Source organism: Eumetopias jubatus, unplaced genomic scaffold, assembly GCF_037043125.1.
Source record: "Eumetopias jubatus isolate StellerSeaLion01/CBP00866 unplaced genomic scaffold, mEumJub1_p1.0 scaffold_10, whole genome shotgun sequence".
NCBI lineage: Eukaryota > Metazoa > Chordata > Mammalia > Carnivora > Otariidae > Eumetopias > Eumetopias jubatus.
In genome coordinates, this window is record NW_028274816.1 from 85647063 (window position 1) to 85778679 (window position 131617).

At 54.4% G+C, this 131617-nt stretch overlaps 6 protein-coding genes, 2 long non-coding RNA genes, 2 other non-coding genes and 1 pseudogene across 20 annotated transcripts; 4 read left to right on the plus strand and 7 right to left on the minus strand.

The window, feature by feature from the left end:
- The first annotated feature begins 706 nt into the window (after positions 1–706).
- On the plus strand, positions 707–16893 carry ST6GALNAC1 (ST6 N-acetylgalactosaminide alpha-2,6-sialyltransferase 1). The gene is made up of 9 exons (XM_088028134.1): positions 707–840; positions 12917–13589; positions 14041–14209; positions 14356–14527; positions 14729–14867; positions 15112–15215; positions 15387–15476; positions 15569–15668; positions 15913–16893. Exons 1-9 carry the CDS (start codon positions 710–712, stop codon positions 16102–16104), a joined length of 1770 nt encoding a protein of 589 aa, XP_087884260.1. The 5' UTR covers positions 707–709; the 3' UTR covers positions 16105–16893.
- Positions 16894–37530: 20637 nt separating this feature from the next.
- ST6GALNAC2 (ST6 N-acetylgalactosaminide alpha-2,6-sialyltransferase 2) lies at positions 37531–53531 on the plus strand. Of its 3 annotated transcripts, none has more exons than XM_028112425.2 (9): positions 37531–37731; positions 41861–41921; positions 45648–45822; positions 46456–46624; positions 47011–47149; positions 48583–48686; positions 50354–50536; positions 51674–51773; positions 52766–53531. In XM_028112425.2, the coding sequence occupies exons 1-9, from the start codon at positions 37607–37609 to the stop codon at positions 52931–52933; spliced, it is 1224 nt and encodes a 407-aa protein (XP_027968226.1). In that variant the 5' UTR covers positions 37531–37606; the 3' UTR covers positions 52934–53531. The 3 variants fall into 3 exon arrangements, with proteins under 3 accessions (XP_027968226.1, XP_027968228.1, XP_027968227.1); XM_028112426.2 differs by having other exon boundaries at positions 37533–37731; positions 50453–50536; XM_028112427.2 differs by lacking the exon at positions 50354–50536 and having other exon boundaries at positions 37532–37731.
- LOC114216344 (U6atac minor spliceosomal RNA) lies at positions 42664–42789 on the minus strand. The gene has a single exon (XR_003610766.1). It is a non-coding gene; the product is annotated as a U6atac minor spliceosomal RNA (small nuclear RNA).
- Positions 48089–60453, minus strand: LOC114216105 (uncharacterized). Its single transcript, XR_003610704.2, has 6 exons — positions 60375–60453; positions 59554–59636; positions 57022–57149; positions 56659–56701; positions 51198–55332; positions 48089–49148 (listed from the first exon to the last, which is right to left on the minus strand). It is a non-coding gene; the product is annotated as an uncharacterized LOC114216105 (long non-coding RNA).
- Positions 57246–57325, minus strand: LOC114216342 (small nucleolar RNA R38). The gene has a single exon (XR_003610764.1). It is a non-coding gene; the product is annotated as a small nucleolar RNA R38 (small nucleolar RNA).
- Positions 60454–72225: 11772 nt separating the features above from the next.
- PRCD (photoreceptor disc component) lies at positions 72226–75257 on the minus strand. The gene is made up of 4 exons (XM_028112814.2): positions 75184–75257; positions 74810–74878; positions 72698–72777; positions 72226–72306 (listed from the first exon to the last, which is right to left on the minus strand). The coding sequence occupies exons 1-3, from the start codon at positions 75255–75257 to the stop codon at positions 72756–72758; spliced, it is 165 nt and encodes a 54-aa protein (XP_027968615.1). The 3' UTR covers positions 72226–72306; positions 72698–72755.
- A 2435-nt stretch (positions 75258–77692) lies between these two features.
- CYGB (cytoglobin) lies at positions 77693–86854 on the plus strand. Of its 2 annotated transcripts, none has more exons than XM_028112813.2 (4): positions 77693–77978; positions 83002–83233; positions 83530–83693; positions 86127–86854. In XM_028112813.2, exons 1-4 carry the CDS (start codon positions 77836–77838, stop codon positions 86158–86160), a joined length of 573 nt encoding a protein of 190 aa, XP_027968614.1. In that variant the 5' UTR covers positions 77693–77835; the 3' UTR covers positions 86161–86854. The 2 variants fall into 2 exon arrangements, with proteins under 2 accessions (XP_027968614.1, XP_087884261.1); XM_088028135.1 differs by having other exon boundaries at positions 77756–77978; positions 83530–83667.
- Positions 86855–98281: 11427 nt separating this feature from the next.
- On the plus strand, positions 98282–123384 carry RHBDF2 (rhomboid 5 homolog 2). Of its 8 annotated transcripts, none has more exons than XM_028112383.2 (20): positions 99149–99227; positions 103918–103997; positions 110411–110600; positions 114049–114213; positions 114896–115023; positions 115581–115776; positions 115872–116075; positions 117037–117165; positions 117522–117640; positions 117796–117990; positions 118928–119039; positions 119258–119332; positions 119507–119668; positions 120002–120111; positions 120260–120323; positions 120447–120541; positions 120738–120813; positions 120984–121084; positions 121235–121388; positions 122068–123384. In XM_028112383.2, exons 4-20 carry the CDS (start codon positions 114070–114072, stop codon positions 122485–122487), a joined length of 2484 nt encoding a protein of 827 aa, XP_027968184.1. In that variant the 5' UTR covers positions 99149–99227; positions 103918–103997; positions 110411–110600; positions 114049–114069; the 3' UTR covers positions 122488–123384. The 8 variants fall into 8 exon arrangements, with proteins under 8 accessions (XP_027968189.1, XP_027968187.1, XP_027968184.1 ...); XM_028112391.2 differs by lacking the exon at positions 122068–123384 and adding an exon at positions 121704–121850; XM_028112384.2 differs by lacking the exon at positions 99149–99227 and adding an exon at positions 99449–99652.
- LOC114216082 (uncharacterized) lies at positions 100843–107414 on the minus strand. Its single transcript, XR_003610701.2, has 2 exons — positions 107217–107414; positions 100843–104067 (listed from the first exon to the last, which is right to left on the minus strand). It is a non-coding gene; the product is annotated as an uncharacterized LOC114216082 (long non-coding RNA).
- Positions 111797–112166, minus strand: LOC114216081 (large ribosomal subunit protein eL33 pseudogene; annotated as a pseudogene).
- Positions 123385–124105: 721 nt separating the features above from the next.
- On the minus strand, positions 124106–125437 carry AANAT (aralkylamine N-acetyltransferase). Its single transcript, XM_028112310.2, has 3 exons — positions 125204–125437; positions 124766–124920; positions 124106–124411 (listed from the first exon to the last, which is right to left on the minus strand). The coding sequence occupies exons 1-3, from the start codon at positions 125364–125366 to the stop codon at positions 124106–124108; spliced, it is 624 nt and encodes a 207-aa protein (XP_027968111.1). The 5' UTR covers positions 125367–125437.
- Between the last annotated feature and the right edge of the window lie 6180 nt (positions 125438–131617).

The window sequence follows — 131617 nt, forward strand, 5'->3', positions numbered from 1 at the left end:
AAATGAGTCCTCCACTTGTCCACACATTGGAATCACCAGGGGAACTAAAAAAAAAAAAAAAAAAAATACCCCCGCTGGAAAAATAGCCAGCCCCAGAGAGTCTGGCTTCGTCATTTTCAGTGCAATCTGGGCACTGGGGTGTAGCACAGCTCCCCAAGTGATTCTGATGTGCACCCAGGATTGAGAGCTGTGTGTGACTCTGGAACACTTTGGAAGTGAGACTGTCCTTGTAGCTCTAGTCTCTGGCGACACAATGTCCTTTGAGGGAAGATTGTTAGAGGGATCTCCGAGCTAAACAGGTTCCCTGCACTCTTCTTGTAAAGGTCATGTTGTGCATGGAAGCCACGCAAGGATCTTCCAGCCCATGCAGCTGCCCGGGGTCCGCAAGGGTTTGGAACCTGGTAAAAGTGAGGTTCCCTATAACGTGTGCGTGTTTGTCATAAAGCTCTATGTGCAGAAATTGGCTTCCGAGACAATGAAAAGGAAAGTAAACTTGTTTGAACAAAAGGAATTTCTCTTCCTTCAAGCCACGCCAGCCTATAAGCCTTCACAAAGCAGGGAAGGCAGCTCCTGATAGACTGAGTGGCTCATTGTTAAGACAAGAGGTGTGCACTCCCTGGCCAGGAGACCTCAGCACTCAAACTGTTTATCTGCGGTCTATATCGAAGCTCCGGGATATGCAGAACCTTGCAGCGCCTGACCCACCACCATGAGGACCTGGCTGCCTCGACTCAGTCTTCTGGACCATGCCACCCAATGGCTCTTGCTTTTGGCCATGTTGGTCGTCTTCATCTTCATGCTGCCCTCCTTTATGAAGGAGCCCAATACAAAACCTTCCAGGTAAGGTTCTGACCCTTTCCAAATTCCTCATAATTTACTGGAGGCATATTAAAAGACTAGCCCAGGGAAGCCCGAGGAGCTCTGAGACACTACCGTGTCCACACGGGGTGTCAGGAATCAGGAATGTTGTCAACAACCACTGGCAAGGAAGATCCGAGGGGGCACCTAGGGGACACACGGGGGGCATGAGTGGGAAAACCAAGGTGTCCGGGTGCCTGGCAGCATGTCCAGGGGAAATGCGGGCAGGAGTTGGCAAACTATGGGTCTGGGTCTCCGGAAGGCACAGACAGGAGACAACTTCCCCTCCGGGACTGTGAGTAATAATGGCGACCCTGGGGATAGTTCCCTCATGCCATTCGCTGTGTCCTAAAGCAAAAGATTTACCCCATGGATGCCATTCACTTTCAAATAATACTCTCCCTGGGGAGTTGTCAGAAAATGGGAGACCTCTCACTTAGCTTAAATCTGGGCTTTAAGTTCATCCTTCAAAAGGACCTTAGAGACCAGTTTTCTTATAAAATCAACACATCTCCAGCTGTGGAAGACCCTTTTCTTTCCGGACTCAAGTTTTTTTGGAATGACTTTATTTCACTGTTCTTTTTTTTTTTTTATTTGTGAGAGAGAAAGAGCACAATCAGGGGAAGCTGCAGGCAGAGTAGGCAGAGGGAGAAGCAAGATCCTCGCGGAGCAGGGAGACCGATGTGGGGCTCGATCCCAGGACCCTGGGACAAAGACCTGAGCCGCCGGCAGACGCTTAACCGACTGAGCCACCCGGGCGTCCCTATTTCACTGTTCCTAAATTTTTTTGAAAGTAATACATGCTCTCATAATGGTTAGAAAAATCCAAGCAAGAAGTGAAGGTCTCTCCATCACACCCCCATGCCTACCCACTCTTAAGGGGTGACCATACTTGATTCTTTGGTGTACGTATAATTATTACATAATTGTAGGCAACACTTCTGTTCTCAAATGCCTTATGTACATTAACTAATTCTGATGGTTATGAATATACAGAGACACAGAGAACTGACTTGAACCGCCCAAGGTCACCCCGCTAGGAAGTCACAGGGCCAGGATTCAAACCCTGATATTTTGCTTCCATAGCCTGTGCTTTTTACCTTATGCTACACAAGCCCTTACAACGGATGGATAAGTGGATGGGCACATAGGCAGAGAGATAGCTATCACCCCATACACACTGTCCCGCGGGCTGGCTTTTTAAATCGACACTATGCCTTGGACATTCTTCCATGGTGACACATGGAAACCTACTCCCATCTCGCTCATGATGCATGGCGCGGATATGAGTTTACTTAACCAATCTTTAGCAGTTGACCCTTGGGTGGACCTTATTGGGTTGCCAGTAGAGGCTCCTGCAATGGTTTAGGGTGGGAGCCCCGGGTGGGGAGGCTCTGGCGGAAGGACGTTAGGGAAGTGGACAATCGGGAGACACTTGGATGGAGGAGAGGGGCGGGAGGGAGAGACAAGTCAACTTGTTGATGACGAGTGTGCAGTTAGAGACGAGAGGCAGGGGGCGGGTGGGGGCCACAGCACCTCTCCCCACAGGGCTGCCCAGGAAAAGTAAAATCAGATAAAAGGGAGTTGTAAAATGCCAACCCAAATGTAGTTATCAGTGGTTTCTGAAGGTCACTGTTACCGAGGTGTTTGCATGTTTATGACACATGATTATCATTTCAGAGCTGGAGATTTCCCAAAACCCTAACCTATGTTCGGGAGCTTTCTGTGGGTTCTTTCTGATCTTCACAATTGTCGCCCAAGGTTAGCATTTTTATTCTTTTACAAAAATGAAGGATATGAGGCTCAAAATGTTAAGCCTAGGGGCGCCTGGCTGGCTTCGGGGTAGGTGGAGCATGCGACTCTTGACCTCGGGGTTGATCTCCACACACGCTGGGTGTGGAGATGACTTCAAAAAATACAATCTTAAAAAAATTTTTCCAAAAAGTTAAGCCTAATTCCACCCAGCCAGGAAGGGGCAAACCGGAGATTTGAACACAGGGGATTTGGGCTCCAAAATCCATGCTTCTCCACTCCCTCAGATGTGTTGACTCTCAAGAGACTCAAAAGTCTAATGGAGCAGAAAGACATGGACCAGAGAGGGTGCGTGATATTAGTAGTCGTGATAAATCACCGCAGTTAAGTCACGTGTGTCAAGTGCCGTGGGAGCAAACTGAAAAGTCATTTCAACCCCGGGGGGCAGGGTGAGAACATCCTGGAGATGGTGGTGGTGTTTGCAGAGTGCCTGAAGGCAGTGTGACATTTCAGCACACAGGAACATTGCACAATAAGAAAGCAGGGGGAGCAATGGTGTAGACGTGGGGAGGCTGATGACTAAGGTAACTCATGCTGATTGGGGGCTTGACAGGCCAGGCACTGGTCTCCAAAACCCCTGATTAGCGACCACATATCAAGACTTTGGGGTAAATACTATTATTAACAACACCCTCTTTGGCAGATAAGAGAGGTTAGGCAAATTATCCAAGGTCACCTTGGTCACTTACGTTCAGACCCCAGCCAGCTAGCTCCAGAGTCCACGCTCCCGATCACAGCCCCGGGCTGGCTGGCGTCACTCCCCCAGACCTTGCCACTCCTTCACCCCCCACTCCCCGTGCCTGGCTTCCTCTATCACACCCGTCAGAACACATTGTCATGAACCCAAAGTTTGTTTCCTGCCAGACAATGAATTTCCTGGGGGTAGGGATGGCCTTATTTGTCTCTTTCCTCAGTAATTCGAACAGGTCCTGGACTCGGGGCAGGCCTAATTGGGTGTTTTTTAAATGGTTGTTGATGAAAGAGTAAATGCGCGGCCCTCAGGAACGTACCAACAGTTTAAACTTTATTCTATGGCTACGGAAACCTTTAGCCGTGAGGGAGGAACTTGATGACATTTGTGCGTTGTGCAGACTCCTCTGTTACCAGATTATAGGGTAGGCGGTGGGGGGAAGGTGGTCTCAGGGGGGCTGGGTTAGAGGCTCCTGCAATGGTTTAGGGTGGGAGCCCTGGGTGGGGAGGCTCTGGCGGAAGGACGTTAGGGAGGAAGGACTGAGAATTGGTCAGACCGGCTGGATTTGGCAATAGGATAGGGTAGTATGATACCAAACCGAGGGTATTGGACTACCTCTCCTATCTTCTTAATTTGGTCCCAGTCTCCAAGGTGCTCCCCAATATGCCGATACAACTAAGACCATGTCTCCACCTACTTAGGTTTCCTGGTCTGGAATGAATTTGCCTTCGAAGACTCTATGCCTTGTGTTGGCTTTAGAGCTGATGGGTAAGAGTGAGCTGTAAAATCAGGGCTCTGGATTTTCTTTTTCTTTTATTTTCTTTCGGTCTAAGAAATACAACTTCATTTGCTATAACTGCCCGATTTCCAGTCCCGGACCCCCATTCACCGAGCCTCAGGGAAACCTAATCTCAGCCGTTCTTGCTCCTCTGTCCGCCTTCCCAGGATGGCGTCGATGGCTTCTGGATACCTGGTGCGGTGCCAGGACCTGGGTGGGGGCAGCTGATTCTTAGCCGTCGTGTTGCCCTTGAGACCTCCATCACCTCCGCCTCTTGGCTCTTTCATGTCCAACCTGCTCAGGTGTGAGAATTTTCGGACGCTGTCTTCCTGAGATCAGCATGGTGTCGTTTCCTCTCGGGGTCTTATTAGACCCTAGGAGCACTACAAGGAAGTAGGGTGCAGGAGCCCTCCGACCCCGGGACCCACGGACCCCTCCCTTCTCTCCCTTGTCCTCTCCCTCAGGAACCTTTCTGGGGAGGAAACAGAGAAACCCTTCTCCGAGACATTCATCTATTCCACCAAATCTTCTCCCCACTTTAGGGCTTAGGTATGGGGGGAAGCCAGAGGTCCTGTAGGACGTCCTTTACTTTCCAGCTCTTATTGGCCACATGTGTCCATGGAGGCAATGAACATGGGGCTCCTAACAGCTGCTGGCGGGTGAGAAGTGGGCACCGGTGGGAAAAGGAGAAAATACAAGGAGGAAAACAATTAAATAGCATTCCAACATAGTAAACGACTACATTTGTAAGTCTAATAGGCATAAGAAGGGGGATCTGGCTGTGCACGCCCTAAGGTGCCACCAGCAGATTCTTTGAGAGGTTACAATCACAGGCTGATACCCTTTTCTGCTTAAATTCCTTTTCTGATTTTTCGGTAATGAGCACACATTGCCTTTATAAAAGGAAGAATAATTCAGCAAAGTTCGTTTTTGAAGAAAGATTCGGGAACAAAGACCCATTTAGGTACCGCCTCCATAGTGAAGTGCCCGTCTCCCCCAGCAGAACCTTGTCCCCTAGGTGGCATCTACACTCTCTCCCACACATTTGACTAATAGCATCGGACCGCTAACTCTTTATAGATAGCAGCTATTTATGTTCATCTCTGCTCCCCTCTTAGGTCTGGGGCTGCTGCTTCTTCTTCTTTTTTTTTTTTTAAGATTTTTTATTTATTTGACAGAGAGAGCACAAGCAGAGGGAGAGAGAGGGAGAAGCAGGCTCCCTGCTGAGCAAGGAGCCCGATGTGGGGCTCGATCCCAGGACCCTGGGATCATGACCTGGGCCGAAGGTAGCTGTTTAACCAACTGAGCCACCCAGGTGGCCCAGGTCTGGGGCTTCTTAAGATCAGTGACCATTGCTCTCTCATCTTTAATCCTTAACAGATAGTCCTAAATGCCTGGCATCTAATCACCACTCACTAAATATCTGTGGACTAAATGTTGCTTTGCGTTTTCAAATTTTCAAAGAATTTTCGATAAGATGTCTCATTTAGTTTTCATGTTTCTCCCTTTATTTATTTTTTTATTATTAAGCTGACATGCACATGTTCCAAATAGTATTGCAAATTTTACACCAACATTGAGTGGTTCCCATGCCTTCTCCCTAGTCCAGAATCCTGATTCCCAAGGTACCTACTTCAAATCTTTCTGCTCTTTCTTTTGGTATTTACCATCCTATTTCTAAGTCACATGCCTACCTGCCACTTTTTGACTTCTCAATTAAGTGGTTTAGGGCTGTAAATGAAATATCACTTACCCATGGCCTTGACGCCTGTCGCCCTTTTAGGCTTTCACGTCTGGACACGTGAACCCAAACGGGAGCGGATGGGGACTCTGACGGTCACTGTGTGTCATCCACGTTAGCACCTGACCCACTTGAATAACATGGTATTTTTCCAAGAGCCTTTTATACACCGTGAAGTCCTCACAACAGTATTGTGAGACTGGTATTAAGATTCCCATCTAGGGGCGCCTGGGTGGCTCAGTCGGTGAAGCGTCTGCCTTCAGCTCAGGTCATGGTCCCAGGGTCCTGGCATCGAGCCCTGCGTTGGCCTCCTTGCTCAACAGGGAGCCTGCTTCTCCCTCTCCTTCTGCCACTCCCCCTGCTCGTGTTCTCTCTCTCTCTGTCAAATAAATAAATAAAATCTTAAAAAAAAAAAAAAAAAGGATTCCCATCTAATGGATGAGAAAACAGGGGCTCTAAGCGTTCCGTGACTTGCCCAAGGTCACACAGCTGGCTGGTTAGTGGCCGGGCTGGAACTCAAGCAGGCTCCTTCCCGCACCAGTGTGCGCCACCGCCCATTTGCCAAGTGCCAAGAACTTAGTTTTCTGTCAGACTTTCAAGTTCAATACATGAGGACAGCCAGAGGCTAAGTCTTGGCACGGCAGGCAGCTCCCCTCAGCCACCTCGCAGGAGACGGGCAGCCTGCTCTGAGCCGTCAGGAAACCTGATCCTGAAGTTCTTAAATGCCACCACGCTTGTGGGGTTTGGCAGCTTCTCAGGGAGCTCTTCCGGCCCCAACGGAGGGCAGGGGTAGCTGCCTACTGGACTCCCTTGTTCTTCTCCTTCCTCCCTTGGGCAGAGGGATGGCAAAGGGGAGGAATGCTATTTTCCCCCAAGGTCATTATCTCGAACAGGCCAGGCTAAAAACGTCACCGGGACTCGGGCTAACCCCTGAAACAAAGTTTACTCGCAGGTGTCATTAGCCCCAAAAGAGCTAAGCGAGGTACCAGATCCAGGCGATGAAAACTGACTTTGCTTTAAACAATCTTGGTTCGAGAGGAGAGTTTCCCAGCCACAGGACCACGTGATCTCATCTTGTATCTGTGATTCTGGACCTTTATGTACCTGCCATTGTTTTGTTTAAAACATTTTCTTCGCCAGTTACCTCCGTCCCACCCACCACCACCCCTGTTCAAGGTCTTCCCTACTCTCCTTAACTCTCAAGACTCACCCCTGTGGTGAGAGCTATGTGTTTGTGTCTGTGTTTATGTATCGTAGGGAGGGAGCACGTCCAAATTTTAAACCAGCTTCCCATCTCCCGGGCCATGGTTAGATGAAAGGGATTTCAGAGAATGCTCTGGGCCCCTCTGCTGGGGGAGAGCTTTGGAAATTGGATCCAGCTACTAAAGCACTGGGAACAGTGGCTTAGATGTGTTTTTCCTCTTCTGTTCCCATTTTTATATTGTCCCCCATTAGGATTTAACTGGCCAGAAACTACACAAATAAGACAATTGGCTTTGATTTGAAAAAAGAACATTTGAAATAACAACAGAATACAGATTTCTGTATTTTTTTTTCCCCAGCCTACAAAGAGAATTAAGGCTAATTAAGGCAAAGTACAGGTTTTGGTGATCGAAGCAACTTGTGGACACATCTAAAGTGTCAAAGTAAAGTTCTAAAATGTAAACCATGCAAAAAGGTTCAGGACTTCCGGAGGAAAATACACTGCAAAGTTTGGGGGTGGGGGGGAAACAGAACGGCTGGTTTCCATTTCAGATAAGACCAGAGCCCCTAAAGAGCTATGCGGACACCAAGGGAGTTTTGGCAGCTCCGGACTGGGCTAACAACAGCGTGCGGTACTGGAGGTGAGAGCTGCCCATCAAGGAGGTTGCTCAGCTGGGGGCGAGGGAAGGCAGTGCTGTGGGGGGAGGGGGTCCGTGTCATGAGGACGCCAGTGGAGGCGTGTGTGGGACCGGCCACTCCCCACAGGGCAGGGACACCTAGCCTGGAGTCTCTTCCAGTGTCTGTTCCATTGAATGGCAGAGCCCAGAATTGTTAGGAAATCAAAGGGGTTTTGGTTTTTTGGGTTTCATTGAAGAATAACTGGTATACGATAGTGTATATCAGTTTCAGGTGTACAACATAATGGTTGGATATTTATGTACGTTATGAAATGCTCACCATCGGGCTAGTTTCCATTTGTCACCATACGAAGTTGTTACGGTATTATTGACTATATTCACCAGGCTTGTACTTCACATCCCCGTGTCTTATTTATTTTATTACGGGGAGATTGTCTTTCCCATCCCCCACCACCCACCTCCCATCCCCCACCACCCACCTCCCATCCCCCACCACCCACCTCCCATCCCCCACCACCATCACCACCACCATCCCCCACCACCATCACCACCACCATCCCCCACCACCACAGTGGCAACCACCACTCTACTCTTTGTATCTGTGAGTCTGTTTCTGTTTTGTTTTCTTTGTTATTTGTTTTTTTTATTTTTTATTTTTTATTTAAGATTAATTTATTTATTTGAGAGAGCGAGAATGAGAGAGAGAGAGTACATGAGAGGAGGGAGGGTCAGAGGGAGAAGCAAGCTCCTTGCTGAGCAGGGAGCCTGATGTGGGACTCGATCCCGGGACCCCAGGATCATGACCTGAGCCGAAGGCAGTCGCTTAACCAACTGAGCCACCCAGGCGCCCCCAGATAATTATTCTTTTGTATCCATTTCATTTATTGCATAGAGCCATGTGAGCCCTGTTAATGATAAATTTATTTTTTGAAGTGCAACATTTTTTATTTTTATCTCCCAAATAGATCAGATTTTATATTGAGTTGTTTTTTGCTTGCATGTGACCCCTGCATGACTTGCCTGTCCCTCTGAACCCTTAATAGAAAACAGGCTCCCCCCTCACCCTACCCTGGCCTTGCTCGTAGTGTTTAAATCCAGGATCACCCAGGGTCTGGACAAGACGAAGGCAGGGCACTCACCATATGGACGGAAGGAATTTGAGCATTCAGTAAATACCAGGCATGAGCATAAGGAAATGCCTACGTAAACACCCACATTCCTAGCAATCACAGTTGTGCTTAATTATAGGGAATTGAAATGAAACTTAATTACATAATTTTGTCAGTAGCTGGGTCATCGTTAGGACTCCCTGTAAAACATAAAGGAGTCATCAGTAACCCTCCAGGGACCTTGTTCCTCCTGCCTCTGGGAAGGACTGCAGAGAGGAGCTCGGGGTGCTCCGTCCCCGGGGCTGGCGTGGCCACAAGGCCGAGGGCCAGCTGTCCCGGCGGTATGTCTGAAAAGTCTAGTGGAGAAGACACCCTGCTGCACCATCTCCCTGATCACAGCCACGCGAAGGTGCTTGCACTTTGGAAGGAAAACTTCTAGAGGCCTCTTGTGGTTTGGGGGTGGGAAACGCAGGGGGAGGTGAATCCGCGGTTCCCGGCTGAGTAACAAGAGCTGTTTGCTATCGGAGTAAACACGTAGGCCTTTGCTGTGCCTCCGGGCTTGGAGCTTCAGCTCAGTTGTGCCACTGAAGGGGAGAAGAGTGAGTCTCACCGTACTCAAACTTCACAGCACCAAAACAAAGGTGGCCCAAATCCCTCAAGAATATGTTCTGGATGGGGGTGCCTGGGTGGCTCAGTCGGTTAATCATCTGCCTTCGGCTCAGGTCACGATCCCGGGGTCCTGGGACCGAGCCCCACATCGGGCTCTCTGCTCCGCGGTGAGCCTGCTTCTCCCTCTCCCTCTGCCCCTCTCTGAGAGCTTGCTCTCTCTCTCAAATAAATTAAAAAAAAAAAAAAAAAAAAAAAGACTATGTTCAGGACTCACTCAGGTTTTCCACTCTGCATGCACGGTATCCTTTCAGAACGGACACTTTAGGGATGTCTACCCAGTTCATGAGCCAACAACCCTCCTTTTGAGACTATCCCCCTCTTGTGCACAGGGTGGACCCCAGGACCTGTGCCACTTGCCATGTGGCCAGGGACAGGAAGGGACACAAGTGGGCCAGAACCATAAAAATTAAAAACTGGGAGCAGAGAGTCTTCAGTCCCGGAAGCAGGTGTTATGGGGCGGCCATCCTCCAGAACCACGAGGGCTGAGGAGCAGAGAGCAGAAAGCAGCCTAAGAGGTTCCAGACCATTCTAGAGGCTCAACCACATCTTGCTGTTGGGCTCCTCAAGACATTGTCTAGCCTTATGATAAATCCAAACCCCCATTTTTTTTTTCTTAGTTAAAAATGGAAAACAGGGCGCCTGGGTGGCTCAGATGGTTAAGCGTCTGCCTTCGGCTCAGGTCATGATCCCAGGGTCCTGGGATCGAGTCCCGCATCGGGCTCCCTGCTCCTTGGGAGCCTGCTTCTCCCTCTGCTTCTCTCTCTCTCTCTCTCTGTCTGTCATGAATAAATAAGTAAAATCTTTAAAAAAAAATAAAAAAATAAAAATGGAAAACAAAAAAAGGAATAAGGGCTTAAAAGTCTTGAAGGCTGTTAGCTTTTCCAGGCTGCTTCATGTCACAGTCCAGCCTTCTCTCCTTTCTGGTCTGGGATATCTCTCCTCCAAGTTACTTCTTTGAGCAAAGAGGCATTTGCCCCGTGAGGCCAGTTAAAAATGTGTATGCTGCAAGGAGGAAGGCCCCACTGTTAGCCTTTTCCCTAACAACCTCCAGAGAAGTTAGATCCTCTGTCAGTTTTCAAGGTCAGGACGGAGAGTGCCCTTCTTGGAAGACCTGAATAAATGTGCTTCCCTGCGGCCCAGGAAGCAGGAAATACGGTATCCACCAGAGGGCTGGCCGCAATGCAGGAGGGAGGCCCTAAATGAGGAGGGATTAACAGGGGTAATCTGCCTAGTGCACATACCACCACCCGGGCCAGCCCTGTATTTTTCTAGTGATGAGACTCCTCTGTCTTCCACCTTTAATAACAGTGACTACAGTGTACTCTGCGGGTGAAGGTCTGTGCCTTATTCAAATCTGTATTCCCAGGACCCACACAGCACGTTGCACTAGACATTTACTGAACGTCTGTTGAATGAGATGTTCCTCATGTTACATATTTCAGGGTCTATTCTATTCAGTTTGTTTAAATCCATTTCCTGGTGGGCTCAGAAAGCTTTTCGGAAGCACCGATGTGATGATGTGGCATCGTGGTGGGCTTCGTAGTAAGGACTGCTTAGAGTGATCTCTGCCTCCTCCAAGTTTGCGATTTAGGGAGGAGCTTGACGTTGCCCTTGAACGAATACAATCCCCAAACATGCCCAATTCGACGACACGTAGGGTTCTAGCCTTCACGTTGTCACAGGAAACGGAGCTTGGGTCAGGCCACCTCCCATGGCTTCTTCATGCTCGCCCGTTCCCCAGCACATCTGCGGGTTCTAACTTGACGTCTATCTGTGTGACGATCTGTTGTCCCTTTATATCCTGGGCTCCGTGGGGGGAGGAAGGTGTCTGGTTGCGCTCATCACCCAGGCCTCAGGAACTAGCACAGCGTTCATAGGGGGTGCTCTATAAATATTTGCTGCCTAAAAGAATTAGTGGCCACAGAGTTGGGAGGCAAGGAGTCAAAGCTGCAACCAGAGAAGGAGGAGACCAGACTCAGGAGACCCCCACCTTGCGCAGGACAAATCAAGGGTCACTGGGAACAGGGCACCACGGCAGGGCTGAGGAGCCGGGAACTTGTTTTCTGAGTGGGTATTTTGTGCCAGAGGCTAAATACATGTTGTCAGTTAATGCTCACAGCAGACTTCTTGCAGAAGCAAAAGGCAGCGGCCGGTTTTACAGATAAGAAAACCCAGGGTCAGGTGGATGAAGATTTCTCCCAGTCACACCAGCTAATAATTGGAAGTGCTAAGGACTCTCACTCAGGTCTCTCTGGCTGCACATTTCATGTTCTCCTCCTCTCTCTGGGGCCTCAGGAAGTCTGTGATCATATGGCTTGGAAGAAGAATGGTAGAAACAGACAAAAGAGAGCTGCTTGGGACAAGGGTGATCAAGGTGACCCTGGGAGGCCTAGGATGTCAGGGAAAGGAGCGGGAGTTAAGGACACCTGGAAATCCATGAGGGTGAAGGCTATGGGTCCCCAGAGAGGATGATTCTTTTTCCCAAGACTCCCAGGAGCTCCCCCAAAACCTGTGTGGCACAGAGAACCCACCTCGAAGTCCAGTTAGAGAAAACTGCACATCGGAGGACCCACGCTTTCCCCAGCAGAACACCTGATGCTAATTTGCATAAATTAAGGGATACTTTTGGCAGCCTCCCCCAAAAGGGGGAAATAAAAAGAAAGGAAATCTAATCCTCAGAGCCAAAAACCTGGAGTGCCAGAAGCCAGACCAGGCACCCTGCGTCAGTCTTCTCCTGATGCTAGAAAAAAGCATGGCCAGGCTGGAATTCAGCTACTGTGCCCCACCCTCTCGCTCCAGCACCCCCATCTCCCACCCGAAATTCTTCAGTAGCTCCCCCTGGACAAGAAGATGACTGATAGTCGTTAGGCGTCTGCCTTCGGCTCGGGTCGTGATCCCGGGGTCCTGGGATCGAGCCCCGCATCGGGCTCCCTGCTCAGCAGGGAAGCCTGCCTCTCCCTCTCCCACTCCCCCTGCTTGTGTTCCCTCTCTCGCCGTGTCTCTCTCTGTCAAATAAATAAATAAAATCTTAAAAAAAAAAAAAGAAGAAGAAGAAGAAGACGACTGATAAAGTCCAAACTCCTCAGTCTGACCTACAAGGCAGATACTAATCGGGTTCTGCCTACCTGTTTGGGACCATCCCCTGCCCGGACAGAGCCCCTTCTCTTGCGCCTACCGAGCTCACACGCTCCCAAGGGCGAGCCCACCACGGTCTCTTTATGGGCCAGAGAGGTAAGTTTCCAGACCCATCGCCAACAGGGGCAGCTTAATTATGGGTATGGACGGTGACACCCCTTGCCTTCATGTCTTATGGAAACTGGTGTGAAGTCTCCCCAAGGCACCAGAAAAAATACTAATTATGCGTCCACCCTGTGGATACGATCCTCGGCCTTAATCCAGATTTACATCTGTCCCTAGGGATCAGCACATGCTCGGCAAGGAGAGGAGTCCAGAGTCACTCCACAAGGCTGCATGGCAGGCTGCCACCACGGGAGGAAGGACGGTGGCCCCAGGGGGGGCGTCAGCGCAGGAGAACAGCACGCAGGCCCCCCCGGCCCAGGCCACAGCCCGCCCCACCCACAACGACACCAGAGCAGAGGCCAGCGTGGCCACCTCGGCTGGGCCGGCCCCACCGAGGGGTCAGGACAGGAAGGACACCGTGCTGGACACGCCGCCTCCGAGGGCCCAGGACGGGACGGCGGCCTCTGACGGGGCAGAGACACTGTCGCTGAGGAGTCAGGATGCCAGGACCATCAAAGGCAGGCAGGACCACAACAAGGAGCCCACAGCCACTAGGCCGGAGCCCCCGAACCCTCAGGGCAAAGTGCAGACCACAGCAAGGACACCCGTGCCGAAAAGTCAGGCCAAGGTGCTGACGAGGCCAGGAGCAGGGTCAACGGAGAGGACAACGAAAGGAGTGACCACAGCGGTTGTCGCCCACCGGGAGACAGCCCGGGCCACGCCACCCTCCACCCCTTTCCAGAGCCGCAGCACACAGAGAAGTCCAAGTCTGCGGGCCACCAACTTCAAGTCTGAGCCCCGGTGGGACTTTGAGGAACAATATAGCTTTGACACGGGAGCCCTAAGATCGGTGAGTCTGGCCACGACCTCTCTGCTCCAAAGGCCCTGCAGACAGCCCCCCCAGTCCCCGCCCCCCGCCTCCCTGACCTCCCGGGCTCTGTCCCCAGGCTCTGCCTTGTTCACGCCACCACCACCCCCCCCCCGCTGCCGTGCTCTCCCCTACAGCGTGGGAAGGGGTGAGGGAAAGGAGCCCTGCCCTGGAGCCCCCGGAAGGCCTGGAAGGTCCCTGAGCAGGGTGAGAGGTGCTAGTTGCTCTGGGGCCGTCCTCTGGGACCCTCAGGGCTACAGCACCCAGGACAATGGCGAGGGAGGATCAGCAGGCCCTCCAAACAGGGTGGAAGAGGCAGCAGTGGTGGTGCCTTCCAAACGCTGAGGCCCACTTTCTGCCCCTGCCCCCAGCCCGGCCCCTGGCCCTGGCCTCCCTGGGCCTCTCCCTGCCTGACCCACCCTCCTGCATGTAGACCTGCCCCGACTCAGTGAAGGTCAAGGCCTCCAAGTCACCCTGGCTCCAGAAACTCTTTCTGGCCAACCTCACCCTCTTCCTGGACTCCAGCCGCTTCAACCAGAGAGAGTGGGAGCGCCTGGAGCACTTCCCACCGCCCTTCGGCTTCATGGAGCTCAACTACTCCTGTGAGTCTTCCTGGGGCGGAGCCTGGGCCGCTGAGCCTCTGGCTCTGGTCTGCCTCTTCCCTGGGGGCCCCCCAGCGTGGGGAAGGAGGATGGGCTGGCCCTCCCTGGCCCTTCCAGCGCTCTGAGCGGAGCCCCCCTTGTTCCAGTGGTGCAGAAGGTGGTGACTCGCTTCCCTCCGGTGCCCCAGCAGCAGCTGCTCCTGGCTAGCCTCCCCGCGGGGAGCTCCCACTGCATCACCTGTGCCGTGGTGGGCAACGGGGGCATCCTGAACAACTCCCACATGGGCCAGGAGATAGACAACCACGATTACGTGTTCCGGTAAGCGGCCTGCCCCGAGCGCCCCATCCAGACTGAGAGATCTGGTAGGGCGTTCCCCAAGGCCCAATGCCCGGGCTCTCCAGAGAATGTCCCCTTATACCTGCTGCCTCCCCATCTCTCTTTTCCTTCCCCGCCCGCCGCCACGCCTTTCCCTCGGGCACTCACGAGTCCTTTCCTGTGTGGTTCTGTCTCACTGCCTAGACTGAGCGGAGCCATCACTAAGGGCTACGAACAGGATGTGGGTACCCGGACGTCCTTCTACGGCTTCACTGCCTTCTCCATAACGCAGTCTCTGCTTGTCTTGGGCGGGCGGGGTTTCCCGCACGTGCCCCTGGGGAAGGTGAGCACACGGGAACCGGCCCGGCCACACACAGAATCTGAATGGGGAGCACGAGCTGGGAAAGGGAGCCTGGTGTCCCGTGTCTGGAGTCTGGCTGGCGCGGGCTCTGTTCATCCGAGGGGCAAGAGCGGGGAGGACAGAGGGCAGCCTGGCGTCGGAGTCAAACCCCACCCCCCAGCCCCCAGCCCCCAGCCCCGGGCCTGAAGGCAGGACTCCTGGAGCGCTCACTGTCCTTGGTCCTCAGGATGTCCGCTACCTGCACTTCCTGGAGGGCACCCGAGACTATGAGTGGCTGGAAGCGCTGCTTCTGAATCAGACCCTCGTGAAAAGTAGGCTTTCCTGGTTCAGGTACCCACTGCCCCCTCCCCCACCCCAGGCCGAGCTGCGTATTGAGCGGCTGTGAAGGGCTGGACAGGTGGGGACAGCCTTGGCAATCGCCTGGACATGGGCCCCCTGTCCTGGCCCTGGCCCGGACTTGGCCCACATCGGGGGAGGTGAACGACCCATTGCCGTCCACAGGCGCAGGCCCCAGGAGGCTTTCCGGGAAAGCTTGCAGCTGGACAGGTACCTGTTGCTGCACCCAGACGTAATCCGTTACATGAAGAACAGGTGAGAGCAGAACGACAGGGCGCGTGTGGAAGGCATCGGGTCCCTCTCATCCCTGCAGCCTCCTGACCGCTGGGGGCTGGGCTGTTTCCCAGGTTTCTGAGGTCGAAGACCCTGAACTCTCGCCACTGGAGGATCTACCGTCCCACCACGGGGGCCCTCCTGCTGCTCACGGCCCTTCAGCTCTGTGACCAGGTGAGGCTCTGCTGGACGAGCAGAAGCCCTATCCCGGGACCTGCCCAGCAGGGGACGCCGGCCGGGGCCGGGGAGGAGTGTGAGTGCGCGTACACACACATAGGCCGGTGTCCATCAGGGAGCCCGCCCCGGGCCCCTAGGGAGGGAACCATGACGAAGGGTCCCCCCAGTAACACACAGCCCATGAGAACAAGCCTGGGAGGGAGCACCCTCAGGCCTCATTTCTCCTCCAACTTCCACGTAGGTGAGCGCCTACGGCTTCATCACCGAGGGCCACGAGCACTTTTCTGATCACTACTATGATAAGTCCTGGAAACGAACGGTCTTTTACATCAACCATGACTTCCCGTTAGAGAGAACACTCTGGAAGCGGCTGCGTGATGAAGGTATAATCCAGCTGTACCAGCGTCCCATAATTTCCAAACCAAAGATGTGACTGGAGCCTGGGCCGCAGCAGTCTCTCTGTCCGTTTCAAGGCACAGGGCACGGTGGGAGTCTTGAGATTCTACCACCATTTTCCCAGGGCTCAGGCCAGGCTCCCGGCCCCTCCAGACTCCCCAGGGAACACTGGCATCGAGGGGGAGACACTTTCAAGACGGCAAATGACTGACTGAGGCTTTGGAGACCTTGGAATGTTGCTTCGGGCTCTGTTCAAAGGAGGGAAGACTCCAGTCTTGAGACCAAGAAATTTGAACTAAACGGGGTGATGACCGTTCAATACCGCAGATCTCGGCTGAATATCACCCTTCACTGTCCAAAAGCTACCTGACACTGGCGGGGAAAAGTCTGAACCTATAGAGACATGTCTCTATTTGGTTTTGAATTCCAAATCTTGTACTTAGCAGCTGAGAAATCTTGAAGGCCTTACTTAATTTCATAGAGATTGTCTAGAGGAACCTTCCTTCGGGGCTTACCTGATTCTAGAAGGATCTGCACCTTTGTCTTTGAGCTCTTTGACAACTCTCTGGGTTGCAGAAAACTGATAGTAATAAAAATAATTCTTGCCCATGGAGATGCAAATAAATCTTGTACAGTGAAGATGCAAGTGACGATTCCCCTGGGGGCAGTGACCTGTTTTGTACATACAAGCAAATTCATGTTAGCGGTTCCGATTGCCCGTATGTGCGTCTGTACTCAGGGTTCTCCTTTGAACCAGTTTTTACATCTTACTGGTTCCTTCATTCGTTAATACACTAAATAAAATCCTTGACATGCGTTCATTTTATATTTGTATGAAAGTCACCATTTCATCCTTGAAAAAACATCTTCTATCATGTTCTGAGGCCACAGTATTATAATCTGTAGCAGGACTTTTAGGGTATCCATTCTGCAGGGATGTTAAAAATTACTGTCTGTAAAAAGCCTGATGCAACAAGGACCCAGTGTCCTCCCCTTTCATTCTCTATCCTTCCGCCAGCCTGCATTTCCTCAAACCTCACGTTGAGAATCTGGACCAAGCCAAAGCCTTTTCAGCTCGTTTTACCCCCTTGAGCTCTAGCTACGGGATTTGGAATCTGAAGCCCAGAAGAACTCTAAAGATCCTAAACCGAATAAAGGTCCCCGATAAAGGAGATGGAGGGCGTGGAAGGCAAAAAAAAAAAAGTAAGCTGTCTTTTAGACTTCATACTCAGAGTTCAAAAGCTAATTTAATACAAATAGGACCGGGTTTGCTTTGCTCAGAAGGGCTGCAGTAACAGCTCTGGGCAGCAGGTGGCAGCATCTTGCGCACCCCCCACCCCCACCTGTTTCTGGAATGCTCAGCTTGTCTTTTTCAGGTTTTCCCAGCTCTTCTTACATGTTTATTCCTCCGTGTGAATTTTAGTATCCGTTTAGGATCTAGAAAAAAAATGCATTGGTATTTTAATTGGAATTGCATTAGATTTATACATTTACTTGGGAAGAATGGACCGATGTATTACATTGAGTCCTCTTTTCCAAGAGCAAGAGACGGTTCTCCACTTGTCCAAATTTACTTTTGTGTCTTTCAGTATTTCAATATTTGCTCATACAGATTTTGAACGTTCCTTGTTGAATGCACTGCTCGGTATTTTATCTTTTATGCTGTTGTAAGTGGATTTTCTCTACATTGTATCCTCTCCCTCGTAATTGTGAAGGGTGTGATATACTATCATATCATCTGCACATAGATTATTTTCTTTTTTTTTTAAGATTTTATTTATTTATTTGACAGAGAGTTACATAGTGGGAGAAGGAACACAAGCAGGGGGAGTGGGAGAAGGAGAAGCAGGCTTCCCACTGAGCAGGGAGCCCCATGCGGGGATCAATCCCAGGACCCTGGGATCACGACCGGAGCCAAAGGCAGACGCTTAACGACTGAGCCACCCAGGCGCCCCGTGCACATAGATTATTTTCTAATTCTTTATGCCTCTGATTATCTCTTTTCTAAATCTTTTGACTGGTATGCCCAGAGTGAGCTAACACAACAGTTTACTCCACTTTGGATCCAGATAAATGAGGCTCAGCCTTTAAGTTTGGGTAGCCTGAATTTAAATTTGAGAAGGTAGATTTGGAGGTCCTCTGCTGATAGTGTATGATAGAATATGCTATATGGTGTTGATAGAGTTAGGTAGCAGTGATGTGGGAAACAAAGGCAAAAGAAAAATTAAGTTTCCTTACTACTTACAGTCCTTTGACAAGTCCTTAAAACAGACAGAGTGACATTCCTCTAGGAACTCAGCTGCCTCAATGTTAATACTTTGCTAAGGGCAAAGGCAATCTTAGCCCAACCCCCAGGATCCTGTAAGTCTACTTTAATATATAAAAATAACTTTGGAAACTTCCTTTATCTCTACCCCGCAAGATACATGTTGGCAATCATCCGCAAGCACATGAACCACCAACAAACATCTCAAGAGTCTCATGACTGAGTTTTTACTAAACAGTAATAAATGACCTTTTCCTTAAAGTAGCTAGACCCCTCAGGATCCTGGAAACCTTGTTGTCAAAATACCCTGGGAGGGTTATGCTGCGCCTAACCCCCTCCCAACTTGAGAGCATATAACGGGCCACTCCTCATGACCCCAGGGCAGCTCTTTCTGCCCACGGGTCCTGACCCCTGTGCTTTAATAAAACCACCTTTTTGCACAGAGACGTCTCGAGAATTCTTTATTGGCCATTGGCTTCGAACGCCAGTGTCTTTCCTACATCAGCAGGATATAAAATTAACACAGAAATCAACAGCCTCTTGACCAAAAAAATCCCCTCTCTAGGAATTTACCCTGAAGATATATCTCCCAACAATAAAAAATAAATATGCACAAGGTTGTTCCCCGCAGCACTGTTCAAAATTGCAAAATATTGGGAACGGCTGAGGTACTGAAACATAAGAAATATAAACATGAAGACTGGTACAGCCACACAATGTGATGTACTGAACATCAACTGAACAGCTGAAATAAAGTGAGGAAGATCTCTGTGAACTGACATGGTGTGGTTTCTAGGGTACATTGTTAATTTTTTTCAAAAACTGAAGACAAGGGACGCCTGGGTGGTTCAGTCAGTTAAGCATCTGACTCTTGGTTTTGGCTCAGGTTGTGACCTCAGGGTCATGAGATGAGCCCATGTGGGACTCTGCACTCAAAGTGGCCTCGGCTTGTCCGTCTCCCTCTGCTCCTCCCTCTGCTCACTCTCTCAAAAAATAAATAAATAAAATCTTTTTTAAAAAGAGAAAAGAGGATAGCATTTATGCCTTTTACATAGGAAAGAAGAAATCAAATATACACATACCTGCTTACTTTTGCAAATACCAAAAACCAGTGAGATTGTTTACCTAAGCTGGGTGTTGGGTAGGAAAAATTTTCCTTTACCCTTCAACGGTTCTTCTGGCTGGTCTAAGAATGAAATTGACATGACACAGATTAGTAGGACAAAATCTAATTTAATTTCATATGTACGGGAACCCCACATACATGAGAGGTTCAAAGACAGAAAGGTAAAATGAGGTATGTAGGCCCTTGATGTCATTTTGGAGTGGTGTTGGGGTCAGAGCCGACAGCCAAGAAAGAATTCTTGGGACACCTTTGGTGCAAAAAGGGGGATTTTATTAAAGTGCAGGAACAGGACCCATGGGCAGAAAGAGATGCTGCACTGGGTCGTGAGGAATGGCTGATTATATCCTTGGGAGTTGGGGAAGGTAAAGAAAAAGGGGTGCTTCCAAAAAGACTTTCATATGTTAAAGAAGACTTGCTATTGTCAAGCTAAGGTTGTTTTTCCTCTAGCAAAGCATCAACTTTAAGACAGTTGGGAGTTTCCTAGAGGAATGTTATATATACTCTGCCTGCCTCAAGTATTTGTCAATGGGCTGCAGGTTATAAGGAAAGGAAATTTAATTTTTTCCTTTGCCTTTGTTTCCCACATCACCATCCTGAGCAAAGGAATGGAGTGGAAGCTCAGGCTTCAAAGGGAGGGAAGGCAATTCATGGAGCAATGAGAAAAGCAGGTCTTTCATAACTCGATGTTTGCCCTGCCATACAGATGGGCCACTCAAATAAAATTTATCTCTGGAAGTAACTCTTATTCTGGGAAAGAACTGCAATGTAGATTCTTCTAGGTAGTTAAAGGAAGGTCAAAGCTTTCTCTTGAGCCCACAGGTCTCGACTGACTTCAGTTCTAAGTAGTCCACAACCAAAGGGGCACATTTTGGAAAGGCTAGTTCTGAGCCCCTTCAGGGCTGAATAGGAACAGCACAGAAAGGATGAAAGTGTAGAACAGGGTGTGGGGAGGGAGAGACACTTCTCCAACTGTACCTTTTGGCATGGCTTTGCCTTTGTACTGTTAAAAAAAAAAAAAATCCAACCGAGTACATTTGAAGATCTAACTGGCTTTATTTAACAACCACGAATTGGGAAGCATCTCATCTAACAAACAGAAAGGAGCTCCCGGGAGCTATACAAGATAAAAGGCTTTCATAGGCGGAAGATGGCTGGGGGAGGGGCAGTTTCTAACAAGAGTGGACTGTTTCAGGAAAATCACCTTCCTTTGTGGGGAAGGATGGGGATCTATCATGCAGATCGCCTCATGAGTGCTGATCAGGTAATTCCAGATTGATTGGTTAAAGGTCACCACCCGGGAAAGGCTAAAACTGCAATCACATTAGATACTAAGTCTTGGTTTGCTGGCCTGTGCCGTAGCACAAGGGACTGCATTTTGAGCCTGTTGTCTCTTTTTTCCTTAAACAGAAACATAATCCTCAAAAGATATTAAAATCAGCAAGGATTGGGGGGAAATCCCAACATGGAATACAAAGATAAGCAATTGAAAAAAAATGGACAAAGTGATAAACTCTTAAAAAAGAAAAGAAAAGAAAATGGAACCTAATTGTATTAAAATGTTATCTATAACCACGCAGACGCTGTGGGGGGCGCAGGACTATATTTCAACTACATGTCCTCAGACTAAAGACAAAAAGAATTGCAAATAAATACTGAATTCTGACTGGCAGGTGTGTTTTACACGGTGCTGAAACCACTTTCAGTGTATTATAGGATTAAGCAAATAAGCAAATATATTAAGGATAATGGAAACCAATTTTCTCATTATCAGAAAAGAAAGTTATATCCAAAATGAAATGCAACAGCACTTTACTTATTTCAGGGCTACAGGTCAGTTGATCTCTGTCACCCACAGCAGACCTCTTCTAGTTTTCTGGGAAGATTACCTGACAGTTTTTTGGGTGTTTTTAAAGATTTTATTCATTTATTTGACAGAGAGACCCAGCGAGAGAGGGAGCACAAGCAGGGGGAGTGGGAGAGGGAGAAGCGGGCCTCCCGTCGAGCAGGGAGCCCGATGCGGGGCTCGATCCCAGGACCCTGGGATCATGACCTGAGCCGAAGGCAGACGCTTAATGACTGAGCCACCCAGGTGCCCCGATTACCTAACAGTTTTAAAGGGTTCTAATATCTTGGGGTGCCTGAGTGGCCCAGTCAGTTAAGCGTCCAACTCTTTATTTTGGCTCAGGTCATGATCACAGGTTCCTGAGATGGAGCCCCACGTTGGGCTCTGCACTGGGCATGGAGCCTGCCTGGGAATCTCTCTCTCTCTCCCCACTCCCCACTCACGTGCTCATGTGCTCTCTCTCTCTTTCTCTCTAAGGAAGGAAGGGAGAAAGAGAGGAAAGAAAGGAAAGAGAGGAAAGAAAGAAAGAAAGAAAGAAAGAAAGAAAGAAAGAAAGAAAGAAAGAAAGAAAGAAAGAAAGAAAGAAAGAAAGAGAAAGAAAGAAGGAGAGAAAGAAAGAAGGAAGGAAGGAAGGAAGGAAGGACGGAAAGAAAGAAAGAAAGCAAGCAAGCAAGCAAGAAAGAAAGAAAGAAAGAAAGAAAAAGAAAAGAAAGAAGGAAGGAATTCTTGAGATGTCTTTGGTGCAAAAAAAGGTGTTTTTTTTGTTTTGTCTTGTTTTTTAAACTTTTTTTTTTAAGATTTTTTAATTTATTTGATAAGAGAGAGACACAGCGAGAGAAGGAACACAAGCAGGGGGAGTGGGAGAGGGAGAAGCGGGCTTCCCGCGGAGCAGGGAGCCCGACGTGGGGCTCGATTCCAGGACCCTGGGATCATGACCTGAGCCAAAGGCAGATGCTTAACGACTGAGCCACCCAGGCACCTCCCAAAAATGTGTTTTTATTAAAGCATTGGGACAGGACCTATGGGCAGAGAGACCTGCACTCGGGTTGTGAGGAATGACTGATTATAAACTTTTTAGTTAGTGGGGATTAGGGATAGCGTAAGTCTTTAAGGAATTTAGAGCAAGGCTTCCAGGACCTTGAGGGGCTAGCTGCTGTTAAGATAGGGAGACCCTTCAGCTGTGTATCAGTGGGCCATATGTTTGGAGGATGATTGCTAACATATATCTTGGGGGGGGAGTAGAGATAAAGGAAGTTTCAAAGGGATTTTTATTATTTTGTTTTATTGTTTTGTTTTGTTTTCTAAGTAGGCTCCACACCCAGCATGGGCCTCAAATTCATGACCCTGAGATCAAGAGTCACATGCTCTAGTGACTGAGCCAGCCACACGCCCCTCAAAGGGATTTTTAAAAAGAAGATTTACGGGATCCGGGAGGTCACGCTAATGTTACACAGAGGTTGCCCTTTGCCTCCAGCATAGTATTAACATGAAGGCAGTTGAGCTCCTGGAGGAAGGTCACTCTGCCCACCTCAAGCATTTGTCAATGGGCTGCAAACTGTAAGGAGATTTAACTTTTCTACATTTCTTTTGCCTTTGTTCTCCACATCCCTTGCATGAGAAGATGTGGCAGAGTATGTGAATATATGTATTGTTAACTATGAACATGGGAGTTAATGTAAAAATGTTTATATATTCTGTTCCAACTCAGAGTGGGGCTGAGAATTGTTACCACCATTCCCTTTTATATTTGGAAAATAGTACATAAAGTTATAAATATGGAAAGGGGCCAGACGATAGTTAACAACAAACCTTGTATGTTGGACTGGAATTGGAGGCATCAGTATGCACATGTGAGCACAGCATCATACATAAGGGGATATGTATATGGGCCCCACACATGCATACACGCACGTGCACACAAGCACGCACACGTGCACACGCACGCACTTTCCTCACTCCCTCAGCTGGGAGGGCCTAGAAGCAATAACACTCCAGTCAGTAACGATGACCACATGTAGGGACCAGATCATGGGTTCCTAAACAGTTTCCCACAAGAAGGAACCAGGGCTTTCTGGGAAAATGGCTGGTTCCACAGCTGAGGTAAGAAAAGCACAAAATGGGGCGCCTGGGTGGCTCAGTTGTTGGGCGTCTGCCTTCGGCTCAGGTCATGATCCCAGAGTCCTGGGATCGAGCCCTGCATCAGGCTCCCTGCTCGGCGGGAGGCCTGCTTCTCCCTCCCCCACTCCCCCTGCTTATGTTCCCTCTCTTGCTGTGTCTCTCTCTGTCAAATAAATGAATAAAATCTTTAAAAAAAAAAGAAAAGAAAAGCACAAAATGAACCCGGAACATCTTATGATCCCAGAAAGTAAGGAAGTGCTTAAACCATGGGCAACACATCAAAAGACCATAGAAACCAGGTTGAAGGAGCTCCCACTGGCTACACACGGGACAATCTGAGACTGAAAAGAAATCATGATAAGGGATTCTTTTTTTTTTTTTAAGTAAGCTCTATGCCCACCTCAGGCTTGACCTCACGACCAGAGTAGTGAGTAGCAGTAGAATTGTATCTTCAAAGTGCTGAGAGAGAATGTCAACCTTGACATCTATAAAAGTAGCAAGAACTGGGTGAACCAAAGGCCTTTTCAGATGTCTAGAAAGTGAGTTTACTACCAACAGAAATGCACTATAGGGACCTCTAAAGAATGTATTTCTAGAGGAAAGAAAATGGTCCTACCAAAGTCTGAAATGTGAGAAGGAAGCTGAGCCAAAAAAAAAAAAAAAATTGTTGAATGTAAGATAATAGAAAAAATATAAATATATATTGGTTGCTGCCTCCTCCCCCACCCCCAACTCATCCCACTTCTGACACCCAGCTTCTAGAACCCTTGGAATTCCCTGGGTGGAAGGAATGGCTTTTGTTCTAATGAGGTGACTCTAGGTGGACTCCAGGATGGGGGCTGGTCACCAGAGAGACCAAGCCAAGATTAGAAGCTTGGAATTTTTAGCCCCACCCCCTGTCCTCCAGAGAGGGGAGAGGGGCTGTAGATGGATTAATGATCACACCTACATGAATGAAGCCCCCAGTAATATGGTGTTTGGAGAGTCTCCAGGTGGACCAATACATGGATGTATTGGGAGGGTGACTCATCCCACATCAGGTTCCCTGCTCAGCTGGGAGCCTGCTTCTCCCTCACCCTCTGCCTAGGCTCCCCCTGCTTGTACTTTCTCTCGGTTCAGTAAATAAATAAAACCTTAAAAAAAAAAAATCCTTGGGTTGCCTGGGTGGCTCAGTTGGTTAAGCATCCAACTCTTGATCTTAGCTCAGTTCTTGAGCTCAGGGTCCTGAGTTCAGGCCCCATGTTGGGCTCTGCACTGGGCATGGAGCCTACTTAAATTTAAAAAAAAAAAAAAAATCTTAAAAAAAATAAAAGATTATCCTACATTTCAGGTAGGAAGGGGGAAAAAAAAAACAAGCAAAAACAATGATCATTGACCGTTCATCAGCTACAGTCCTTTGTATGACCTGTGCGTCCAAGGAACACACAAGCCTGTGGGAAGAGGGAATAAGGCACATGCTGCTGAGAAAGGTAACAGTCTTTAGCCTGAAAAAAAGGTGAAGTCTCTTTATCTGGCATTTCTGATGCAATCGTTGAGCAACCTCCTGATGCACCATCAGAAGCAGAACTCCGACCTGGCCTGAATAACGGACTATTGTAGGGGACCCACCGAAATGCCCTGCCAAGGGCCCATGTGGCTGTGCCTAGGCTGTTGGCTGACATCTGTGCCCTTCTCTGGAGGATTGCCCTTGGCAGATGGGACCCTTTGCTCTGACAAACTTGGGACCCTCCACCTTGTACCCCATTCCTGGAGGCCAGTGCCTCATTAAGGGACTACAAAGTGCTGTCCCCTTGCTTAGGTCAGGACAATTCTGTGGTGTCATCTATGCTTGGGTCCCCACGTCTAGACTTTACCTGAGACCTCATCTTGATTGTACCTTTCCTCTCCCCCTTCCAGGTATTTCCTGAAGAGCCTCTGTTGATAATACACGTGCCACCAAATCCCTGCCTCAGGCTCTGCTTCTGGGAAGCCAACCTGAGACAGAACCCTTTCTGGGCTTGAACCTTGAACCCACACAGCTGATTCTAATTCTGGGGAGAGGGCAACACCTTTAAGCAGAGGTTAGCTTGTTATATCTGGTCTCACAATATTATCCGGTCGCTCTTTCTTGCTATCATGACACTCAACCTGAAATACATTTCAAACTGGCTTTCTTTCTTTCTTTTTAAGATTTTATTTATTAGAGAGAGTACATGTGTGCAGGAACAGGGGGAAGGGCAGAGGGAGAGGGAAAGAATCTCAAGCAAACTCCCCGCTGAGCGTGGAGCCCCACCCCAGACGAGTTCATGACCCTGAGATCACCACCTGAGCCAAAATCAGGACTTGGACGCCTCACCAGCTGAGCCACCCAGGTGCTCCTTGAACTGGCTTTCTGGAAAGTCTAGCTCTCTCACAAATTTGAAGTAAAGTGTTGACAGGAATATATGGTTCCATGAGAGAAATTGTTGTACTAAATAGCTCCAAGTTCACACTTTTGAACCCTAGGGCCTCTTCCCAGCAGGACTCAAAGCCTCCCCCGGAATGGAGCTGTTTACCAATGGGTGGAGTCATGGTTTGTCCTTTCCAGGGTGCAGCTCACAGTCTTGCACGAACCCCAGTCTCCCTCCTTTCCTTGTCTTTCTGGAGTCCCGGATCAGGTACTCACCCTCTTCCTAACCGCAGCCCCCCGCCCCGCCTATGCGTAACACTGTTCCCCCTTTCTCATCTCTCCTCGGGCTCATGTTGCAATGTCAATAGATTTAGGGGATTTGAAAGGTGAAGTTGTAGCTCTAACACGGCACACGGTATTCTCCTTTGTCCACCTCTGTTGCACCCAGTTGCCACAGAGATCAAGAGAGATTAAGAAGCAGGGTGGAGGTTGCTGCTGGTGAAGGAAGGCGTGTAGTTTACTGAGGAGAGGATGATGGCTGCTTGGGCTGCTCCCCATGGTGGGCCTCACACACCCTGTTGACCCGTATAGAAAGGACAGGTTCAAGTCAAACACTGACTTCCCTGGAGAGAAGTACCCCTTACCACATTTGAGGATTTATATTTGTCCACAAAATTGTTTGCAAATCAGTTTATACTAAAACATGGCCGGCTTGGGGCGCCGGGGGGGCTCAGTTGGTGAAGCGTCTGCCTTCAGCTCAGGTCATGATCTCAGGGTCCGGGGATCGAGCCCCGTGTCAGGCTCCCTGCTCAGCGGAGAGTCTGCTTCTCCCTCTCCCTCTGCCCCCCCAACCCCACCCCACCCCCCACCACTCATGCTCTCTCTCTCTCTTATAATAAAATCCTAACAAAACACCATGGCATTCTCTGGATTATCACCATCTGGGCAGTCACACAGAGCAGTGGTATGCTCGCGCCCTGGGGACAGGGAGACCATAGGCTTGCTTGCTTTCTTTTTTTTTTCCCCCTGACCCCCTTCATACACACACACACACACACACACACACACACACACACACACACACGCACGCACACATGCATGCACACACACACACACAAAAAGATCTCAAAGCACATAGCACATGCAGGGTGAGGCAGGATAGAGTTTCCACCATTAGCTGATGGTAAGTGCAGGGAAAAACATGGCCCTGCATGCCCTTTCATTCCATGTAGGCACCACACTCCTTCCAAATGAAAGACAAACTTGGCAGAGCCAAACCCATGTCATAGACGGGGAATTTCTTTTTTTTTTTTTTAAGATTTTATTTATTTATTTGAGAGAGAGAGAGTGAGAGAGAGAGCACATGAGAGGAGGGAGGGTCAGAGGGAGAAGCAGACTCCCTGCTGAGCAGGGAGCCCGATGCGGGACTCAATCCTGGAACTCCAGGATCATGACCTGAGCCGAAGGCAGTCGCTCAACCAACTGAGCCACCCAGGCGCCCCATAGACGGGGAATTTCTTGCCCACAGACGCCTCAGACTGATCCAAGGGTTGTCTTGGGGTATCCCCAAACTGCAGTGACTGTCAGTATCTCAGAGTTAGGGGCTAATGAAATCAGAAAAATTACTTTAGGTGATATGATTTGGGTCTGAAAGAGAGGCTTGGCGAGGAGGCATTTGGGGCGAGGGAACAGGTAGGTTTCTGACTTCAGTGGATACCATTTCGACAAGCAGAGCATCATCCATCACAGCGCCTGGCTGGGTATAGAGACGCAAGTCAGCTCTCTCTGGGGGCCTTTATGAACTTACCAATACACACACACTGCTCTCAGGAGCCCGTTCCCTCTGCCTTCCTGTCTCCCAGCCTCCGGTGCTGGCAACTAGAGAGTCCACGTTAGCATTAGGTGAACTCTCTCTTCTTTTTAACCTGTTCTCGCCATTGGGAGCTTCTTGGTCCCTGGAATTTCAGAGTGTGGCCAGGAGAGGCCTGCGTGCCTGGCTTTGCTGAGGTGATCCCACCTGGGTGTCTGAGAGTCCTTCTAACCTGCAAACCCAGCTCCCCCAGATCAGGAAATCCTTTACCATTTACCTGTAATGCACCTTTTCATTGTCTTTTCTGGGTGTCAGCTTCTCCCCCAGATCTCTCCCCCACCGCTGTCTGCTTTATAACTCACATCTTAAAAACAGGGTTGTTGTTGTTGTTTCCCTGTGTAAATTATTTGGATTTCAACAAAGGCTATCTTCTTTTTTCAGACTGTCTAGTGAGTTTTTATTTTTATTTTTATTTTTTTAAAGATTTTATTTATTTATTTGAGAGAGAGAATGAGAGAGAGAGAGAGAGAGAGCATGATGGGGGGAGGTTCGGGGGAGAAGCAGACTCCCCACTGAGCGGGGAGCCCGACGCGGGACTCGATCCCAGGACTCCAGGATCATGACCTGAGCCGAAGGCAGTCGCTTAACCAACTGAGCCACCCAGGCGCCCTGTCTAGTAAATTTTTAAATTAAAAAAAATCATGGGTTTTGTGTTTTGTTTTTAATCTCAGAACTTTTTCTAAGTTGTTTAAAGCCTTTTTTTTTTAAGTTGTTTAAAGTTGTTTAAAGCTGTTCTAACAAAACCTCCTGGAAAGGATTCGTGTTACCCTAGAGTTAGAGCTCCCATCAGCCCCTCCCTCCCTCGCTCGACTGCAGTGGGTGGCGCTGGTGGTTCAACCTGACCTCCCTGGATTGTGCGATCCTTCTTCTAAATTAGCCCTCTCCTTTGGCTTGCTTAGAGCTCTGTATTTTCTCAGCAACCAGGCCGGGTATCGAGGATCTGAGAAGTGAGGTAAAAACAACAGTTTCCACATTTGTGGGCAAGATATGAAAGAACAGGCCACCACAAGCCCTGTCTTGAAGCCCAGACAGGAAGTGCTCACAGCTCAGGGGCTCTCGGCAGCTCTACCCCAACGGCAGAGCCCTAAGCACAACCCAGCTGCCTGTGAGGCTGCCCTCCAGGCCTTCCAAAATCTGAAGGCTTAATTAAAGGCTCATAATTTTATAGACCAGTAGTTGGGGCCGGGGTCAGCTTCCCTCTGCTCTGGCCCGGGGTGACCCCTGCAGGTGTGGACATCCAGGGGCTGGTCTGGGGCTGTCGTCCATGACGGCTTCCCTCCCGTCTGGGAGGTCATGTCGGCCCTGGTTCCTGGCTGGGTATCTCCATCCCCTTCCGTGCAGCCTCTCAACCTCAAGGAGGCTAGAGCAAGCTTCTGGACGAGGACCCAAGAGCACAGGAACAGAAGTCACAAGGTGACTCGAGGCCGATTGTCAGAAGGCACACAAAGTCATTTGGGCCACGTTCTAGTAGTCGAAGAAAGTCACAAGGCCAGTCCAGAGTCAAGGTATGGAGAAATGCACTTGGCCTCTTATTGGGAGGGGTGTGTACATTCTCGGATGGCAGGACCTGCGGCATCTGGTGACGCAGGGTTCTCACGCCTAACACTGCCCTCGCTGTCCGGGGCTTGGCGGGATGGGCAGACACAGAGCTTCACCAAGAAGGGCCCAGTCTTTCTCACGGTCTGGTGTCGGTCCCCAACAGTCTGCACAGGGCCATAACAGCCCACCTTTGTATGGTGCTTCCTCCGTTTCTCGAACTGCACATTTAGTGAGACAGCAATCTTTACTGGGACTATTGTCATTCCCATGTTACGAATGAGGACGATGAGGCATAAGGCAAGAGTTTAGAGGACTCGTCCCAGCCCACACAGCAGAACTGAGATTGTGGCTTTGCCACCTTTGCCACCCTGTGGAGCATTCTACTCCACCACCTTCTGAAGGTCTGCCTCCAAGGCACCTGGAGGTATCTTCTTCCTTGGCACTCCTCCCTCCTTCCTTGTCTAATCCCAGGAATTCAGGGGCATAGTGGCTGGAGCATACATCCCTGCCTCTCTCTATGAAGTCATAGAGCAGCCAGGGAGGCCAGCAGGTGAGGCTTGGCAAGGACATCCGAACCCCAGGGTTCACTGGGGAAGGAAGCAGCTAAGCATTGGGTTGGTTTCAGGGCTGAGGTGCGGGCTGTCACCGGGACTCAGCCAGAGGAGATGGGGAATGGGGCAGGCACGTGCAGTTTCGAGGCACTGACTGAAGGCCATTGGTTCACATTTCCCTCACCACACACCTATGTATATATACACACACAAAATTTTGATGTACTCTCATGTATTGAGCCCAGCTATCAGAGGGCACCCTCACCGCAAATACAGCAAAGTCCAGATAGGTGGTCATGTTGCTAGGCAGGTGGAACTGTCCTTTAGGGACAAGTGTGTCTAGGCTACCAGGTATTTGCCAACAGTCCGGTGGACTTTTATATAAATCACATCAGCAGCTAGCTGAGTGCAAGGTGAATTTGGGAGGACAAACTGGGAGTCAGGGAAGTGAATTAGAAGACAGTTATAATCCCTATGGCTATTAGCCACTTATAGTAGAGGTGGAGAAATGAGCAGATTTGCAAAATATTTAGCATCAAGATGGCAAATGAGTTTGATTTGGATTCCAAACTAATAAAAAAAAGTCACTGTGGAGGCGCCTGGCTGGCTCAGTCGGTACAGCATCTGACTCTTGATCCCAAGGTCATGAGTTCAAGCTCCACGTCGGACATGGAGCCTATTTAAAAAAAAAATTGGGGCACCTGGGTGGCTCAGTCGTTAAGCATCTGCCTTCGGCTCAGGTCATGATCCCGGGGTCCTGGGATCGAGCCCCACATCGGGCTCCCTGCTCAGCGGGAAGCCTGCTTCTCCCTCTCCCGCTCCCCCTGCTTATGTTCCCTCTCTCGCTGTGTCTCTCTGTCAAATAAATAAATAAAATCTTAAAATAAATAAATAAATTAATTAATTAATTAACGATAAAATCATTTTAAGTTCTGTAATTTTAACATTTTTGTTTCCTATTGTTACCAAGACCAATTATAATTGCATAAAATTTTATCAGTTGCACTGTGTGATACAAGTGGACAAATTAGCTATTGTCAAAACTAGTTTCTCATTTCATATAAAATAACATTTATGTTTTTCAAGAAATTGACATTTTCAAGAGGTTGAAAAAAAAACCTTCCCATTAATAGGCTTATAGAAAAATATAAAAAAAGAAATCTTTTAACTCTTGAAAGGCATTAGGCTCTAATTGTTTGAGTCACAAATGCTAATCCATATTCTGACTGATCCAGAACATCCCAGCTGATATTCAAAATTTGGTCATCAAATGTGTTTTCTTTTTGCAAGCTCAGTTCTACTCAGCTTCAATTCAGTGCATCAATTTGTCTTTTTATAAATTCTTGAAATACAACTGGGGCAATTTTCATCATGGCTTTTTTTCTTTTTTCATAAAACAGTTGATCGTGTAAAAGTGGTTTTGATTGAAATGACAAAACCAGCCTCTGATACATAATTAGAATATCTAATAAATTTTGATTAGAAACTTGCTTGAAATTCATGCCACTTCAGAGACTGAAAAATAAAAATTGATTTTAGTAAAAATGTATTTTTACAAAGATGCTTACACAAGATTGTTTCAGAACACAGAGTACTTAAAGTTTTGAAGTGTTTCTGGTTTTATAAAGCCGTAATCCATCCACATCTTAAGTGAAAAGTATGTATACATATTTTTCAAGACTTTAATTCAACGTAATGATGACCTTATGTTTCTAAAAAAAAACTAAGGCTATTTCACATGTAGACAAAAGAAAAAAATAACTTCTTATTTTAGAAAATTTCAAACATGTACAAAAGTAGGAGAGTATAGGGATGCCTGGGTGGCTCAGTCGGGTAAGCATCTGCCTTCGTCTCAGGTCATGGTCCCAGGGTCCCAGCAGGGAGCCTGCTTCTCCCTCTGCTGCTCTTCCTGCTTGTGCTCTCTCTCGCTATGTCAAATAAATAAATAAAATAAAATAAAAACTTAAAAAAAAGTAGGAGAGTATAATGAACTCCCACTGCACAGCTTATATGAATAAACATTGATGTAATTATTAATATAATTATCAACTCATAGCCAATCTTCTTCCATCTGAAGCTCCCATGCCTTCCTCACTTACAACTCAGATTGGATTTTTTTTTTTTTAGATTTTATTTATTTATTTGACAGAGAGAGACAAGCGAGAGAGGGAACACAAGCAGGGGGAGCGGGAGAGGGAGAAGCAAGCTCCCCACTGAGCCAGGAGCTGGATGTGGGACTCGATCCCAGGACCCTGGGATCATGACCTGAGCTGAAGGCAGATGCTTAACAACTGAGCCACCCAGGTACCCCCAGATTGGATTATTTTAAGCAAATCCCATGCATCATATTGTTCATCTGTAAATACTTCAGTATGTTTTACCAACACATAAGAATTCTTTAAAATCACCACAATACTATTATCATATCTAAAAAAGTGAACAATTCCTTAGAATCATCAAATAATCAGTTTGTATTTCAAATTTCCTTGATTCAACAATAGAATTTTAAGATAACAAATCAACAATGAAGCCAACATTAAGTTAAAAAACACTGCAAGAGGGGCGCCTGGGTGGCGCTGTCAGTGAAGTGTCTGGCTCAGGTTGTGATCTCGGGGTGGTGAGATGGAGCCCCATGTCCAGCCCCATGCTCAGCGTGTTGTCTGCTTGAGAGTCTCTCCCTCTTCCTTTGCCCCTCCCACTCATGCTCTCTCTCTCAAATAAATAAATCTTAAAAAAAAAAATCATTGCAAGGGGCGCCTGGGTGGCTCAGTCATTAAGCGTCTGTCTTCGGCTCAGGTCATGATCCCAGGACCGTCCTGGGATCGAGCCCAACATCGGGCTCCCTGCTCAGCAGGCAGCCTGCTTCTCCCTCTCCCTCTGTCTCTATCCCTGCTTGTGCTCTTTTTCTCTCTCTCAAAGAAATAAATATTAAAAAAAAAAAAAAACATCATTGCAAGATTAGAGACACATACAGACTGAAAGTGAGGGGTGGAAAAACATTTGCCATGTAAATGGAAACGAGAAAAATAAGTCAGGCTAGCAATTCTTACACCGGACAAGATAGACTTTTTTTTTAAGTTTTATTTATTTATTTGGAGAGAGAGTGCACAAGCAGGGGGAGCGGCAGGCAGAGGGAGAAGCAGGCTCCCCACCCAGCAGGGAGCCTGATGAGGGGCTCCATCCCAGGACCCTGGGATCATGACCTGAGCCAAAGGCAGACGATTTACCCACTGAGCCACCCAGGTGCCCCTCAAACAAAATAGACTTTAAACAGACTGTGTTGGAGCGCCTGGGTGGCTCTGTCAGTTGAGCATCTGACTTTTGGTTTTGGCTCAAGTAATGATCTCAGGGTCCTGGGATTGAGCCCCATGTCCAGCTCTGCAGTCAGGAGGGAACCTGCTAGAGATTCTCCCTCTCCTTCTGCTCTCCCCCTGCTCACACACACACTCTCTCTCTCTCATGGATAAATAAGTCTTTTAAAAAAAATGAAAACAAGTATAATGAAGACTATAACAAAGAAGGACCTTATATAACAGAAAAGGGATCAACCCAACAAGAGGCGGTAACAATTGCAAAAACCACTGTAAGAGCCTGACTTCAGGGGCGCCTGGCTGGCTAAGTCCATAGAACATGCAACTCTTGATCTTGGGGTCATAAGTTCAAACCCCACGTTTGGCCTAGAGCTCACTTCAAAAGAAAAAAAAAACCTGGACTTCAGCATGGCGATATGAGGGACTCCACAGACCCAGCGTCCAGAGAGATAGGTAAAAAGTATAAAAGGGCAACCATTTACAGTATCTAGAAGTGGGCCGAAGGGCATACACAAATGAAGAAACATCTATTCAAGAAAATCCACTAGGGCGCGCCTGGGTGGCTCAGTCGTTAAGCGTCTGCCTTCGGCTCAGGTCATGATCCGAGGATCCTGGGATCCAGCCCCGCATCGGGCTCCCTGCTCCGCGGGAAGCCTGCTTCTCCCTCTCCCACGCCCCCTGCTTGTGTTCCCTCTCTCGCTGTGTCTCTCCCTGTCAAATAAATAAATAAAATCATTAAAAAAAAAGAAAGTCCACTAGGATTTTATTTTTTTATTTTATTATTTTTTTAAAGATTTTATTTATTTATTTGAGAGAGAGAATGAGAGATAGAGAGCACGAGAGGGAAGAGGGTCGGAGGGAGAAGCAGACTCCCCGCTGAGCAGGGAGCCCGATGCGGGACTTGGGGACTCCAGGATCATGACCTGAGCCGAAGGCAGTCGCTTAACCAACTGAGCCACCCAGGCGCCCAGAAAATCCACTAGGATTTTAGAAGAGTGTGTAGTATTTGAGCTCAAACTGTTCTCTCCCTCCCTCCCCCTGCTCCAGATTGGTGCAGCCGAGAACACAGGGCCCCTCTCCCCTCTCAGCTCCCTGTCAGACGGTTTCTTCTAGGGAGGAACAGGAAGGACATCAGCATCTGTCATCCTGCACCAGCTCCCTGTTGTTGAGACTAAGTTCTGGGCAAGTGTGGCCAAGAGGTGGGGACTCCCTTCTTCTGTTCAGCCCCCACTCACGAAATGGAGGCTGCGCTGAGTGTGGTGTCACGTTGAGCGTGGTCGTCCCTGCCCTGACTCGTTAAGGTGGGGGTTTCACGCCAGGAGAGGCAAGCTGCCTCCCATCCTTCACGCGCTCAACCCCTAAATGTATCTATCACTCAGAGAGAAGCACACCGTTGTCCCCAGCCCAGCTCCAGAGCCCTGGCTCAGAGATTTGGGCGGGGGGGTGGTGGGGTGGGGTGGGGGAGACAGAAGCAGGCTATAACATACATAGGTCCTAATCACTTCCCAAAGGAATTGACTTTATTTGCAAAGAGGGTGGAGAAGTTCAAGCCTAAGGGTGCTCTCAGAAACAGTGGAGGCTGTGGTGAAGGAAACTGAGAGCAGATTGGTAGATTTGATGAAGATCAAGTGTAAGCCAGCTGGTTTGCAGGAGAGAACCAGGGAAAGCGACAGCTGGTAGGAACCCTCCTGAGTAGGAACACTAACTTCAGGTGCTACTCCTTCAGAGGAGAGGGAGTCTATCGAGCAATTTCTGCCCCAGGGCATTATTATAAACCATAGAGCAATCAGATAGCAATTAATGGAACTGAACAGCTGGATATGGTCAGGGAAAGAGGTGCAGTGAGCCCAGCCCAAGTCGCTGCCAGCATAGGGTGACATACACCCCAAACCACACTTCCCTGCGGGGCACATCAAAGGTTTAACACTTCACGGGAGTCGGGGGTGGGGGGCTTCACTAAAATAAGCCAGCCAGTCATTAAACAAGCAAATAACATGCCTGAGATGGGGAGTGGGGGTCCAGTACCCAGAGTTGCTACAATACATCATCTAAAGTGTTCAGTTTCCAACAAAAACGTATGAGACAAGCAAAGAAGCAGGAAAGCAGGACTCTGCTCTCAAACTGGAAAAAGGCGCCCACAGGAACTGCCTGTGACTGTGGCCAGATGTTGGATTTAACAAAGACCTAAAGTAGCCACGAGGACACTGTCAAATTCAAATTCAGAGGCAGATATAGCAGCATTAGAATGGAAAACATCTGCTCCCTCGGGAATGATGAAGGCCCCTGGGGGCATCAACGGGGTGGGGGGCGAGTTTCAGGGGTGTGGTAGGTAACCACAGGGACAGCATGGACTTGCCCTGGCCAGAGTGGAGCGGGAGGGTGGCTGGAGCTGACCAAGGACCGGGAAGTGGCAGGTGTAGAGAGCGCGGCTGAAGCCGAACGTGTCGTGGCACCATTCTACTCTGGAAGGAGATACTCCCAGCCCCTGTCAGCCAGGCCAGGGTGCAGGCAGCAGGTAGGAGGGCACTCTGCACAGGCAGATCTCAGAGCGTGAATCCAGGTGAGGGTTTTGCTGGGCAGAAAGCCAGGAACACAGGGGAATCGGGGTTATGATGAGAGAGTAGCTCAGATGATGACCCCCAGGGGTCATCATCTTTCCTGCCTGGACGGGAAAGAAAGCTTCAGGGCTGACGTGCCGGGAGGCACGCAGGGGCAGAGAGAGGGAAGCTGGGTGAGGTTGTAGGTGAGGAGTAAGAACCCTGGGTGGGCAGATGGGAGGCCTTGGTCTGAGGTATTAAAGGCATAGGAGGTAGACTGGAGTCATTAACACAGGAGGTGGGGGGCCAACTCCCACACAGGAGGAGAACCCCCCCCCCACACACACACCTTAAGGCTGGAGTCCAGACAGGTGGAGGCTGGGCTGTGGTGGGTGTCAAGTTTATGGGTTTAAAGATGGAAAGTTGAAGAAATGAATAGTTGGCATTGAATGACACTTTAGACCAGATGGTCCTCACAGATATATACAGAATATTCCATCCAGAAACAGTGGAATACACATTCTTTTCAAGTGCACATGGAACATTCTCCAGGATAGATCACACATTAGGCCACAGAACAAGTCTCAGTAAATTTGAAAAGACTGAAAGAAGAAGGAAGAAGAGGAGGAGAAATTAATAGTGATTCCCTTTTTCTCTATGAAGTAGGAGAGACATTTGGTGAGAGCAAGGGTGGGCGAGGGATTCACAGGCTCAGAGAGAGGGTCTGACATCTTATTAACCACTGAAGAAAGGGGATAAGGTGCTGATCGAGGGATAACTGACATCTACAAGGATTTTGAGGACTAAAACCCACAAAGGTGGAAATGAAAGACTTGAAGCCATTGATTTTAAAGTGGTGCCGGTCAAGAGGGTAGCAAGGTGCATCTCACCCTGAGGGCAGTCTTGGAGTGAAGGGAAGAACCGTCCCATTGTGAGTGCCCTCCTGTGACTCCCCCTGACTTGGCCCACATAGGAGGAGGTGAGCCTGAATGACCCATTCCTGCCCAGAGGCGCAGGCCCCAGCTTCTCGGGAACTCTTGCAGTGGGACAGATGCCTGTGGCTGCACCCAGCCTTGCTCCCATACGTGAAGGACAGGTGAGGGCAGAACATTCCTGGAAGGGACGGGGTCCCTTTCATCCTTGAAGTTCCTGACAGCTGGGGGCTGGGGTATTTCACAGGCTTCGGAGGTCTAAGACCCTGGATTGCCTGCTGGAGAATATACCGTCCCACCTACTGCTCACTCCTGCGGAGGGCTCTGTTTCAAGGGGGGGGAGGGGGGTGCAAAGCTGCCCTGCCCTTCTAGGTGACGCCCTACCCGGTTACACCAGAGGCCCTGGCGGCCCAGGACAGTTCCTGGCTCAGGAGCTTCCTCCAGCCAATCCACCCCGGCGGGAGCCCTACCTACCCCGCCCCTTCCACCTCCAACCCAGGGTCCGCTCCTCCATCCTCCCCGCCCCGAGAACAGGCCCCCTCATTTCTCCCGCACTTCTGGAAGGAACCGAGGTGCCGGGGCCAGACCGACAGGTCCTGAGGGTCCTTCCGAGGGGAGCCTCCCTGCCGCGGCTTTCCCGGCGTCAGTCTTGCGGAAGCCGCGGGTGCCGGGCCGGGAGCCAGCAGTGCGCGGCCCACCCGGCAGGTGGCGGCGTCTCCCGGCGCCCCGCCCCCCTCGCGGGCCCCCCGGCCCGCGCGCGCCTGCCCTTGACCGCAGCGGGACAGCGCCCCGCCCAAACCCCCGGCTCGCCCAAGTGCCCGGGGCGGAGAGCAGCGCGGGAGGGGCGCGGGCAGCTCCACGAGCCGGGGGGCGACACGCCGGCCCCCGAGACCCGCCAACGCGGCCCCCGAGGGTGCGGCGAGCCCGGGCAGGAGCGGAGCGGCAGGGCGGGGAGGCGCCGCGGGGGCTGGAGGGCAGGACCGGTGGGGCAGGGCGGCCTCCCCCCATCCGGGCCGCTCCCCTCCGCCCGGAACGGCGGCGGACCGGGCGCCCGAGGGCGCCCGCGGGCCAGGGCTGCATGGGGCTCCTGCGCGGCCAGCTCTTCTGGCTTCTGCTCCTGCTCGCGGCTGCCTGCTCGGGGATTCTCTTCACTCTGTACTCCTCGGCAGTGGGGCCGTACCCGGGGCCCCGGTCTGGAGCCAGGTAGGGGCTGCGGCGCGGTCCGACCATGGGGTGGCTCAGGGGACGCGCGGGGCGCCTAGCCCGGGCCCCTCCGTCCACCCGCCGCGTTGGTCTCCCTGGGGTGGCTCGCAGCAGGGACTCGGGCCTTGGCCCTTTGTCCCCAGAGCCTCCACCCGGGCGACCAACCTGCGCTGCCCGGGCCACAGCCTCTGCGGGAGTCCGAGAGGGACCTCGCCCCTTGCGCACCGGCCACTCGCTTCCCAAAGCCTTGTGGGTTCATTCCCTCTGGCCGTGATTCGAAACACTTTTTCTATTGTCCAGATTTGGCTGGGTCGTCTGAGTCAGATAAAAACAGCCCCGTTTTTATCAGGAACGCTCCCTCCCTAACGTCACATTTCTCTGACTCTACTTTTGGGGGAGGGACCCGAGACTCCCTGTTCCAACTTTGCCGGGATCCTCGGCTCGACTGCGGCGGGTCGCCTTTCCAGCTCGCTCGGTCTGCGCCCTCCCTGCGCCCTCCCCGCGCCCGGCGCCCGGCTCTTGCCCACGCGCTGTTTGCTCTGTTTATTTGGATAAAGCGCCATCTGGGCGCGATCCCGCTAAGCGGCGGACTCCCCCGGGGAACAGGGGCAGATCCTGGGCTTCATCCAAGTTCCCCTTCTCGAGCCTCCTCCGGGCTCCCCTCCCTCCCGCTCGCCCAGCGCACCTTCCTTGCATTTGTGCTCCGCGAGGATAAACCTACGAGCCTGTGTTTGGGAGGTGATGGTGCCAGTTACTGAGGAAGCCTCCAAAGAATTTAGTTTTCCGTCGGGGAGGCGGATCGAGCTGTACGGGAGTCTGGATTTGGGAGGCCGCGAGGGCCCCCACAGGCTCGCCCACCGGCCTCGGGGCCGCGCTCTTCGTTCAGAGCACTTTCCCACCTGCGCGCCCCTCACCAAACCTTGCTCCAGGCATAACGGGATGAAAGGAAAGTTAGTTACCTCTTCTCGGGGAAACGTGGTCATAAGGCATCTAAAGGTACAAAACAATACGAAACACCTGCAACTCATTATGAGCCCAGTCCCTCTAGAACAAAGGGTGTTCTAGCAGCTGGTGCCTGGAATTACTTCATCCCCTTGTAGTCAGAAATTGCGTGAGGTGAGCGACTGAAAGTTTGAGGGTGTTAAGAAAGAGAGTCCTTTGTGAATTTTATGTAAAGCTGTTTTGAAACACATTTCAACATCCTTTGAAAGTATCTAATAAACTTTAAATATGAGGTTGTTGAACATCCATTATGTCTCAGCAAAGCTTTTAAAGGTCTTTCATCTTTTAAAAAAGCTAGTACAAGCCAAGAACTTTTCCGTTTTCTTGCTGTTCCCCTAATGTTTGCGATGTAGCTGAACCCAGGGGGTTGGCTGGGAGGGCCTCACTGTAGGAGGTGGGTGTTTAGTGCCCGGAGAGGTGGGAAACTGGACTGTCTGGAGCAACTGGGAGCAGGCTGTGTGACCGCCCCCCACCACCCCCCACCTGGGGTGGGAAAGCAGATGGCCTGGCTACCTGGAGAGCCCCCGGGAGGGATGAGGGGTGCGGTGTTGGGACCTGGTCTTAACCGCACCTGAGGGCTCTCATTGCAGGCTAGAGAATGGAACCCAGCCCAGGAATTTACCCATGGCAGAAGAATCTGGGTCAGGAGTTTCCAGGCATTGGGATATCTAGACTTGTAAAAATAAATAAGTAAATCTTTTTTACTGGTGGGGGAGGGGGCAGTGGTGAGGGTAGATATAGGCTACCAGTTAGCTGCCAGTATCTGTTGTCAACATTATCTTGTAAAAGAAAGAACATCCGAAGTCCCAGAATTCCTAAGCATAGGATCGAAATTGAGTAGATTTCTTTTTTTTTTTTAAAGATTTTATTTACTTATTTGAGAGAATGAGATAGAGCACGAGAGGGGGGAGTCAGAGGGAGGAGCAGACTCCCCGCTGAGCAGGGAGCCCGACGCGGGACTCGATCCCGGGACTCCAGGATCATGACCTGAGCCGAAGGCAGTCACTTAACGAACTGAGCCACCCAGGCTCCCGAGTAGATTTCTTTTCATGAGAAATGGCGCCGTGGTGGTACCTCCTTACCTGCAGTTTGGCTTTCCCTGGTTTCAGTCACCCCCAGTCATGCCAGGTCTGGGAGCAGATCAGCCTCCTCCTGGCATAGAGGCAGAGGTCAGTAGGAGCCTAATGGTAGTCAACAATGTGGTCACCACTCCCCCCCGCCCCGTCTCTTCACCTGGCCTATTTTGTCATCTCCCACTGTCACAAGAAGGGTGATATTTACCGAGTAAGATATTTACAGAGACCACACTCACGTTATATTGTTACGATCGTCCTATTTTATTATCAGTTATGGTTGTTAATCTCTTACTGTGCCTCATTTATAAATTAAACTTTATCATTCGTATGTATGTAGAGGAAAAAACATAGCCTGTGCAGGGTTCGGTACTATCCACAGTTTCATCCACTGCGGGGCTTGGAGCTTACCCAAGGGGAGGGGAGGCCTACTGTACAAGGTCTTTATTTCTCCTCAGGCCGGTGAAACTTCTGGGAGGGGCATAGATGGGCTGGCTCCCTTGCCCGCCCCTTCCAGGCTCTGCAGGCAGGTGTGTCTAGAAGCCCTGGGATTCCCAAGGAGGGCTGGGAGAAGTCACTGAGCACGGAGGGGTGCTCTGGAGATGAGCAGGCCTCCCTGAGGCTGGGGTGTTCAGGAGAGCAAAACAGAGCTGGGGCGGGGGGCTCTCTAGCCCCTCCCCTGCAACTCTATCCCTCCGGTCTCCAAGCTGCCCTGGCCAGCAGCTCCCTCATCCGGTTCTCAAACCTGGCTCACGCTAGAATCACCTGGGGAGGAGGCCTAGACCAGTCAGACCAGAACTACAGGGGTGAGGCCCTGGGCGCAAGGTGTTTTTCAAAAGCTCCCTGGGGATTCTCGCCGGCCCTGAGGCTGAGTACTGGGGTCCCAGTTCCTCTTCAAAGGGGGTCCTGTTATGCTGAGGAGAGGAACTATAGGATGGTGGTGGTGGGGGGGGACAGGTGGCCATCCGAGGGGGAAAGAGGGATGGGGGAAGGAATCATCCCTGCTCTTCCCCGGCCGCCCCTGCAGGTCCTCTGGAAACCTGAAGGGAGGCAGGTCGCATGCTCCCTTGTGGCCCAACTGGCTCAGCACGTCAGAAGCAAAAAAAAAAAAGTAACAAGAGACCTTTGTTTCCTTGCAAACTGCCTCCTGAGCCAAAATCCTCCCCACCTGCTTCCTTGTGACTGGCGGGGGGGCAGGGCGGGGGCGACAGGAATCTAGGAGAAGCCTGACACCCTTTTGAATAGGCAAAGGCCCCTAGTCCTTCTGTTTGCTCTCTCCCCTGATGCAGGGGCCGCCTGGCAGGTGGGAGTAGGGGTGGAGAGTAACATCAACCCCTTCCCTCCCTCCCGAAGGGACACTGTCATAGAGGTTGTCACAACAAGGTCTTTCCCTTCTTCCTTTAGGTAACAATAGCTACCATTTAGAGGACACTTTTTGTATGAGATCATCTTGAGTCTCTGTGTGAACACTTCCAACAACTGGAGATGTGATATGATTAATAATGATAATTAATCACTTGATTGTATCTGCGGTCCAGACACAGACACTGAGGCTCTGAGAAGTCACTTCCCTAGATCACGGGATACAAACCTAGGGAGTGAGGCTTCAGACCCCTGGCCTCCACAGGGAGCCGCAGGGCAGGAGCCAGGAACAACAGCAGGACAACCCACCCCAAGGGGAAGGGGGACCACGTCATCTGGGACCAGCCCCTCTGGGGCCTTGGCAGGGAGCTCCCTCAGATGGCGGCAGGGGGCTGGCAAGCGTGCCTACTGTATGTTTTCATCCTTGAACCAGATCTCAGGGTTCTGTAAACTCCACATTTCTGCCGCTTGCCATGGGATTTCTTGGATTTCTGGGTTTAGAAGGCTGAGCAAAACATACTAATGTGACAATATTTTTGTTCCTAAAGAGGGAGACGTGGGCAAAAATCAGAGCCTGGCAAGATCAAACGAATGCCATCTTGACTCTGACGGGCTTTGTCAGCCCCTGGAGCTAGAATCAGAAGGTTCCGAAGGGCAGGTCCGACCCCGATTTACTTCTGCTTCTCCCCCAGGAACGCCACATCATCTCGAGCATTCTTTGGACGCAAGGCATCAAATGCTGGAACAAGAAAGGTACAATGGTCGACTCTTCTGGCAGTTTCGAGCATCTTCAAAAGTTAACGGGGAGGAGGGGACAAAGAGCAAATGAGAACATTCTCATGAGACTGTTGGGCGGGAGCTCTCTGGACCCTCTAAACATTACACGTCAAGCTGAGCAGCCAGCCAGGCCTGGCCACCAGGGTTCCCTGCACCCCAGGAGCAGAGAAGGGGTGTAGCCGGGAGAATAGTTCTTAGGAAGTCTTACCTTTTTTTTTTTTTTTTTAAGATTATTTATTTATTTGACAGCGAGATAGCAAGAGCAGGAGCACAAGCAGGGGGAGTGGGAGAGGGAGAAGCAGGCTTCCCGCGGAGCAGGGAGCCCGATGCGGTGCTCGATCCCAGGACCCCGGGATCATGACCCGAGCCAAAGGCAGACGCTTAACGACTGAGCCACCCAAGAGCCTGGAAGTCTTACCTTTAAAAGGCCTGTGAATTTGGCAATCTACTCAAAATACATTTTTTTTAAGATTTTATTTTTCTTTATTTTTTATTGTTATGTTAATCACCATACATTACCTCATTAGTTTTTGATGCAGTGTTCCATGATTCATTGTTTGTGCATAACACCCGGTGCTCCACGCAGAACGTGCCCTCTTTAATACCCATCACCAGGCGAACCCATCCCCCCACCCCCTCCCCTCTAGAACCCTCAGTTTGTTTTTCAGAGTCCATCGCCTCTCATGGTTCGTCTCCCCCTCCGACTTACTCCCCTTCATTCTTCCCCTGGTTAGATGCCACGAAGTAGGTGGCAATGCCTTAACCGTATGTGTGTTGTCAGGCCCGAGGGCCTCTTCCATTCTTGTCAAGGGGAGTGCTAACCTTCTCTCCTTTCATACACCACTTAAGATTTTATTTTTAAAGGGGCGCCTGGGTGGCTCAGTCGTTAAGCGTCTGCCTTCAGCTCAGGTCATGATCCCGGGGCCCTGGGATCGAGTCCCGCGTCGGGCTCTCTGCTCGGCGGGAAGCCTGCTTCTCCCTCTCCCACTCCCCCTGCTTGTGTTCCCTCTCTCGCTGTCTCTCTCTGTGTCAAATAAATAGGTAAATTCTTTAAAAAAAAAAAAAGATTTTATTTTTAAGTAATCTACACTCACCATGGGGCTTGAATTCAACGACCCCGGGATCAAGAGGCACATGCCCTACAGACTGAGCCGGCCAGGTGCCTTCTTACTATAAAATGCCTTCTTACTATAAAATTCACACATTTTTAAACTGCTCTCCATGGAGTAAACAAGCCAACCTTGGAAAGATTCTCCGTGCTTGCACAGGGGGTTGAGAACCTTCTAGGCCCTGCTCCATCATAAATCATGCTGCCTCGAGCACTTTACCCATGTTCTCTCACGAAAGCCGCATGGCAACCCTGTCCTGTAGCTTTTACAGATGGACACAGCGAGGGACAGAGAGATCAGGTCCTGGGTTTAAGAGTTGTGTTCATGCCCAAGAGAATAACCTGGGACTTGTTAGCTGAGGCCTGCGGGGGGGAAAAGATTCCACTTCCTGTAGAACGTAGTGACAGCTAAGCTGTTTCAGAGATGGAGCAAGTAGCCCTGGGCCAGGTGAGGGGGTCCCTGTTTTGAGAACAGAGGCGGGGTGGACACTTGGCCTGCAAGGCTAAAGAGAAGTCTCAAGCGTCTTATGGGTACTTATGGGTCATCTTTTAAGTTTCCTAAAGCCCTGTGCACCTTGAGCTGCTTGATGCGAACTGACATATCCCCACTGGTTTAAAAAAAAAAGGATTCGAGGTGGCTTTTGGATACACATACCAAGGCAAAAATATAAAATAGAATAAAATGAAGAAATGGCCAAACGAAAAATAAAGGTAGGAGAATAAGACAATGTCATGTAGAGAAGTGCATGAATGGTGGGCCCATCGTTCCCTATTCCCTATCCCATGCATAAGGGATAGGCCATAGATCTGGCTCTGAGCTTCCTGGTAGCCACAGTGAAGAAGGAAATTTGCCATTGTGTCCATGAGATAAGAGCAAACCAGCTGCCCAAGTGAAGTACAGCCTTCCCCAATACAAAGACTGAAGAGTTTTCTCCTGGTACCTCTTAAAGAAGGCCCTGGAAAACATCCCAAGGATGAACTGAAAGGTAGTGAAATTAGTAGTTGGTTCTGCTACAATGCTTGCTTTGAAAATGTGAATTTGTTCCAATAAGATTGGTATCTTAGGAAACACTTTGAGCATAACACAAACTTTGTGTTTCCTTATGAGTGACTCTGTCGTTGAGAACACTAAGGTTAAATGCAGAGAACCGCACCCAACCGAAGGGAGCCTCGAAGGAATTCACAAAACGCACACACATGCGCCCTTCAGATACGCACTTCATTGTTCTCTAACCCTCTTTGCACTACTTCACAGTAACTCACAAGCTGCCACCCTCCTGAAGGCCACTCACACAGGCCGACGTCAAGTCTTTTCCAAGGTCAAGGGCCATATGTTTAGTAGAATGTGGTAGATCTTAACCACAGGATGTGTGAGACTGTGCCTCCAGCTTTGTTAGGCCCTTCGTTTGTCCTATCATCCATCACTGACAAAGCTTTTGAGTGTTGTGCCACTCATCCCATTTCCTAAAAGCCCGGTGGTTTTGACTGCACCCGTTTTGCATAGTGTGGTGGTTTTTAGGTATCCATAGGTAACGTTATAGCAGAAATTACTGCAGAGCTCCTTCCTGCATTGGTCAAACCAGCAGTCTTAACAAAGAGCCCCCTTCAGTGGGAAGGGTAGCCCCACACAGGGCGAGGCAGTGCAGGATTCGGACATTGGGGGTTGCAGGCGGATGGGGTGGGACCCTCTTCAGTACCATCCCTCCAGGTCCCTGTGCGCAGAGGTACTGTATAGTTTCCTAGAGCTTCTGAAAGGAATTAGCACAAATTGGGGGGTTGAAAATAAGAGAAATTGATTTTCTCACAGTTCTGGACCCCAGAATCCAAAATCAAGGGGTCACCAGGGCCACCTTCCTGAAAGTTCAGGGAAGAATCCTTCCTTGCCTCTTCCAGTTTCTGGTGGCTCCAGAGGTTCTGTGGCTTATGGCCAGGCCACTCCAGTCTCTGCGTCTGTCTACACGTGGCTTTATAAGGACACCAGTCATTGGATGAGGGCCCACCCTAAACTAGTATGACGTCATCCTAATAAATTACATCTGCAAAGACCATATTCCCAAATAAGCTCACATTCTGAGGTCTGGGCAGACAGAAGGGGGCGGGGGGACACTAGTCAACCCAGTACAGGTGCCACCTGGACGAAAATGCTCATGATCTTTCCAGCAGCCCGTCCCCTACAAACCTTACAGTGAGAATAGCCAGAGCTAGGATTTGGATCCAGGCTGATGGATTCCAAAGCCCCGGCTGCAATTCTTCCACCAAAGGGCAGGCGGATCTTACTCACTTGGTGGGAAAACGCCCCAAAGTTGCCCTAAGTGTGAAGTGAAGGAGTGAGAGGCCAGAGCCACCAGGCCCTGGATAGGTGGCATCCAGGAGAGAGAGGGCTGGGCAGGGTAAATCCAGAAAGCTCTCTGACCCCCACCACGCCACTGTGCCACAAGCGAGCTCAGCTGGCAGGTCTGGGGGTGGACCAAGTCTGGAGGCGAAGGGTAGCTCTTCCCTCCCAACCAGCCTGCAGGGCCTGCAGGCTCCTAGGAAGGTCCCCACCAGCCACAGCCCCCAGCTAATGGAGCTCGGCACTATCTCCTGCCCCACAGAGCCCGCGCTGCCAACACCCGCTTTATCTGGCCATCCAGAAGCACCCCCACTTCCGTGCCCTGTTCGATCTCTCCACTCCAGTGCTGCTCTCGGGGAGCCTCTTCACTCAGGAGCTCTGGGACAGACTGAGCCAGCACAAAGCCCCCTATGGCTGGCAGGGGCTCTCCCGCCAAGGTAATTGGAAGTGGCTGCTTCTTGCCCAGCCCTCTGGCCCCAGAGAATCCCTTCCTCCTGCTTTTGGCCCAGGTGCCAGCCTGCCAACGCAGCACCTTATGGGGACCCCCTCATACACCCCACCCCCCTGCCCATTTCCTTCCCGAAAGGTCTCAGGGCTCGGCCCCCCCCCCACCCCCCCCGCTGTGTGACTCCTGCCGTACCTACCAGCCCCTACAAGCACCAGGGGATCAGGGAGGGGGCTTGATGTGCCTGCTGACCAGCGCTCACCTCCTGGGGCCAGTGTCCCAAGGCGGCTGAGAACAGGGGCTGGGGGTCCTCAGACAGCCTGCCCATGGTTCCCGCTGTGGGAAACTGCCCAGAGCACCCCCCCCCCACTTCAAACTGCCTCACGTTATTTTATTGTGGAGCATACGGTCTTGAGAGGACTAGTTATTCGAGTTCTTGAGGTGACAGGGTACAGCCAGATCCTCTCCCCCCAGTTCAGCCTGCATGGCCCCACTGACATTTTGCTCTCCCCGGACCCTCTGTGCCTTGGATGAGGCTGGTGTCGGGCCTCTGGCAGGGGGCATGCCAGAAAGTGTCTCGGGACAGCCCCCACTCAGGGCGCCCTGCCCTGTCTGGCCCCCACAGCCATCAACTCCACCCTGAGCCTCCTGAATGGCTCAGAGAGCTCCGAGCTGTTCGCCGCCTCCGGGAAGCTGCTCTCCACGTGCATCCGGTGTGCGGTGGTGGGGAACGGAGGCATTTTGAATGGCTCCCGCCAGGGTCTGAACATCGATGCCCATGACTACGTGTTCAGGTATGCGGTGCAGGAGCCAGGGAGGAGGTGGGAGAGGAGCTGGGAATGGAGCTAGTCCCCAGCCAGCCCCTGGGGGAGCATCCTCTGGGAGGGCCATGGGCCGGGGCAGCTCCACCGTCGGGACGGGCAGACAGACCCTGAAGATGGGAGTGTGGGTGCCGCGTGCCAGCAGGGAGGGAGCCGCCGGGGCCAGATGTGCCCATTTCACAGGCCATCCCTTGAGGTCTGGAGGAGTGGGGATGGGCTGGATGGGGCACTGGTGCTGCCTTGGGCAAGGGGCACAGTCTGCACAGAGGCCTGGGGACAGGTGCGGCAGAACCCCGGGGAAGGAAGTAAAAACGGCACGTGTGACCATCGGGAGGCTGACAGACCTCTGTTTGGACCAGACTCAACGGTGCTGTGATCAAAGGCTTCGAAAAGGATGTGGGCACCAAGACCTCCTTCTACGGCTTCACTGTGAACACAATGAAGAACTCCCTCATCTCCTACTGGAACTTCGGCTTCACCTCCGTGCCACAAGGCCAGGTGAGGCTTCTGATGGGCCTGCCACTGTCACTGACGGTCAGTGCCGCTGTTCCCGGAGTCCCCTCTGTGAGGCGAACCACAGTGGCCCCAGTCCAGTAGATGGAGAGCTTGTGCCAGGATCCTGGGTGCATGTGATGGGGCCACTGAGGAGGGGGATGCAAGCAGGGACACCCCGTAGTTTCTGGCAGCACGGGACTGCTCTGGGATAGAGCATGAAAGCCTAATACTCACTGGAAGCTTATGGGGTGCCAGGCTCTTTACGGGATGCCATGTCAGCTCCGTTTTACTGGTGAGGAGACTAAGGCTGGGTGCCCTTCCTTCAGCAAGGACTGCCTCCCCCCGCCCCCTGGCCAGAGCTCACGCTACGCACAGGGGAAGGGTACTTACTGAGCATCTCCTCTGTTCCCGGCAGTAAACATGGTTGGCACAGCTGCCCGTTTCCTGATGGCAGCACATCCATCCAAGGCCACCGCGCAGCTAAAATCAGCAACCTCCAGGCCCCTCTGACCACACTAGCGCTAGGGCTGTCTCCCATTTCCCTGAGCTGCCTTCCTGATCCCACAGCAGCCTAGGAGGGAGGCTGAAGTCCAAAGGCACGGAACTGCGTGCCCAGCCAGGGAGTAGGGGAGCCAGAATTCAAGGCCGCCCACTGCCTGCGGCTTGTGCAGCCACACCCAGTCGCGGGAACACTGCTCCTCCCTTCAAGAGCTGTCTGGGTGCCACATAAAGAGGGGAGATTCCAGGATAAGGGCTCTGTGGTGCTTGAGAAGACCGGGCCGGGTTTCTAGAAGCTTCCTCCTCTGGGCAGGAAATCCAGGAGTGCCGTAGCCACAGCAGGACCTCTCTTAGCTCGTGACAGAACAAAACAGAGCAGCTTTTATTTCCGGCCACACTACCTGTATGAGTTACCACTGAGTTAATAAATTACCCCAGACTTGGTAGCTTTAAACGACAAACATTTATTATCTTACAGTTTCAGGGGGTCAGGGATTCAGGAACAGCTTAGCACAATGGTCTTGGCTCAGCATCAACAGGGGCTACGGGCACTTGAAGGCTTGAAGGAGGCCAGAGTCCAGATGGCGCCTCTCTAGGCTACTAGAGTGTCCCCAGGTCATGGCGGCTCACTTCACCCAGCGCAGGGGGTCCCAGGGAGCTTTGTAGCCTCGTCTCCAAGGTCACACGCCATCCCTTCCACTTCCTCCTATTCGTTAGTCACTCAAGGGGATGGCAAGTAAGCCTCACCTACCACAAGATTTGTGACCATGCATTGAAACCACCATGGTACCTGGGAGTGGGGGTGACAGGCAGAGAGCAGAAATTCCCCCATCAGGACAGGTGGCAGGACCGGGTGGAGGGCTGAGCAGGTGCTGGACACAGTCTTGTTTGGGGGGGGGCCGGGAGGGACTGGCTCAGGGTCTCTGTCGCCCCGACAGGACCTGCACTATATCTTCATCCCCTCTGACATCCGGGACTACGTGATGCTGAGATCGGCCATTCTGGGTGTGCCTGTCCCCGAGGGCCCTGATAAAGGGGACAGGTGAGCAGCCGGGCGGGTACGGGGTGTGGTAGTGCGGGGCGCACTGTCAGGCTGGGAAAGTGGGTGAGGACAGCAAGAAAATCCTGAAGAATTCAGTCGACTGTTGGGGAATGACGCTCTTTTTTTCCTACCCCCCCGAGCAGCCCAGGTGACCCTCCTGGCCCCCAGGAGCCCGCCTGACGGGGTGGGCCGTAGCCCTGAAGGGCCGCTTTTCTGAGTGGAGCAAGGTAGGCCTGGCTCCTCAGCTGTGGGCTGCTGGCCCCTTCCCCACCCAGCCCCCCAGCCAGCAGCCCTGGCCACGCTCGTCCACTCCAGACTCTGCTGGCCGGCTGAGCACGCTGGGTCTGGAAGCAGGGCCGGGTCGGGGGGGGGGGGGGCGCTATCCATGGCCCTCATCCCAGTGGGCACCTTCCCAGGATCTGTGCCCGTGAAACGGAGAGCAGGTGACGTGGGCCCAGTGTCCTGCAAAGAGAGAACAAAGGGCACTCTGTCTTTTCTCCCCCACCTTCCCGGGCAGCAGGCCGGGGTCCAGCTCTTTTGAACCATGTCCTGGCCTCAGCCGAACCTTCTCCCTGTGGTGCTGAGACAATTTCTTGTCCCAGAGTCAGGTCCTTAGAAATCCATGCCACCTTTGCGGCCACGAAGACCAGCCTTCCTATCTCAGTGCTTCTGGACCATGCCGCCCACCCCCGAAAGAGCAAATTCTGAGGTCCTTAGGGGTTAAGCCCTCAGAGGCCAGGCCCGCTTACTCTGGCCCACCTGCACCGCCGCCCCCTTGTGACGATCCAACAATCACTCGTGACACCACAGCTGGTCGTGAGGGGGGACTTTGTGACACGGGTGGGACTGGGCTCTTGGCGGGGGCTGGCTCAGAGACATCGATCAGGTGGTCGTAAGCCTCCCCAACACCAATGAGCTCCCCCTCCCATACCCCCAGTCCACCCCCTACCCAGTCCCCCTCCCAGTCCCGGTCCAACCATATGGCCCCTGCCAACCAGCAGGCCTACTCCAGCTCTGCTGGCTCAGCCCCTTCTCCACCCCCCACCCGGGGGTCTTCCTCCCGGCCCCCCTCTCACCCTGCCACCCCATCCGCCTCACAGCCCTCTTCCCGGGCTTCGTCCCTGACCCCCAGCCCTCATATCCAACATGTGCCCCGAGGATCTTCCCAAAACCCCACTCCACCCACCTCCAAGTCTCCTTCCCAATCTGGCTTGAAATCCCTCTCTCGAAACTCTTCCCAAACTCCTCCCGTGCCTACCCCCCGGTCCCCTTCCCGCAGCCCCGCCACCTCGGCCTCCTACATCGGACCCATTCGGGGCATCCCCTCCTACATCGCCCCCTACGTGCCCCGCTTCCTGAAGGAACCCCCCTTCTTCCAGCCCCCCACCGCACCCCTGCCCCAGAGCCAGGGCTTCCCCTGCTCCTTCCCCTGCCCGGCCCGGGAGCCCCCTCCTATCCCGGACTCTCTCTACTTCCCCCTGCTCCCACCTCCTCCCCACCACCCCCGGGTTAACTGCTCCTTCCCGACCCCTCCCGCCCTGTTCACGCCCCCCTCCTCGCTCACCTACACCCTGCCCACCGAGGTCCTGGTGAGCGGAAAGCCACACGTGGTGCCCACGGTGTTGCCGGCCACCTTCTACACGCCCTTCTCCCGCTACTACCCCCAGCCCCGCCCGGACCGCTACCGCCGTAGGCCTAGCGCCTTTCCCCTCCCCTTGCCCTACGACGGCTCGGGCCGCTCTGTCCACTTCTTTCATGGGTCCTAGGCCTCAGACCTACTTCGGACCAGAAGCCTCTGCCAGGAAATTCAAGCTACTACATCCAGACTTCATCAGCTACCTGAGGGAGAGGTAGGTGTGTGTGGGGGGGGGCGGTGCACAAAGAACAGCTCCTCCCTCCAGCCCCCCTGCACACCAGCCCATCACTGCCGGTCCTTTATGGCCCAGACACTGTAACCTACAGCGAGAGCTAACCTGTATTGGGCCCAAACACAGGCGGTCCAAGGCGACCAGAGGGAGGAACCTGGAAATACCAGCCTGATCTCACCCCGCCTGCCCCCCCTCAGGCCCCCTCCCTCTACCAGTGGTTCCAATGTGTGCGTGTGTGTGGGGGGGGTGTCACGTGCCCCTCTCTGGAGACGTTCTGGTTGTCACTAGGTAAGCATCACTACCAAGTAGACACAGGGATGCTGTCGAGCATCATACAATACACACAATGCCCCCGCAACAAAGAATTACTTGGCCCAAAACGTCAATAGTGCCCTGGCTGAGAAGCCCTGCTGTCACCCCGTGGCTGGCATCCCCAGAGAGCAGGTGGAGGGTGGCGAGTGGATCTGGGGAGGCCTCCTGGTGCTGGCACTCACAGCCCCACTCAACAGAGGAAGAAACAGGCTCAGGGAGGCTAGGCGGTTTGTCTGGCAAAGCTTAGATGTGAATCCGGGCTGAGGTCAGGCCTGTGGCCACCGTACTGTGGCCTCACTTTTGCATTCTGAGAGTGTGTGCACACACTTACCTCACCAGTGACTCCAGGCCCAGGACCTGGGTGCCCTGCCCCTCATGTCCCTCATGAGGGATTCTTGCTGGGCCGAAGTCTGTGGAAAGAAAGAAACCTAGGTCTCAGGCTAGGTAAATAGGCCACCTGTCCCCTACCCACTGTGGTTACTTAGGCCAGGGGTGAAGGCAGGGTGTTGCAGAGAGGAAAGGGGACTCAGGCTGGGTTCACGCTTCTAGAGTGGGAGAGCGAAGGATCATACCTGGGCTGCTTCTGCACAGGCCTGCTCGTCTTTCTCACCCCACTCTGTTACCCACACTTGCGTTTGCTTCATTTGGGTTTTTCCCTAAATGGGGAATGGACTGCACTAGAAGAGCCAGGAAGTTCTGAACAGTTTTCCAGGCCATCTGAACTGGTAGCTGGAAAGGCGAAGGGCACAACCATCGAGTGAGACCTACGCCTCTTTCTTGAGTTTTGATGCCACTTTTCGTCTCCAGGTTTTTGAAATCAAAGTTGATTAACACAAATTTTGGAAACCTATATATGCCGAGCACTGGGGCCCTCATGCTGCTGACAGCTTTGCACACCTGTGACCAGGTAAGAGGCCTTCCCTTTCAAGAGCCCACAGCAGCAGAGGACAGGTGTGGGTGGAACCTAATCTGATCCGTGATCAAACCCCTACAGGAGGCCTGTCACCCTCGGGCCTGGGACGCGGCCTCGCCCCTGTAGGGAAGGGATTCTCCAGCTGCAGGAGCAAAAGCTGGTCTCTGGAAGGGGCTAGGAGGGAGTGCCACTCCTGAGCTACCGCCACATGGGCTACGCAGGGGCCTTTCCAGGACAGGTGCTGGGCCAGCCTTGCCTTCCTCCAGGAGCCACCTGCCCAGGCACCTCTGTCCTCCACCCTTGTGGTATTGAAGGCGCATGTTATCAAATTGTTCTTGTGAAAGCAAAATCGCAAAGGAGTGGATAAAGACATCCTTCTAGAACCGAGCTGGGCGGCAGGTTTAGCCTTCCACCACCTTTGAACTCACTGCCTGAGATGTTCCCGGTGCTGCCCACAGGAGCCCAGCAGAGGCTGAGAAGCAGTTTTCGAGGAGAGGCAGTGAGCGCACTAAAGCCAGCACAAGAGCTGGAGACCAAGGGCCGCTCCATGACGCTGTCGTAATCCTTTTCCCAACTTTTTTAAGGCAGCAGTCTCTCGACTGCGCTCCCATTAGAACGAGCCACAAGTAGTAATGGGCTTTTGTCTCCACCTCGAGCTTAGCGAAGGAGATCCCGCATCGCAAACCCGACTTTGAAACCCCAGCCTGGCCGCTCGCTAGCGCGTGACCGAGGACGTGTCCGGTTCTCTCTCCGAGCTTCCCCACTTGTGAAATGGGGATAATACCCGAGATTATCCCGAGGCTGAGAGAACGTGGCCAGGAGCACAGGGCCTGCCGTTAGCTCGAGCTCCAGCTATTGTTTATTTTTGTCTTGGACACGGCATCTAAGGAAGGTGGGGGGGTACGGTGACTTTCCCAATTCATGTCACTTCACATCTGTCTGCACAGAGCTCAGTAAATTCTAATTCAATGACTGTCCTTGTCCAGGTTAGTGCCTATGGATTCATCACAAGCAACTACTGGAAATTTTCTGACCACTATTTCGAGCGAATAAAGAAACCACTGATATTCTATGTCAACCACGACCTCTCCCTGGAAGCCACCCTGTGGAAGAACCTGCACAAGGCCGGCATCCTTCGACTGTACCAGCGCTGACCCTGACGTAGCCAAGCCCTTTGTTCTCGCAGAGCCATGGGACCTGTGGCCCCGGCCCCTCATGTGGCCTAAGCGGCCCCCGGTCTTTCCAGCCTCTGAGAAGGGCTCCAGCTCCCCTCCACCCACCCCTTCTTCTCCAGGGGACGTTAAGAGGTGGATTTGTGACTCACTGAAGCTTGTTCATTGTGGGGCACCCCATCTTGTTCTTGGGTTTGTCCACGAAAACTCCCCTCTGGGTTGGAGACAGACATCCCGACCTTGGGTGAAGGGCAAAAGGACTGCTCTGCTGGATGTTTTAAAACCGAAGGTAACACAAGATGAGACTGTGACCCTCACCAGCGAAGGGCAAACCTACTTCAGAGCAGAGATCTCAAAGCCCAGCAGTTGGTACGGAACCTGAGGATGTCGGTGCAGTGACTGCACCATCTCCACTGACCAGGGTCAAGCAGCAGTACAGGCTCACACATTCCCCAGCCATAGACACGCCTAAACCACCTGAGAACATGACCACTTTCCTCCTCCTGCCCCATGATAAAGTGGGAGCACAAAAGGCAGAATGTAATTTGAACTAAGTACTTGCATAAATGACAGGATGACCCTTGTGTCTTTTCTGTGTGTTGGGAAGGGGGCTGGGGGTGATACACCACAGTGTTTAGCAAGCAGATCACTCAGAAAATTCAAAGGCCACAAATTCAAAGGACCATGGGCCAGCCCTGGTAATTTGACAGGGGTCAACTGCACAGAGGGCTGCTGGCCTGTCATAATGGATGGATTACCACCTGGCCACTGGAAAGACGACACAATCAGGTAATGAACTCTCAGCTTCACATCATGGTTTCAGTAAATCTGGGCTTAGTTAATAGGCAGTTTCCTTTTAGACAGAGCACATGGGCCTCTATTGGAAGGGTAAGTCTCGGCTAACCAAGTTATCACCATATAGCCCTTCAGCCCTGGGATTTACTGGCCTGAGGACAAGTAGCTCGACAGTCTGATCTGCTCCACTGTCCAAAGCCTTCCTGAGGTGGCTTTGACCACCACTGACTAATTCACCAAGGCCCAGTACCTGGCCTCTGGCTCTGTGGTTTTAGAAGGCAGATCCTATGAGCATGTTTAAGAGGGATGAACTGTCACTGGAATCAAACTACTTTAGAAATTCAGGTATGTGATCAAAGACCTGGGCTTTCACGCTGGAGGCAGCTGCTTGAAACCACCGCCTCCTGCGGCTGGTGAGCAGTTTAGACTGGAGAGGAGTAGCAAGCAGGAGGCCAAGGCCTCTCCCTTTAGCTTGGCAACTTTGAACTGTCCCTTGATCTCAAGGACAGCAGTGTCCCAGGTATATTTCTCTGGATAGAATTATTGGCCTGGGAAGAACACCATCAAATGTGGGAAACCTGGTACCAAGTATCAGTCCATTCTGCCATCTGATAGTGACCTTTACTCGTAAAGAAATCCAACTGCCCCTGTAAGTCAGCACAGCCTAAGTCAGGCCGCCTGGCGCCTTGTACCCAGGACACTTTACTTGTCCTTATTCCCGTCACATCTGGAGCTTTCAGAACCTCTTGTCAATCCGTTAAGATTTGAGAAGTGCTAACGTTATGTTTGTGGGTGGTAACCCGTTAAGAGGTGCAGAAAATCAATTTAATGGGGAACTTCTAAAACATCTGATTGCATCCTATGAAACTTGGGGGACCTCGGTGGCTCAGTCGGTTAAGTGTCCCACTCTTAGGGGGAGGAAGTAGACTCCCTGCTGAGCACAGGGCCCAGAAGTGTCTAACTCGATGGGATTTCAGCTGGTGATCTCAGGGTTATGAGATCGAACCCCCCGTTGAGCATGGAGTCTGCTTGTGACTTTCTCTCCCTCTGCCCCTCTTAAAAAAAAAAAAAAAACTATTCTGTGAAACCTTCATTTATATAAAAATGTGTTAGCTAAGTCACAGAATAAAATCCCAGGATGAGGGTCTCAACATGAAATCCATGTTACAAAAACCCATTTTTAAAAACTTTTATTTGTGCTTCAAAATTTAAGCCCAAGATACATTAACTTCACAGGAAATCCACTCTGAGAAACCCCTTTCTAGGCTGAGCACCTGCTTCCGCTCAGTCTCCCCAAAACAGCACATACACATTAACCCTTTTCAGTTCACAATCACTGCCTTCTTGCCAGTGCACCAGTTACACCCAGATCAGCTCAACTGCGGCATTCTGGATTTTCTTAGTTACGCCCTGATTTGGCTGCCAGCAGGATGAGCTGTCACTCAAATTCTTTGGCTCCTTTCGAAGACAAAGTCCAAAGAATTCTTCAATTATTCTCCCTTTGGGGGGATTATTTTGCAGGCATTAACAATTAGCAACAGAGGCCGTGCTGCTCCACCTGGCACCGCCTGTCCTGAGGAGATAACCTGCAAGACCAAAGGAGAGTCATTTGATGGATCAGTCAAGCAGGGGACTCAAGATTGAAAGCCAAACTGAATGAAGAAGAGGCAATCGTAGCAGCGCTCATTGTAACCGACCATCAGGCCCATGCTGTTGAGGGGACCACCTGGCACAGACTGCTTCAAAGCAGGCTGCTAGGATTCCCGGAAGACCTGAAACCACAGCCTGCCCTCAGGAGCTAATGTGCAAAGGGAGCAGGGTCTGGCAAGGGGCCAGGGAAGAACCACCACGAAGCACTGGGGACATTCTCATTCAACCCCTTTCTGGAGGTTAAGCTTTTCAAGTCAAACCTAAAGGTCTACGTGAGTCCCGTGGTACAGTCAAAGCTACTCTGCAGCAACGATAACCCAAGAAGTCAACCTCGCGACTCGCTAAAACACATCCTTTTACTTGGTTTTACTTACAGGCTGTAAGCTGCTGGGGCCAGTTTTCAGGATTAAATCCCACCCCAAATCTAGCTTCCTTGGTGACTGAACAATTATGTGACCTTAAATACAAAAAGCCCATACATACCCCCCAATTTCAACAGAAAAGGGCCATCTGCCCACTCTAAGTCTGGCATTTAAATGGGAACAAAGCCAGACACCCTCCTGGCCCAGTATCACTGGGCTACTTTCTTGTTCGCATGACAGCCCCTCAGCCCTCGGCTACCCCAGGAGCAGCCCCATGCCCATCATGCTGTCCAGACCCAATCTCAGCTAACCCTAGGAGAGCTCCCTGGTGTTGTAAACAAAGCACCTGGAAACCAAACAGCTCTGCTGGTGCCATGGCAGCCCTTCTTTCCTCAATGTCACCATGTGGTGCAGAGATAGGTCACAGTCCTGCCACAACTGGCAGACTTCCGACATTCCCGTCAGTTTCAAAGAGTGCATTCATTTCCTTGAAATATGGACAAGCACTCTTTCATTCCACAATAAGAACATGACCCACAACTGGGCTACTTGCCCATTTCTGCCCCCTCTTAGAGCCTGTACCCCAGGACCGTCGATCAAGGGGCCTAGAGCGCGACAGGGCAGCCACACCATCAGTTTTCAAGCCGCAGAGGGATGATGCACTCGACTGGGGTCTTTGCAGGGTAGACAATTCCCTCTGGAGTCCGTCCAGTTTGATCCCTGATAAAGCCTCAACTTTTAAGAGCAAAGAGCCAAACCCCAACGCCTCAGAATAGATGGTTTCCCCTCAGCCGAGATGTTCAGACAGGGATAACTAACCATCATAGGCTTGTGGGGCTTCCTAGGGACACGAAAGATGGAAACAAAGACTACAAGCAAGGGAGGAGTCCTTTCACTTACTTCAGGCAAAGCATGTCAGTTCTGTCTCACACACTGCAGACATCTAGCAAAGAAAACAAACCCATGTTAGGGGCGCCTGGATGGCTCAGTTGTTAAGCGTCTGCCTTTGGCTCAGGGTCCTGGGATCGAGCCCCGCATCGGGCTCCCTGCTCAGCAGGGTTCCTGCTTCTCCCTCTCCCACTCCCCCTGCTTGTGTTCTCTCTCTCTCGCTGTGTCTCTGTCAAAAAATAAAATCTTAAAAAAAAAAAAAGCAACAAACAAACCCATGTTAAAATCTCCCTGCCACCCAGCACAATCCTAAACCCGAGGCAGAAGCAGCAAACAAACATCCCATCCAGGTCTATTTGGAAGGGCTCTACTTACATACAAAAGAGACGTCTCCGCTTCGGGCCCAGGGCAGCGGACTTTGCGCTACCGCTGCCATCTGCTTCTGCAGGATCCTTTTCCAGCCTCAAAAACCGAGGCTGAGACTGCACCTGGCAAGGAGAAAACTGCAAAAGAAAAATCTGCTTAAGATATACACGGGTAACTCTCAAGTAGCTCACATTCAAATCTGGCCTAAATTTTCTATAAAGCAAACTTTGGAACTGAGTTTCAGACATCCATATTCCACAGAAAGGCTTCTTTGCCTTCAGACAGGGATAACTTTAGATCATCATGAACTCAGCTCCTGCCAATCCACCAGCTCACGGGCTGACACTTCTAGCAGAGGCAGACCACTTTTTCCTTACAAAATTCTGCTTTGCTTCCCTCACAAGAATTCTCAATCTTGTCTACTTTATTAAAACTTTCCTTCAGGGTAAAAACTGCTGATACCTAGTGCCTAGATGTACCCAGCATCCCAGACCTGACTGACACTTCCTGCCCTTTTAAAGACAGAGTCCACCTCGGCACAAAGTGCCCGATAGCAGAGTATGTATGGGGTGTATATTTCAGTGTCAGTAAAATGTGTGGTTACTCCTTTGGGACATCCTGTTGAAGGCCAGCTGTACAAAGGTAACCCGCTGCCAGAAGGCACCATCACACAAGGTCATTTCTCCTTCACTCACCTCTGCGTACACAATGATCCACAGAGCTAGAGCAGTTTTTTAAGTAGAGGATTATAGATCTGCCCCCAAGAGCTACTTAAAAATAGCCAGTGCTATAATCTTGTTGTAATACAAGTAGATCAGTTCATCCAACTGTTCCTATATGACTGCTCTTGGGATGGCCACACAATCCTCGGGCCTCGATTGAGGGTCATTCTCATCCATGGCTGGAGGTGTACTTCTAACACTTTGTAGGTGCCTTGGATATACAACCAGGTCTGGAAAGCAGTAACCTGATTTTACAAAGAAATTAGGCTCGGGCGCCTGGGTGGCTCAGATGGTTAAGCATCTGCCTTCGGCTCAGGTCATGATCCCAGAGTCCTGGGATCGAGTCCCGCATCAGGCTCCCTGCTCTGCGGGGAGCCTGCTTCTCCCTCTGCCTCTCTCTCTCTCTCTCTGACTCTCATGAATAAATAAATAAAACATAAAAAAAAAAAAAAAAAAGAAATTAGGCTCTGGTGGGGTTATTTGCTAACGAGCCGGGACTTGGGCCCAGATCTCTCATGTTAGTCTAATACAAGTTTCAATCTCAGCTCTGACATTCTGGGTGGGTAGTTCTTTGTGGTGGGGGCTGTTTTGTGCATTGTAGGATACTTAGCAGGACCCGTTAGATCCCAATAGCATGCTCCACCCTAGTGGAGAACGACTGGGCTAATTTTAACTCAATTATTTCTCAATGAAACTGAAAAAAGGTTAATAGCACCCTCACAAAATTTGCCCTGTTTTTATGGTTCTTTAAAAAACAAGAAACAGGGGCACCTGGGTGGCTCAGTTGAAACTGAAAAAAGGTTAATAGCACCCTCACAAAATTTGCCCTGTTTTTATGGTTCTTTAAAAAACAAGAAACAGGGGCACCTGGGTGGCTCAGTTGTTAAGCGTCTGCCTTTGGCTCAGGTCATGATCCCAGGGTCCTGGGATCGAGCCCCGCGTCGGGCTCCCTGCTCAGCAGGGTTCCTGCTTCTCCCTCTCCCACTCCCCCTGCTTGTGTTCCCTCTCTCGCTGTGTCTCTGTCAAGTAAATAAAATCTTTAAAAACGAAACAAAACACAAGAAACAGCTGTATTAACTCTAAGCCTCAGTTTGTTTACTCAGTAGCAAAGGGGAAAATATCTACTCCACTTAAGATTGTTTAACAGTTTGGGAGACTGCTTGGCAAGGAGGCTAGCAGAGCTCCACACTCCTTCCCTTATCTGGGCAGGAACAATCCTAGGAGGCTCACATCCTTGAAATCTAACAAGGGCACTAACGGGACGCTAATCTCTGCAATTCTGCCAAAGAGCTAAAAAAAATCTTCCCATTTATAAAATTTTCATCAAAAAAGTCCTTACACTCAACATCTTAAGATGATGATTTTCACTTGAATTTTTCAAAGTCTACAGTCAACACCTTTAATCTCTAAGGGAAATGTGGGTAATATACTTCATTCTAACAGAAACGATGTCAAGATGTTACCTCAAAATTGGTATTTAAAAGGCTGAGCCTCAAGGCATCAGAACTCTTCACAAAAGATGTCCTTTCAGACAAGGATAACTTAAATCATCCACAAATATTTCTAAACCCCAGCCAACCAAAACCCATTTCCTAAGTCTCCCTCCCATCCCTGTGTGCAGCAACCCTTTTGATTCCAAACAGTGACACCTAGTGGCGCCAAATCACACTGACATAGGCCCTGCTCATTTCCAGACTCTGGGTCCATTTTTCTCACCCTAACTGGATTTATGCGTCCACGTGTTCATAAAGCTGAATTTAAAACCAGAATAAAGTGTGAGGCGGCCCTATGTAGCAGGCCTTCCGGCACCCATCCTTACTCATTTCAGGGATCCATTCCTCACTTTTAAGCTTCAACCTGCAGGTCTGCTGCTCACTGTCTCCGCAGATGCCAAAGAAAAGCCTGTGGGGAATGAAAAAATGAACTTGGAACAAGGTGGGTTGTAGAATTATGGCTTTCCAAAATCGACAATCCCATTTACGACAATCTATAGGATTAAATAAAAACTACTGATTAGGGCCGTCCTCAAGGCACTCTAGGAGGGACTTGATTTGAACGTTAACTCTTGATGTGAATTAAGAATTGCCACCCGGCGCGCCTGGGTGGCTCAGTTGGTTGGGCGACTGCCTTCGGCTCAGGTCATGATCCTGGAGTCCCGGGATCGAGTCCCGCATCGGGCTCCCTGCTCAGCGGGCAGTCTGCTTCTCCCTCTGACCCTCCCCCCTCTCATGTGCGCGCTCTCTCTCATTCTCTCTCTCAAATAAATAAATAAATAAAAATCTTAAAAAAAAAAAACAACAAAAAAAAAACCTGCCACCCGCATCCTGCCCCGTGGGCGGGCCTCGGAGACCCGCAGGGCACACGGTGGTTGTGCGACGCACGAGGTTGCACAAGCTGGGAGAACCTCTCCCCGTCCCAGGAGGGGCCCTTTAACTCCAAAGGAGGGCCTGAGCGCTCTCCCTTCAATCATCAACACTCGCGCCCTTCTGCGTCTTTTGATCCAGTATTTCCCCTAAACTTCCCAACCACCCTAGGAGGGAGACCGGTTTATCGACACCATTCCGCCTCTGAGGCAAGGGAGGCCGAATGAACTTGCGTCGGGTCAAGGAAGATCTCGTTTCCCCACCTCCCCAGCCTTACCACAGCCAAAGGCTCGAGAATGTTCATCCCGTTGGACCCAGCCAGAAGCCGCCATGCCTCCCAGCCACGCGGCCTGCCCCGAAAAGAAGGTGGGGCCGCGCCTGCGCACACGTCCTCTCAGCACTCTCGCGAGAACTCGCGCGATGTTGAGAAAGGGCTCAGGGGAAATGGAGTCCAAACAACCGCCGATGGGGGCGGCCGCATCCTCAGCGCGACTCTGGACGTGGGGGTAAGATGGTGGCCGCCACCAGGGACAGTAGAGAGCCCGGGGTGGGAGGCCTGATCTTGGAAGAAAACGAAGATGGACGGTTGCTTCAGCTACAGCCATTTATCTACTGAGTCCACAGACTGTCCCTGGCCGAGACTGGGGTGGCGCAGAAAGTTCAAGGGGGCCTCACGAGGGGAACGGATGAGGAAACGGAGGCCGGGCCGGATTGCATTCTTAATTGCTCTGCGGATTTCACTTGGGGCGGGGAGGGGTCATCTGGGTGGTGGGTTGCATTAGAGAAGGGGCGGCCGATTCCCGGGGGACTGTAGGTCGTCCTGCTCCGCTGCCCTTCAAGTTGGGGCGAGGGCGGGGAGGCCCGGGCGGCAGGGGGCGCCCGCGAGCGGCGGCTCCGAAAGACCCTAAGCCCCACCCTCTGGGTGGCTTTAATTCCACCGGGGGGGGGGGGGGGAAGAGCAGGGTGTGGTGTGTAGCAGCCACCGCCCCTTCTGACCATTATTCTTCAGGCAAACGCTCACTGGTCAGAGCCAGAATTTACACCTATTTGGAAATTAATTTAAATTTGCAAGACCGGGAAGCCTTTTCTGCATTAGCCTCCCCCCATTCTCATCAACCTTTTAGCGATGATCTCAGTGGCATTGAGTCTGTATGTGGCCATAGGTCGCAGGTGCTTATTATCAAGTTGCCACATTTGTTTATGTTTGCCTACCTTAATTTGATTGTAAGCTCTTCAAGGCAGGAGACATCTGTCTCTCTTTTTTTAGATTTATTTATTTATTTATTTGAGAGAGAGAGCATGCATTTAAAGCAGGCTCCCCATAATCCCACCCCAGGGCTCCATCCCGCCACCCTGAGATCATGACCTGAGGGGAAACCAAGAGTCCCTCGCTTAACCAACTGAGCCAGCCAGGCGCCCCAGGAAACATCTCTTTTAATTATTTTTATTTTCTTTTAAATTTCCTCACAGTGCCTGGTTGGTATTCCACTGCCTCTGCTCACAGAACATACTCAACAGATAATCATGGACTCACTTAACAGTAACTTATATCTTGTAAAACTGGCCCATAAGTTTCTCTGTCTTACCCTTGAAGATACTGTTTTGTATAATACCAAAAGGGGGAGTGGGTTCTCTCCCTGTACACTAGGAGAGGGAGTTTTTGTTTTTTTAAGATTTTATTTAGGAGAGTGAGGGAGGGGGGCGCCTGGGTGGCTCAGATGGTTAAGCGTCTGCCTTCGGCTCAGGTCATGATCCCAGGGTCCTGGGATCGAGTCCCACATTCGGGCCCCCTGCTCAGCGGCGAGCCTGCTTCTCCCTCTGCTTCTCTCTCTTTGTCTCTCATGAATAAATAAATAAAATCTTAAAAAAAAAAAAGGGGAAAAAAAAGAGAGAGGGAGGGCACCGAGGGAGAGGGAGAAGAAGAAGCACACTCTCCACTGAACAGGGAGCCCAATGTGGGATTGGATCCCAGGACGCTGAGATCATGACTGAGCCACCCAGGCACCTTTGGAGAGGGAGTTTTGTTTTTGTTTATGTTTTTAAGATTTTACTTATTTTCTTGACAGAGAGAGACACAGCAAGAGAGGAAACACAAGCAGGGAGAGAGGGAGAGAGAGAAGCAGGCTTCCCTCTGAGCAGGGAGCCCGATGCAGGACTCGATCCCAAGACCCTGGGATCATGACCCGAGCCAAACGCAGACACTTAACAACTGAGCCACCCAGGCGCCCCTGGAGAGGGAGTTTTAAGTGTGGAAGTTCCAAACAGTGCAGGTCTGCAGGCGAGCGACCTGCTGCAGGTGAACAATAGCCAGAGTGGATGCCTCATAGCACTTACTATGTTACTCCTGGAGCACTAGACGTGCATTGATTTGTTTAATGTGTGAAGGGCACCATCACTACCCCTATTTCACGGATGAGGGAATGCAAGCACTGAGCAATGAAGTAACTTGCCCAAATTCACACAACTGGTAATTGCTGGAGTCGGGGTTTGGGCCCTGCCTGTGGAGTCCATGCTTTCACCACTAAGTTGTACCGCACCAGTGTCTATACGTCATTCTTATTGTAGGGCTTCTGGTTGTGGGGGAGAGGAGCAAAGAGGGGTTTTGTGTGTTTGCAGGGGTTGTTAGGGATGAAATTACTGGGGGGAATGATGGGCACCTGTTCCACAGTTTTTGAGCCACTTTATTGCAGGAAGGGTAAGGAGGAGAGGCTGCAGGGGCTGATGGGTGCTAGACCGTGGGGCTCTGGGCTCTAGCAAGGCTGTCTTGAGTCCCGGACTGGTTGCCGCCTAGTGTGCCCACAGTGTAGCTTTCACACCCGACAGGACACTTAGCGGAAGAGCAGCAGGCTCACAGCGGATGGGGTGTCCCGGGTGGCTGGGCAGTGGCCAAGAGGCCAGAGCAAAATGCAGTGAGAGGACTTGTGACTGCGCACCTGTGGGGCACACTGCCTGGACAGGCCAGAAATCCATGGGAAAGACCAGGGCGGGGGGGCGGGGGGCTCAGGCAGCTAAGCATCTGCCTTCGGCTCCGGTCATGATCTCAGGCGTCCGGGATGGGGCCCCAAATTGGGCTCCTTGCTCAGCGGGGAGTCTGCTTCTCCCTCTCCCTCTGCCCCTCCCCTCCTGCTCCTGTGCTCCGTGTGCATGCGCTCTCTCTCTCTCTCTCCCCCTCAAATAAATAAATAAATAAACAAATAATCTTAAAAAGAAATCAGTGGGAAAGACAACAAAGAATGCATCAGTTTTCTGAATGAGCAGGCAGGGGTTCAGAGCTGTCGGGACCAAAGTGTTAGATGAAGTGATTTTTTTTTTTTTTAAAGTAGGATCTACACCCAACACAGGGCTTGAAGTCAGGACCCTGAGATTGAGTCTTGTGCTCCACTAACTAAGCCAGCCAGGTGCCCCGAGGTCAGGGATGCTTGAATTTTATGTGCGGTGGAATTATGCAGCCGTTATCCAAGGCTAGTGTGTATCTGTAGTTATGGATATGGACAGAGTCACACAGTCCAGTGCTCAGTGACAGAAGCAGAACACTAGCGGAGCAGGGCCAAAGTCCTCGGTGCGGTGCAGGGGCCTTGGCTGTGAGCACAGAGGTGAAATCTAGTCAGTTGGCCTGCTGTGTTGGGGTGATGAGCTCACTGGGTTCCATTCACTGACAGGATTTCAGATGTGGTATCGGAAACCCACATTAATAGGAAGCCGAGTCCTTGGAATATTGAGGTTAATTTCTTAACCTGGAAAGGAAGCTCTACTATCATTAGTAAGAACAGGAAGGTGGGTAGGTATAATCCCAAGCAGTTGGCTGCTTACGTCGGGAGCAGCTGACCCGGTGATTCACAGGAGGTTCATCTGCGTGGCAGCCTTCCTCCATCTCACAAGAGGAACAAAGCTACTGGCTGTCTGTGCTTCAGTGGAGGCAGGCTCCTCCCCAGCCCTAAGGGCGAATCTTGATGAGTCGGCACCAGACAATTACGATAAATCTATTCCTTCTGCCAGGAATTCGGAAAAGGGTGTGTGATGCAATTATGCCAAGTTTGGGAAAGTGTTCTTGTTTTTAAAAACAACAGCCTCTCTTCTGGCTTTGGGACGCTGTGAAGATAGGATGCTTGAGGCTGTGGCAGCCTTCTTGCATCCATGAGGCTTGTTCCAAAGCCAGAGCCGAAAGTCTGACGTGGCAGAGCAGAAACAAAGAACAAAGAGTCTTCATGATGAACTGCCGAAATATCAGTCCTAGAGCCCCGTACCTTCAGACCTTTTGTTTTGACTCAGAGACACATATTTTAACATTTTAATATTTCTGAATGCGAGGAGCATCTTACAAGCAATGGCATGTTAGTTGCAGTGAAACACAGAATCAGAGTTTTTCACATTTATTTATTTTGGGGGGAGGAGCAGAAGGAGAGGGAGAGAGAATCCCAAGCAGACTCCCCGCTGAGCCCAGACCCCCCCCCCTCCACACACACACACACAAAACGCAGGGCGCAGTCTCACGACCCGGAGATCATGACGTGAGCTGAAACCAAGAGTCGGGTGCTTCACCAACTGCGCCACCCAGATGCCGCAGAATGGGAGATTTAAAAAAGAAATCTCCTTACTGTTTGAGCCACCCTAAGTTGGGTGTTCTGTTAGAGTCACAATCGTCCTAAATGATATGGTCCACATGTCCCAAATCCTTTTCGTTTCATTATAATTCTCTGAAAGAACAGGTCATGGCAAAATAAAAGGACATGTGCATGTCCCCTTTCTGAAAACACAAAAGCTACTGTCTGTTAAGTGTTTGCTCCGGGCCAGGCTCTGCTAAAAGCACCTTCCTTTTAAGAAACCAACATATTGAGGCCAGACTGGCATACAAAACCTGTACATGCTTAACACCTCAGACTTGATGGGTCTGAACACATTGCATGTACTGTCCCTTCATTCTCCCATCTGCCCTCTTACGATCACCCCCCTTTTGCAACCAAAGAAGTCAAAGGGCAGAAAGGTGAAAGTGATCAGTAAATGGGAGCGTTGAGATCAGACCTCAGATAGTCCAACCTCAAAGCCTGTGATCCTCACCGCTGTGCAGAGTTTCCCGGAAGAACACAGGATGACAGTGGGACACATTTTGCTTCACTCCAGTGGTTTGACTTCAGCCAGCCAGAAAGCCCGGCATAAAAGCACAGGGTTTTTTTTGTTCCCCCCTGGGATTTCTGAAGATCATGAAAGCGTGCCACAGACTGTGTTCAGCAGGAACCTGGGATTGTGGACCACAGCTGTAACCTCCTGCAGGAGGAGAAGTGTCGCAAGGCATACCCCATTTACTGAGAAGAGGCGACTTTGGCATAGCAGTGGGTTGTTTCCTGTGTTTGCCAAGAGCACACACATCACTTGCCTGCTCAGCAGAGCTGTTGCCTCTCGTAAAATTATTGCTTAATGGGTTCTTAAAAAATAAGTGAATGAGAAGAACATGTAATATCCTGTTGACCTCTTCTGCTCATTTTGGGACACGTCTCTCCATTCCCAGGAACCCTGCCTTCTCACGAGTGTTGCTCAGCCTTTGTTTATATTGTTTGTTCCCTTTGCCTTGAAATTTCCTTCCCCTCATCTTCTCCTCTGCTGAGCAAATTCCAGCTCCTATGTCAATACCTCCTCCGCAAAGTCTCACCTGAGAAGCTGCAGCGGTCCCGAGCTCTCTGCTGGGTGTTCTGCCGCAGGCTGGTGAAATACATGCTCCTCGCCCAGGCAGGCTCGGAGAGCCGTCCCAGCCCTCTGATTCTAGCTCAGTAACCCTGCGTGAACCACTGCCCCTCCGTCTCAGCCTCTTTTCTCATCTGGACGTTTAGAACAGTGCACGCACAAGCACCTCCATGGGCCGGGCATGAGGGGGCGCGTCACCAACAGGACACTTCTTAGGATACCCACTGTCATGATTATTTGTTTTCACATCTGGCTTTTCCACTAGACTGTGAGCAAGACAAGGATCAGGTCTTCATTCTTGTTGTTGTTGTTTTTTTAAAACTCTTTAAGTCATCTTTATTGAGATATAATTTACATACAATAAAATGCATGCATTTAAAATGTACGATTCAATCATCCAATCAGCGGTACACCCGTATAACCACAACCCCAGTCAGGATTTAGAACATCTTCAGCACCCCGAAGGGCACCTTCCTGCTATTTCAAAGTGTCCATATCTAGCCCTGGCCCCAGACAACCACTGATCTGCTTTCTGCCATTCCAGATTAGTCCTGCCTGTTCTAGAATCTCCTATAATTGGATTCATATAGTAGGTGCTCTTTGGGGTCTGGCTTCTCTCAGTGCCCCGTGTTATGACTCATATAGTGGCTCATTTCCTTTTTATTGCTGAGTAGTATTCCATTGTGTGAATACACTGCCCCCTTTCCTATCCATTCACCTGTTGAAGGATATTTGGGTTGTTTCCAGTTTGGAGCTATTATTAATAACACTGCTCTGAACATCTCTTTGTGTGGACCAGGTTCGTTCTTCTTGGATAACTTCCTAAGAAACTGCCAAACTGGTTTCCCAGCAATGTATTGGTACAGGGTTACGGTTGTTCACCAACATCTATCATGGTCTTTTAGCCATTCTGGTGAGTGTGCAGTAGTATCTCATAGTGGTTTTAATTTGCATTTCCTTGATGACTTAAGATGTTGTGTATTTTTTTATGTGTTTACGGGCCATATGTATACTGTCTTCTGAAGTGTCTATTAAAACCCTCCCCCTCCCTTTTTGGGGGCTGTCTTTTTATTATTGAGTCGTAAAAGTTCTTTATATATTCTGGATATGGGTCCTTTCTCAGATTTTTGCTTGGCAAATATTCTGGGCCTTCCAAGAATTTCGATAAAGTTCAACTTATCTTTTTCTTTTATGGTCAGTGCTTTTTGTATTCTCTCAAAAGGACTTTTCTTTCTCCATTGGATCACCTTCGGGGTGTCTGTTTTGGCGATCCCACTGATCTGTGTGTATACCCTTAGGAACAGCGCACTGTCCTGAGCTCTGATCTTGTCTCCTCACCAGAACGAGACCACTGCAGTCTGCTGGGGTTCCCCTCCCCACGCCACAGGCAGGGACCTGGGCGAGGCAGACACTGAGGCGGCCATGGGGTCACCATCCTGTGTGGTGCCTGCCATCAAGTGTCGGTTGCTTCTATTTTGCCATGTTTTCTAGCTCTTTGTGGCAGGAAGCTTTACTTCATTTCTGCACCCACGGGGCCTGGCATACAGGTGCTCCATCCACGCTTGCTGAGGGGGCGAGTCATTGTCAGCACCTCCAAACACAGTCCATCTTAGCTTGTTCTGACTGGAGAATCTGGAAGTGGTCCATCCCCTTCATTTTACCAGACGGTTCTTCTTCTGAGGGTAGTCAGGGGGTCCCTCCCATCCTCAGCACCAGCCCACTTGGGTTCCACACTGCCTGTTAAATGGGGAGACTGAGGTCCAGAGAAGGAAAGCTCATGTGACCAGACAGCGGCCAAGGCAGCACACCTGGGCTTCCTCAGCCAGGTTCTTCCTGTTGTCCCCCCTGGCAGGTCGGGCACCGTCCCTTTCATCACGGTCTGACTCCAGCACCTACCACATGGTGTATACGTCACAGGCTCCCGATACACGCTTCTTAAATAAATGACCAAGGAAGAAATGAAATCATTTCTTTGAATGCTCCGTTCACCTGGCCTCTGCAAATGGTATTAAACCTGTGTGTGCCCGTGTGTGTGTGTGTGTGTGTGTGTGCGCGCGCGCGGGCACGTGCATTTGCACGGACACGGGACTGGCCATTCCTATCCAGGCTCAGAGGCCATAATCTATCAGAAAATCTTTTTTTTTTTGGTTTTAATTTTCTCAGCCACCCTCTCGGCTTAATCCCCGCTAGGGGGCATGTGTATCCCACAGAGAAGGTCAATGATCCTTAGGTATAAGGGCTGGTTTCCAGCTGAAGTCAGAGGGTCCCTCTTGAAGCCACCTCCTTGAAACCGCACACCCTCCCCTGCAAAAACAAACAACAAAGCCTTCCTCCTCAAGCTCCCCCATCGCAGGCCGGCTACTGGCTACCATCCTCTCCTACCCCCAGGGCTCTGCAACAGAGCCGTAGGGGCAATGAGTGACAAGCTCGAGGATGTCTGTCGTCCTGGCTAGGGGCCACTGCTTCCTCCCTGAGGGACGTGACAGGTCCTGGAAAGGCAGCTCTCCTCACTCCCCTCAGTCGGCAGGCCAGGACTGGCCTTTCGGGGCCCAGAGTCTGGCCCAGCCTCGAATGATGAGTTTCTGCAGAGTGAGCAGGGGGAATATCAGCGGGCAGGGTCCACAGCTCTCACTCCCTTGTGCCCTGGGGGACAGGTCACATCCAGGACGTCCTCGAGCCCCAGCTCAAGACTCAAGTCAGTGCTCTGTGCCCCAACACCTTCCCAGGCTTTGGCATCACATGCCCGGGCACACATCCTGGCTTCACTACTCGCTGTGAGTGACCTTGAGCAAGCTCTGCGAACTTCACTTTCCTTATTGGGTAAATGAGGATGACAACAGTTCCTGCCCCATAAATGAGACGATGCATATAAATAAAGCACTTGGCACAGCACCTAGCACAGAAGTGTTTGAGACACATTAGCCATTATTAATAATATTATTAGTGTCATTATATTACTATAAACCTTGGCCGTTTCCCTTCTTTCGAGGCTCACGAAGAAGCATTACTTCCCTCTAGCTCAAGGTCTTGGGCTTCTTCCTAACTGAGGTCCCATAAAGGGTCCCTGGGAACCGGTGGGACCAGTCCTTATGCCACCGTGCCCGCCTTAGATCAGGTGCCACGCCCACCTCGTCTTGGACCAGTGCCTCTGGCTGGATGCCCTCGCCCAGAACCGTCCTGCCCGCATCTGTGCAACCACACATTTGGGACGGGCGGGGGTACTCTCTGTGGCGGCATCTGCCCCCTAGGGTGACACAGGACAGCGGCGACTGATGCAGCTGCTACGTCTGCTTCCCACCCCCGCCGCCTCATTAGCTCTCCGGTCATGTCCCAGTCTCCAGGAGAGACAGGCAGCAGCCCCAGAGTCTCAGCCACAAAGGTAGCCCACAACAAACAGCACCTCCCTGCTCCCGCCCTGCCGTGCAGAGCAGCCTTTTCCCTGCCACTCAGGTTCCAACCGGCAGAGATTAGAGATTAGCAATCAGACAGAGGGTGGAAAAGCATCAGGGCCATCACCTCCTCTCTTCTCTAGGAGCTGAGATCAATGCAGGGAAGCAGAGCCTGTTGCAGGGAAGGTATCCGGGTCGGACCTCCCACTGGAGGTTGGGACAGGGTTCCAGGCACCCAGCGGTGCTCCCCGGTGGCTGCTGGGTCTTACTGGGTGCCCCTGTGCTGGGCCGGGCTCGGGCTTGTTTCCAGAACTGCCCATGTCCCCCCTGTTGAGTATGTGCAAAGACAGGGCAGGAAGGGCTATGGGGTGAGGAGGCGAAGGACTAGCTGTTCTGAACCTACCACTGTTGCAAAGTGGCCTGTTGTTCAGTAGTTAACACTGTTCCCTGGGCTCAGATATATTGAACACTTACTAAGTGCGCTAAGCACTTTAGACACGTCATCTAATTTAACCCTTACAAGAACTCTGAGACAAGTTTACTGTTACCCTCCTCTTAGGAGAAATCCTAGGCGGGGGCGTTCAGTAACCCAGCCCAGGCCACAGAACTGAGAAGAGATGGTGGAGTCAGGATTCAAATCCGGTGCTCTGAGTCCGGACTCCTCACTCTTAGATTCTACATTGATATTTCATGAGAGCCAGCACCCCCGGGGCCAGGGAGGCACCAGCTCTCCGCCTCAGCGCTGTCTCTCCGGTTGCCCTTAATCCCTTCCCTCCTATTATGGTCAGTCTGCCAAGCCCCTGGGCTTTCCTGCTCCCATTCCCAAGCAGCAGCTCTTTCCAAGGAAATGGGGTGGGGGGGGGAAGGAGGCAGCCTCTTGGGGACACTGGGTCCGCCCCCTGCAACGGGAGACAGGGGGCTGAGGAAGGAGTGCCTCGGGCCGCCGGGCAGCCTTCTCTAGAGGAGCGCTTGGCTGAGGGTGGCCCCTTCCTGCAGCAGGAAAGGGGCTGCAAATGTGCAGGTTGTGCAGAGAGCCCAGGGGTGGGAGAGCCCCGGGGAATAAGAGGGAGCGTGGGCTGGGCGTGTGGGGAAGGTGTAAACACAATCTGCTCCCACCAAAGCCAGCCTGCTCCCTGGGGGAGAGGGCCCCTCCCTCCCGGCCCACATGGCACCCCAGCTGCCAGGGCCCAGGCAGGCGCCAAGGCCAGCCAACACACTCCCCCCAACCCCTCGCCTTCCCTCCCTTCATCTGGGACCCATGCCTGGAGGAGCCACCATCGCCTGAGCAGGCTCCTAGAACAGTGCTGCGAAGGGGTGTCGCTTTGTGGAGGTGTGTCTGGGCCGCCAGCCAGCCCCTGTCCAGCCAGCTGACCTTGGCCTGACAATTCCTCAGACTAGTGCAAGGAGACAGGCCACCTGGAAACGGCAGAGAGCAGAGCCAGGGCTGAAGTGACAGGAACATGGCAAATAGATTAGAGGGTGAATACACAGGTAGGGCTCGGGGACGCCGACTGGGGCCCCAGGAACGGTGCCCTCTGGCCCGCAGCCTGACAGCCCTGTCACCAGGAAGACCGCTGCCTGGCAGGAGAAAGACAAGCTGACAGGAGCTGAGACAGGTGGTCAGGAACTCCTGGCTCGGGTCAACTGCGCGGCGGGGCTCTGCGGTGGTTCCAGCCCAGTGCTCCTTCCCCTGGTGGGACCCTTCCCCTGCCTCTGCCCCGCCCTACTTCTAGAAGCTTCCACAGCATCACCAGGCTCCCTGCAGGATCAACAGCCCCTCCCCCATGGCTTCAGTGTGGGTCCCCTCTGTCTGCAGCATCTCACGCTTTCCTTCCCTCCTTCAGATGTGGAGTCAGGGCGACAGAGGGGCTTCTGTCTAGAGAACTCCCCATCTCCTGCCTCCTGATGGCAGGGGCCAGCCAGACGGAGACTTCTCTGCCCGCCCACCCGCCTGCCCGCCTGCCCGCCTGCCATGGGGGCTGGATGGCAAGGAAGGGGGGGTGCACGTGCGGGAAGTGGTAGGGGGGTGCTTTGCAAGATGAATGGCTTCCAGACGGTAGGGAGCAGCTCCCTGCAGGTCTGTGCCTGGATCCCAGGGAGCAGAAGCGGAAATCTGCTTTGATCTCTGCTCTGGATCGGGCAGGATTTTGAAGAGAGAAATGGCAGAGCAGCTGGGGGCAAAGGAGGCCGCCGCGGTGCTGAGCAGTCAGCGGATTGACAAAAACAAGTGTCATGCTTTTTCCCTTCCCACATGCTACTGCCCCTTTGGAACACACGCACGCATGCACACAGGAGCGCCCAGAAGACACATTCAGAACACAGGCTGAGAGATGCTTCACTCCAGCTGCAGGCAGACATGTCACAGATCCAACTGGCAGTTCTTGCAGATAATTTCAGCAGAGCGGCCAGGGACAGGGTGCGTCCTGGGGACCGGGAAGGGAAGTGCCACAGGAAGTGCGTGCTACCCTAGCAAACTGATGCCATGCAGCCTTGGACCACAAGTTTTGGGGCTGCCAGGCCAGGGGAACCCCTTTTCTTACAGAGCAGTTGCAAACTTCCAGGTGATTTCAGAGACGACGGGGCCCTGGTGGCTAAGAGCACGGGTGACTCTGCAGCTTCTGTACGAGGCTGGGGGGGTCCCCCATTAACTAGCTACATGACACTGGACAAGTTCGTTAGCCTCTCTGTGTTTCCTCATTTCCAAAATGTGGACAATAATATGCCCAGGCTCCTTGGGTTATTGCAAGGATTAAGTTAAGGAATGAATGAGAAGCCCTATCAGCGATCCCTTGGCTCTGGGGCTCCCTGCTCCCTATCTGCTCCTCCTCTAGCCTGGACCTTCTGGGGCTGCCCCAGAGTAGGCCCCACCAAGTCCCGCTCTGGGCCAGCCTCAGACGGTCCTCAGGACCTCAGAGGAAGGGAGCCCAGCCCAGAGCAATGAGCGTCTCTGCCCCTCCTGCCGGCCCCAGCCGGGCCTTGCCTCAGGAGTCCCACCACCAGCACCGGGGACAAAGTGAGGACAGGTCCAGGGGCTCAAAGGGAGAGGTCTACCTTCTTGATGGCTGCTCTTTCCCATTCTCCTGCTTGCTGTTGCTGCTTCCACCACAGCGTCCTTTGTGGGTGGGGGGCAAGCCAGGACTTGAACTAAAACAGAAAACCAAACCAGATTAGCACTTCCTCCCATGCCAAGGCAGAGGGTTGCATTGCAGAATGGATATTTCAGAGCACCTTCTCTCCCTTAGAAGTCAGCTGGCACTCCCCTCAGGTCCCCTGCATGACCTCTACCTCATCCCCAGCCCTAGAAAATGCTGTTGAGATCACACGTCATTCCCTTAAAACCCTTGCCCCGCGGTCTGGACCAAACAGGCTCAAGGTAGAAGCTGATGAGAGTCCACCCGCCTTATGGTCACCCCCCACCGATGACCACAGAGCTGGAGGTGGCCTGCTCTGCTCCCACACGGCCAGACTTACAGAGTCTTCCTTCCTGGTCCCCAGCCCAGCCCTCTCCCCTCCAAGGCTCGCAGCCCTGCCCTACCTGCTTCTGCCCCTGATCTCAGTCCCTGGGGCCGAGCTCCGCCTGAAGATGTGACGACTTACTTCAGAGACTCTTTCTCCCTAAACAGAAAAGCGTGGGAGTCAGAGGATTGAGGGGGATATCCTTCCTGTATTTCCAGACTTCCTCTCCCTTCTGGCCCAAGCCTAACAAGTCACCCCACTACGGAGGGTTAGGAGCAGCCGGGAAATCAGTTGGAATTTGTGACTGTGGAATCAGAGAGCAGAAATTTCCCTCAGGCCAGCCCTTGAAGGCAGGAGGTGTTAGATGTTAGGCCGATTTTTCCAATTAAATGGGTCCCAAGGAGTTAACAGGAAACGGCTTCCTTCTGGCTAGACCACGTGAGGCCAGGCCAGATAGTCCAGATTCAGCTCTTTCCTCCTGACAGGGGGTCTGGGCCCATTTCGTGTGGAAGAGACAGACTGCCTGAAGTCAGGGACCTGTCTGTCCCCATCGACCACAAATCGAATGGATGACCTTAAGCAAGTAACTTACACCTCCCCATCCCTCAGTTTCCTCCACCATTAATGAGAGATAGAAACGCTTGTCTTGCCAACCCTCTGGGACTGTTACAACCTCCAAGTGAGTTAATATATGAGAGACCTCAGGGGAAGACTAGAACCCTGATCAAGAGCCAGGTAACAGCAGGAGAAGAGCCAGCGTTTATTAAACAGCTACTTCATGCCAAGTGCTTTACCATGATCTCAGTTTGAACCTCACACACACCCCACACCATTCTGTTATTAATCCCAATTTATATATAAATAAAAAGGTCACATAGCTTTCCCCGAGTCTCTCAGTCAGTAAGCAGGGAGTCAGGATGTGGACTCTGGCTATACACCTCCAGACCCAAACTCAACATGGAGGATCAGTCATTTGAGGGCCTGCTCTGTGTGAGGCCCGAGGCTCACCATTTCACCTAGGTCAGCCCATTTCACCAGTAGGGCTACTTGGGCACTTTTGTGACCATCTCAGCTAGCTGAGATGCCAAGGAAAGGCATCACAGAAATGCCTGTTTCCGGCACGTCCCCAGGGCTGCCCAGTGGGCCTTCTGACAGAGCCTTGGAGGGATCCGAGCACCGAGGAGGAATTAGCGGCTGCACACAGACAGAGACTCCCGTTCTTGTGGCTTGCCAGTCTCTGTGTGGCTGAGGAGCACTGCAGGTGGGTCCCACACCCCAAAAGAAGGAGACACTGGGGTGCCCCGGCAGGCAGGCATGCTCAGGGCTCAGCCATCTGAGCCCGGTGGGGAGACTCCCTCCGGTCAGGGGCCCCGGAGCCCAAGGGCATCCTGTTCTTTGTTTCACTAGGAGTGGGAGAAGGCTCGTCGATCTTTTGCAGGAGAGAATGTCACACCACACAGGACTCCCACACTAGGTGGGCCCACAGGCACGAAAGAACATGCAAAACACTATGTTCTTAATAAATATTTGTCGATTTTTCCATGTTTTGTTGGGCACAGGAGCCCCTATCATCTAAGGACCCTGGTCACCCAGGGAAGGAAAAATCCAGAAGTTCCTAAAACTTCACCCCTCGTAAAACGCCACATGGTTTCAGCCTAGGGAAGAGTTAACTTTCTGGCCACTGGAGACAGCGTCCAGCCCGCAGGAGCTGCCCAGCCAATGGCACTCCGTGCTGATGATGTCATGCTCCTCCTGCGCCTCCTATTGGGGACTGGACAGCGAATCCTGCTAGCGGCTTGGGCAGGGGAGCCGCCGAGGCTGAGCGGGGGCAGCCGGGGAGGAGGAGGGGGAGGGGAAGGCGGGCCGAGCCACCAGAGCTGCTCCTGCCCCATCCCTCTCTCCAGTCCCCCTGCGCCTTCTGATAGGACCCTGGGGACCACCCCACACTCGGACAAACAAGGCAGAGCAGCTTTGGTCCAGAGGAGAGGCTGGGGGCTCCCACTGCCACCTAGAGAAAACATTCAGCCTGCCCACCGGGCACACAGCGAACAGGGTGGCTGGGGCGAGGGGCCAGCCTCCAGCGTGCACGCACACACTCCTACACCTCCCCAGGCACGGACAGGGACAGGGAAAGCGGCAGTTTCCTTGGACGCACCCTCCCTCCTCCACCCCTGACTCTCTTCTGCCTTACCTGCCTGAGGACCGGAGGTCTGTTTCCAATCTGCTGCCTATAACGGCCCCGTCTACTCCGCTGGGCTCTCTGTGGGAGGGAGGAACAGGCAGGAAGAGCTGTGGGCAGTGCCCAGGCCCAGACCCCCTGCTGTCCTGCAGGAGCTAGCCACGGTGGGCTGGGGGGCTGGGGGCTTCAGACAGAGTCTTTGAAGAGCTGCAAACTCCCCCTGCTCTGAGGGGAATCCTCTTAGGGACTCCCTGCAAATCCACCCACCACCCCGCAGCCTCCCAGGAGGTCCAGGTAGCTCGGGCCCACTTTCAACTTGGCTCTGGCCCCGAACAGTAGTCCCCCCCCCACCCCCACCCAAGCCCGCAGCCCAGTCAGTTTCTCACGGTTGGACCCGGTTGGTGAATCGGCGGCGCCAGAGCATGGCCAAGGTGCTGAGCAGGAAGAGGGTGGTGCACATGGCTCAGCAGCCCCATCCCCTCCCAGACAAGGTCTGTAGAAGAAGGCCAAAATGGCCCTGCCCACTCTCACAAGCCACTGCTGTCCATCCTGAGGTTCCTGCCTGCACTGGATTAGGAGGCTCAAGCTGATTAGTGGGGTCAGCAGATCCGACCTTGTGCAGACTGATTAACCTCGCTCAGCCCAGGTTGTCCGTCTCAGTGGCAGGGTAAATCAAGCTGTCCGTTTTGGATGTCGATGTGACTGAGACCTGGGCCCAACCCTCAAGGGGCTTCTAGTCTAGACACATGCCCTGGCCAGTTACATAAATGACCACAATAGAGAGATGTAGGTGATGGAAGGCACCTGCAGACCCTCAGGGAACGCCCAATTGGAAGAGGAGCTGGGGGCATCGGAATTTGCAGGTGCTCAAGGAAGGTTGGGCCCCCGGCTGGAAGATTCTGCTGGGGGCTGCAGACATGAAAGCACAGGGCACGTTCCATCAACTGGAAGTTGAGTGTCAGCAGAACAATGATGTCATGGGGAGGCATCGGGAGGGGAGGAAGGGAGAAGAATATTAGATGAAGAAGCCAGAAAGACAAGGGAGGCCAGGGAATAAAGGGCTGGCTAAGCGGTTCAGTTCTCCCCTCTGGACAATCCTCTCCAAATGTTACTGATGACATACCCCCTTCCTTAAAAGACCGAATTCAAGTATGCATTGTGAAATAGGTATATGCATCCACTTAGACATTATATACTATACTACTGGGCAAATACAGTCCTGCACCACGAACACACATAAGACTTGTAAAGGATGAGATGAAACTAAATAGAAATAAGATTTCTCCTGCTCGCTTTCCCAGTGGAAACCTCCCGGGCAGCTGCTTGGAAGGGCACCACATTGGCATTGGGTGTCCTATCAGAGGGCTTCAGGGAGGTGGCCAGGTGCAGAGTGCTCTGTCCTGGCCTAGGCAGCCTATGGAGCAGACGTGGGTCTGAGCATCCACCCTCTTCCATCCCTTTCCAACATCCCCAGAAGAAGGCACTAGATTTTCCTTCCCTCAAATGAGATGGAGGCAGCGTCAAGGAGGCTCAGGATTCCAGGGAGGTACCTGAACCTGAGCTCCAGGGAGGGCCAGAGCTGGGGCTCCACCTGGGCTCTCTACTTTGAAATATGATTTTCAACATACCGAAACCAAAGCTGAAGAGGAGAGCCAACCTCCTCTAATACTCGCAGTGGGACCTAAAGTCTTGAGAAGGGCGGGGTCACCAGGGAGGGTTAGGGGGAACTGGACACTGGCCTGGGGCTGGGGCTGGGAGTCATGCTAGGTCTGAACAGTTACTTGTAGGGTGGGGACCCTCTGGCTCTGAGGCCCAGCCCCCACCTCCGGTCCTGTGGCGCTTACACCTCGCAGAGCAGGACCACCGGGAAAAGGATTTGTGTCCTCCATTCGCGGAACCGCTGCCTAGTCGCAGCCTTCGCAGCTGAGATGTCTCCAGGGCCTGGGCCTCCCCAAGATTTCTTGACACCTTCCCCCCCAGTACCTCCTTGCCCGGCCAGCTGCCTTGCCTGTGGACTTTCCTCCACCAGGGCGGGAATTCGGGGTAGCGCCTGTTTTTTGCTTGCCTGTGTCATTAATGAGCCACCCAGGGACTTTTTTTTCCGACGCCATGTGCACGTACAGGGCCGGGGGGGGGGGGGGGGTTGCTGGCCGGAAGGAAAGGGGACCGCAGGCCTCCGGCGCTGAAGTTCGACAGCCGTCCCCCATCCCCGCAGCGGGGGATTCCAATACGGAATTGGAGCAGGGAAGCGACCCCAGTCCTAAACCCTCCGGAGCCTGGGGTCGGGAGCTCTGGGAGTGGCGCCGCGGCCCCCAGTGGCAGGCTAGGGAGAAGCCCAGAGTGAGCGTGAGCTCAGCTGGGACCCCGGCGCCGCCGGAGGGGCCGCGTTCGTCCCCGCGGGCGGGCGGCCACGCCGCAAACGCCTGGGAGTGTTTGACTTTGAGTCAGTTCCCCGTCGCGTGAAGGGTGCACACACGCGCACGGCCCGACACCGCCCGCAGCATGAGCCGGGACACTGTGCCCCCCGACCCGCGCCCGCCCGGGGCGCACTCCTGTGCGGCCGGCACAGCCCGGCGCCGCGTGACCGTCCCCTCCCCCCGAGGCCACCCCAGCACTCCCACCACACCTACGCCCCAGCCCCGCCCGGCGGTCAAGGTCCGTGGTGGCCTGGCGGGCGCCAGCCGCGTCGCCCCCACCCCGCCCAGCCTTCACCTTGCCGGAATTGGCTCACCGACGCGGGGTTGGGGGTTTGGAGCGCCTTTATTTTTTTTAACATTTTTCCAGCAGACCACATCCCCGCCCCCCGCTCGCGGTCCCCCGCCCCCCGCACATATACACTGCACACACACACACACACACACACACGCACACACACACACACACACCCGGCGCGCACAGACACGCTCCCTCCCTCCGGCGCGCTCTACCCCTCGCTCGCCAGCCCGCCCGCCGCGCACGCACCCGGCCCCGGCTCCCCGCGCCCGGCGCCCTGCGCCCCGCCGCCGCCGAGCGAAGCCGGGCTGGGCTTGGAGCTGCTCATGGAGAAAGTGCCGGGCGAGATGGAGATTGAGCGCAGGGAGCGGAGCGAGGAGCTGTCCGAGGCGGAGAGGAAGGCGGTGCAGGCTACGTGGGCCCGGCTCTATGCCAACTGCGAGGACGTGGGGGTGGCCATCCTGGTGAGGTAGGTGTCACTCCGGCCCGGCCGAGGCCGGGGAAGGGAGGGCGGCAGCGGCTCCGGGCAGGGGCGGGTTCGGCCCGGGTCCGAGCTCCGGCGCCACCTCTCCAGCTGAAATTGGGGCCGGGCCTGCCCGGGTGCAGGCAGTGTGGGGCTCCTTGGGGTGGGCGAAGCCCTGGCTGAGCCGGTCCTGGCTCTGGGCGTGGGGCTAGGAACTAAGAGTCAGACGTAGAAGGAGGGCACCTCGGTCCCCCTCCTCTCCCGGGCCTCAGAACTCCTGGCTGGGCCAGGCATGCCTTCCTCACCCGCGACCCCAACCACCCAACCCAGCTCCCACAGACACACATTTCGATTTGTGTGCTTCAGCTGGGGACTCCCCATTTTAGAGGCAGGAAGACTGAGGCTCAGCGAAGAAGAGGGACAAAGAGGAGCAGACCCCTCTCCAGCTCAGCCCCTTTCTGTGTTCAAAGCCTCTTGGAAGGACAGAGCGAAGAGCCCGAGAATAGAGGTCAGAAGTAGTAGGACGCTAGGGTCCGGCTTTCCCAGCTGGCCCCTTCCTGCCCCTAGGGGGTGGGCGGACAGGGAGCTCCCAGGTGAGGCACAGGTGAGCGGAGAAGTGAAGGGTCCCTAGGGTACCGTGCCTGCTGAGCTGAGGAGGGAAAGGAAGAAGCGTCAGGAGTCAGGACCCCACCCTGGAACCACCACTTGAGGAGGAAAGGCTGTGTGTCTTGGGCTCAGGGGTTACTCAGGTACCACAAGCCCCCAAAGTAACACTTATTTGCACACCACACACTGGTGGACACATACTGTTGCTCTATAGTTAATGTCCCCACCCCACACAAGCTAGTAACAGACTACAGCCACGGAACGATGCTCTCTTCCCACACATGCTGGTCCCTGCGGCCCCAGACCCACACTCACCCTCAACCCTCTGTCCGAGGCAGAGGGAGACGGCCAGATCTGGGACAGAGCAGGGCAGCCTTATTCTTTGGAGATGGGGTGAGCCCTTGTTTGTGGAACGGAGAGTTGAAATGTATGCCTGTCTCCCAGTCCTGGCTCCTGGCTCTGGGTTCTCTGTCTCCCTGACTCTCTGCCTTTTGCCTCCCCCAAGCCTGGGACCTACCCAGCTCCATATCGATATGCCCCGATTCCAACTTGGAAACAAATTTTGGAGGAAGAAGAGCAAGAGGCACTCTTGAGTTGGAGGAGAATTCCTGAGGAAGGCAGCTCTTTGGGCAGCCCCGAGACCCAGAAACATGGAGGGGGGGCGATGGTGGGGAGGCTACAAGGGGGTTTCAGATCCCGAAGCCATCAGACATTCTGAGACACAGACCTACACGTGGGAGCACCCACACAAGCACTTGGTGGGTAGTGGGGTCACAGATGTGCCAGACTGCAGCCCAGGAGGGCCGCTCTTCGCTGTGTGCGTCGGCACACGCGAGCCCACCAGGCCTTAGGATGCACCCCGGTGTGCACATGGGTCACCAAGAGGAAAGGAGGTGGAGTCCTTAGGGCCTTGGAGATTTGCTGTCCTGACACCCTGCCATTTGCCAGGGAGGACGTGGAGGGGATGTGTCCAAGGTCCAGCTCCTGGGGTACCACCCAGCCTCCCCAGGGAATGGGGGTGCAGAGGAAGGAACTGAACACTACGGCCAGGGCTGTTTCTTGAGAGTCTGACATTCTGACAAGATGTTTCTCTCTGTGCCCCTGCAGTTCCCCATTCCTGAATCTTAGGGAGGCTGGGTTTGGGTGGGTGGCAGGGTGGGGGGACATTTACCAATGTGCTCAGTGCTCAGTGAAGGTCCACAATTAACCCGAGAAGTCCTGAGATAGCAGTTAGGTCTAGCCTGCTGGTCAGCCCAGGCCACACTCCACCTGACCCACCTCTGTGTTGATGGGAGCCCGGCGCTGGCTCAGCTCCTCCCTGCCAGACCCAGGCCCCACTAACCTGCCCCTCCTGGGTCTCTTCCTGCTCCCTGCCCCCTGACCTGAGAGGCGGGGGAGGCTTGGTCAAGGGGAGGAAAGGGCAAGATCGATAAGCTTCTCGGGTGTCCCAAAGGCCCCTCCCCAGATCCCGTGCATCTCAGTTCTGTCACACACCCCCTCCCCCAATTTCACACATATCCACAGGGACAGGCCCCAGTGAGAGCCTGAGACACTAGTCCTCCAGCCCGTTGCCTCGGGTCCTCCCTCCCCGCTGGACTAAAGCCAGCAGCACCCCCGTGCTCTACCTCCCCTCACCCAGGAGTTCGCAGCCAGGAAGGTGGTGGCGGTGGTGGAGAAGCTGTCTTCGGGTCCGAGCCAGACCCCACACCTGCACTCCAACTGAGAGGGAACACCCATGCTCTGGGAAGCCTCCCCTCCCGGTTGTAACTCTGCCGACTTCCCCTCCTCACACTCAGACGAGCCTATTTCAGGCTCTGCTGGAAGCCCAGATGACTCTGGGAGCTGAGAAACTCCCCAGGCTGGCTGCTGAGGCTTCTCCCCGGCAGACAGCACAGGCCTGGACTGGGAGGGTCGAGAGAGTGCCTGCGGAGGGGCCAGGGATAGAGGCCAGGATGAAGGAGCAGAGCCTGCGGCCCCCAGACTCCCCTGGTGCAGCAGTGGGGCTCCCTGGGACCGTCACTCCTCAGGGCCATCACCTGGCCCCGGGGTGTTGGGGCAGGAGACTCACTGGGTCCCAGGCCCCTGTCTCCCTGGCATAGCAGTCTCTCTGAGGCAGGATGGGGTGGGTAGAATCTCTTCTTCCTGTCCCTGCCACCCACCTTGCTGGGCAACCTGGGGCATCGATTCCTACAACAGAACGTGGGGATAAAAACAGTGCCAACCTCAGGAGGCTATTGCAGGATTAATGAGACAATCTAGTAAGTGCTCAGTAAGTCTTCCCTGTTAGCTCCTCATCAGTAAAATGAATATAATGCCTGCTTGGTGGTGGCAATTAAATGAAAGAACAGGTGGAGATGTTTTGCACATGGCAACGCACCAGGCTAACAGCGATCATTATTTTTATGGCAATGTGAAATGCCCAAAGCCTAAGATACTCATTTAAGTCCAGATTGGGTTCTTCACATTTGTCCTTCATGCAGTGCCTCTCCAGAAAAATCCACTGTATTTTCAGACTCATTGCCTCATTTATCCTCACCAGTATATCTGTGAAGTATCGGGCGGGAGGAACTCCTCTCACACTTGTGCAGACAGGAGGTTGTAAAGTGGTTTGCCCAAGGTCACCCTTGGTCGCCACATGGACCGTGTCCTGGTCACTCCCCCCCGCCAGCAAGCAGCTTTGTCGCCTGAAGGGATGGCCCCAGCCAGATGCTCTTTCTGCATCTGTTCCAGCTCTCTGGCCAAAGGGCTGATTTGGCAGATTATCAGCTTTCTCTGATCACAAAAGGGGACACTTCAGAGTTGTGACACCACCGGACAAAACAGGTTGTCCCAAGACATTCCATACATGTTCAGAAGTTCTGATCAAGTCTCCGCGTGTACCTCCCCCAACGTCCAGCTCTGGCTGGGAGAGGGGATGCAGAGGTCGTCAGCTTCATCCTGCAGACCACAGGGCCCTGGGCTGAGGTGATGGATCAGAGGGTGTGTGAGAGCCACAGGCCCTGCCCTTGGGTTGTGGGACCCAGTCCAACAGGCAGAAAGGGAAGAAGCCATAGAAGGTGGCGGGAGAACCCCTAATGGCCTTAAGGGGAAAACAGTCACCCTGGGCCAGCCTGGGCACTTGGGGGAGGCCAGTCCAACGTGAGAAAGAGTGAGGAAGACATCCCACCCACGGTGTGGAAAGGCTGGCTGGCCCAAGGAGTGCTTTACCAGCAGCTGGAGGGGGCTGGAGGAAGGTGGCTGAGTTGGGACAGTTTATAGGAAGCCTGGCATCCCAGGTTAAGGATTTTGACTTTGTCCGGTAGGCAATGGGGAGCCACTGAATGTTTTTGAGTACGGGAGTGACCTAACGATAGTGACATTTGTGGGGGGGGGGATTAGACAATCTCAGGTAAACTGGAGAGGCAGGGAGAGAGCTAAAAAGACCTGGGGTCTGGGCGCCTGGTTGGCTCAGTTGGTTAAGCGACTGCCTTTGGCTCGGGTCATGATCCTGGAGTCCCGGGATCGAGTCCCACATCGGGCTCCCCGCTCAGCGGGGAGTCTGCTTCTCCCTCTGACCCTCCCCCCTCTCATGTGCTCTCTCTCTCATTCTCCCTCTCAAATAAATAAAATCTTTAAAAAAAAAAAAAGACCTGGGGTCTGCCACAGGATGTGCCAAGGCTTCTTGGAAAAGCATGATGTGCAGAAGTAAAGTAATGACAGAACCACACTAGGAGGGTGAGACTGGTCCGTAGCTCTAATTAAATCAGCCAATCAATATGTGCTACAGGCTGAGGAGGGAAGCAGGTCGTGAGGAGGGAACAGACGAGCTGGCAGGAGGACTAAGTCACATTTCTTCCCTCCGTGCACTGGGTGACCTGAGCTAGGTCACTTGGGCTTTACTTTGTCTGCAAAGAGAGCTCTAACTTGATCACAATAAAGGCTGGCATTTCCTGAGCACCCTGCGTTCACACTGTGCTGAGGACTCCACCTGCGGTTTCTCAGTTCATCCTCATAGCAAGCCAGGAAAACGATGCCCATTGCATGGGTGAGGACACAGCCTCGGAAAAGTAAAGTCACTTGCCCAAGGTCACACTGGCCCGAGATCCCAGAACTAGAGCTCTTACCCTCTCTGCTGGAACTGGAGCCGGCCTTGAAGGGTGTGTCAGGTTTGAAAAGGAGGCCAGGGCAAGAAAGACAGAGGCTTGGGGGACAGAGCTGACAGTATGCAAGTCTGGCAGATGGAAATGGCCAGGACCTGGGGAGGGGGGGTGCTGCACATACACCAGCTCAGCCAGAGGGAGGGTCTGCATCTGAGGGACAGCTACACAAGGTGGTGAAAACACTTTCGGGTCCTGCCCCTCCTACCCCGCACCTCCATCATCCTGGTCACCTCGGGCTGGGGCCACGGCATCCCCTACTTCAGCGCTCACCCCCCTCCTGCCAGGTTCTTTGTGAACTTCCCGTCGGCCAAGCAGTACTTCAGCCAGTTCAAGCACATGACCGAGCCCCTGGAGATGGAGAAGAGCCCCCAGCTGCGGAAACACGCCTGCCGGGTCATGGGGGCCCTCAACACCGTGGTGGAAAACCTGCACGACCCGGAGAAGGTATCCTCTGTGCTCGCCCTTGTGGGCAAAGCCCACGCCCTCAAGCATAAGGTGGAGCCCGTGTACTTCAAGGTACGTGGCTGGGTGGGCGTGGCCAGTGCACCACCCGCCCTGCTCTGCTCTGGGAGCTCCTGGGGCAACAGGGGGTGACCACTGGACGGCCCAGCCTCTTCGCCCAGCGTGGGCTGTGACAGGGAGGGGCGGCAGGATCGGGTCTCGAAGGTGCCTGGCCCCCAAGCTGCCAGGCTGTCGTGTCGTCAATGATCCCCTTGGCCAAACTCTGGACAGAAGGGGTGCTGGGGGTCCTGGGGGCTTGGGGGGTGCAGGGCACCCAGGCGTTTACTTTTCCCTCCTCCCTTTGCTCCCAGATCCTCTCTGGGGTGATTCTGGAGGTGATCGCTGAGGAATTTGCCAATGACTTCCCACCAGAGACGCAGAGAGCCTGGGCCAAGCTGCGTGGCCTCATCTACAGCCACGTGACCGCTGCCTACAAGGAAGTGGGCTGGGTACAGCAGGTCCCCAACGCTACCACGTGAGGAGGGGTGAGGGTGGGCCGGGCAGCCTCCCTGCCGTGTCCTCCCCTGCCCCCTGATCTCGCATCTCTCCTGGGCACGGGAGCTGACTGCTGAGGCAGGAACACTTCCTGGACACTGAGTCTGGGGTCTGACACATTTAAGAACAGGCACGATGGGAAAGGGCTCGGCCCCTACTATGGGCTGCTCGGAGCAGTGAGCCCTGAACAAATTCTCCTTCTCTAGGACAAGAGAGCACTCAGAGGCCCCCAAGACCAAGGCCGCCCAGGGCAGCTCTAAAAGGTTCCTGGCGGGAAGGCTAGGTCATCAGGCCCAGAGGCAGCCTAGGCTAAGTCCAACCACTTCCTCCCTGGGTACCAATCACATGGGGCTCTGTTTTCAGCTCATGCTGACCAGTGCTCCATCCTGCCTCTGCCTCGATAGGGCCGGAGCCAGGGGAGAATCACAGGATGTGTGCACACAGACGCACGTGCCCAAGTCCACGAGGGGCCTGCGTGGGTATCACTACCACGTACACCGTCAGTGGTGTTCACTTCTAGGCTGACTCTGGAGGCCAGGTTCCCAGTTCTGGGGTGAGGGCCGGGGAGATGGGCTCGAGCAGGGTGGCCAGCCTCAGTGACTCCAGCTGACTCGGGGCAGGAGAGGAGGGCTGGCCCCTAGACATGGTGGCTGGGAACACTCCGGCCTGCCTGGGCCCCCAAGGGGCAGGCAGCTCTGGGAGCTCAATGGCGGGGCGGAGGCAGAGCCGGGGTAGGAAGGAGGGAGAGGAGCGTAGGCGGGAATGGGAAGCAGGGGTCAGCCAGCGGCCCAGGACACGCGTTGTAGAGAAACATTCCCAGCAGTTTCCCATGGAAAAGGCGCGTCTCCTCCCTGGGCTCCAAGCTGGCCCATGGAGCCTGCCTGGACCTCCTGCTCACAAGGCCTCCAGGCCCAGCTCTGGAGGAGGTCCCCTGGGGGCGACCTTGGGAGGCCAGGCCTCCTGACCTTCCTGCTGCTGACCACACCAGCCCCAGCTTGCTCCGGCTCCCTTCCCCCACGGCGACACCACCCCAGGAGAGTAGAAACCTCGGGAACTTCTGGCTACAGCCAGGCAGTGACTCCAGATGTGCACAGCTGGGCCCTGGCCTGCCCCAGGTCCCCGGCGGGACAGGAAGCCCACAGAAGATCTTTACCTGCCAGAGGAGGGGCTGGTAGAGCCCGGAGAGCGGCCGGAAGCAGACAGAGGGGCCAGGGAGGGTCTGTGGGGGGAAGGGGCTTGCCCTCCCACGCCTCTCCCCAGGCCGGCTCAGCTCCGGCTGCCAGAGATGAGTTTGTTTACAGCCAGGAGACAAGACTTCCTGCTTCTAGAGAAAAGGGCTTTTTTACAGGGGCCTAGAGGAACTGGAGAGGGAGAAGAGAGCTGGCCAGCGTGAGTCCCAGTGAATCAGAAACACATGGACGGCGTTTCCCGACATGAAGCCCTGTCCCCTCCCCGGTCTTGCCCCAGCTGGACCCGTGGGACTTACATCTCACCAAATCCCAAACATTAAGAAACCACCAGAATCTCAGTCTGCCCATTTCTGCTCCCCGTGGAGTGAATAGATGGGGCTATTGTGGGGACTGGCTGGAGCCCTGCATCCATCTGGGCCTGGGCACCTCGAATTTGGGTCTCCCCCCGCACCCACCAGCCATGAAGTCACGGGGATTGTCCCCTCGTCCCTTTGCACTTTCACCCCCCCACCCCGGTCTCCTGAGGGCACGGGTATGGGCCCCGAGAAGGCGTGTCTCCCTGGGCGTGGGGCCTACAGACCCAACCTACTGCCAAGGTCCAAATGGGTTCAGATGGTGGGAGGAAGTTACAGAGCAGAGTTCTAGAAGGCCTCGGTCCAGCTTCTCTTATCAGGGAAGCAGGGGTGGGCCAGATGCCACTGTTTATTGAACTGTCTCTGCTTAAGGGTCTGTGTGCATTTTTGTGTGTGGGTGGGGGGGTCAGGAGGTTGGGGGGCATGGTGATGAGTGCAAAGGGGCTGCGTGTGCAGAGAGTGGCTATGGGTCGCCAGAAGGGTTCCCAGACAGGCCGACCAGAGAGGACACGTGTCTCAGAATTAATAGGAGAAGAGCTGATTTTGAAAGGTTCTTTGTAGTTTGTGAAATGTGTTCACACAGTTGATGTTCCTCCATTCTCATAGAGGTAAGCACGGCAGACGTAATTCACATGTTGGAGAGAAAGATCTGGGGTTCAGGTGGGCCACCTGATTTGTCTGAGGTCACACAGCAAGTTCCTGGCCACAGGGGGCTAGAACTTGGGTCTGGTGGGTTGCTTCTGGTTGCAGTGGGCTGGGTCTCCCGGCAGATCGTGTTCTGCTTTGCCGTTGTCCCCTGGCCCCGTTGTTCCCTGGCCCCACTCCACGTCCCTTGTAACCTCTTATCTCCATCTCCTATCTCATCCACAGCCCACCGGCCACGCTGCCCTCTTCGGGGCCGTAGGACCCCCTCTCTCCTCCCCCTCCCAGGCAGCACCTTGAGCAGAAGGCCGAGTTCTGAAGACCCTCCTTGACCCTCCATTTCTGGGTGCCAAGGAAGCTGGAGGAATCCCTGACTCATCTTCCTGGAAAGAGGCAGCCTCTGTTGTGGCCACAGTCCCCACTGGAGCCGCCGGGAGGTGGCGCTGGCTGCGGGGATGCTGACCCCAGCTCAGCGGCCTGTGGGGGTGGGGGATGCTTCCTCCTTGAAGAGCTGGGCCCACTCTTCTTAGCTTTTCTACTCTCTGTCAGAGACCTAGCTGAGCAGCTGACAGGGGTCCGGGGCAGGTCTGAGTCTCTCCGGGAATAAGGCAGCCCCGTTTCTATCTGCCCGACCAGCATGCAGGTCCCCACATCACCTATCTAGAGCATCACGCACACTCATCTACCATATATACAGATATATTCTATATACAATCTCTCTATAAAAAAAAAATATATATATATATATACACACATACATATCTATACTGTGTATCTACGGGGCCCAGAGGCACATGTGAAGCCTTGGTTTTGCCCATCTGCGTGTGGGGCACGGAGGGGCCCTGGTCATGCTTCTGGGCAGAGGACAGCGTGTTCTGGCAGAGACGGGGGTCCCATCTCAGCACAGAGAGAATCTACACCTGTGGGCAGGGTGGGGGTGACCCAAGGGCCTGGGTGGGCAGGGTGGGGGTGACCCAGCCGGCCAGCAGAGTCCAGCCCTTTCTCCAACCAGCTCCGCACATTCCTGCTTTCCACTTCTAGGTGAAAAGGATTTGGCTTTCCCCCTCTCCCCCCGCCCCAGAAAGGATGTGGCTCCCTGACTTGCTCCAGCATGGGCAAGGGCAGACCGAGGGGCCGGCAGTGTGGGACATGGAGGACGGCACCGGGGGAGGGGCCCTGCTGCAGAAACCTCGAATGCCAGCCCCATCTGCCTTTGCTGCTAGGAGCCCAGCGGGAGTGGGGCTCCACGCTGCTGTCAGTGATGACAGGCCAGATGCCTCCGTCCCATCCTGCAGCCCTGCTGGCCGAGGGCCTTCCCTCCCCGCCCCCCGGCTGCTGGCTGCCAGTTGGACCTGTCCACCCATCGGGGTCAGAGTTGCTGGGGAACCCCCCGCCCCCCGTGTGTGCCCCTTGGTCACGTGTGCCATCCGCAAGGATGTCTGGCTACTGTGGCTTCTGTGCCGTGTCCCCTCCTGTCCCATGCTCGTGTAGCCATGCGTGTAACTGCCTGTCCTTTTGTAGTTTCTGATGTTTGTAACCAGACCCAGCCGTGTCATTAAACAGACTCCCTCTTCCCGCGTCTGCGCCGCTCATTCTGTCTTTTCCTGCCCACTGCCACTCGCCTCTGCCTCTGCTCCTTAGCTCGGGGCTCAGGCCTTTTCTTGAGAGCCACCCAAGGGCCCCTGCCCCTGTGCCTCAGCCTTGGCTCCACGGAGTTGGGGCTCACCCACGCCCCGAACCGTGTAATCAGAAGCACGGGCTGGAGGGGCGCCTGGGTGGCTCAGTTGGTTAAGCGACTGCCTTCGGCTCAGGTCATGATCCTGGAGTCCCGGGATCGAGTCCCGCGTCGGGCTCCCAGCCCAGCAGTGAGTCCGCTTCTCCCTCGGACCCTCCCCCCCCATGCTCTCTCTCTCTATCTCATTCTCTCTCTCAAATAAATAAATAAAGTCTTAAAAAAAAAAAAAAGAAGCACGGGCTGGAGACTGGAAGCGGGGCTGTGGAGGGCCAGGAAGGGTGTCCGTGCTTGTTTTTAAAAAGTCGAGGGCCTTTTAATCTTTTGTTCTGGAAATCTCCACCCTGAGGAGGATAGGAAAAGTGGGGGAGGAATCAGGGAGAGATGTTCAGGAAAATGGGCCCTGCTGGTCTGATGCTCCAGGGAGAGAGCCAAGGATTGGGCCCCCACCTGCCCAATGCACTGTGCATCCCACACAGGGTGGGGGTGGGGGGAGCGAAGTTCCCGGAAGTGCCGGCCGAGGGTGTTTGAAAAAGGAAGTCTGCTTATACCATCTGAAACCTCTAGCACCTTCCCTGAGCTCTCAGCTCCCAGACCCCCTTCCCAAGCCCTGGATCCCGCACCCCACAGCCTCAGGCCGGTCTGTCCCGCCCCACGCATGATGGAGGCAACCGCCAGAGCATCAACCCCCCAAGGAGGGACCAGGAGGTCACCCCCCCCAGGTGGGCTGCAAGAGAAGCAGGAAGCATCCTCCAGCCGCCTTTGGGAGGGCTCCTGGCTGCCTGGGAAGATTCATGTGATGTTCAGGAAAAGTCTTGTCTCCCAGACCGTGAACTCCTGGAATGCAGGCTACACCTTCACCTTCTGGGCCTGGCACAGCAGAGGTGCTCAACAGAAGTCCAAAGAATAAATGAATACCACTCATAGAAAGCAAGACCAGTGCATGGGGCCAAGAGTGAGCTGTGTGAATGAGGCATAAGTGTGGGGTGGACAGGGCAGCAATGGGCAAGGCCTTTCCAGGGAGGTGGTGCTGCGGGGCAGGGTGCTGCACTCTGGAGCCCGACTGCCTCCTAATGCTGTGTGACTTTGGGCAAGTCACTTAGCCTTTCTGAGCTGCGTGGTCACCTCTAATTTAAAATAGGAGTGAAAAATAAAATAAAATAGAATAAAATAATAAAATAGAAGTGCACAAGACAGGTACCTGGAGGAGGAGGCTGTAAGCCAACCACAGTACTGGGGATGTGGGCATGCTCAGGACAGGGTGACTTGACTATCAGACCATCGGAAGCAGCAAATGGAAGGAGGAGAGAGGGTGGGCTGGCCAAGACCAGTCTTGAGAGTGGGGAAGGCAGTGAATAAAGGAGGGAAATCGCAGGAAGCAGGGCAAAGGACAGGGAGATGGAAGCAGGTGGGGGGTGGGGGGGCTGCCCCCATCCTGGGCTTGATGGCCCCTGGTGAGCTCAGGCTGAGCCGGTGCCAGAGGGCTGGGGACTGTAGGAGCTGTGAGAGGAAAGGGGGCATCTGTGCGTGGGGTGGGGAAGAGCCTCTGGGAAGAAAGACACCCCTCCTTCACTTCAGTTGGCATAAGTGGGAAGGAGCCTCTGAACCGAGCAAAATTGGAATCATTCAGGAATGTAGCCCTTGGGAAAGTTTATCTCCTCTCCCCACCCCGTTGACAGGGGACACGGGCAATTAGCGACTCCCCCTAGACCTGGGCTAGAGATGCTGCTGGGTAGGGGTGGGGTGGGGGGAGGGACAAGTCCAACCATGGCCAGCTGGGCAGGGCCCAGGTGTCCCCAGTAGGCTGTCCCCTGGTAGGGGAGCCAGGTCCGGGCTTTTGTGCTCTACACTCAGGGATAGCCTTGTCGCTTAAGAGCGAAGCAACTGGGCCAGCTCCCCCTGGCTTGCTTGGGCTGTGAGTGATGGGGTATTAGGAAGGGGGCGGTGCCCAGGCTGCAGCTCCTTCCCCACCAAGCGGTCCTGGCCACGTAGCCCCACAGCGCCCCCTGCTGGCTGCTTGGCAGGACCCTCACCGGGAGGCCGCGACCTTCCCTTCCTCCTTCCTTTACCTGTGGGCCCACTTTCCTCCCTCGCTTTAAAAGACGTATCCTGAGGCACAAAGGAAAAATGTGAACCCCCACCCCTATTTATGAAGATATCCTCCCATACCCTGAACCAGGTGGAAAAAGTTAATGAATGCTCTATTAAAAAACAGACGAGAGATAAAGCACCACGGGTGCCCAGACTGTTGGCTCTACTTTGTCAACACCTACAAGCTCACTCATTTCTGGTGGCTCCGAGTGTCCCTCAGCTTGTGGCCACACGGCCTTCTGTGTGTCGGCCTAAACCCAAGATGATCTCATCTTGAGATCTTTAACATCTGCAAAGGCCGTTTCTCCCTAAGGCGGGTTCCCTGGGTACATGAATCTGGAGGCCTCCACTTAGCCTGCTACACCCGTAAGGAGAGGAAAGAGCAAGGGAACAAGCAGGGAGCCACTGCTCCTCCTCCTATAAGCCAGACACTTGCAGGGCCCTGCAGGTCTGGCCAGGCCCTGCTCCAGGAATTGTCCATCCTGGGGGGGAAGAAGAACTTGATAATGAATGTGTGAACAGTGGGGTAATTTCAGAGCAGTGAGGACAGCGTCTTGGGGGCAGGAGGGAGCTCCTCTAGAAAGACCTCACCTATTTTCCACCAACACCCTCGGAAATGCACCTCATAACCCCATTTTATGACCCATTTTATAACTGGGTGCAGTTAACAACTTGCCCACAGTCACAGGGCAAAGCAGGAAGCCCAGGCTGACCCCAAAGTCTGAGCACTGCCCCCCCACCCCAACTCCCATCATTAGCAGAGAGATGCAGAGTGAAGCACCCAGAGCAGAAAAAAAAAAAAAAAAAAACCCATCACCCGTGGCCTGGCCTCCTAGCCCCTCTCCTGCTTTCATAGTCTGTCTCTACCCAGCACCGGGCAATGCTTTCTCCAATCTTCTCAGCCCCAGTGCAGACCTTCCAATGGCTGCCGGGTCCCAGATAGCCCTCTGGGGTCTAGAAGGCCCTATAAAAGGAGCAGCTGATAACAGGGGAGGTTGATGAAGTCAAGAAGGGATCTGGGATCTGAGACTGTTGGGAGGGGTAGGACAGCCCCACGAGCTTCAGAGAGACGGTGTGTCCACAGACCTACTGTTCTGTCTCTCATTCCTGAACCAAGATCTGGGCCGATGCTGGGGGCCCAGGTGTTCCAAGCTTGGGAGGAGCAGCAGGATCCAGACTGTGCATTTACTTCTACATCCCCTTGGGTCATGGAAAAGACTTTGGGCCTGAGGGAGCAAAGCTCCTCCGAAGAGCTTTTGTGGGGCGCCTGGGTGTCTCAGTCGGTTAAGTGTCTGCCTTTGGTTCAGGCCATGATCCCAGGGTCCTGGGACTGAGCCCCGAGTCAGGCTCCCTGCTAGGTGGGGAGTCTGCTTCTCCCTCTCCTTCTGCCTCTCACTCGTGCTCTCTCCCATATAAATAAACAAAATCTTAAAAAGAAAAGAAAAGAAAAACAACAGCTTTTGCATTTCTCAAAACAGAGGGAGGGGCCACCATTTCAGACTGGCATCAGGAGACTTGCTGGGGGCGCCTGGGTGGCTCAGTCATTAAGCGTCTGCCTTCAACTCAGGTCGTGATCCTAGAGTCCGGGGATCGAGCCCCGCATCGGGCTCCTTGTTCTGCGGGGAGCCTGCTTCTCCCTCTCCCACTCCCCCTGCTTGTGTTCCCTCTCGCTGTGTCTCTCTCTGTCAAATAAATAAATAAAATCCTTTAAAAAAAAGATTTTATTTATTTATTTGAGAGACAGAGAGAGAGAGAACAATGGGGGAGGGAGGGAGGGAGGGAGAGGGAGAAGCAGGCTTCCCGCTGAGCAGGGAGCGCGATGCGGGGCTCGATCCCCGGACTCTAGGATCACGACCTGAGCCGAAGGCAGACGCTTAACGACTGAGCCACCCAGGCCCCCAATAAATAAAATCTTAAAAAAAAAAAAAAAAAAGAAATTCAGACATATACATACAGAAAGCATTTGGAGAATGCCTGGTGTTCATGGGGCAACTTGAAACAATTTATGCAAATGGAGTCCTAAGAAATGATGGCGGACACATATATGGCATATCTCCTCTGCTCACATACACACTCCATTGTCCCATTGGTTCGCTTACAAAACACAAGGTCAAAGATAAAAGTATTAGACAAATAGACAGCAGAGCATTAAATCTAGTACAGAGCCCTTCTGGGGCGCCTGGCTGGCTCTGTTGGTCGAACATGCAACTCTTGGTCTCAGGGTTGTAAGTTCAAGTCCCACGCTGGGTGTAGAGATGACTTAAAAATTAAAAAATAAAATAAACAAAATAAAAAGAGCCCTTCTGAGCACAGGGCTCTGTGCTGCGGTCCAGGTCACGTGCCCATGAAGCTGGCCCTGCCTCTGGACAACAGCCTCTGGACAATAGCCACTGGGGGACTGAACCTACCAATGAGCTTGGAAGTGGATCGTCCCCTAGCCAGGCTTGAGATGCCCACAGGCCCCGCTAACACTTCGATGATAGCCTCACAAGATACCCTGAGCCAAAGAACCCAGCCGAGCCACACCTGGGCTCCTGAGCCACAGAACTGTGAGATAATAGTGCGTGTTGTTTTAAGCAGCTAAGGTTGGGGGGACTTGCTAGGACAGTTGATGTCTTTCTGTAAAGCAGAGATTTCCTTCCCCCAAAGTAGGGCTATTTGGTTACTTTGAAACACTGTTCCTACTGAAAAGATAGATGGATAGATGCTTGAGATTTTCCCTTTATTCACTTTTTTTTTTTTAAAGTCATCTCTACACCCAGCGTGGTGCTTGAACTCACAACCCCGAGACCAAGAATCACACGTTCTACAGACTGAGCCAGACAGGCACTCCACCACCAGTTTTCAAAGTAAGATATTGGTTTAATAAATGCCCCACTGGGGGGTCCCAAGAGTTTCTCTGATTTCTTCTGTTTAAGTTTCTTAGGAACACACAACTTTTCACGATTCATGTGTATTTCAATCATCTACGATCGTTTTTCTTTTCTTTTTAAAGATTTACTTATTTATTTGAGAGAGAGAGAGAGAGCATGAGCAGAGGAAGGGGCAGAGAGAGAGGGAGAGAGAATCTCAAGCAGACTCCCCACTAAGCTTGGAGTCAGACTCGGGGCTCAATCCCACGACCCCAAGATCATGACCTTAGCCAAAATCAAGAGTCGGATGCCCAACCACCCAGGCACCCCTACAATCATTTTTCTGCCTGATGCTCAGATTGTTTCAGTCTGGCCAGTGGGAGTCCCTTGCAGCTGGTTCCTGGGTCCTTCTTGCATGATGCCATTAATCTTTAAAGGCTTCCTTGCTCTCTGCCACAAACAAGATGTCTCAGGCTCCGCAGGCACTTTCTCTGCCCCAGACCCTGAGCCCGCCGTTTCTCAGGGGAGCGCTGGTTCCTTTGGTGGTGCCTTCTATTTAGACACTGAGATCCGGATGCTAGGGGTCATCATAGCTATAATTTGCCTTTCTCCCCAGTTATTCGTGGGCTTGGGCATCGGGTATATTCACTGACAATTTCACTTGTTCTTTGAATTATCTGTTCTTATTCTTTATCCAATATTCCTCTTATGTTGTAATTTTTTAAAAGATTTTATTTTTAGGGCCGCCTGGTGGCTCAGTCAGTTAAGCATCTGCCTTTGGCCCAGGTCATGATCCCAGGGTCCTCAGATCTTAAAAAAAAAAAAAATTATTTTTAAGTAATCTCTACACCCAATATGGGGCTCGAACTCATAACCTGAGATCAAGAGTCGCACGTTCCCCTGACTGAGGCAGCCAGGTGTCCCCTCTTATTTTGTAATTTTAAAATTGATGTGTAGGACCTCTTTTTTAGTTTCTAGATATTGATCCTTTATCAATTAAAACCATCGGAAGTACTTTCTCCCATTGCGTGGCTTCTCACTTTATCAAGGGCATCTGTTACGGTACAGAAGTCTACAGCTTTTATGTCATCAGATCCGTCAATCTTTTTGTTTATGGCTTCTGAGTGGAGCTTCTAAGGTGGAGTGTCTTCCTAGGGAGGCCTCAGCTCCTCAAGGTTAGCTAAATTGCCTAATGTAAGTCATCAAACAGCTAGTTAGTGGGGTATACTGGGGTATTTGCCACCAAAGCCAGTGTCGCCCCACCCCATGGCCCTCCCAGGGTGACTGCGGCCTCCAAGGTGAGGGAGGGAAGTTGCAGCAGCGATCTGGGGTCTGCAGGAAGAGCCCAGCCAGGATATGGAAGGTAATGTGGGCTCCGGAGTAACATTCAAAGTCCGTTCCCAAAGGTCAGTCAGAATGACCAAGTCTGGGATAAGACTAGGATGCCTCAGAGGAGGGCTGATAAAGGATTGAGAACAGCACGTGCAAGGAGCAGACTGCTGGGAGAGAGGCAGAGATTTCAAGGTCACCATGGGGGAGGGGACAGCACCAGGAAGAGACAGAGCTGAGAAGCATCTCGGGGCCCCAAGAGTCTGACCACATCAGCCTCTGGACACTGGACGCCCCAGCGTTTCACCTGGGTGGCAGGCAGCTCTTAGAGTACCTGGGGTCTTGTAGCTCACAAGCACCCGAATAAAGAGAGGGTCACTGGTGCCCCTTCCTGGGCATGACCTTCTGAAAGGAGGGCAGGATGGCAGAGAGAAGTTACATAGGCTTTTGCATCCTACTAATGCCGATAAGCCCTCTGAGGAGCGAGCCTGTGGCCTTAATGCCTGTCATATTTAGGTGGGGCTGCCAGGTTTTCTGGTGAGAAAGCAGGTGGAGGGAGCAAAGATGAATCATGTCTTCCCCAGGTTCCCTAGACCAGGTGGGGTTCCTTGGTGCAGCACGCCTTATCGCCACTAGGTGGCGACTTTGCACCATCAATACTAACTGCCAGGGCCCAGCGAGATATTGGCTCCCTTCTCTGAAAAAATCCCTCAACTTCACCCGGCCCCAAGCTCTCTTTCTTGACTTTGCCCCCCTAGAGCCCGTGGGTAGGGAGAGAAGCCCAGAACATAAATGGAGAGGACATCTGAGGTCCTGGGTCAGCCAAATTCTGGGTAGAGGGGATGCCTTTCCTTTTTCTTTTTTTTTAAGATTTTATTTATTTATTTGAGAGAGAGAGAATGAGAGACAGAGAGCATGAGAGGGAAGAGGGTCAGAGGGAGAAGCAGACTCCCTGCTGAGCAGGGAGCCCGATGCGGGACTCGATCCCGGGACTCCAGGATCATGGCCTGAGCCGAAGGCAGTCGCTCAACCAACTGAGCCACCCAGGCGCCCGAGGGGATGCCTTTCTGATCCTCTTCTCCGCTCAGGTCCTCCGGCCTCTTTCCCCATCCTTTTGACCTGGACCTTTGCAATAGCCTCTTCACTAGCCTTGCTACCTTTGCCAAGCCTGTCTGTCCTAAGCACAGCCAGCATGACCCTTCTGAAATACGGGTATGGTCCAGGGTGGCTGGAAAGAACACGGGCCTTGGTACCGTACACAGCTCGGCTCTCTACCAGCTGCGTGGCCCTGGGCACAGCCCTAAACCTCTCCGAACCTTGACAAGAAAGTCAGCATCTGGTGCCCCTTCCTGGGCATGACCTTCTGAAAGGAGGTCAGGATGGCAGAGAGAAGTTAGAGCCTCATTATGTGTTCTACATTTCTTTGAATCTCAGCTAACAAAGAGACCCCTAGTATTTTACTCTCCTGGACAAACACAGGGACATCCTTCAAAGGTGTATCATCAGAACCTTTCTGAGTTCGCCAACTTATGACTTCAGGCTCCCCTTGCCCTTTTTTTCTGGGGGTCACAATGTCTCACCTTCTTGATCTGAATGTCATGAGGGGGGTCTCAGGATTGCTCAGACATGAAAGAAAGCCTATATTATTCTCATGTGCCGGGGAGCTGGTGGCTGTTTGCTCCCTTCCCCAGCCTTCCCACAAAGCAGTACTTACAAGGGACAAAGTGTTCTCATTTTAAAACTCTGAGTGTGTGGTCTTTATTCCACAAAGCCTGTTTCCTCATCTATAACGCTTGGTTTGCCTACCCTGCAGGATTGCTGTCAAGATTAAAAATGTAACCATGTCTATGAAAGCAATTTTCAAAGAGCAAAATATTAGATGCAATGTTCCAATTTAAAACTCCCCACTACTTACAGAAAAATAAAAGCGCCTCTCCTGACCTAGCAGAGCCTCCAGCATACACCTCCTGCCTCCCCACACTTGTTGCCCGTCAGCCTCCCAGCACGTCCTGGGATGCAGCCAAGCCAGGGGCCAGAACCTCCCCAGCTATAACCAGGGGTCCCTCACTCCCGTGTCTTTGTTCTTGCTCTTCCCACCGGCAATTCCTTTCCTCATCCTTTCCTGTCAAGGTCCTCCTGACACCCTTAGGCTAATTTTGTTTAAAGATTTTATTTATTTATTTGAGAGAGAGAGGAAGAGAGAGCACAAGAGGGGGGTGCAGAGGGAGAAGCAGACTCCTCGCTGAGCAGGGAGCCCGATGTGGGGCTTGATCCCAGGACCCTGGGATCATGACCTGAGCCGAAGGCAGACGCTTCACCCGACTGAGCCACCCAGGCGCCCCCCTTTAGGTTAATTTTAGAAAAAGTTTCGACTGTGTTTTCTGTAAGCGATAAAAGTAATACACGCACACGGTATGAAATGAAAAGCAAGCCTCTGTCCCACTCCTCTCCACTACCCCCCACGCAGGGTCAGCCCACGCATGCCCTTCCAGAACGTGTTTGTGGATCTACCAGCAAATACACGGATGTTCTCTTTAAACGTAGGTAAATGGAGTTACGTTAAACATGCGCCTTGCTCTTTTTCACTTCATGTATCCTGGATGTATTCCTCATCAGCACACAGAGCTGCCTAACTGCTTTTAACAGCTGTGTAACATGACCACAAACTATACCCCTGGTCTATTCGACGCCCTTCCGCCCTCTGGCTGCACAGGCGTCTGGAGTTGCCGCCAAGGCTCCGCTCAGCGTCCCTGCACCTACATCGCTGGGCAGGGTGCTCTGTTTCTAGGGGACAAATCCCTGACGGTTATCAGCACCATGAGTCCCTCTCCTCCTGGGGGCTCCTATGGTTTTCCTGGCGTTCCTGGGCTGACCCCATGGCTCAGGTATCTGGAGCGTTTGCTAGAGTCTAAAGTCAGATTGTGACTTGCCTCAAACCCCAGCTTCTCCACTGCATCTCCCTCTGCCTCAGTCTTCTCATCCCTAAAATGGAGAGGATCACAGTGGTACTATTTCTGAGTTGTCCCAAGAGTTGAGATAACACAGTACAGCCCTTCGATCAGGCTGCCCTCATCCTTCCTCTTACAGCCCCTGTGTATTTCCACCTCAGTGCTACCGAGCCCCAGCTCTTTGCCCACAGGCCCTGGTCTTGTTCCCCTCTGGGCCCACAGCCCCCAGGCATGTGGTGCGTGCACAGTAATCCGCCCTTGCATTTGCTACTGGGGAGCAACCCTCCAGCCTTGGCCCTTTCCCCACCCCCAAGGCCTGGGGGATGGGGACGAGGAGGGATGCCTTCCTCTGGATAATCCCCAGCGGTCAGGAGCCCCTCCTCCTCTTTTCACTTCTTAACCTCCCCCCTCCCCCATCCCACTTAGGAGCTCTGTAAGGGACCAGGGTCTTGGCTGTCCCCTGAGACCAACAGGACTGCCCGATTCTGGTCCCACACGTCCAGACCCCCTCCCCCCCCCAGCAGAGCCTCCCTTCAAACTCTGCTCCTCCCGGCAAAGCTGGTAGGGCAAGATAAGCGCCTTCAGGGCTGAGAAAGGGGCCTGCAGACCTTGGAGTTCCTCCCAGCTCCCCTGACCACAGTTTTGTCTAGGCCTAAGGAAGAGGCTAGGCCAAGTCCTCTCCCTGCTAAGGAGGAAGAAGGGTCCACCTGGGGAGACAGACTCGGGCCAAGGGGCCAGGAGGGCAGAAGGACAGAGCAGCCCAGGGCTCGCAGGGGCTCGCGGGCAGCACCACACCCGGCACCCACCCAGCCCACACCCCACCCTGGAGGGAATCGGGCGGGTCCTGTCAATGCCTTTAGGAGGGGGGGGAGGCTCACCAATTTTGGCCCCGCCCACAGGGCTGTTGCAGGTGGGACCCCACAAGTATGGGTGCCGAGGGGGCGAGGGAGAGCAACCCCCGGGGGAGCCGCTGAGCTAGGGAGTTCAGGAACCAGAGGCCAGCTCCTCTGGGCTGAGAGGGCGCAGAAATTGGCTCAGAACTGATGAGAAATGGGGTCCTAGTGTGACAACAGGAACAGTAGTATCGTAGTATTGACAGCAACCGTAGCACATGCCAGGTGCCCCTCCCCCCCCCCCCCCCGTGGCTCTTCTTACCAGAGGCAGGGCCTATCATGACCCCCATTTACAGAGGAGGAAGCCGAGGCTCAGGGAGGTTGCAGGATTTGTCCAAGGCCACACAGATAGCCAGAGGCAGGGTCAGGATCTGAACTTAGGTCCTCTGGCTGTCGGCCCCCACCCTTGTGATAATAACCCCACTAGTTAACACTTGGTGATGCAGCCTTTCACAGGTTCTGTTCGCTGCATCCCCACTGCCAACCACGTGAGAAGGCCAGGAAGGCTTTGCGACTTTGCAAATTAAGAACAGGGTCAGAAGGGCTAGGGCCTGGACCGAGGCCACCCTGTCCTCGAGGCTGGGCCCGCCGAATCTCCAGATCCTGAGCGCTTTCCTCCCCTGCTGCAGGCGGCCGTGTGAGCCAAGGTTCGGCCCCATCAGGAAGGTTGTGTGTCGCCGGGCCAGAGACAACGTGAGTTTTCATTGGGTGGCCCTAAAGGAGATTGCTGTGACTCCTCCAGAGACCCCGGCCACCCGCGCAGGCACCCAGCGCGGGCTTCTCCCAGGGACCAGCACTCCTGGCCCTGGCGGCGGGCGGATGGGGGCGGGGGAAATTGAGCAAGACCCGGCTTAGGAGGGCGCCTCCGCCCCCAGGAGAATGAGGAGGGCCGAGATCAGAGGCTTCCCCGAGGCGGGAGCTGCAATGGGATTTGGAGTAACTGAGATGCTCCAAATGCTTTACAACGAAAAGGTAAAGAGCTAAAGGCTCGAGGAACAGGCCCACTTGGCCTTAGAATGAGGGAGCTGGCGGGAGCGGATGGGAGGTGGTCGTCGTCGGAGTGACTTTTCTCGGGGGGTGGGGGGGGTGACGTGACGGCAGTGCAGACCTAGATCATGCGCTTTCTCCGGGAAGGAGAGGACGGCGCCCGGAAGAGACCAGCTCAGGCGGAAAAGAGGGTTCTGCCCAGACCGGCACTCCCCCCTCCCCAGGGGGCGGAGCACCCAGCAACCCGCGCAAGTCCAGGGCGCCGCGGGGTGGGCCGCGGCTTCCCGCACCGACCTGAGCCCTGGCCCCGCCCCTCGCCCCCCGGCCCCGCCCCGGGCCCGCCCCCGGGCCCGCCCGGCCGGCCCCGCCCCGCCCCCACGGCCCGCGCGCAGGTAGGGAAGAGGCGGAGCGCCGGGGCCCCGCCCCCAGGAGCCACCGCCCAGCCGCTGGCCCGCGCCGCTCGGAGCTGCGTCCAGGGGACGTGGGGCCGCAGGGAGGTGAGCGCGGGGCAAAGGGCGGAGCCCGGCACGCGGCGGCCGGGCCGCAGGCGCCGTAGGGGTCCGCGGGGTCGGGCCCGAGCCTCGCCCGGGGCGGCGGTGCGCGGCCCGCGAGGGTGCCCGCCCTGCTGGAGCGCTCGGGCCCCACGTGGGGCGCGCCGGAGGCCAGGGGTCGGGGCTGGACCGGGTCTGCCGGTCCCTGGGGCTCGGCTGGGACAAGACCCCTTGGCCACGGGCCACCAGATGTGGGAAGGGCACGACGATTGGGCAGAAGTTTAAGGCCCCGGGAGGAAGAGAGGGGACTGGCAGGGGCCAGGACCGCGCAGTCCCGCCTTCCTCCCAGAAGCGCCTGGAACTCAGACCCTTCCCTCCCCTTTCAGCTCCGAAGCGAAGTTTGTGCTTTCAGCCTCGCCAGGTGGAAACAGGTGCGAGGGAGTGGAGTCACAGCAAGGCTAGATCGAAGCTCAGAGATTGGACCCAGAAGTCCTGGCTTCTGGACTGTGAGGGGCTTGGGAAGGTTGGCCCCCTCTGATGTTCCTGCAGGGCCTTGGGTTAGGTTAGGGTTAGAAAGGGTTATGCCTGCTAGACGCACCCTCCCATCCCAGGGCAGAGGGGAAGCCGAGGTCTCAGCCCCTGCCTAACCCGGTGAGTCTAAGTGGAGAGAGCCGAAGGGTTGGAGCTCCTGAGAGGGTGTGTCTGAGCGGGGGAAGGCTTGCCAAAGACCCCACATGTGCACTGGCTGCTGGCTCCCAAGTGGCTAGATTTAGGACCCCGTGTTGGTGACACTGGCTGTTAAAAAGGCTGAGCCCAGCGTCTGTGTTCCTGTTCACTCGTTAGGTAGGGCAGAGGGAAGAGTGGAGAGTGAAGCTTGTTTTAGAGCAGTAGGAGGTTCTCAAGCAGGGCACTGATTTTTGGTGCCAGGAGATATTTGACAGTGGAGACATTTTGGTTGTCACAACTCAGGAGAAGGAGGGGAGTGCTGTAGTTAGTTATTGGCATCCAGTGGGTCCAGGCCAGGGATGCTGCTAAAACATCTTACAGCGCACAGGACGGCTTCCCACCACAAAGAATTACCCGGCTCAAAATGTGGGCGCTGTGCTGAGGTTCAAAGACCCTGGGGCCGCACCTGCTCCATCAGGTTACTTCTCATTGACTGCCCCCTGCTTGCCTCAGTTTCCCCAGGAGTTAGGGGAGGAACAAAATAGGCTTAAGTGAGATAAGAGGTGTGAGGACAGTTATTCCCCCAGCGACAGCCTTCTTCTGGTGTCATAAACCTGCCTCTTCCCTGCTCAAACCACAGTCTCTGCAGAAAGCAGGTCTGGGTGCTGTGGGGGGAGGAGCTGAGTCCCAGGGGCTGGGAACAGGGCCCTCTCACAGCTCAGTCCTGGAGTCCCTCACCCTTAAGGCAGCCTCCCATGCAGGGTGAGCCAGGGCAGCCCTGGAGCTCAAATATCCCCCTGGGCGGGGGAGGAAGGGGGGAGTTCTGTTCTCATAGATTTTCCCAAAGCTGGATTGCTGAAACAGGCATGGACGCCTGGTGCCATGTGACCTCCTGGAATTTTCCCTTCTAAACTGACACCTAACTCTTCCAGTTATGTACACCAGGAAAATAACATCCAAGGACTAACAGGTTTTTAATTCCCTGTGGCTCCCCTAATCCGCTTCCCTCCCGCAAAAAAAAAAAAAAAAGAAGAAAGGTCCTCTGTGGCTGTGGGAACCTGGGTTAGACAAGAGGGCCCAGGGTGGGCCCTGCTGCTGGCAGTGCGAGGCACCCCATGCTCCTGGTGTTAGCCAAGCGCCAGGCCAGGGGGACCCCAGTAGGGACGACTCCGGTTTGAGTTGGGCTCAGGAACATTGGCCCAGCTCTCGGGGGATGGAGGTGAGGGGGCTGTTCTAGAGGGGTGGGATGGAGTGAAGCAGCTGTCCGTCCCCAGGAGCCCAGGCCACCCGCTGCCCTTCCTTCCTGTTTTCTGACAGTGTCCGTTGCTCCCATCCTGTTCACTTCTGGACCCCGGCCTCCTGGCCTGGGAACGATAGCAGGACAGAAGGAGAGCAGGTGGTAGTTTCTGGTTGGTTTTTCTGGTTTTGTTTTTGTTTGCTTTTAACTTTAAAGAGCTGGAGTGACACTCCCGTCTTTTTGTTGAACAGAAAACTGGGGCCCGTCTTCAGTGTGTCTCTCATGGCACAAAGCAGCAGAGCCTGATACTGAACCTGGGCTGTCATTCCCAGGCCCGACCCCAAAACCTCGTGCCTTCCTGCTGCTAAGCCACCAGCTGACTCCTATCTGGCTCGCTCATGTGCGAGCTACAGCTGTACATGGTGTGACACACACACACACTCTCTCTCTCTCTCTCTCTGCCCAGGAGGGGACTTCTGTTCTTCTCGCAGGAGGGATTAGTCACACCACAAATACATCATGGAGGCCCCTGGGGTCTGGGTCTGGCTCTTCCTCAGTGGTGGTGTTTTTACTGGTGGCCAGACTCTTCACGGGGTTCCTGTCAACCATGCTAGATGAGAGAGCAGATAAGGACAGGAAGAAGTCAAGGGGGTGTGTCTGTGCGTGCACGTACCTGTTCGTGTCCAGGTGACTTGAACGAGGGTGCCTGGCTGGCTCAGGAGGGCATGTGACTCGATCTTGGGGTCATAAGTTTGAGCCCCATATTGGGTATACAGATTACTTAAATAAGACTTAAAAAAGAAAATCCTGAAACAAAAAACAGGTGACTTGAATGAGCCACCTGGCACTTCTATTTGGTTCAGAATGAGTGGTGGCAATATTGGGGTGGCCCCAGCGTCCTGCCTGCCCCGTGGTGCAGCATCTGGGGAGATGAACGCTCTGGGCTTCCTCCCCCAACTCCACACGTCCCTTCGGGTCTGAACCACCCACTTTGGAGCAGTCTCCGGTCTTCAGTGTTGTCCTGGCCACCCCGTGGGGATTTCCAGAGTGAGCTCACACATTTGCTCCCGGTTTCCCATCCAGCTGAGCCAGGCTGGGGAAGGACCGGTGGGGTCATCAGCGCCCGCTGGGAGTGTGCAGGCTAACCTCGGCGCATGGTGGCTAGGTTGGGGAGGTGCCCAGGCCAGGCCAGCTCTCGGGATAGAGGCCAGGAGGAGTTGCCCCACCTGCCCCATCACCGGGGGAAAACAGGGGCTTTTCCCCGACAGCCCATAAAGTTACTGTTGCTTCTCTTTGGGAGTGAGATCTGAGTGTAAAGAAAAATTCATCCTCTCATCTTCGGGGAAGTGTTCACATTCCGTCATTGTGTAAACTTATCCAGGGACCCAGACACAAGTCATTTGTTTGCAGTTCAAAAGCTGCCAGAGGCATGTTGTGGGGGTGGGGTGCCAGGAGAGTGGTGGCAGCTAAGTGGGCAGTGCCAGGCAGGGACGCTGGCCAGGAGGGTAGGAGGACGGTAGGAGGGTGATGCCCAGCGTGGGGAGCCAAGGAGCGAGGCCCAGAAGCTGGCAGCCATGGTGGCCCATGAGGTAGTGGTCGGTAGGATGAGGGTCGCTTGTGGTCTGTGCTTCAGTCTCCTCAGCTGTACTGTGGGGTAGCAGTAGGCCACCAGGACCGGTTGCTGTGAGGATTCCAGGGGTGATGCATGGGAAGTCTTGGGCCCGGAGTCTGAGGTAGGAGCCATCGGGATAATGGCGTCATGCCTGGTGTTAGGAGCGTGTCTGTGTGCCCTTGGCACAGGCTCGTGACGATGACAGGGGCCTTGCCTCGTGGGCTGTTGGGAGGGCTAGCTAAGAGCATGTCGAAGAATAGCAGTGCTAGAATTACCCTGCAGAAGTGGCCTGGTCTGGGGTGGGGAGCCCTGCTCCGCGGATGCCGAGGGGACTGAGGGTGGGCTCGGACATGGGAGTGGAGTCTCAGGCCAGGACGTGCTGGCTCCTCCCCGCCAGGGCTTCTCCCTGTCTGCCTGCATGTGTGTCATGATGCGGGGGTGAGGGGGTCATGGAGGCGGTGACCCTCAGCTCTGCTCCCTCTGGCCGGGCTCGCAGGGCCGGGAACAGGGTAAGCCTTTCAGAGCCTTGGGCATCCTCAGGTGGTCCTGCCCTTGATCCAGCAAGAAGCCTCTCTTCCCTCTCCAGCTGGCCCTCGCCAGGTCGGGCCTGCAGGGTGGCCTGCAGAAGGCCTGGAACAGGAGGTGGGGGACCCACTGCGGGACGGGGCAGGAGCAGGACTTGGCATTGAAATAGGGCCTGAGCCCTTGCTCTCACCTTGTCAGCCACTGGTGATAGATATGGACAGACAGCGTGAGAGACTGTTTGAGAAAGCCCTTTGATAAGCTGAGAAGGACTACCTAAGCGCCAGGTGATGTCATTTCTGCCTAGGGGACTGGGAGGAGCTCACGAGTCTCAGAGGCCCACACCTAAACTCTCCCCCAGCACCTTGGTCACCACCCCAGGGCCATATATTGGCCACTTTGCCTCACAGAGTTACGGGGTGGCGGAGGGTACCCTCCCCAACGATGGGACCTGGGACAGGTGACTTTTGACGTGTCTGAGCCTCAATTTCCCCACCTGTCAAATAGAGATCTGTTATCTCTGGGGCTCTTGGCTCAGATAGGCTAAGTGAGCAGTGAGTGGTCAACCAGGAATAAAAGAAGCCACCAATTAGTGGCCGTTGATTATGCGCCAGGCCCTGTACGTTCATAATCTCATGTCATCTTTGCTGGATCGGCAGGTTTGGGGGTACATCACCCCATTTCACAGCAGAGGAAACCGAGGCTCCACAGTGGTAACTTGCCCAAAGTCTCCCAGCAGGTAAGTGGCCAAGCCAGGGTTTGAGTCCTCGCAGCCCTCCTCACTCCTCAGCGAGAGACTCTGTGCTGCCCTAAATGAGGCAGGGGGCTTCAGTGAGTAGGGATTTACAAAGCCCTACACCCCCCAGTCTTAATGGCCTGGGTGGGCCCATGTCCAAGTGCCCTGAAGCCCAGTCCTCATTGGCGCTGGGGCCAGCCTCTTCTGGGGAAGCAGCAAGCTCCGGGGCAGGGTTCTGGGAAGTCAGGTTTATTAGCTCCTTAATGACTGTTTACAAGCTGAAAATTGTTTGCCTGGCATGATCCCTCCCAGCTGTGGGGCCAGCCTGGGCCTCCAGAAGTGAGGGGCACCCAGAGCCCCAGCCTGAGTGGATCAAGATGAGGGACCCAGGGCAGCGCAGGGCCTGACTCCTGGCTGAGTGACCCTGGCCTCTCCATAAGCTATGGTAAGGCTTTGTCCCTCAGCTGCGTGTGCACCCAGGGTGAGCCCCAGCTGATGGTGACAAAGCCACCCAGATTTTCGACTCCTGGGGGGCTACTTAGCATCCTTTAGCATAAACAGACTAGGGTCAGAGATGTTAAGTGGCTTGCCTAAGAGTTCACAGCATTTAGGGTTGGGCCCAAGACCTGTTTCCCTCAGCTGGACAGTGTTTTCACTGTCTAGAGCCAGGCCACAAGAGCCGGGTGGGAATTAGGGGGACCCCACCCTAGCAAGCCCAAGACAGAGCCCTGCTCTGTGTACTGAGTGTGGTCATGTCTGGAAACAGCCTGTCACCCCTCAGTGTCAGGGAGCTTCCAGCAGGAGTGAAGTGGGCCTCCCCTGCTCCCCAACCCCTAACCACCGAGCACGTGCCAGGCCTCTGCCAGCGCCAAGGACCAGTGAAAAAACCCAGTTCCCAGGGGCTGGCTCGGTTGGAAGAGCATGCGGCTCTTAATCTCAGGGTTGTGAGTTTCAGTCCCACGTTGGGTGCAGAGATTACCAAAATAAATAAATAAGTAAACTTGGGAAAAACAACAACAAACAATTCCCAGTACCTCAAGATCTTGAGAGGCAAATCGTCTTGCATGTTTGGAACAAAGCCCCTGGCGTCAAGCTCAGGTCAACATGGTGTCCAGTGGCGCATTCTCCCTCTCCAGGAGCCCTCCTGTGCCCTGGTATCAGACCCAGAAAGGACCAGGGCCTTCTGGACCCCCAGTGCCGCCCCTGACTCCTCCCCTTCACAGCCATGCTCAGGGGCAGCAGAACTGGGACAGAACATGTCTCCTTCCCAGAGGAGGCTGGGCTGTTGGGCAGGGCCACCTGGGACCAGCCCCTGTGCTCCGTTCCCTCTCTCGTCCCCAAGCTGCAGTTGGCCCCCAGGCTCTGGGAGCTGCTGCTTTCCTGGGGTGTGGGAGGGTACCTGCATCCCTGCTCAGCCGCTATCCCCTTGTGTGCTTCTATGGGCAGCTTCTGGAGTCCAGAAAGTTCCAGAGAGCCCTCGGGGAGGGCACCTGGGAGGGCAGGATCCAGCACTGTGCCCAGCTGGGGACATCTGGTGGCATTTAGTGCTGCCTGCCCCTGCATCCCAGCTCAGCCAGCTTCCTGGACCCAGGGCCCCCTCAGAGGATGGGGCATTCACGTCTCTGCCTGCCCCACTGGCGTGTGGTCCCAAGAAAGCCTGATGGGTGGGACAAAGTGGTGTTGGGGTCTGCACCACTCCAAGAACTTGGCACCCCCCCATTCCACATGCTCCTACCCTGGGCCTGGAGCCCAGCACCCACTTCCCGTGTCTGTGGTCGGCGTGCCACCCAAGCCACCATAACTGGGTCACAGGGAGTCCAGAACCTGGGGTCTGGTGGGGAAAAGCCAGTGGGTCATCAAGCCCCTGAACCTGCTTCCCTCTCCCCATCCTTTATCTTCTGAACTGAGTTTGAGCAAAGCCTTTTAAGGTGTCGGGGGTGGAGAAATAGGGGCTCTCCCTGCGGGAGAGGCGCAAACCCCCAGGTGCTTTCAGTTTTCCCCTCCGCGGGGGCTGGCTGGGCCGAAGTGCAGCCTCCCAGCACGGCAGGGCCGCTGCGTCCGTGGACTTGCGTCTCTGGGGAAGTGGGTGCTCGCTGGGAGGGAAGGAGAGGAACGGGGCGACCCGTTGGCTTCTCTGACCCTGACCAGCAAGCGAGTTAGAGTTCGTAGCCTCCGAGGGGGACACTGGGTCCCCTTCCCTTTCTGTCTCTGCATTTTCTCTTCCTAAGTCCTGTCCCCAGACCCTCGGTGTCTGCTGCGCACTTCCCTGCCCTTTGCTCCGGCCCCGCTTTTGGCAGAGCAGGGAGGTGTTGGGGTGAGTCACGGGCCATTGGGATGCCTGTCGCCTGTCAGGAGACCAGGTTAGATGACAGCCTTTACATAAGCTGCCCCTTCCGGGTCTCGAGGGAAGCTGGAGCAACTTCCCCGAGGTCAGCAGAACTCGGGGCTTTGCTGGGGTTTGCACAGTGGGCGAGGGCCAGCTTCCTCTCTGCAGCTTTCTAAAAACGCCCCAGTTCCCAGAAGGCTGTGGGGAGGGACCAGCCAGTTTCAGTTTCTGTGGCAGGGAAGCAGGGGAGAGAGGCCACTTCCTTGCGCCTGGCTGTCACCCCGTCATCCTGTGATTCATCAGGGGGCAGACAGGTTCCCAGCAGCCCTGGGCCGTCTTCCTTCCCTCCGCACTGCCCACTCACCCACAGCTCCAAGCCCGGGCCAGGGGGCAGTTTATTTCCTCGGTCCAGGGGACCTGTGCGCTCCACCCCCATCCCCGGGAGGTCCTGTTAATTTCCCGATGGAATCTAGTGGTTGGAGTGGTCTGCCTCTTTCCTCTGCTGGAGGGGAGGGTTGTTACCCCTTGTCCAAGGGTCCCTTCCTTCCCTTTGTTCCCAGTTCTGGCCCTAATGTCAGTAGCCTCCTGTTTCCGTCTGGAGCTGCACCTGCTGCTCACTCCCTGCCCTGGTTCATGAGGGTCCTCAGAGCCTGGGGATTGCAGAGACCCCATTGCCACTAGCAAGACCAGGGAAGCCTTCAGAAGCCTGCTGGTGTGCACTGGTGGCCGGCAGGTGGGGAGGGAGAGAAGGGACTGGAGCCAGACCCCTGGGGCAGGTGGGGAGGGGACAGCTGGCCCATGCAGGCTTGAGGGGAGGCGTGCTCCCCCACCACCCTGCCTGGGCACGCCCAGGTAAAGCTCTGTCGGGGGACCTCTCTGGCCGAGGCCTTGCTTACCGTGGCTGTGTCTGTCGGGATAGGGCTTAGCTGGCAGTGCCCGGCCCCACCCTTTGTGGGGAAACCAGATTCTCTGGTGGCATCACTGAGCGCTTCTGAGTCTGCCTTTGTGTCATATGTGCCTGATCCAGGCTGCTGTTAGCCAGGTTACACCACTGGAGGTGGGGGTACAGAAATGTCAACCCGTAGGATGATTTGAACGCTGCACTTCGCTTTTTCTTTGACTCTGCCCCACCCACACCCCATGATGGACCTCACCCTAAGTCCCCTTCCTTTGCCCAGGCCCAGCTTCTCTGGGCTGGGGTGTAAGTCCCCACTGAGGTCGTGGGCAGGTGGCATTGGCCTTGCTGGGTGCGGCAGCCTCTCAGACCTTCCACACAAGCCCCTCACCCTTCCCCAGCCCACAGGCTGGGTGCTGCAGCAGCCGTGGGGTCTTAGAGCAGTGTATGTGACTGTGGGCCAGGAGGAAGCCTTGTCCCAGGATGTCACAATTTCCTCTGCAATGAGCAAGCATTTCTGGGGCATGAGAGATATGTGCTGGGCGGGGTGCTCCCAAAGCTCCAGTGCTTTTTTCCGTCTGGGTTCCTCCATGCCCTAGACTTGGGTTCAGTGGCCCCCCATACTGCCAACCCTACCCTCTGCCCCCACCACCCCAAGGAAGGAACTGGGCTTCTGGTACACCTGCCCACCATTTCTGCACAAGTTGGGGGCAATCTCAAGAGCAGGCTCTCCCCTCCTTGGTGGAGAGGGGCTGTGGGAAAGTGGTGTTTTGTGCTAAACTGTGGGCCTCGTGGGTGTCAGAGCTGGGCCATCACCTTGTCCCACTCCCTTGCTTAACAGAGAAGGAGACTGAGGCCAGGGGGTAAAGCTAGCTACAGGCCAGGACTCAGCATTGCCCACGAAGATGGTGAAAATAGCTCTCTTGGATACCGTGCTCCTCCCCAAGAAGGTGTGCCCCCAGCCCTGCCTCTGCTCTCCAGGGCCCAGCCACTTCTCCCTGTGGCCCCCAGAAGTGCCCTGGGGCCGGCCCCATCTCCCCAGTGTCAGGACGTTGGCACAGATGGCAGCAACACAGTGGGGGGCTCTGGGCTGGGGGGCCCAGCCAGGGTGCTATGGCTTTGGGATAGAAGGGCAGGCCAGGGGGCCCGGGCTGTGCTGTGGGGAGAGGGGAACAGGAGGTCCAGTGGGGGCTCGTCCTGGGACTGCATCTGCCGTCCTTGGGCCACAGCAGGGCAGAGGGCACTTTGTGGAGCCTTCCAGAGTGGGCCACTCCCTTCCTGAGCTGAGTGTAGGATTGGGGGGGATAGTTTTAGTCCAGGGTCCATGTGGACTGACAGTCTGCAACCATGCATATGCGCCCCCCTCGCCTCCCATCTTGTTAGCAATTAGTGGGAGCTAACTGTTCCAGACTCGGTGCTGCTTGGGTAGGGGACCCCTACACACAGGCAGGTGTCTGCAGTATGCTAGAGGAGGCAGGTGAGAAAGTGGTTGATTCTGTCTGGTGGTGACAGGGCAGACTTCCTGGAGGAGGTGACATTTTACCTGCCGTTGCCCAGGCAGATGAGGTGGAGGCTGGTGTGCCAGGTGCAAGGCCTCCAATGAGGAAGTGGGGCCAGGGGACCTGCAGGGCATGTGTGTCTGCTGGGGGTGGAGTCAGGTTCTGAAGGGCACTGAGTGCTTCCTGTGGGAAAGTGTGATCAGCTTGGAGTTCCAGAAGGAGCCTACGTGCTTGGTGACCTCACCCAAGCTCGGACTCGGCAGCTTTACCCTCCCAGCCTCCCTCCACCGCCTGCCTCCTTCCCTTCTGGGTGCAGGACAGCACCTGCCTGGTGCCCTCTCACTGCACCCTGATCCCAAAGGAGACCAAACTGGAGAACTTTCCATCCAGGGGCCCCAGGGGAGGCTGTTGTCTTGGAGCTGCCCCCAGAGTAGAGGCAGGCCCATCTGCCTGTGATCTCTGAGGGGCCTTGTCACCTACTGCCGGTTTGCCCTGAGGTGCGAGGTCAGGACTCCCAGCACTTTGGGATAGAAGGAAGGATGCCTGAGTCTGTTGGGCAAACCCTGAAGCAGAAAGCGTCCTGGGCCCCCAGCTCTGCCTCAGATCCCCCCTTGGGTGTCCCCTCCACAGCCGGAGTTCCTCTCCTGTGGCTGGAAGACTTTGCCGCCCCTGTGAAATCAGAGGGAGGGCACAGACCTACCCCCAGCCTCCGGTTTGCCCCCCAGCAGCCCCCCAGGCCCCTCTGGGTAACCCCAGGCCTCTGAGGAACAGAGTTTGCAAAGTGCTCTTGAGTAAAACTAAGTTTCCCTCCAGACTGGACTCTACTCTGTCACCCTGATAGGGGGCTGTCCAGCCCCCAGTGTGCCCCCTAGCTTTGGTGGGGTGGGGGAAGGGGTGGCTCCTGTTTCCTGATGAGATCCATCTGCTCCCCTTCCGAGCTGTGTGAGCGTGAGCGTGAACAAGTTCCTTAACCCCTCCCTCCATTCCCATCCACAAAATGGGAGCAATGGTAGATATCTACTCTGAAAGGTGTTTTGAGGACAAAGTAGGTTAATGCACGTGAAGGGCCAGGCCTGGTGCACCTGAAGATGTGACCTGCCCTGCCCCCAGCAGCCTTCGGGGTTCTGCTCGAGGAGGGTCTGCTGCAGGGTTCCTCTGTGCAGGACTTCCTAACGAGGAATGCCACAGTTATTCACTCTTAAATGCTTACCTTTATGTTGTGTGGATTTGACCTCAATAAGTTATTTAAAGAGCTAACACAACAACAAAGAAACACTTCTAAATCATTTGAACGCTGCCTTAAATATCTGCCTTACTCTATTCAAAAGGAAATCTTAATCAGAAGACAGCCAACACTTTGTTTTTAAGTTAAATGTTTCTCATGAAGTTATGTTAACACAGAAAAAAAAAAGTAGAGACCGTCCTGATTTGGGGTTCCCGGCCCAGAGTGGGGGTCTGCAGGTGGTTTTTTAGGTAAATGCTCTGAAGCTAGAGCCCCTGGCTGCCTGGCAGTCTGAGTGCCCAGCCTGTCACAAGGGGTCCTTACTCCGGATGGGGAGAACAGATCTCTTAATCCTTCACCCATGAAGCCGGTGGAATTATCCCCATTTTGTAGATGCAGAGACTGAGGTCAGGAAGATTGAAAGGGGCATTGTTCTGAACACGCCTGCTTGAGCCTGCCCTTCCTTCTCTGTAGGCTGTGCGCACCAGGGGAGAGGCCCTGTTTGGCCTAGAAGCCTCTATTTTGGCATCTGTCCACCTCTTCACGGAGCTGAAGCTTGACCGACCCCAGAGCATCTGCATAGAGTGAGGGAAGGAATAGAACATGCTCTGAAGACCTCTGCAACGAGACCCAGGAAGCAGTGAGCTCAGTCCACACTCTGAAGGTAGGACGCTGGGTAGCCAAGCAGGCTGGACCCAAGGCACAAGCCGCTTTGCTTGCTTGTTTGTTTTCCATCCAGTATGTACCGATACTATACCTGTGGGCCAGTACTCCGCTGGAGGTGGAGATGCAGCAGTGAATAAGGCAGAGAGAGGATAATGACCAGGGTGAAGCAATGGAGAGACTTGTAGCAGGAGCGGGGAAGCTGTTTTGGGCAGTCAGGGAGGGCTCCTTGGAGGAGGTGGCACCCAAGCTGGAACCAGAATGATAGGAAGGAGCTACCTGCTCCACTGTGTGATGATCTGATATGGGGATGGAGAGACGAACACAGGCAGAGGCCTAATGTTTATGGAGCACCTGCCTGAGACTTTTTTAACAGCTTCATGGAGCTATAATTCACATTTAATCCACATAAACTACATCCATTTAAAGCGTACAATTCAGTGGTTTTTGGTATATGCGCAGGTCTGTGCCACCAGCACCATGGGCAGCTTCAGAACGTTTCCATCACTTCAGAATGAGACCCACCCTTTAGCTGCTGTCCCCCCAACCCCCTGCCTGTCGCAGACTTCTGTAGGAATAGACTCCTAGAACATGTGGTCTTTTGTGTCTGGCTTCTTTCGCTTTGCATAACATCCGTAAGGTTCAGCCACGCTGGACCCCACGTCAGCGTTTCACTCCTGTTTGTGACTGCCTCATAATCCCATCATGTGGATGGAACACAATTTGTTTCTCCGTTGGTCTGTCGATGGGCCTTTGGGTTGTTGCCACCTTTTGGCTCTTATGAACATGCTACTGTGAACATTCTAGAACAAGTTTCTGTGTGCACACACTGCCCGACTGTGTATCATGCATGCTCTCATTTAATGCTCAGGGCACCTCTCTTGGGGGAGGTCTTTCCCCCGTTACAAGGTGAGGATGTGGGTGACTTGTGGTCAAGTACAGGTCAAGGCCAGACCACCCAGCTGCAGTGTGCTTTTGACCATGACCCCTCAGCACCTCCTGGCAGAGCTTAGCAGGTACTAGACAGTGAGCGGCCTAGAGTGTCCGAGTCAGGGGCAAGGAGGACACAAATCCACTCAGGGCCCAGAGGCCCCAGTGAGAAGCGTGGACATTAAGTGAGAACGGGAAATCCTGGGACAGTGTTGAGCAGAGAGTGACGTGGTGCGATTGGTGCTTTTTTTTTTTTTTTGACAAGAGAACAAATCTACACCTTTATTTACTTTTCATTAAATTTAAATCCTTGAGGGGTACAGCATCACACGGATTCTGTGGCCAATGGCTTTAGCAGGAAGGTTGCTTCGGAATTTGGCACGAACCGTGCCACTGTTTCCATGAGCACGAGTTACTTTTCCCCAGATTACTCTGGTTTTGTTTGGTTTGCCACCAGGAGTCACCGTGTTGTTCTTTGCTTTGTACACATAAGCACATCTCTTGCCTAGATAGAATTCCGTTTCATCTCGAGCATAAACACCTTCGATTTTAAGAAGAGCTGTGTGCTCCCTCTGGCTCCGGAGACCCCGCTTATAGCCAGCAAAAATGGCCTTGGGCCACAGCCTTCCGGACATTACTTGGCGTTACAGGAGTCCTGTGCCCAGCAGGCCTCCGCAGACTCCAAGATGGCGGAAAAGCGGTTGGTGCTTTTAAAAGGTGATGTCTTTGCTGCGTGACAGATGGTCACGAGGGTGGGGGCTCGAGGGGCAGCAGGTGGAGTGGCTGGGAGACCGCTGTGATCCCTCAGGTGAGAGAGGTGGCTCTGGGGGGCCGGGGTGGAGGGGACGGATGGCCTCGGGCCACATGTGCCCGCCGTGTCACCCTTCCATCACACGTTGGCCCCGCTCGCCCTTACCTGGAGGGCTCCCGTGTGACTTGCCACGGGTCTACGCACACCCGGGGTCAGCACTGTGTCAGCAGACAGATGTGGAGTCCCTGGGCTTACGCTAGGGGAAGAGAAGCTGAACTCGCTCCAGCAGCTTTGGGAAGTAGGGAGAGGATTTTAGCCAGAAAAAGAGCAGAGTGAGTGAGTGAGGAAGGGAGGAGAATAGAACAGGCAGAGTGTTGATTCTGGTGGAATCAGAGGGGAAGTGGGAGTCGGGGGAGGGGGCGAGCAAGTGTGGACAAGCCCCAGATTTGGGCGGGGGCAGGGAGGGAGGGTAAATTGCCACCTCCTCTTAGCAGGGCCATTTCACAGGATCCACTGAAATTCAAGATGTACTTACTCTTCAACCCAGCAGTTCAACTTCTAGAAGTTTGTCTTGGGGTAGCGCTGGGACATGCACACGGTCTAGGCAAGGGTGTCAGTTAACACTGGACAGGAGTCCCTGAAAACAACCTAAACAGCCATCAGTCTGGCATTAATTAAATCTTGGTGCATTCCACTCAAGGAAATCTTTGCAGTCATCAAGAAAGATAAGGTACGGGTGCCTGGGCGGCTCAGTTGGTTGGGCATCTGACTCTTGATCTTGGCTCAGGTCTTGATCTCAGGGTTATGAGTTCAGGCCCCACGTTGGGCTCCACGCTGGATGTGGAGCCTACTTAAAATAAAAAAAAGGTAAGGTGGATCTGTCTGTGTGCACTGATGTGCACCCTACGGGTGAAAAGGTATGGCGTGAGCCTGTAAAAGTTTAAGTACGTGTATCCTTTTCCAGGTGCAAAGGGGCTCTTTCCTGGAAGACGGGGTGACAGGCAGACTTTGAGGTCACTCTCTGCTTTATAGTCATTGGAGTCTTTTTTGTGTTTTGTTTTTACAATGAGCATATGCCACTTTTATCATTGGGATTACCATTTTTCCTCCATGAAAAGAAAAAAGTAGCAAACAGGTGGCAGTTTCAGTTACCTTTGAAAAAGGAACCAGGCAGCCCAGGGGACAGGAGCCAGCATGGTGGCTTTCCCATCTGTCTGGTAATGAGGCTGAGCCACCAACCACTTCCCCGCTAGAAACCCAGGGACAGCTACTCGGAGAACCACCCGCTGCCTGCACAACTGTGGGCCTCTTGTCTGCGGCTAGGGCACCGGGCTACCCTGGAGCCGCCTGTCCTCCCCCAAGCCCTGCCCCAAGGTCAAAGAAGCTGCCCTCTGACCCTACCTTGACCAGGCTGACAAGGCAGCCAAGGTCACTGCAGCTCTGTCCTTTGCCCTCGGGCTCCTCTTGGTGTGGTCCTTGCCTGAATCTGAGAGACCACCAATGGAAGGAGGTGGAAAGGTGGGGATTCCCCAGGCCCCTGTGGGCCTGGATTGCAAACAAAGGACAGAAATAGACCTACTTGCCTTACCCCACCCAGTTCAGATTCGGTCTCTGCCGCGTGGTTTGGACCCCAGCGTTAGGCTTGACCGACTTTCCGCAGGTTGTTCTCAGCCCAGGCCGCCCGCCCTGGCACCAGGGCCCCCAGGTCCCTTCCTGTCTTTGCCACCTGTCGACACACTCGTGCCCCCTCTCTCTGTTTCCATTCCAGCCGCCCTGCCCCTGGCCCACCATGGCCTCCTCTGACAAGAATGGCGAGAGCGTCTCCTCTGTGTCCAGCAGCCGCCTGCAGAGCCGGAAGCCGCCCAACCTGTCCATCACCATCCCGCCACCCGAGACCCCAGCCCCTGGCGAGCAGACCAGCATGCTGCCCCAGGTAAGGGGGCAGCCTGGAGGCTCACTGGGGAGCGACAGCTGTGCACACAACACCGTTTAGGCGGGGGAGGCCCCCACTGCCTGTGTCACCCCTCACTTGGGCCTGCACCCCCTCCTCCCTGGCCCCAGACGTCACAGGGAGTGGGCCCGGAGCGCAGGAGCCGCGTCTCGCAGTGGTCGGTGGACGGGGAGACCAGAAGCACAGTCCTCGAGAAAGGCTCCCCGGTTCCACTAGGACCGGCTGTTTCCATTTCCTGCCCAGGGCCCCCCGAAGGGCTGTCAGACTTGGGGGAAGAGACCCCACGTGCTGGGCATCAGCAGCCTGGCCCCCGTGGAGAATGGTAATGAAGACAGGCTGGTCCAGCGCTCCATAAAGAGCTCATTGAGAGTGTCCTGGGGCATAAAAGGGGTGCTGTGTTGGTGCCACCCACTCACCCCGGGGGCTGTTTTGCGTACAGAGGGGGGGTGGGGAGCACTGTGTAGGGAGCTGGGAAATCACTGTGTAGGGTTCATTGAAGCGCGTGAAGGATGGTGACTTTACAGTTGGAAGGAAAGCAGCTCAGGCGTGTACACTAGGGGTGAGGTGTGTTCTCAGGGTTCTGGCGCAGGGAGCCAAGGAAGAGTGAGCCCGGGATCTGGGCTCCACCAAGTCCCAGCCTGTCCTCCTGCCCTGCCTCCCGCAGAGGCCCAGGAACCCAGCCTATGTGAAGAGCGTCAGCCTCCAGGAGCCACGGGGACGGTGGCAGGAGGGCAGCTCAGAGAAGCGCCTTGGCTTCCGCCGCCAGGCCTCCCTGTCCCAGAGCATTCGCAAGTGAGCACCTTTCCCACCCCCGCCCCCCCCCCCCCCAGCAGCCCCGGGGACCTTCGCTGGGCCTTGGCCCTGTGTCCCTTTCCTAGGAGTAGGCAGGCGTTCGTGAGCAGCACTCCCTGCAGGGCTGGAACGTGCGCGTTCCGGGGCGGGGGTGGGGGGGGTGGGGAGGGGGGTTGGGGTGGAATTTGAGGCCCAAGGGGGATGTGTGCCTTGTAGAAAGTCACAGTGTGGAGGCTGGGGGGTTCAAGGTCAAGGAGCGGGGGCTGCAGGGGAGGCACTGGCCAGCCCAGCTTCGGCCCCAGACTGTTCCACCCCTCTTGTCTGGTCACTGGGTGCCGACCCGGGGGCAAAAGGGGGAGCTGGTCTGCCCCTTGTGCTGGGTGCACACGTGCACTGTAACCTCCCGTCCCCTCCCCTGCACACACCTCCCCCATCACCTCCCGCGTCCCCTCGCCTGCACACACCCCCTGTCATCCCCGCACGAGCACGGTCCCTGCCCCGCCGCCCCGCCGCCATGGTCGTGGGCGCGCGGCCACCGCTCTGTGTGCACTCCGCAGGGGCACGGCCCAGTGGTTCGGGGTCAGCGGCGACTGGGAGGTGAAGCGACAGCACTGGCAGCGCAGGACTTTGCACCACTGCAGCGTGCGCTACGGCCGGCTCAAGGCCTCATGCCAGCGCGACCTGGAGCTCCCCAGCCAGGAGGCGCCATCCTTCCAGGGTACCGAGTCTCCGAAACCCTGCAAGATGCCCAAGGTGGGCTCCCCCGGGGCAGGGGCGGGGAGCGGCAGGTGACTTAGCCCTGGGCCTGGTCGGCTCTGCTCACTCGCTCCCTCCCTCCCTCCCTCCAGATTGTGGATCCCCTGGCCCGCGGACGGGCGTTCCGCCACCCGGATGAGGTGGACAGGCCCCATGCCCCACACCCACCCCTGACCCCAGGGGTTCTGTCCCTCACCTCCTTCACCAGTGTCCGCTCCGGCTATTCCCACCTGCCCCGCCGCAAGAGGATGTCTGTGGCCCACATGAGCTTTCAGGCTGCCGCCGCCCTCCTCAAGGTAAAGATGCCTCCCCGCCTCTGCCCAGCCCCCACTGTCCCTCCCTCCCTCGCTGCAGAGCATCCCTCGAGAGCTCACCCAGGTATGTCCTTCTGTGCCAAGGGCGGTGGATGCACCGGGTTACCTGGCAGAGAGAGGGGCCCTGCAGCTCAGGAGCCCGGCCCACGTCTTTCCAGCCCCAGTTCTCCATAGTTTGGGACGCCGGTTTCTGCACTGACACGAGCTGGGAAAGTAGGACACGTGCAGGCACCACCCTTCACCCAAGTTCACTCAGCCCCTGTGTTGTGTTGGGCCCGGGGACTGCAGAGTGAAACGAATCAGTGTCACTGTTCTGGATGGGCTCCCAGCCCTGAGCAGGCCGATGTCACTGCTCAGTGTGATGAGTGCTGGGGCCCGCGTAGGAGAGGGACTGATGTCAGGACAGGCACTTGGGCTGAGCCCAGAAAAATAAGGAAAAGCTCCCCCAGGAAAGGAAGGCAAGGAACAGTATTCTCAGCAGAGGGAAGGGCCTATGCAAAGGCCTGGAGGTAGAGGGGGCGTGGCACATCAGGGGAAGAGCACATGGTTTGATGTGGTTTTAGTGAGGGGTGCTTATAGGAGGAGTAGCCGCAGATTGGGGTGAAAGAGGCAGACAAGGGCCTGCTCTGCTGTGCCAGGAAGCTGCAGCTGGGGGAAATGGCCCGAGTTTGGGGAGTAAGAGTGCAGAACAAGTGGTGGGGAGCTAGCTGTCCCAGCCGGAGGGCAGCAGGTGAGGATAACCGAAAATCTTGGAGAGAGCCATGGGTTCGGGGCTACGGAAGCTTTCGGGCCTTTTTCTGCAGACACTCCGTGCTCTGGGCAGGGTCCTATCTCCCAAGGTGCTGCCCCGGGAGGAGGGGCTTGACGGTTCCTTTGGAGGGGGCGGGGGGGTGGAGGCACCTGAACTGGGCCTGATGCCCGAGCCCTGCCCTGCCCTCTCCAGGGGCGCTCGGTGCTGGATGCCACGGGACAGCGGTGCCGCGTGGTCAAACGTAGCTTCGCCTACCCCAGCTTCCTGGAGGAGGACGTGGTGGACGGAGCAGACACATTTGACTCCTCGTTTTTTAGTAAGGCAAGCATGGGGTGTGGGCCTCAGGGTTCGGGGTGGCTACGGGGTGGCCTGGGAGTTAGGAGAGGAGACCCGGCCCAATCATGCTCTGCCAGGAGCCCCTGAGGGATCCAGAGGGTGGGATGGGACGTGCCACCTCGTGGAACTCCTGGGCGCCTGTCTTCCTGTTGGGGACCTGGCAGGGCCGGGTGCCAGCCGGGAAAGCCACCGTCAGGGCTGACAGGCACGTGCCTTCCATTTCCCTCCCAGAGAGCCTGTCTAGCTTTGTTCTGTCCTTGAACTGAGAGGTGCTGGGAGCAGTATGGACAGTGACTCCTCACACTGTCTTTTTCTGTGTCCCCCACTCCACCCCACCCCAGGAAGAAATGAGCTCCATGCCCGATGACGTGTTTGAGTCTCCCCCACTCTCGGCCAGCTACTTCCGGGGGATCCCACGCTCGGCCTCCCCGGTCTCCCCCGATGGGACGCAGACCCCTCTGTGAGTTCTGGGCATCCTTCCTCCGGGTGCGGGGAGGCGGCACAGCGGGGGAGGGCTCACCGGGCTGCCAAGTCCCTCCCGAGAGCCCCGTCCTGGGATGCGTGGGGGAGGTGGGGGGGGGGGTGGGCAGCGGGCTGAGAGCCATCGCCCACCAGGAAGGAGTACGGCCGCGCCCCGGTCACGGCGGCCCGGCGCGGCAAGCGCATCGCCTCCAAGGTGAAGCACTTCGCCTTCGACCGGCAGAAGCGGCACTACGGCCTGGGCGTGGTGGGCACCTGGCTGAACCGCAGCTACCGCCGCAGCATCAGCAGCACGGTGCAGCGCCAGCTGGAGAGCTTCGACAGCCACCGGTGAGCCTCCCGCGCCGGGAGCCCCTCGGCTGCAGGCGGCGGGGGGAGGGGCCGAGAACCAGAGCCCCCGGGACCCTCTCCGGCAGCACCCCCTTTATTCAGCAGGCGTTTAGCGAGCAGCTCGTATGGGAGAGGAGGGCGGGGACAAGTCCTCAGGGTGGCCCCATGGGACACAGCCGCACGAGCACGCGTGTCGCCTGGGAAGGGTCCTCGGCGCTTGCTGCCTCTTGACCCTCCCGGCTCTCTTGGCCTGTGCCCTTAGCCCAGCTCCCAACAGCGGTCAACAAGCATTCACTGAGCACCAGCACACGGGCCCTGGGACAGCTCCAACAGGAGGGACAGGGAGGGCAGGGCGGGCCAGAGGGACAGTTAGAAGCTCTGTGAGTGAGGGGACCGTGGAGGGGAAACCAGAGGATTGGGGAGCGGCAGTTCTCACAGTGTGCCCTGGGCGGCGACCCGATCGACATCAAACCCAAAATCAAAACACGAATAACAAGCGTAGCAAGTGTCCCAGGAGGACAGAGTGAGTGGACGGCTGCGGGGAGGGCTGCAGCCAGGCTGAGCAGGAGTTAGCCGGGCAGAGAGAGATGTGAAGAGCATCTCTGGCAAAGGAAGTGCCTTGTGCGAAGGCCCTGGGGCTGCAGGGATCATGGTTTGTTCTAGGAGCTGTAAGAAGAGAAGGTGGGTGGGCGCATTAAGGCCCCCAGGAGGGGGTGACATTAGACTTTATTGCAAGGGGACCAGGAAGCTGTCTAAGGGTTGAAGCTGGGAGAGAGATATGTGAGGGTGCATTTTCAAAGTCACTGTGGTGAAGGATGAGTTGGAGGGCAACAGAAGGGGAGGGGAGAGAGCAAGTGAGAGCTGCTGGGGGCTGGGCTCGGCAGGTGAGGGTTGGGATGTGGGTTCAGCTCTGCTGACCCAGTGCTTCTGTCCCCAGGCCCTACTTCACCTACTGGCTGACCTTCGTCCACATCATCATCACGCTGCTGGTGATTTGCACGTATGGCATTGCACCCGTGGGCTTTGCCCAGCACATCACCACGCAGCTGGTGAGTCAGGCTAAGGAAGGGGTGCTCCCCTCTGGGGGCCCCAGCCTCTCCTGAGAGGCATCAGCATCGTCGGCCACGGAGTCCCTCCCTTGGCCACAACCTGGCCCATGCAGGAGGGTGCTCTGGGCTCACCGTAGCTTTACCTCTCAGCCCCACTCTGGGGCCGTACCCTGGGATGGGGAAACCCCTGAACCCCCTACCCTCTGCCCCTGCACCAGGTGCTGAGGAACAAAGGTGTGTATGAGAGCGTGAAGTACATCCAGCAAGAGAACTTCTGGATCGGCCCCAGCTCGGTGAGGGGCCCAGGGGGCGGGGACAGCATCTCAGCAGGGAACGCTGGGGCCCTGTCGCCCCCAGCTGGGCAGGGGGTCAGCTGGCCCAGGAGCCCCTCTTATCAGGGGACCTTCAGGGGAAACTCAACAGAGTGGCCAGCTCTGGACCCAGGCTCCTTCTTTCCCCTCCCGCAGATTGATTTGATCCACCTGGGAGCCAAGTTCTCCCCCTGTATCCGGAAGGACCAGCAGATCGAGCAGCTGGTGCTTCGGGAGCGAGACCTAGAGCGGGACTCGGGCTGCTGTGTCCAAAACGACCACTCGGGCTGCATCCAGACCCAGCGGAAGGACTGCTCGGTGGGGCCAGGCCCTCTAGCCCCTGCCAGCCCCGCTCTGGTCCTGTGCACCATCTTCACTTGCCCCAGCATAGGGGAGGGACCCTCAGGGACAGTGACCGCATCCCCTCCTTCCTTCCTGGCCCCATACAGGGAGAGTGCCAACCTCCCCAGCCCCACAGAAGTGAGGGAAGTGACGTTCCCAGGTCTTGGGAACGTCAGCCAGGGGTGGAGGTCTGGGAGATGAGCCTGAGCCCTGGAGACCAGGGGAAGAGCCGCCGTCCAGAGGGCCCCTTGCCAACTCTAATGGGGATGGCATCACCCTAGTCGCAACCAACGCTCCTCTATCCTCCAGGAGACTTTGGCCACTTTTGTCAAGTGGCAGGATGATACGGGGCCCCCCATGGACAAGTCTGATCTGGGTCAGAGGCGGACATCAGGGGCGGTGTGCCACCAAGACCCCAGGTACAGTCTCAGGGTGGCCCAGCTGGGCTGTGAGAAGATGGGATTGAGTATCCTGTCTGCTTGCCCCTGGGGATGTTAGCGGGTGGGTGTGGCAGGCTGGGGGGCGGGCCCAGCTCCTCATTTTGCCCCTTCTAACCTCTGCCTCCAGAACCTGTGAGGAGCCAGCCTCAAGTGGTGCCCACATCTGGCCTGATGACATCACCAAGTGGCCAGTGAGTGTCCGGGGTGGAGAATGGTCCAGGAAGGGCAGGGAGACGGTGAGAGTGCCTGCCACTGCAGGGGCCCAACCCAATGTGGGCGTGTCATGTCCTTCCCCGCCCCCCCCCCCCCCCCAGATCTGCACTGAGCAGGCCAAGAATAACCGCACCGGCTTCCTACACATGGATTGCCAGATCAAGGGCCGCCCCTGCTGCATCGGCACCAAGGGCAGGTAAGCCAGCTCCTCTGTTGCCACCCGCCACACGGGCTAGTGTCCTCCCTCCCCCACTCTGGAGTCGCCCGTGGTGTGAGCAGGATGAAAGGGAGCCTGCCCCAGAGCTCGGGTCCCCACAGAGGGGCGCCCCTCCTGCCAGTGGGCAGGGGTACTCGGGGCTGTGACGTACCCCCTTGCCTCCCTGTCCCCCCAGCTGTGAGATCACTACCCGGGAGTACTGTGAATTCATGCATGGCTATTTCCATGAAGAGGCAACACTCTGCTCCCAGGTGAGGCAGGGCCTGCGGGGGCCCTGAGGGTGAGCAGGTGGGCACGGCAGCGTGCTGGAGCCGGCCTCATGCCTCCCCTCCTGCAGCAGGTGTCTGGCTCTGCACCCACCCCCGCCCCACATCGGGGCCAGCTGGGTCGCAGGCCCTGACTGCCCCGTGCTTGCCCTCAGGTGCACTGCTTGGACAAGGTGTGTGGGCTGCTGCCCTTCCTCAACCCCGAGGTCCCAGATCAGTTCTACAGGCTCTGGCTGTCTCTGTTTCTCCACGCAGGGTAAAAGGCCCCTCGCTGCCCGCCCCCTCCCCCACGCCCCGGTGCTGCCTGCCCCCCCCCCCGCCCCCAGGCCCGTGGTGGAGGAGCACTCCTGGCTGGCAGCCGGGGGCAGACGCGGGACGGCTGATGCCTGCTGTGCCCCCTCCCCAGCGTGGTGCACTGCCTCGCGTCCGTGGTCTTCCAGATGACCATCCTGCGGGACCTGGAGAAGCTGGCTGGCTGGCACCGCATCTCCATCATCTTCATCCTCAGTGGCATCACCGGCAACCTCGCCAGCACCATCTTCCTCCCGTATCGGGCAGAGGTAGGGACTTGGGGGATGGGGCAGGGAGGGCCAGTTCTGCTGCTTCCCGCCCCTCCCCCCTCCCCCCCCCCCCCCCGGAGCCGCCAGAGGGACACACGGCCCCGCCCGGGGCCAGGCACGACACCGGACGGACAGCTAAGCTGTGGGCTTATTGGCTGATCCCCTAATCCCTGGGAGCAAGGGAACAGCGATGCCTCTGCGTCAGGCTCAGGCATCATCTCCAGAAAGACTTTTCCAGACCCTGTCCCTCACTTTGTTCCCCTTCTCTGCTTCATTTCTCTTCGTGACCATGACCCTTGCCTGCCTACCCGCAAGTCACATAGCTGTGGGTTGAGCTGCATGAGATCTCCAGTGTGCAGATATTCATGACCCACAGAAACAGTGACAGTTTTTCCATTGATTCGACCCCATGCCCTTGGCTTGTTCGGTGTCCGTCCATCCTGCCGTATGCTGCCTGGCGTAGGCCTGTCTGTCCTGCTTACTGCACGGACTAAACACTGGGCCCGTAGTTGGTCCTCAGTGTTTGCAGAAAGGGTAGGTGCAAAAAGCCCCACTTTGGTCCGGGAGCCTCAGCTGCCGGGTCCCCACCCCTGGGAGAGCCTGCCCGTAGGAGGACCCGGCTGCACCCCAGCTTCGCACGTGGCACCCCGGGCTGACACCGCTCCCCTCCCCACCCCAGGTGGGCCCGGCGGGTTCGCAGTTTGGCCTCCTCGCCTGCCTCTTCGTGGAGCTCTTCCAGAGCTGGCAGCTGCTGGAGCGGCCCTGGAAGGCCTTCCTGAATCTGTCAGCCATCGTGCTCTTCCTGTTCATCTGCGGCCTCCTGCCCTGGATCGACAACATCGCCCACATCTTCGGCTTCCTCAGCGGCCTGCTGCTGGCCTTCGCCTTCCTACCCTACATCACCTTCGGCACCAGCGACAAGTACCGCAAGCGGGCCCTCATCCTGGTGTCGCTGCTGGTCTTCGCCGGCCTCTTCGCCTCTCTGGTCATCTGGCTCTACGTCTACCCCATCAACTGGCCCTGGATCGAGTACCTCACCTGCTTCCCCTTCACCAGCCGCTTCTGCGAGAAGTACGAGCTGGACCAGGTGCTGCACTGACCCCTGCCAGGTGGGCCTGGGACGGGCTGCCTGTCTGCAGAGCGCCCCAGCCCGCGCTCCAGAGACCCGCCGCCGGGGGCCCCGGCCCTCCCTCCAACCAGCCACACTGACCCCGCGGTGACAGTCACAAAGGCGAGGTCCTTGGGGGAGTGAGGCCCCCCCCGCTTCCTCAGTCTGGGGGGCCCTCCGAGCATGTGCTTCTCCACAGCATGGGGACTCGGACCCTGCCTTCCTGCCGCTCCCCTGCCAGCAGGACCCCTGCCGAGGGGTGGGCTTCTCTCCTTCCCAAGGTCCTCGGCTTTGCCGATCTCCCCACTCAGCCCCAGCTGGGGCCTGGCCCCCCCGCCCCCCACCACACACACACACCCCATTACTGTGGCCGTGCCCTTACTGGGACGTGGCCAGGGTTCCCACCAGGTTCCCGCCCCTGCCTCACTGAGGCCTCCCCTCCCTGCCCTATGAGCCCGTGCCCCTTACTCAGCAGTCGCCTGGTGAGCCTGCCCTTAATGCTCCTGGACCAGCTGTGCGGGAAAGGCTTTGCCGTGGCCTGGGGCAGAGAAGGAGCATGGAGACACAGCGAGGCTGGGAAGCTGAGAGCCTCCACTTGGTGGTCGCAGACAGCCTCTCCCCTCTCTGTCTGTCCTGGTCCTCCCTCCGAGTCAGTGTTCTGCCTTGTGGGACTGGCTCTGAGAAGGCTGGCCCTACCCCACTCTGCCTCACTCCTGCCCAAGTGGGAGTGGGGGCTGGGCCACCTCAAGGACCTGCTCCCAGGGGGTTGCCCAAGGCTCAGTCAGGCCCATTTTTTACTGGTTTATATTATGGTTCTAATTTTTAAAAGTAACGCTAACTTTATATGGATGATGTCTCGAATGTATTAAATGATATTCTCTAAAAGTATCACGTTTTGACCTGGCAGAGTGAAAGCTGGGACTTTTTTTTTGTTGGTGGGGGGTCAGCCGTGAGCTCAAGGGCAAGGCCTTGGCCCAAAGGGACGGTGGAAAACTTGTGGGGCATTTGGTTGGACCGGAAACCAGGTTTGGGGGTCCCATGGAAAGCCTCAGGGGGTTCCTTGAGAGGGCCGGGTCAAATCCTTGGACCCCAGGGGCAGTGAGGGGCTGGCTTTCCTGGCAGAGACGGCAGGGGGGAAGGCACAGACCTCGTCCCTTCACTGTGCCTCACCCGCAACCCTCACCCCACACAAGAAGCCACCTGGGAGGTTATGTGGCACAACTATTTTATTAGAGGGAACAGGACCCGGGGTTTCCGAGGCGAGGGGTGGGGGGCACGTGGGGGTAGCTGGGAGGTAGCCCCTGCACTTCCTTGCTCCCAGGTACGCCCCATTCTGGGGCTGAGGACGAGAACGGAAGTCCCTGAGGCTGGGGAGAATAAGGGCCTGAGAACCAGGCACCTCGCGTGAGTCGAGGAGGCTGCCTGCCCAGAGGGTCCACCATCGGTTCCTGAAAATGAGGGAGTCACCGAGGCGGGTCGCAGGACACCTCCTGCTGTCCCCAGTTACCAACCCAGGCCCACCTCCAGCACAGTTCGGCATACAGCCTGGGCTGGGGAGAGAAGGGGACACCGGTGCCGGGTGGCTGTGGGCACCTTGGGGCGGCAGGTGTCAGCAGCCGCTGTTCCGACGCAGGGAGCCGTTGCCTTGCGTGGAACACTGGAGCTCCATGAAGGTGAGCGAGCCCAGGGTGATGGCGCATGGGCCCATAAGGCTGAAGCCGAACCTCTGGTAGAAGGGCACCAGTCTGTCCTCACACATGAGCACGGCCCGGTGCACTGCTGGCTGACTGCCCAGGTGGTGCAGGTAGCGCCACATCAGCGTGGAGCCCTTGCCCTGCCGCTGGCAAGCGTGGTGCACTGCCAGCACGTGCAGGTGGACAGTGTGGCCCCCGGGCCGGTGCAGCGTCAGCGACTCCTGGAAACAAGCAGGGCTGTGAGTCCAGATCCCGCTCTGCCCATACCTGCCTCCCAAACTAGCCCCAATCCGGCCAAGGGCAAGTGTCTCCTGAGTGCCTCCAGGCGGGGCTCCCTTCCCAGCCATGGAGGGCCCCAAGTTGGGAACTCTACCCTCCGCCCCATGGAGGACCCTTCATGAAGGCCTTTGAGCCCCAAAGAGGTGAGTCCTTTTGACCCGGGAGAGGACCAGAGGAAGAAATTCCAGCCCCTGGCCTCCTCTGCGTCCCTCTGAGCAGGAGAAGCCAGGGCCTGGGGGTGGCAGCCTCCCTTCCAGAGGGAGCGTCCGAGCGTCCCAGCCCCATCCTGCCCTCACCTGAGTGAGTCTCTCCTGGTCCCAAAGCGAGCCGATGATGAAGGCCACGAGGCGGCCCTCCTGGAACCAGCCCAGGGACAGCTCTGGACACAGGGTCAGGAAGTACTTGACCTCATCCAGATACAAGGGGCAGATGCCCAAGACAGAGATGAAGGCTGCAGGAGGTGCGGCAGGTGACTCAGTGGTCACCCCGCCACATGCCACTGGCCACTGCACACCAAGCATCTGCTCAGAAGCCCAGGTGGGGTCTCCCGCCCCGCCCGCCCCCCCCCCCCCCTCGCCCACAAGAAAATGGGATTCAGGGCTGTTCCCATCCCCACTTTCCTGAACACGCATGCATGCGCACACACAGAAATACACCTCCAATCTGATCCCCTGGGGACCCAGCCACCAAGGACAGGGGCTCCTCCCCACAGGCCCTCTGCGGGGCCCGCTTACCTTCGCGCTCGATCTCAAACACGCTGGCAGCATCCTCCGGAGTGAGGCAGCGGAACTCACTGGCGGGAAGTGTGTGGCGCCGCTGGTGGCTTGGGGCCCCTGGGATCCCAGACCGCAGGTCCAAGGCCTCGGGCTCCAGGTCGGGAGGGCTCTGTGTGGACATCTTGGCTGCTGGTGCCTCCTTGGGATGCCCCAACTTCAGAAGTGGCCTTCGGCACCTACAAGGGCCCTCCAGCACCTATTGGAGAGGAGTGAGGGTCAGGGGTATGGTCCTCAACTCCAATAGGGGCAGGCCAGGGTGACGGTGCACCTTGCCTCTTTTGTAAGCGGACCTGGGGTTGGGCGAGCCCCAGTGCGGATTCTGGGGGCTGTAAGTGTTGGTGCCGTCTCTCCGTCTCTCCCTCTCAGCCAGAAGTACCCGCAGAGCAGCCCTTCCAAACCTCCAGATCCTGGCCTCACTGCCCTCCAGGTACATCTAAGTCCCAGGAGGCAGTGGGAGGGGTGGGCAGGGCCCCGTGGAGCCCAAGGCATCCCAACACCGCTTGCTGCCCAAGGTGGGAGGGGTGACCACTGACCACGTCTAGCACAACGATGAGCGGGGTGGGTCGGTCTGTCTCACCTGCCCAGAAGGCGACTCGCCAGTTCTTTGGGTGTAGGATGCTATGGCTCCAGCTTTCTAGGCAGCTTCAGCTGTAGGCCCTGGAGAAAAAGACCCTTAATCAAAGTGGGTCCTCAAGGAACCTTCACGTTTATTCAGATGGCCCCAGACTGGACCACGCACACATGAGGGCATCGGGAGGATCAGGAGAGTCTGAGGAGGTAGGGCGGAGCGGCCAGGAGGGCATCTGACTATGTCCCTATGGCATTTTGTATCTCCCGTGATGCTCTTGCAGATTCTTCCATATTTGCCTTGCCTTCCCTCCTCCACTTTTTCTCCCTATGCCTAGAAGCCCCAAGCAGAAGTAGCTCCTGTTCCTAAAGGCCGGGAGCCAGGGGTGGGAGGGTGGGATGGGGGCGGCCCACTTACCAGGACTCTGAGCAGGGGCCCAATGTTCCCACCGCAGAGCCACTCACCCTGGAGGTCGCCTGCAGGCGCGGGAGCCAGGGAAGTCTGGGACTCTGGGCTGCGTGGCTGTTGCAGCAGGTGTCACTGGGGAACACGTGATGTTCTCCCAGATTTATAATCCCCGCCCCGCCTCCGTGTTACGCCAGCAGGACAAAGCCAGCAGGCTGTGACCCTGCCTGCTGAGGGTCAAACATCGGTGTGACACACTGGATGCACAGGGGATTAAGTGATTGATTGAGGGCCCAGAATCTGGGGGAAGAGCACAGGGCTAAACCTCAGGGGTCCAGCTCTAATCCCTGTTCCGGTTTTGCCTGGCTGGGCCGGGCATTCACCCTTTGTGCTCCGGAGGCTCGGACACACTCAGCTCGGAGAGTCCTTCCAGCCCCTGCTGCCCAAAGAGCACTACCGTTTGTAGCCCTTGCTATGGGCTGAGCCTCAGGAAAGAATATCCTTTAACCCACATGAGAGCCCAGTGAATATTAACCCCATTTTACAGAGGACACCGAGGCTCAGAGAGGCTGAATTACCTGCTTAGAGCCTCCCAGCAAGTTGTGGGGAGGGGGGGGGCAGGAGAGGCAACCGCAGGTATGTCTCCAAGCATCACGCTGTTCCCACCAGGGATGTTAGGCCCCGTGGATTTTCCAAATGGCGGGGACACGTCTTCACGGTTCTACCAATCATCAGACTGTATCCTCAAGTCAGGGTCTACCAAAGCAGGGGGGAGCCAGTGAGTGACCCATCGGCCTTGGGAGGGGATGCCCAAATCTGGCTCTTAGGATGTGCCGTCTACTAGAGCCAGGGAGACTGGAGAGGCAGGCAGTATTCGGACCTTGCTGTGTAGACAGAGGCAAGCCACTGATCACCAGACAAGCCCCTCTACATCCTGCCCTCATAAATTACCTCCTCCATGGATGCAACCAAGCATAACTCTTTCCAGAGCGCTCTGGAGAAAATCCCCAGATCCAGAAGTGAGAGTCAAATCCTCCTGCGTACCAGCTGGTCATCTGTAGCAAAAACCAACCCAAACAAGCAAGAGGTCCTTAGCAACTCACACCCTCCTCCCACCGCACCCCCCCCCCCGCCGCCCCGGTACCCTGCCTAGTCTCCCACACCTGCCATTACCCTGAGGTACTTAAATAACCCCAAGGGGCTGCGGCTGCCGCTTTGGAAGACTTCGAAGTACCTGCTAAAGCTGGACTCATGGGCGCCTGGGTGGCTCAGTCATTAAGCGTCTGCCTTCGGCTCAGGTCATGATCCCGGGGTCCTGGGATCGAGCCCTGCATCGGGCTCCCTGCTCGGCGGGAGGCCTGCTTCTCCCTCTCCCACTCCCCCTGCTTGTGTTCCTGCTCTCGCTGTCTCTCTCTGTCAAATAAATAAAATCTTTTAAAAAAATAAAATAAAATAAAATAAATAAATAGACAGGCTCTTTAAAAAAAAATAAAATAAAATAAAGCTGGACTCATGCCCTGGGACCCGCAGTCCCCACTCAAACACCAATAGAGCTAGAAGGTTCCCCAGTGGAAACAGCCCAAATGACCATCAGTGGTAAGGGACTATGGAATAGACACAAAATGGAGGATCATCCAGCTGTGAGAGCAAACGACCATGAGGACACATGGCATCACTGAGGACCCTCACCAAGGCAACAGGGAATGAAAGAAGCCCCCAAACAAGAGCGGTTCTGAGTCCATGGGTTCTGTTCTAATCTATGTGTTGGAGGCAGTGGCTGCCCAAGCGGGGCTTCTGGGGTGCCGGTAATATAACATTCAATTCTTTCTCTTTTTTTAAGGTTTCATTTATTTACTTGAGAGACAGAGAGAGCTTGAGCGGGGGGAGAGGCAGAGGGAGAGAGAGAGGCAGACTCCCCGACGAGCAGGGAGCCTGACACAGGGCTTGATCCACGACCCTGAGATCATGACCTGAGCCAAAACCAAGAGTCAGATGTTTAACTGATTGAGCCACCCAGGCACCCCAAAAATACAATCTTAAAAAAAAAAAAAGTCAAACACCAACATCGAGAGTGACTGCATGTGTTTCTAGTCCCAGCCTTGCTGAGTGATAATCTGCTAAGGCATTTCAGAACACTAACTGGGTCCTGGCACCAGGGCATCCTCCCCCAGGGGCTGTCATCGAATTCATCTGACCGGCAGAGTGGCCTCAGGAGATGTACCTTGTGAATGAGATTGCCAGATTTAGCAATTAAAAATGCAGGAAGCCCCGTGAAATTCAAATTTCAGGTAAACAATTTTTTTTAAGATTTTATTTTTAAGTAATCTCTGCACCCAACGTGGGGCTCAAACTCACCACCCTGAGATCAAGAGGTGCATGCTCCACAGACTGAGACAGCCAGGCACCCCACAAATAATTTTTTAAGTATAAGTCTGTCCCATGTGATATTTGGGGCATACTTTTACTAAAAAATTGTTTATCCCAAATTCTGATTTCCACCTCAAACTAATGCAACATTATATGTCAACTTTATTTAAATTAAAAAAGAAATTTTTAGGGACGTCTGGCTGGCTCAGTTAGTAGAGCATGTGGTTCTCGATCTCTGGGTCATGAGTTCGAGCTCCACATTGGTGTGGAGTTTATTTAAAAAAAAAAAGAAGAAGAAGAAGTGCACATTCTCTGAGCTGTAATTTGGCATCCTCTTTGTCTTTCTTGTGGGAAAAGAGTGTGCCCAGCTAGCCATGTGCATAGAGCAGGGGTTCAAACCTTTGTACCCCTTTGCAAGTGGAGTCTTCGGCGGAACTCTAGCATGTAAAACAGACCAAGAGCCCCCCTCACCCCACACCCCACACATCTCCCACCCCACACATCTCCCACCCCCCGCCCTGGGCTGGAACTCCCGCCGATGACATGAAGACTCTGCCAAGATGAGGCTGGAACAATATGGATCCCACCAGGGGCCCCTGGAGAGAAATGGACTTCCCTCAGAGGCACAGACTCATCTTAGAGCGCCTGTGCCCCATGTGGCCCTTGGAACACCATCCCCACAGGCAGGTTCTGAGGCTCTGTCCAGGCTCAGGGGGGCAATAGAAGAGTACCATCTATCTGAGAGGCATCACAGGGGACATTGCAGACGCTCCCACAGCGGAACCAGAGGTGAGCTGTGTATCCGATAGAGAGTCAGTGTAACCCAGAGTCCCGCATGGGGACCATTGGCTCGGGGTGCTTTTTGTCAGGCCCCCTATTGATACAGTTTTGCTCTTTATGCCAGTCTTCTCCTTCCAGCACCAGCTCTCTGGAAAGGGTCCTGTAATAACCACTGCTCCCCAGCTCCGATTCTGCCCATTGGCCTCCATACCACACTTCTTCTCCCAGCACCGCTCTCCTTAGGGGTGCTACCCCTCACTCCCTCCAGTCTGGCCTCCCCGTCCACCAGACAGGTCCACGCACATCTGAATGACAGCGGTGGGCTGGGCTCCAGCTCTCTCCCACAAGGCTCTTTGGTTCCAAGCAAACCACAGGCTGTGGCTTGGCTCCTGCTTCAGGGTTCCAGAACATTCTATGATAGTTTGGAGCCAGGTTGTGGAAGGCACACAGAGATCCCCTCCAGAGGGCCGTGTTACCTAACTCCCCACCTGTCCCAGCACAGCCTCACCTCTGACCCGGCTGAGCCCCTATCCCACTAACGATCTGAAGCAGCAAAAGGATGACGGGCACAGAGGTGGCTGTCCTCATGGTCGAGTAGACAACGGAGGTCTCGGTATAGGAAGTGTTCTGAAGGGCTCCATGTTGCCACAGGGAAGCTAAGGGATGTCTACTCTTCGGAGGGGGAGCAGCCTCATGGTGACAGAGCAGAGGTCATCTGTTTAAAGATACACCGGCCCTTTGGCATGGCTGGGGCAGCCCCCATGTTCTCCCTCCCTCCCCCACTCCCCCGACACCAACACTGGCCCCCAGCCTGCAGCAACTCTGACAAACTGCAGAGCCTGGCCCGGCGTGGCGGTGAGCATCCCCCCGGGGCCCAGAACCTCCGGGAGCCCCTGCTTCTCTCTCCTCCTTCCCTCAGCGTGACAGCTGCCCGGTTCCCACTGCAGGGCCCAGGGGAGTCCACCTGGAGGAGACTGAGAGGTGGGCCCCTGAGAGACGGGGCCCAGAGACACTATGATGATATTTCTGAGACCCCCAACTTTCCACACACAGCCACTGGAAGGCCATAACGGGCAGGGAAGGCAGCTCTCTGTTAGGGCGTCTGCACGACCAGTTGCATTTTTTTGGTGGTTTTCAGGGTGGTTTCTTTCTCTCAACTCCTTCCCTGGACCTAAGGTCTGCCCTGTGCACCTGGCACTGAGCACATTTTGCCTAACCGTATTTACCATTTCAACCTTCGTCTCTTACAGGCAGGTTCCCCAGGAAACAGAAAGTGAGATGGAGGACTGCGTGCAGGAGGTTCACCAGGGAGCAGGGGAAGCAGCCTTGGGCAGAGCGAGAAGGCAGTCATGTTGATGGGGTTTGCCACAGAGGCCCCAGCCCATCTTGTGGGAGCTCAGGAGCCAAGAAGCCCTTCAGAGACACCCAGCCTCAGGCAGGGGGCAGACCCTTCCGCCCTGCGTTGACCTTGGTGAGGCAGCTTCCTGAGCTGAGGGCAATCCTGCCAGCCAAGGGGTGGGTGCTCTGGATCACTCTCGCCAAGCTGCAAAGAGCTACCCTAGCAGAATGCTAGCACCAGCTTCCGGGGGCCTCGCCAGGGCGATAAATCCTGTGGCGGGGAAGTGTGTTCCCAGAACAACACATTCTTGTCCAACTTAATGTTCTGCCTCTCTCGACCCAGTATCCTTCACTCTAGGCCCACATTCTCCCAGCTCCTGTCGGCACCGTTGGCCAGGACCTGCAGTCCCTTCCCGATACAGCTTTTTTCTCCCTTTCGGTGGCCCAGCATGCACTAGCAGCCGAGTTAAGTTGTGCTTTAGACCCAGCTATGGATCTGGGGCAAAGAGGGGAGATGGCATAGATCCTTGGGGTGGGGGCAGGGGGAGGGTTGGCACTTGTCTCACAAGGAGGAGTTTTGTCGTCTAGCAAGGAGAAAGCACTAACCGGTCACAGGCACGAGAGGGCCACATAGGAGGGGGCCACAGCTGTGAGGGTCCAGAAGACTCAAGGAGAACCTGGCGCTTTGACATTTTTGAGTCCAGTGACCCAGATCTCCCCAGATGTCTCAGAGTTCCCCCTCTTCCCAATTAGGGTCCTCCTTGACATAGCTGACTCACTAAGGTTGGGGATTCAACCTCTTTTAGGGCCCTGCTTCCCCTATTAGGTCCGGAACCTGGCTCTCTATTTTTCTCTGGTCCCTGACTTCAGGAGGTAAGTTTCATTACATGCTGCCAAGGAGACGCTCTGGCTTT

Bases quoted from the DNA above. Each gene is read 5' to 3' on its own strand.
- RHBDF2 (XM_028112388.2), top strand. From the start codon at position 114,070: ATGGCCTCCTCTGACAAGAATGGCGAGAGCGTCTCCTCTGTGTCCAGC. The intron at 117,166-117,521 runs GCAAGCATGGGG...ACCCCACCCCAG, and splicing joins ACTCCTCGTTTTTTAGTAAG to GAAGAAATGAGCTCCATGCC. The intron at 119,040-119,257 runs GTGAGTCAGGCT...CCCCTGCACCAG, and splicing joins AGCACATCACCACGCAGCTG to GTGCTGAGGAACAAAGGTGT.
- PRCD (XM_028112814.2), bottom strand. From the start codon at position 75,257: ATGTGCACCACCCTCTTCCTGCTCAGCACCTTGGCCATGCTCTGGCGC. The intron at 74,879-75,183 runs GTGAGAAACTGA...TCCCTCCCACAG, and splicing joins TTCACCAACCGGGTCCAACC to AGAGCCCAGCGGAGTAGACG. The intron at 72,778-74,809 runs GTAAGGCAGAAG...TTTTCTGTTTAG, and splicing joins GACCTCCGGTCCTCAGGCAG to GGAGAAAGAGTCTCTGAAGT.
- AANAT (XM_028112310.2), bottom strand. From the start codon at position 125,366: ATGTCCACACAGAGCCCTCCCGACCTGGAGCCCGAGGCCTTGGACCTG. The intron at 124,921-125,203 runs GTAAGCGGGCCC...CACCTCCTGCAG, and splicing joins GTTTGAGATCGAGCGCGAAG to CCTTCATCTCTGTCTTGGGC. The intron at 124,412-124,765 runs GTGAGGGCAGGA...GCTTGTTTCCAG, and splicing joins ACCAGGAGAGACTCACTCAG to GAGTCGCTGACGCTGCACCG.
- ST6GALNAC2 (XM_028112425.2), top strand. From the start codon at position 37,607: ATGGGGCTCCTGCGCGGCCAGCTCTTCTGGCTTCTGCTCCTGCTCGCG. The intron at 47,150-48,582 runs GTGAGGCTTCTG...TCGCCCCGACAG, and splicing joins CCTCCGTGCCACAAGGCCAG to GACCTGCACTATATCTTCAT. The intron at 50,537-51,673 runs GTAGGTGTGTGT...TTTCGTCTCCAG, and splicing joins ATCAGCTACCTGAGGGAGAG to GTTTTTGAAATCAAAGTTGA.
- CYGB (XM_088028135.1), top strand. From the start codon at position 77,836: ATGGAGAAAGTGCCGGGCGAGATGGAGATTGAGCGCAGGGAGCGGAGC. The intron at 83,234-83,529 runs GTACGTGGCTGG...CTTTGCTCCCAG, and splicing joins TGGAGCCCGTGTACTTCAAG to ATCCTCTCTGGGGTGATTCT. The intron at 83,668-86,126 runs GTACAGCAGGTC...TCTCATCCACAG, and splicing joins CCTACAAGGAAGTGGGCTGG to CCCACCGGCCACGCTGCCCT.
- ST6GALNAC1 (XM_088028134.1), top strand. From the start codon at position 710: ATGAGGACCTGGCTGCCTCGACTCAGTCTTCTGGACCATGCCACCCAA. The intron at 14,528-14,728 runs GTAAGCGGCCTG...CTCACTGCCTAG, and splicing joins AACCACGATTACGTGTTCCG to ACTGAGCGGAGCCATCACTA. The intron at 14,868-15,111 runs GTGAGCACACGG...CTTGGTCCTCAG, and splicing joins CGCACGTGCCCCTGGGGAAG to GATGTCCGCTACCTGCACTT.